Source organism: Megalops cyprinoides, chromosome 3, assembly GCF_013368585.1.
Source record: "Megalops cyprinoides isolate fMegCyp1 chromosome 3, fMegCyp1.pri, whole genome shotgun sequence".
Lineage (NCBI taxonomy): Eukaryota > Metazoa > Chordata > Actinopteri > Elopiformes > Megalopidae > Megalops > Megalops cyprinoides.
This window is the reverse complement of record NC_050585.1, coordinates 20,515,861-20,660,039: the sequence shown is the minus strand read 5'-3', so window position 1 is coordinate 20,660,039 and position 144,179 is coordinate 20,515,861. Positions and strand designations below refer to the sequence as shown.

At 40.7% G+C, this 144,179-nt stretch overlaps 5 protein-coding genes across 8 annotated transcripts; 2 read left to right on the top strand and 3 right to left on the bottom strand.

The window, feature by feature from the left end:
• Positions 1 to 8,773: 8,773 nt before the first annotated feature.
• Positions 8,774 to 13,321, bottom strand: LOC118774402. The gene is made up of 6 exons (XM_036523749.1): positions 13,315 to 13,321; positions 11,246 to 11,340; positions 10,209 to 10,257; positions 9,298 to 9,521; positions 8,932 to 9,054; positions 8,774 to 8,884 (listed from the first exon to the last, which is right to left on the bottom strand). The coding sequence occupies exons 1-6, from the start codon at positions 13,319 to 13,321 to the stop codon at positions 8,774 to 8,776; spliced, it is 609 nt and encodes a 202-aa protein (XP_036379642.1).
• A 5,685-nt stretch (positions 13,322 to 19,006) lies between these two features.
• On the bottom strand, positions 19,007 to 30,520 carry c3h11orf53 (chromosome 3 C11orf53 homolog). The gene is made up of 5 exons (XM_036523747.1): positions 30,498 to 30,520; positions 24,529 to 24,646; positions 20,739 to 20,781; positions 19,995 to 20,296; positions 19,007 to 19,421 (listed from the first exon to the last, which is right to left on the bottom strand). Exons 1-5 carry the CDS (start codon positions 30,518 to 30,520, stop codon positions 19,008 to 19,010), a joined length of 900 nt encoding a protein of 299 aa, XP_036379640.1. The 3' UTR covers position 19,007.
• A 6,644-nt stretch (positions 30,521 to 37,164) lies between these two features.
• LOC118774271 (alpha-2-macroglobulin-like) lies at positions 37,165 to 59,115 on the top strand. The gene is made up of 36 exons (XM_036523493.1): positions 37,165 to 37,406; positions 39,107 to 39,290; positions 39,419 to 39,575; positions 39,967 to 40,019; positions 40,457 to 40,477; positions 40,855 to 41,023; positions 41,242 to 41,326; positions 41,877 to 42,012; positions 43,078 to 43,195; positions 43,657 to 43,766; positions 44,243 to 44,410; positions 45,548 to 45,775; positions 46,054 to 46,117; positions 46,274 to 46,419; positions 46,747 to 46,896; positions 47,302 to 47,463; positions 49,489 to 49,546; positions 49,694 to 49,877; positions 50,312 to 50,537; positions 51,054 to 51,180; positions 51,373 to 51,494; positions 51,859 to 51,910; positions 52,206 to 52,289; positions 52,688 to 52,864; positions 53,233 to 53,314; positions 53,633 to 53,789; positions 54,030 to 54,104; positions 55,036 to 55,198; positions 55,495 to 55,685; positions 55,967 to 56,182; positions 56,415 to 56,536; positions 56,728 to 56,818; positions 57,042 to 57,110; positions 57,549 to 57,654; positions 58,077 to 58,118; positions 58,831 to 59,115. The coding sequence occupies exons 1-36, from the start codon at positions 37,339 to 37,341 to the stop codon at positions 58,851 to 58,853; spliced, it is 4,386 nt and encodes a 1,461-aa protein (XP_036379386.1). The 5' UTR covers positions 37,165 to 37,338; the 3' UTR covers positions 58,854 to 59,115.
• Positions 59,116 to 62,000: 2,885 nt separating this feature from the next.
• LOC118774270 (alpha-2-macroglobulin-like) lies at positions 62,001 to 117,874 on the top strand. Its single transcript, XM_036523492.1, has 36 exons — positions 62,001 to 62,178; positions 63,694 to 63,877; positions 64,098 to 64,254; positions 64,784 to 64,836; positions 65,237 to 65,257; positions 65,828 to 65,996; positions 66,271 to 66,355; positions 66,810 to 66,936; positions 69,023 to 69,137; positions 70,451 to 70,560; positions 71,325 to 71,498; positions 72,512 to 72,739; positions 73,045 to 73,108; positions 73,295 to 73,440; positions 74,171 to 74,320; positions 74,712 to 74,879; positions 75,411 to 75,468; positions 75,626 to 75,845; positions 76,278 to 76,503; positions 77,016 to 77,142; positions 77,336 to 77,457; positions 77,826 to 77,877; positions 78,274 to 78,357; positions 78,624 to 78,800; positions 79,169 to 79,250; positions 79,591 to 79,747; positions 104,586 to 104,660; positions 105,562 to 105,724; positions 106,649 to 106,839; positions 107,121 to 107,336; positions 107,569 to 107,690; positions 107,872 to 107,962; positions 108,436 to 108,504; positions 115,707 to 115,812; positions 116,270 to 116,311; positions 117,751 to 117,874. Exons 1-36 carry the CDS (start codon positions 62,111 to 62,113, stop codon positions 117,771 to 117,773), a joined length of 4,422 nt encoding a protein of 1,473 aa, XP_036379385.1. The 5' UTR covers positions 62,001 to 62,110; the 3' UTR covers positions 117,774 to 117,874.
• A 1,046-nt stretch (positions 117,875 to 118,920) lies between these two features.
• On the bottom strand, positions 118,921 to 139,260 carry LOC118774308 (annexin A6-like). Of its 4 annotated transcripts, XM_036523564.1 has the most exons (25): positions 139,131 to 139,260; positions 136,279 to 136,333; positions 133,883 to 133,967; positions 133,645 to 133,739; positions 132,969 to 133,082; positions 131,921 to 132,011; positions 131,708 to 131,787; positions 131,427 to 131,483; positions 130,360 to 130,453; positions 129,232 to 129,327; positions 128,855 to 128,913; positions 128,454 to 128,576; positions 128,134 to 128,192; positions 126,897 to 126,975; positions 126,006 to 126,087; positions 125,591 to 125,685; positions 125,379 to 125,492; positions 124,399 to 124,489; positions 123,960 to 124,039; positions 123,186 to 123,239; positions 121,460 to 121,553; positions 120,960 to 121,055; positions 120,782 to 120,840; positions 120,343 to 120,465; positions 118,921 to 119,259 (listed from the first exon to the last, which is right to left on the bottom strand). In XM_036523564.1, the coding sequence occupies exons 2-25, from the start codon at positions 136,285 to 136,287 to the stop codon at positions 119,200 to 119,202; spliced, it is 1,989 nt and encodes a 662-aa protein (XP_036379457.1). In that variant the 5' UTR covers positions 136,288 to 136,333; positions 139,131 to 139,260; the 3' UTR covers positions 118,921 to 119,199. The 4 variants fall into 4 exon arrangements, with proteins under 4 accessions (XP_036379457.1, XP_036379456.1, XP_036379458.1 ...); XM_036523563.1 differs by lacking the exons at positions 136,279 to 136,333; positions 139,131 to 139,260 and having other exon boundaries at positions 133,883 to 133,982; XM_036523565.1 differs by lacking the exons at positions 118,921 to 119,259; positions 120,343 to 120,465; positions 120,782 to 120,840; ... (2 more) ...; positions 136,279 to 136,333; positions 139,131 to 139,260 and adding an exon at positions 122,439 to 122,619 and having other exon boundaries at positions 133,883 to 133,982.
• Between the last annotated feature and the right edge of the window lie 4,919 nt (positions 139,261 to 144,179).

Sequence of the window (144,179 nt, the reverse complement as noted above, 5' to 3'; positions counted from 1 at the left end):
AGATAGTGATTACTTTGCTGGTCTTCCAGGTGTTTAAGGAAAAATGGAGGCATTTTATTGATAAAATGTTGTTGTTACCACATTTAGTGGACAAAAGGAAATAAATAGATGAACTGAACACCAAGCTGTTGAACAGACCTCAAAATATCTAAATTATATTCACACCTGCACACACACCTGCACACACACATGACAGCAGCCCATTTAAGCTAAGAGTGATGTTATCGTGCATTTTTCCTGGCTGTGCTGAACTCGTCATAGTGCTATGTGGACAGTAGGTGGAGCCATGTGAGAGGTGCTTTGTCATGCAGTAATGAAGTGATTGGAAGAGCAGCTCAGAGGAGTCACTCACATGAATCCGCCGTCCCAAGGATTCATGTAGGAGAAAGTTTGCCACTAACATGTTAACTTGGTGCGGTGTTTGGTGAGGTCCTTGAGCTAAGCCTTAAACATTTACATTCTAGTGGTCAATACTGTGTAGTTTTGATCCCCTTCAAGTAATTCTATATTGCACGTATAGCTAATAATAATAATAATAATAATAATAATAATAATGTTTATATCAATATTTAATCTGCTAGGTTTGTGAAATCCTCCAGTGGACTCTAAATGTTTCCCTCTTATCTTGGGACGTTACACTTCGCCATACATTAACACACATTGCCTTTTATTTTTGCAACTGGACATTTTGCATCTGGACATCTTTTTGTCTTATTCTGAGGTATTTATCCTTTCATGTTAGGACAGCTGTAGGACAGTGAATGGGACAGCCCCCTCATACCCCCAGTCAGTCTTCAAATCATATATATACTGGACAGATCACTACGCTCTGCAACCTTGAGGCAACTGACTGTCCTTTCCCAAAAGGGACGCTCCTCTCACCCAAAATTCCTGTCTTTACTGGTCCCTCAGTGGTGGAATAAGCTTCCAATGGGGATCAGGACAGCAGAATCACTGACCCACCTCTTCAGACTGCATCTCGGTTCCACCTCAGTCCTCACCTCCTAACATCTGCTGCTTGTATTACTTGCTGCTTATTTTACTTGTCTTATCGCAATGTGTTATGGATACTGTGATATAGTGACTGTGTGATATATGGTCGTGTATGTACTTAACTTCCCTTAGTTTTGTAGGCTGTCTACTTTCAGATTAGTACAAACTAACTTGTAGTACTGCTTATATGGTGCTGTGCTCATACTCACTGGTCTGGGAGTGCTGTTAGCCTGGTCTGACACTGTTGTTTAACTTGGATGGATGCACTTCTGTTCTCTTTCCCTAGAAGTTGCTCTGGATAAGAGTTTTTGCTAAATGAATATAATGCAATGTAATGTAATTCTTGTGGTCCTTGGGTTCAAGTGCCACTATCAGCAGTGGCCCAAAATCCCAGCGAAGGACCAAGTTATATGCATGATTCCTGTTTGGTGCATGCTGTATTTTTGTGTGATTTCCAGTGCCAAGTTCCCATTGACTCAGCTGAAGAGGTGATGGATATCTCAGAAATTTGGGCTTTTTCTCAAAATAAACAGATTTACAGAGGCAGAGTTCTGACCATCTTAGCTGGAAAGATGTGACATAGGGTGTCAGCAATGTACAGAATTGGGAAGAATCCAGGGCTTGTAACCCTAAGGTTGTCAGTTTGATTCCTAATTGAGGCACTGTTGTTGTGCTGTTGAGCAGGGACATGAAAGCCAAATTGCCCCATCTAGCATCCAGCTGTATAAATACTGTATAGGCTATGGGAGTCACCTTCCAGGGTATCCGCTAAGTGAATTGTGTAGCGTGCTAATGTTTGTGCATGCCACGGCTTTCTGCAGCTTTTAGTCAGTCAGCACCGTGTAGCCAGGTGTTATTGGAAGCAGGGGGAAGGGCTGTGCATATTTGCTGTGAAGGTGTGCTAACTTTCCCGACTGTCAAATGCATACAAATACTTTTTGATTCATTGATTTTCACCCCCCTGAAATGTATATGCTAAATGAAGTTTGGCAAGCATGCACAGCACCCTGATTTCACGGTATGAATCTAGCACATTAGTCACTGCAAGTCTCCACTCTCTCTTTCCAAGTTCAACAGCTCATTCCAATATTTCCTCGAGAACACCATTCCTCAGGCAAAGCCAATATACACACAGGTGAGATGATCAGCACCTGTCCAGGCCTGTGCTGCGAGAAACCCAACAGGCATTGGCAGTTCATGTTGACTATATGTAAATTAGTTTTAAAATGTGGGGATAACGGCATGCTTGGGGCCCCTTAGTGTATTAATTCTGAGGGGCTTTTTTGAAGTGTGCATACTTCCCTGGAGCACTGATGTACCATTCCTTATTTTGGCCTTATTTGATTGGAGACATACAAACATGCAGCTGTCATATTGGAAGATTCACAGCAGTAGTTAATTTGGCCCACTGATCTTAAAGAACTAGGAGGAACACTGAGTGCACACACCCAGAGGTAATGAGCCCCCTAGTGGCTGAGTGCAGTAGATTTTAATCTCATTGAAAGCAAAATGGAGATTATTTCTTTTTTGCACTGCAAACTCCTCAAATGCTTCGTAGTCACTGGTCACACGTCCCGGTCCTGTTCTTTGTCTTTTCTGACCCCAGTGTGGTGGAACAAGCTTCCCACAGTGGTCAGGATGGTGGAGTTGTTGGCCATCTTCCATCATAAGCTAAAGACTGTTGAGTCTGCATCTTGGGTCCACTACCCATGCATAACTCCCCTTCTTTTAAATATTGAAGCATGAACGTGGTAGTTATTGCAGTAGTGTGTACAGGCAGACTCAAGTCAAAAACAGTCAGCTGTGTCCTGTGTGTGTGTACTGTCTTATATGCAAATTTACTCAATGCACTTTGTTGTCTGCCTCTGTCATTCACTCTGGATAAGAGTGCCCGATAAATAAGGAAACACACTTGTAATGATCATGAATTAAAGATGCTGTAATATTGTAAAAGGTACATTGTGCTACTGGTCATAGTGTTGCTGTGTGAGAAGCCTTCACCAAAATGTACATGAATTCTTGATAGGAAAGTGAGACCTTGATGATCCCTAAATCACAGGAGATACGTGTTATCAATGACTCACTGCTTTCATCCATGTTCCCACTGCGGGTTTGTTTGAGAACTGTTTAATGAGAGCTGTACTGTTTGTTTTGTCTGTCATTTGAGTTTTCTTAGGAAGGTTAGTACAGAGCGAAACCTCCTGATGATGTCCTCTCGGCTTGGCTGGCCAAAGAGCTTGGTATGTTTCACTTGGAAAAAGATGTCTCTGTAAACATGAAGAGCACTTAGCTTTTTTTATGCAGAAAACAAACTAAACAATTTCCCCAGATGAGAGTTTTTTTAGTTGGACTGTAAATAAGTTGGGCTATAGCATGCTATATTCCATGAATGGCCATGTGTTTTTTGGGGTAACAGGAGTGCGGTAACAGTGACACGTCACCATCAGACAGGTGCACTTGGGGAGGGGGGGGGGGGGCATGCTACACCATGTCCTCCAGACAGTCTGTGCATGGCCGTCTTGATAGTGATATATACAGTAAATATAGTCATTATTATATATACTATATATACATAGAGGATAGGATAAATAGGTGAACTTTCTCAGTAGCCTACTCTCACATCTCTCACAGCCCGCTAAAAGCTGCTCACCTGTAGTGTTTCCTCAAAGCCAAGTGATTGCAGAAGAAACCAGCCCTCATTGCATTATGAACACAAAATAACATAGACTCAATAACAGGGAGATAAACCTTGAAAAGGAGCCAAAGAGATTTTGTACTTGGCCCTTTTACTTGATCTATGCACTTGCTAATTATAAACTAACAAATTCATACCTTTTTTTTTTTTTGAATGAATCGACCCAAGCCCATTTTGAAATGCTCCCAGTGTGGAAAACCCTGGAGGGTGTCTACCTTGTATGCTCAGTACATTAATGCATTACTTGAGGCCGTGATTTGATCTCATCATGGGAAAGTCTTTCAGACCTCACACACTGAGCTGAAGGACTACTTGATCAGTATCAGAGTGGTCTGAAGCCTAGCTGTTGTCTCGGCGAGACCTTGAACTGATGGTGTTCTCGGCACTGCCTGTGTTTTGGAATTCCGTGAATGTACTGGAAAGGTATCTCTCTGCTCAGAGTAGATCGATCTGGAAGATATGTGCCAAGTAGTGTGAAATTTAGGATAGAGGAGGGGGGTTCATGGGACCAGCCCTCTTTGGAGGGGGACTTCAAGTACGCTTGCCTCTGGCTAAAACTATCAGCAGGGCTCCAGTCCTCCCCTGTGAAAACACTCCAGACAAAGGGAGGGACAAACGTTCACAGAAGCTGAGAGGGTGGGGCCAACCCAAAAGTACATCATCTGGGCATCAAAATCTGGCAACTACTTTCACGTGCTAACAGGGTTAAAGGAGACAGAATCTGAAAAAGCCATTTAAATCACATTTCTCTGCACAATAAGATCTGTGTGTGTCTGAATGGGAGGGGTTTTTGGTGGTAGAAACAACAGAAATGGTGCCAGAGGTGCCCAAGATTAAAGGACAAGGACTTGACAATGTCTGGTTTTAAGTCATTGCAGGAATAAAATTTTTATGTTTTAACTGTTATTAGTTATGATTGCTTTGTTGTTTTGTTTTTCTTTTTTGTATTTCTGTCATAATGATAATAATTCTGACCCAGTCATATCACTGTCTTAGTTCTGTGGCAGAATTGTGAATGCCACAGAACTAAGGATTAAGAATGTTCTTAAGCCTTGATGTTTTATGTCACATTGGATTTTTAAATGCCCACAATATTGGTTTCAATAACAGTACATTTCAACTTTTTATTTGGTATAAAGCCCTTTACATGCAGATTCTTATGGAACGCAGCACTCCATTGTGCAGTAGAAAACCCATGTATGAGGGAAAAAAAGAAAAAAGAGATTCCTTGCTTCCTAACAAAAGGCAATTGAGAACTCCTGGAAATATGTGAGAACAGACTTGTTACATTTATAGGAGTCATTAATTAGTCATTAAGAAAGAAAATGCCCTCCTGTTGGCAGGGAAACTATAGTATTTAAAGGCTATAATTCAGCCAACTTTCTCTTGCAAAATGTGTTCATGCCTTAATTAATAAACCGTGAACTGCGTTAATGTCAGTAATGCTTGCCGTACGACAGTGCGCGAGAGATAACAAAGTACGGTTACCACGGGTTTTATCTATTTCTGGTTATTTGTAAGTATTTCAGTCTACCCAGTCAAAAATGTACGATAGAAAACGGACTTCTCTCGTTCTAAGCCATTTGAGGTAAGAAAAATAAAAAACGCAGTACTTTGTACAATGGCTTGATAGGTCTATTGCTCCCTCCAGGGTAACAGCTTCCCCTATCCAAACCTTGCAACATGACCTCCATCTTAGTTACCTGCGGGCCACGCCCGGCATTGGAATGTTTGGAATTCAACAAGTCTGCAAGCCTTTACGCCTGAAACGGTGTTGTCTGGCACGCGAAAGTCACCAAGTAATGAACTTGTCGTCGCCGTGGGAATGCATCTGAAAGAGATCGCATCAGTGTCTCGTAGCAGAGGGGGCAAAGCAGTAAAATGCTTATCTAAATTAATTACGGGCCCAGCGGCGGTGCAGAATCCAATGTAATCTGGTCAGATCACAACAGAGGGAGTGAAAATAGGCGGTGTCATTTACTGTGTTTACTTTCATTAGGACCACTTGTGATTAGACGCCGTGTGGGTGTGAGAAACTTAGGCTGACGGCTAAAAAACAAAGGCTAACATAAATCATTGACACGGATCATCTGTTGTCGAATCTCACGACTCTTCTCCCCGACTTCAAATACATACGCCCGATGGAAAAGTCTGGCTTTTTGCATTTTCAACTGAATTTTAGTTTTATTTTTAGTCACTGTACTATACTGTAATTATTTGTATTGTTTTTTTTTCCCCACAAGCGCCTGATAATTGTGTCTTGTCTCTCTCAGTTGTTTATCTTTGTGTTGGTATGCGTCATCTGTGTCATAAACTGGACTTAGTCTTATTCTTGGTTCCTTTATCTTTTTTATTTTCCATTTTCTGAATGTACGATCAGTCAAACGGTTGCTAGCTCATCTCTGCAGAATGGGATGGATAAACAGAGCATGTAGGAATTGTACAGATCGAGCAGAAAGGAAACTTTTTAATGTGTTTCTGTGGCTCCTTTTTGTAATTAATGATTAATATTGTATCATTTTATACTGCAGTATATTATATTTTTGAAATATCCAACCATGTCTCCATGTCTTGTTTATCATATTTATTATTGTATTCTTTACTTAATTTTAGAAGGTTTCATCTTCTGGTTTGTAAGATGTATAAATTATGTATAATTCAGGAGGTACAGTCATACATATATACATCTGGCAGTCTATATATATATATATATATATATATATATATATATATATCAGGGTATGGGGTTCAAAATAGTTCCAAGTGTAAGCGCTTTAATAAGTCTGTAGAATTGACACTGTTTGTGCTTTTATGGAGCTGTAACTAAGCAGCTGTGGGACCAATAGTGTCTTCCCAATGACTTCTTACTAATGCAACTGTAGTGCTTTAGTTTCACCACTGCCCATCACATTAATCAGGGCAGAGCCATACTCTGAAGGGGAGCCAGTAATGGCAGTTGAAAGTGAGATAAATAATTAAAGGTAACCCTATGTTTGTATAAACATTGGCACTAAATTGTAATTAATTTGTAACATACGCGGTTACTTTTTTGCTTCAGGTGCTGCCGATTTCTTCTCTTTTTTGAGCTGAAGTGGTTCAGTGTATCTACCCATGTGTATCCACAGGCATAAAAAATCAGCTTCTCCATGGCTGAAGTTCAATGTGCAGCTACCGTGACAATTCAGAATGCAAAAGTTGCCGGTATGGTCATCCTCTGTCTTTAACCTTGTCCCTCTAACCTGGGTTAAAGGGTCAAAGTTAGGGTCAGGAATCTTCATCTACTCCAGTTTCTGCTACATTGTTACATAAGACCAATGGCCTTGTGCTTCAGGGCTTCTTCGTTCACACAGTGCTCCAACAGCTAGTAGCTTTAGGTTTTAGAAATGAGCTCCAACCAGACATCTGTTGTTCACGTCCATTCTGGTGTGCAGCAAGACGCATTGTTTACTGTAATTAACACTGATAACTGCTTACAGCCTAGTCCCAGTAACCGAGGCAGCAGGGTGAAGTTCATGTGTGAGGTATTTTAGAGGGGGAAACAAAACATGATGTTTTTAGTTTGTATTGTCCAAATCAACAGCATTAACAGTTTTCTACTGAATGCACTTGTTTTTCCAATGTTTGACCATTGACATTCTTTTAATTCTCTGACAAATCAGTACTGTTACTGCAACCTATTATTGCAACCAGTTATTTATCATCAAAACTCTCCAATTGCATGGTGACAATATGCAAGAGATATGACATACGGAGGGATACTGAGATCCACAGTACAATGTAATTCAATATATTTCAAGTGAGGGTCAAATGCGTGTTGATACATGATAGGTACATTAAATTTAGTTAAAACCTGAGGAAGCAGTCTTGCCTGTTGCTGTACGTTTTATCTTGGGTCTTATTGACATACTGTACAGATTTTGTTCACATTAGTAAAGTGGGAGACACATTTGTCTTAGTGGCATTCTTTTCATTTGAGTTATTTGATTTATTTAAATATTTATGAATCTTTAGTAGTTTGACCATGTACAAATGTATTATCTTCTGTCCACTTTTGTGCATACTAATATGTATTAAACGTGTTTATTTATACGAATTTGATCGAGAGAGAAATCTGAAATCATAAATTATAGTTAAGTAAATAATAGTATATAGTATAAGTTTGCTTACTGTGATAACTCGCAAAATCGGTCTATTTTATCCGACTTAAAATGAAAAATGAAAATAGTGTTGTTAAGTATCGTGAAAAGAAAGCAGACGTTTGTGTATTTATTTAACCAATCTCCCCAGGGCGGTTGAATCGACAGTAGACAGTTGAGTTTCTTCTTAAAATGTATTATGCTTACAACAGTTCAATCATTTGTTGACACAGATCACATGTAAGCATATTTTAATCTGCAGATCCCACGTATGCAGTCCTATACATCACATTGAGGGACAGACATTTCAAATGAATACTGTTACTGGGTTGTCCATTTTCGCACGCATTTCTTGCATCTATTGTGAAGAGTATGAGAGCGAATTGACCTATTTTTACAGGCATATTTTCTAAACATTGAAAAATAAATTCAGCAAACAATATTTAGCAGCACGCTCTATATGACTCCTTCATGTGTATCACAAAACATCTCCGATCTGCTGAAAATAATATAAAAATAAGGATTTTACACTTTTACTTTCAAATACAAATATAATAATGACACATTTCATTTTTTCATGTTACCAAAAAGTATAAAGTGATTAATACGAAACAACACCTATTAACACAATACCAGACCACAGTTCATTTGAAATAACAGTGTATAAAAATAAACTTTTTGAAAAATAAGCTACGTTTTTCCCCTTTTACTGACCTTTCAGGCGTTCCGTTTCTATAAATGGAAGATTTCATACCTAGAATGTATTACCCTCCTTGACGTAAAATACAAAATTAATAGCAGAACCTACGTGGTATAAATCTCTTTTGACAAAATGGAATATAGTACAGATTATAAATATTCGCTTTATTAAACACCAGTTTGTGTAGAAACAGGTAGGCCTAGATAATACATTTCAGGACTGGTCACGTTCGCTCTGAAATAACTCTCGTCAACGGTTGAGTTGTGCCACCAGTCTGACGTGCTGCACGTTGTGTAGTCGAGACTCTTTTCGCTCTCCAGAGAACTCGCCCAATGGTTCGAACTGTAGCACTGCTGGAGACTGCAGGGTGAATAATCAAAACTCCCGGGAGGTAAGTCATGACTCGCGTCCATCTGCGTGGGGTCGCTGTAGCACAATGACGAGGGAAAGGAGGCGTAACACTGAGGTGGCGAGTAAGTGTTCTCATCCGGACTGGGCAGATTCAGTGATTCTGAACCAGAGGAGGGAGCCTGAAAAACAACAATACAAAAGCAGATTAAAAACAACAATCAATTAAAAAAAAACGAAAACACTAATAACTTTCTGGCACTTACACTGACTTTGATGTTTTTGTCTATGTGTGTAGCCAATAAAAATAGTTGCATTGCTTCAGATAACATGAAGAAATATAATAATACCCAGAATCATCTTAATCACTGCAATCATAATTTTTGTTTGCCACAATAATAATAGTTTCTGTAGCGAATTCTTACCCAGTTTTGGCAGTTGTTTTCGGTGTATGATGGGAACTGTTCATGTGACCACGGCAGCGATTGGGAAGCAGGGGGAAAGTTGCTATTGGTGAAATCTTCTGCCTGGAGTATCATGTCAATTAATGCTTGATCATTAAACTCGCAGGTCTGCATCTGGTCATTACAGACGTTGAAGTACTGCGGCTGGACGCTGTTCACTGTGATCGAGTTTCCTGACCACACATCTGCATAATTAGGAAGCAGAAAAAATGGGAGCAGAACATGGTCATTCATCGTATTTAAATCACATCAGATGTGATGTCACTGGAGCAACAGCCAGTTAAATCACATTTAAATGCACGTTTATAAAAGGGTCCGAATACAGTGAAGGTATAGCTAGGAAACTCAAGAATGTCATCAACAGCGTCGCTTACAACGCAGTCAAGAATTTTCTCTGAGGGAACAATCAACAAATGTAAGTTTTTTTTTATATAACATTGGAAACGAAATCGAACTTTCAACCTGATTTATGAATTTTTTAAATATTATAATGTATAACTGTTATTCGGTGTTTCATTGGTCTCATATATAAAATGTTATAATATCGTATATGTGTAGGCTATATAGCTAATTTATTATGAAGTTAATCAAACTGTTTCTTTAAATGTCGATTCGACGTAATATTATATTTCAGTTAATTGCTTTAGATTCATCTGTTCAGTTTGAATAACGCGGGGGTCAGATTTTTCTAATTTTAAGACACCCATTCTGTTACAGAGACATAATTTGCACGGCAATAGATCTCAGCTGTCAGCTCTGTCCATGTTTTTACTTGATTGTTTTATTGGTTGTTGCCTGCATCACGTTGCAATCTCGTTAGCGTGAGCATAGAGACCTTCACCAGTAACAAGGAAATAATGTATCTAACTTACCTGGAAGGGGAGCATAACACGGTTCCTGGCTAGACAAGCATTGGTTTGTCTGTGTAAGAGGAAGGAGAGAAAACATGCTTAAAACACCATCCAAGAATGATTCGTCCAGCATAACATATTCTAACATTGGTACATGTCAAAATGGTACTTTACACTCATTTCAACATTGTAATATATATTTTTTTAGAGAAGCGAATTTCATCTCACAGCTTGTTTTAACACTCCTTATGAATCTTAAAAATAGCAGAGAAGTGCTTTCCACTCTTGCTTTAATTTTTAAGAGCTATCCATGAGAGATTAATTCATGTCTGTCTGTACACCATGTTGTAATGCTTCTGGCATTACATTAACTTTGAGCAACACATATAAAGACGTTACCTTCTCCTGGTTGTGTTTACACAGCATTTTCATGTTAGTGATAACGGAACTCAAATATTGTGCAACAAATAATAATACTTTAAATTTAAATTCGTTACTCAATTACAACGAGAGATGAATTATTGGAAACAGTCTGTCAGATTTTCAGCAAAGATGAACTGTAAGTGGGATAGCGTGGGTATCGTTTAGAATACTGGGACCTGTTTTCTACTTCAGAACGCAGCTGCGATTACGCATAATTTACTATTTTCCTGCCGTTGCGCTCAAAGATTTTAAAGTATTGAAAGCAACAACGCAACCCAGAATGAACAGGCTGGTGCTACCAGGTCAAATTTCTGTCTGTTTCTGCCAATTTTTGTCTGTTGACTCTGTAGTTCCTGACGTGTCTGGTAACCTGCTGAGAGCACCTGACACACTTCAAGATGTAGATAATGTACAAGACAGTGTAACGTGTAATTTTCAGAAAGAATTTTAGCAGACTCTAGATCGTTATGAGAACAAGTACTATGGTTAAGAATCAGAATGATTTTTATATGTGAGGTAGCCTGCTGGCAGTTGCATGCTTGCGTGTTCAGTGGAAGCAAGCTGTGTCTAATAAGCTCCAGAGTCATAAGAGAGGCGGGCAGGGGAATTTTAAAAAATAAAAATTCTTTTCTTACCGTTGCAGTTTTCATTGCCTGAAGTGCCCTTCTCTTTTGCAGCAGCTCCCTGACTGTGGCCTTCACGCGGACACCTTGGTATACCTTTGGTTTATCTGTTTCATGAACAAACACATGTAAATATTACTTTCTGCCAAAGAGCCCGGGCTTGGCTCCCTCTCTCTACAACAGAGTGAGTCGTTCAATAAAACCGCTGTGGTGCTTGTCCTTATCATTGAACAACAAATATAAATAATTAAAAGTATCCTTTCTACATTTGAACACATTTTTGTATATATAAAATAATAATAATAAATTCGTTTTCTCTCTAAGTTAAGGACAATGTGGCATACTGGTTACATTGAATGTCCCAAGTTTAGTTTTTCCTCAACGTTACAAGACAGATAAAAAAGTCCCTTCGTAATTGTTCCGCCTTTATCCAGAGATTATTGGCAATTTCGACCGGACAGAGGTAAATTCTTTCACGACATTCAGCCTTGACGACACACTATTGCTGTTTAAAATACTTTATCTTATCTAAATTTAAGCTCTTATGGGATCTTGTCACTCCCACTGGTACAGGTTGTATCGATGAACAGAATATTAAAGTTTCGCGTGAAGTTTTGGATATAATGTCATCAACGAGTCAATACCACAGCTGGATGGAAGAAATAGGAAGCAAAACACAAGGTTACAGCTCGTGTAATCTCGTGTGGATACCTTTGCTGGTACAAGATCATTGCATTGTCTTTGCAGCAAGTATCAACAAATGGGTTACCGTCTCGAATTACGATAGCTAAAATACGAAGAAACCACTCTGTCATTACCAGCTAGGGGGATGTCGGAAAAAATAGCACGTTCAAGTTTAAGGTAGGTGTATTGCCTAAATTAGAGCACATATACCTGACAGGTCAAAATCGGAATCGACAGGATAAGAAGTAAACTGCCTTTTACCATGTTAAAGAAAAGGAATACGCCACTGAAGAACAAAAGCCAGCCCGGTACGATGCCACGAAACATCTCTGGAAAATTTCTCTGTCAGCATCAAGTAAGTAATTTTTCTATATTCGTCGACACAGTTATGGGTTCATAACTGTGTGCTTTCTTCATTTCTTAAAACGATTTGCGAGTATGTGTCTGTTTTGTCAGACAAACTTAATTTGAATCTCGCGACAGTGTCCCAGGATTGTTTGAATCGATATGTGTTGCAACATGGTGGCGCCCCTCCCCCTAACAATCACTTTCCCAGTTGTAGTAGCGCGCTAAAATTAAATGATCTCGCAAGCCTATGCACATTCTGGTGTACACTGAAATGTTAACGGCGGGCACTTTATTGTGATATTTGGGTGCTGTTGCCATGTGCCAGGTCAAAAGGGAGAAAAGGTGGAGCGCGAGTTGCAAAGGAAAGTGGTGGGTGGGGGGAATCAGCTCGCACGTCAAAGTATTTGTGCGTATTCACAAATAATCACATCACCCGAATTGTCTATTTAGGTTTATCTGATAAAGAAACGCATTAGCCCAATATTTACACTGAAGTGTCAGGGAGCTGCAGATCTCTCGGATGTATTGATATCCTATCCTATAATGCTGACAGTCACATCCTGATAAATATTCATATATTTAAATCCCAGCTTGTTTAGTGACCTGTAAATGTGTCAAAGGGATTCTGTCAGAGCGATGGAGACCCGCTCCCTTGCAATGACAATTAACTTTAATGGTGTTTTCATAGGCTAACGCGTTGCCTACACATTAGTTATACTGTCACTCCATTTGTGAATATGAAGAGCGGGTTTGAATCAAGTTTCCGTTGTGACTGAAGTGAATCGCTCGTTTAGAGGTTGTTCTAAGCAGTCCAAGACGTAAGTATGTATACAATATAACAGGCATATATCGCATTTTGAAAAACAAATCAATTTATCAGCGGAAATTTGAATACCTAGACTATTCTCGTATGTTTTTCACAGTTTAATACAGTATAGTCTTGTCGTTATAATTGTGATAACATGGTCGTCGTTCTACTTTACATATTTTTCAGGTAAAGAACGCCGCAGAAACGAAAACGATCATTGCCAAAATGGATAAAAACTCACCAGACATGTCGATTGAAGAGAAGAGTCACAAAACGTCGAAGAAAAACTGTGATATATGAAGATTCAGTGTTTGCCTTGGCTTAGTTATACTGTCAAGGAAGAAAAATGTGCAAAATCTTAGCAAAGTCTCCACGTAAACGTCCAAAACTAGGAAGAGGACCTACAATAATATTGTGATATAAGCTAGCATGTATTAGTTTGCCCTTTCGCCTTGCATGCTCACTATTTAAAACCTCCAGTACACAATGATTTGACAATCAATGATTGCGCGTTATTTTCTATTTGAATATTCAAATTTTTTCCCACAAAAAGAGGGGTCCGAGAGACACAAACTATGTTAGTATCTAAGATAAGGACTCTCTTAAAAGCACTCAAAGGGATTTTCAGCCCAGACCCAAAACAAGGTGACATTTTTAACGTTTTGTCCACTTTTTGGTGTCTCTCATTTAACCGCCAACAGAACGTAGATGATACTATTTTACTATTAAAATCTACGTAGCCCAAAACTTTACGCAAGACACCAGCTTTTTACATGGCAGAAAATTAGACCAGCGGATTCGTGCCACCTACAGTCGGCAGAATTTCAAGTAATATTCAACAGAGTGAAGCAGTGGGCGTAGGCCAGAAAAGCATTCTGCTGAGACAATCCTCTCCTCTCATCACTTTGACCAAGTTATCCACACCTCCACTGAACTCTACATATCAGGAAAGATAATACGTTTGGTACATGAATATTGTTTATTCACTGCTAATTATCAAGAGATCCAAACATAAATTTGAACAAATGAAAGTGCATTGATTTAGGGAACACCCCTGTATTATCAATATGATTCTATGTGAGACAACACATTTAGATCGCACAGTATGAGATCCGAACAAAATGTTTAGGCGATACATTTTGTAGTCTTTTATTTGTTAATTTATTTATGTAGAAAATAGCAACGCTAAACAGGAAGCACTAAAAAGGAACAGATTCAGTCAGAGTATACATATCATTATTACACGCCTTCGACCTGCGTGGGGTAGGGGACCCCTCATAGGGTGAGATATTTAACGGAAGAATTTGGGATTATCTTCATTCCCTTTTATGTAAAAAACACGCGCGTGCACACACACATGACAAGCAATCCATTTCACTGTGTGATTATTCTTGCGGTAACACAAAACGGCAGAACAGTTTTCCCACAACCGTTCCCTAGATACCTTGTAAAAGTATGTATGTTTATGCTGTTGGCGCATTCTGCAAAACACGAAGCCTGTTTTTTCAATACGTTTGTATTAAGGTTCTTTGGACTCTTGACCCACGATTACCGAACGAAGTGGTCTCTTTAGATTAAACCTGACCTGTTGAAAGTTGAAACAAAACCTATTTATTAAAAGCGTAGCTATTTGTTTTTCTTTATATTTATCTGGAACCATATATCTTCAGATATATGCACTTATAAATATTACATATTCTCTCCCTCTCTCTCTCTCTCTCTCTCTCTCCACACACACACACACACACACACACACACACACACACATATATATATATATATATATATATATATATATATATATATATGAGAGAGAGAGATTTAAAAAATATATATTTATTATTATTAATTAATTTGAAAATGCTGTTTGCTTACAATACCAGAAATTCACATTACATATATTCCGCATACTTTTAGGCTTTATATTTGCATGTATCAATAATAGTCAGGGGAGGAGACAGACTCTGGCCCTGGAGGTGGTGGGTGTGGGCTCTGCTGTGGAGTTGGCCTCGGGGAACAACTGGATTTAAATCTATTGGAGCCACTTCAGGCTCAGCTCTTTGAGCAATAAAAAAACAGACCATAAGGCCTTGAGGTGCCGAAGGTTCTCCATACTGTGCAGAGCGGTGATCCTCAGAGATGTGCTCATGAGCATTTTGTGTCTGCCTGAGTTGTCTGTCCAGCACACCATGCATGTTCCAAAATAGGCTACTAGTGTAAAATTGCCCATTGACATAACTGCCGGCAAACATATCTTTTGACCTACTTTGGTACGTTAATCTGTAACATTTAATGAATTAAATCCATTTTGGTATTGACAATTAGCCTAATGAATCATTGTGACTTGTACATCGACATCATGATATCTAACAAATCGTCAGTGCATTGTAAAAATGTGTGTTTGCTAAAGCGAGCTAGATTATTCAGTTATTGATATCTTACTGCCCAGCAGCACACTAATGAGGTCAAATTCATGACTTATTATGTTGAGGACCACTGGTGTAGAGACTGAGCTGGGGTGTGGGGGTTGGTGGACTGCAATGTGAACTGACCTACTCCAGTCCTGCAAGCACTTTTATTCATTCAGGTGAAACCGCAAAAAAACTTTTGTAGTAGTTCATACGGAAATAAGCACATAATCTGGAAGGATCTAGTTCCAAAATCTTGGCTATAGATTATATCTATTAATTAGCAGGTCCCTGCTAATATACTAGAGCTGGCTCTGGGACAGTGCAATGTGCTTAGGGCTCAATTTTTAAGAGGTGTTATGTTTTTGATTGCAAAGCAATATATATATATATATATATATATATATATATATATATATATTTTTTCATTTCAGCTGAAACTGAGTCATCACAAATGAGTCATCTCAAGATTTAATGATCAATAACTACCACTAGGGGGTACTTGGATAACTAGAAATGAGTCATTTTACAGAGAAGAACTGTTTCATCAAATTTTTTTTCTTTAAATTGTCTTAGGAAGGAAACTACCGCTACAGTACCGAACACACACAAAATACTGAACACAAGTCTGCGTCCTGGACACTTTGGTTTCAACCAGCATTTTCCACTAGTGCAACCAACGCTAGCTACATTCATTTTCACTCGACATGTGACAATAGCAATTTGCTACATTGCCAAGGAATTAATCAGACCTCATACAGTATGTGAAAAGATACATTCCCACAGAATGAGGAAATTTGTATTTTTTAAGCATTTCTGTTGGAGAAGACAGGGTTTTCCAGTGTTTGATCCTTTGGGAGGGAAGTGTGACTCTGTGTGACCAAGGTTTGTGATTTAAACAGTGTAGTTTGCTGCGGTGCCCAGCTTCCAGCTTGTGCAACAGTTTCAAGGAAAAAGCCCCTTTTTATATCCTTATATAACACACCGTGTTGAATTCGGCAGTTACTCAGATTAACAGCAGATGTTATGTAGGAATAAAAACAATATAATAGTCACAAGTAAGCCTGTCTCGTAAAGTAAAAGAGAGAGAGAGTGGGAATTGTGGTGAACAGAGCTGTGATGATGCAATCTCCAGCATACCCCTTTCGTAACAACATTTAGCAGACACTCTTATCCAGAGCTACCTACATAAATTACAGTTTTATCCATTTACACAGCTGGATGATTACAATTGTTTAGTGATTACACCTTCCCTGATTTTCTGTCTTTCCCCCATGTCTTTTCCCTCTGTGCTTGTCTCTCTCTCCCCCACCTACTCTCCCTCTGTTTTGGTCTCTTTCCTTGACATAGAGAGACTAATCTCCATGCTTTTGATGAATTTATGTGATCTGACAGCTGGAGAGTGTGGATAATATTACTGTCTTAACAACTGTCAAAGGAATTCCCATGTGACGTTTTCTCTGTACCTCAAGCTGATGAACTTTAAATGTTGAGGAACCCTGTTTTGTGTGCATTGTTAGCTTTAAAAATGTCTTTAAAAATGAATCAATACTGGAAATAGATAAAAGCTTTAATTTTCTTGTGAACCTGGGCATATTTCAAGTTTTGAAATGAATAGTGTATATTTAGGACCCATTATACTGGGCTTGTGTGTTAAGCTTTTCCTTTACTAAAATGAAACCAGTATTTCATTTGTTTCTGTTTCATGGTTTTCCAATAATGAATGTAAACCACCTTTCTGGCTGTCTGGGAGTGATGTTCCAGTATTGTCCCAGTTGCCTCTGAGCTTTCTGGCTTTTTACTAACGTCTACATAAACATACTCATTGCAGCACCATCTTGTGTCAACTGCATTAAAAGTCAGAGCAGGGAAAACCCACAAAGACTAGCGAAGACATGCGCCATGAAACATCCATCCTGAATTAATATCGCCATCTAGTGTTTGATCACGATACCTCCCAAATTTTGGTGAAAAAAAAAAAAACATCAAGCATTTTGAACGTAACAATATTTTTCGTCTTGAAATCGCAAGCAGTGAATGAGGCTTCACACTTTGAAGTCATAGGTGTGTTTCATCTGTGGCTATCCTCATATATATATCTTAAATTTGAGTCATTTTATAGTGGTGTGTCACTTCCTCTCCTGAATGGTGAGGGCATCATTTGGGGAGAATTATTGCAATAATAAATATTAATGATATTTGATGATATATAATTACATCAGGAAGTGCAAAAAAGTACTTAATATACCTATAAGGCTATGTCACATCCTGTTCAATACCCAGTTAAAGGCAGTGCAAAAGGCACAGCATCAGCAAAGTGCTGTTTGCTTATTAAAAGGCTTATTGGTCAAACAAACTGTAAATAGTGATCTGAGGGGCAAATCCATTTCTTTTGAGCTGCATTTAAGGTGGCTTCCTTTATGTGAACAAGGCCTGTTAGATATGTTGATTAAAGTCTGTGGTCACTGTTCAAAACTCACTCACAAACTCACAAACACTAAATACAAATTAAGGAGTATATATATCAGTATATATATCAGTCATACAAAATTTTGATAAAGGTTAAGAATTTCGATAAAGGTTGAGAATAACATGGCACACTCTGTACAGTACTGTTTTTCTTTATTATTATTATTATTATTATTATTATGTAAGGTACAAAATGGGAATCTGTGACAGCATTTGTACACATAGATTACTTTTGAAAAATCTTAACTTTTGGAGGAGTGTGGTGTGCAAGGTATGAATGAACATACAGCAAATCTACTACTGATGTGTGATTTTATTTCCCTAAATGTGAATGTCTTATCTGTACCAGCAGAACCTGACCCTAAAACAGCAAGGAAAACAAAAAAAAGTTGTACAAGGCCATTTTCAAAGTGTTTTTTTTTTCATTGTGGTGATAAGTAACACACTGTGACATACAAAACTCTAAGACAGTTACAGTTTTCTCAGCAGACAGCGTTATCCAGAGGAATGTTCATTTTTACATGTTATCCAGTTATACAGATGGATATTTTTTGAAGCTCCTACTGCAACAAAAGGTAGTGCAGTGAGTACACAGAAGATGAAGACTCTTATTTTGCCTTCAGACGTATCTTCAAGACTTTATTGGAATCTAAAATGTTTCCAAAGTCATTTGAAGACCGAGAGCAACTATTCAATTCTTGTTCATTTGTCAGGCCCCTTAACTGATCTCATTAGCAAGCCTCATTTTTCTCACACTCACTCACTCATTTGCTTATTCACACACTCAGTCACACTCACAAATGCTCAGTTACTCTCTCTCACACACACACATACACACACCCATGGATAATACACATCACACGTCAACACACACACACACACACGCATGTGCATACACCCATGGAAATACACATATGCACATATACACACAGAGCATGATTCCTTCACTTAAATGCACAGCGTTGCAACACACAATATTTGCATTTCCTCCATGGGGAGGGGGGAGAAAGGGCAGGGATTTCAGACCAGCGTTCAGACTGTTCACTGTGGAGAGTGTTCAGTACGCTCTCCGGACCTCATATGGAGACCAGGAGCCGCTGCCATCATCTTTGGCCCAGGAGAGGGTGTCGCTAGAGGACGGGGCTGTGTTGGAGTCCTCCGAGGGTAGCGGGGTCATTTTGGATGCCAGCTCATTGGGGGTAGTCATGTAGGAAGGGCAGGCCAAGTAGCTGGGGGTAGGAGGGTAGGAGGTGGGGTAGTGCGCATCGTCCAGAGAGTGCAGCGGGTAGGACTGCGAGGTGGAAAGCCCCGAGCCGCGGCCGGAGGTCCGGTAGTGGTTGGGACTTGTGGTCTCTGGGCTGGTCAGGGAAGGTGGGGCTGGAGGTGGGGCCGGCGCCGTGGCCAGCCCGTCAGAGCACAGGACCTCAGTCTGATTCACAGCGTCTGTGGTGTTCTGCTCCCAGGAGTCTCTCTGCAAGAGGAACCAACCAATGAGAGGACAGCCGACAGTCTCTTTCAAAGAGGAGCAGACCAATGAGGGGACAGACTCTCTCTGCAGGGGCGGTTGACCAATTAAAGGACAAAACACCACATCTTTCTGCAAGAAGAATGGACCAGTGAGAGGCCGCCATAAAATCTATACCACCAGGTTCCCTCAACACAGCATACTGGAAGACTGGTGAGACAAAGGGAATGAGCTTTTTGTTTTTACTCGACAGTGACCTGCTTTGTCCTAAAAGGGGGCTTAGGTCTGTTCACTGAAAATAATTTGATAAATTTGGTTTTTGGATCCGCAAGTCCAAAAAACTGTCATTTTTTTTAAATGAATCCCAGGTAAAAATGTTCTGGCTAGGTGTAGCAAAAGTGCAACAAGCAAAGGTCCTCACCAGCCAATCAGACTCTTACACACTGGTCCGCTGACTGACAAAAGAACCTCAAACGCCCTTTGAAGGGGAAAAACTGCCCTTTGAAACACACTGCTAGGTGAGGTGACGGAAGTGGTCGTACTGTTATCAGTGTCATGTTAGAGGTAGGAGAGCCATACCAGGAAGAAGTGGGAGGAGTCCCCAGAGAAGGTGGGTAGGAGGGAGGGCAGCGCTGCCGGGGGGAAGAGAGAGTTCCCCCCAGTGGAGAAGGCAGAGCTCCGGTAGTCTCCCAGGGACTCGGGGTAGTACCCGTCCATGAAGGAAGGGTATCCTGTCATGGCAGTGGGGTCACAGGAAAGGGGCTTGGATCCAAGGGTTGGGGTGTAGCCCTCCGGCGAGAATGGCTTTGTGCTGTGGCAGAGCTCGGTGTCGGAGATAAATGGCCTTCTCATGCCATAGTAACCAGGAAGCATGTGGGATCCTACACAAGGAAACAAACACAAAGCCCTGCTTTCATCTCTTTCAGATGACAGTTATTACATTTTTTTCCTTTCACCCTCCTCTGACTGAGCTAACCTACCCTCTCCTGGCCATGAGATGTTCAGATTCAGATAACATGTTGAAGGGCTAGAGACAGCCTCCAGCCATAAACATTGGATGAGAATGTTATATTCTTCTCATCTTTACATTTACAATGAGGGAAGACGGAAAAGTTGCTAAGCATCATATGTATCAAAACATGATGGTCTGGGATTACTCTGGGTAAGAGCCCGTGCCAAATAAACAAATAAATATATAAATACATCAGGTTTGTCTTGACTGTTTGAATTCTGGCAGCAACTGAAAGAAAAGTTCATTCCAGTTAAAGGGATTAATGAAAAAATCTAAATTTCAGCACTCTGTCTTGTGTGCGTTTGTCTCACCTGGCATTTGGACGAAGGCCGACTGAGGAGGACTCGTTCCTCCCTGTAAAACAGAAAAAAAGATCACTGTTAGCGTTATCCTCCTGATGATCCTAGCCACAACCCATAGTTCCCTGGGCTGTAGCCTGATTGGCCTGCATCATAACTCCTCTCTGGGGTCCCAAGTCAGCACTTCCCATCCCTGACATTCATGTTGCCAATAGCTAGTGCCCTCAGACACTGATCCAGGATCTGCTAATCCTAATGCTAATTTTGTCCAACAAGATGAAACTGACTCAGGCTCATGTTTCCTCCCCTGTGCAGAGACAGGCTTCTTATGGATGAAAATGGATATGTGTGGGCAGTGTTACATTTTAGCTAAGGCAAGGTATCTGTGCCTAGTATGTGATCTACAATTACATTGACAACAATCTAGTCTGCTGTCGTTTTCAAACGAAACCCAATGCAGCTGGCATGATACCACAAGAGATACCACTAGCTTGCCAAGCTAAAAAAAAACAAAGCTCACAGTTACAGGAATTAACTGTTCTTGCTCTGACTCTTTGCAGTGCAAATGCAGTTTACAGCAATAAAAAACGCATATGCCACAAATTAGTGTGTGACAATGAAATGTGTCTGCTTAAATTTTTTTTGGAAACTATGGCTCAGACCACATGTGTTTGCAGAACTACTACAGGTGGGGGAACATGTGCTACATAGCTGTAATGTAATCTAACATGTCTTTAATTTATGATTTAGTCCGTTTTGACAGTGGCTGTATTCATGCGCAGCTCTGGATGATCACTGCCCATGAGAGAATTTCTCTGGAATGGAGTATGCAAATCCGTGCCTTGTCAGCGAGCGGATAAAAAACCAGCTCCCGGGGCGCTGTCACACGCCTCTTCTCAGCCTTATCTGAGCATCTGAGCTCCACTGAGACCCGCCACCTGTCAAGGCCCAGAGAGCTGCAGTGGACGGGATGAGGGTGACAACTGAGGACAGGGCCTGAAATGGGTAGCATCTTATCCCTCCTCTCCTGTTCGCCAGGTTTTTCTTTTTTTTTGGAGGGGGGGGGGGGGGGGGGGGGCAGAGACAGAGGGACAGAGGAAGAGAAAACAAGAGAAAGAGGGAGCGAGAGAGAGAGGGACACACACGAGGATGACAAGCTCCCTGCGCTTTGCATATTGCAAATATGAAAGAGCTGATAGCTAGGCACGTTTGGCTGGGGGCAGGCAAATCCTGCGGACTGGATTTGAATGTAATTTGCCAATGCCAAGACTTCCCTCTGCAGCCCACTCATGCCTCAGCACCTCTCTGAAGGCTCCATATGGAAATCAGGCTGCTAAAACCTGGGCGGGGAGGTGGGGGTGGTGGATAGATAAACCAGGAGGACTCTCTTCCTAAGGTCCATTGCCTGGGGTCATCTGGTGGCACGAACCAAAAGCAGAGAGACGCCTCAGTCTCCAGTGCCACTCAAACCGGCAACACTCGGTTAGAACTCAAATGTAAAGTTCACACAGACAGCACTCCCATTCCAGTGTAAAGTTCACACAGACAGCACTCCCATTCCAGTGTAAAGTTCAAACAGATAGCACTCTCATTCCAGTGTAAAGTTCAAACAGACAGTACTCTGCACTCCAAGTAAAGTTCACTCTCTTACCACTCTGACATAAACTTCAAATAAACAGCATTCGGTTAGCACTCGAACATAAAGTTCAAATAGACAGTGCTTTGTTACAATAACTAATATTCCAACCGACTGCTTTCTATTAGCGCAGAGACTTAATATACACAGTGCTCTAGCAGCCCTAGCATCGCTGTCCCCATGTCTACAACATAGCATGGCTTTTTATTTATTTATTTATTTAATTCGGGGGGGGGGGGGGGGGATTTTATGCCCAATTAAATACTTTACCCATGGAAATTTGCTTCAAAATTGTTCCATGTAAATAGAATTATTATATACATACTAAGTGATAACTCCTAGAAAATGAACCCAGTGAATCCTTATTGGCAGTTTGATGACCCTGACTGAATAGTAATAAAGCATAAAGGTTAAGATAAATTGTTCAGGTGTAATGGCAGTTCTGAACACACCTACACACCAATTTTCACATGTGCTTTCCAATTGCTGAAATCATTTACTTCACACAAACAGTAAGTTGTTTCTTTACCACTGATATTTCATGACTTGATTTACTTGTCCCTATTGCAAGTGTCCCTATTGCTTCCAGAGCTCAGCCTTCGACCTGTGGGTCACACAGGGGCCCTTGGCTTGATAAACACAGAGTGCAACATGGCCGTGCCCTCACTGGGCACCTGTTCTTCGCTGACTCTGGGCCAATCCCCTGGCCTCCATTAAGCACTTCTTATCTTGTTCTGATTACCTGCAAGATCAGTGCCAGCCATGGGAGGGCTGTGCATCTGTACACCTGTGTTAGATACCTGTAATGTCTATTCCCTGCTGGTCCATCAGCCTCTTATCACAGGGAGGGGAGGGTCGTTCAAATAACTGTCAACCACAAAGATACGGCTACAAAAGTGCTGCTTCCAACCACCCCCTTCCCTGTTCATCCTTGCACTGCTGATTAGACTTTTCTGCCACTGTACTAGTACATTATAAAAATTACACGTAGCACTTGAAGTGATAGCACCGAAATTCCCTCTCTCATTTGAGCAGCAAACTGCAGGCCTGTGTTTGCCATTGGTCAATGTGAAGCATTTCTCGCTGGCTAAGGAGAACGCGCGGAAGCCGGAACACGTTGACAGCACCACTGCTGACAGAACTCACGCAGGGCTACTTCCCTTGAACGGTTTCCTCCAGCCTCTGTCGTGCGGATGGACACAAAAAAACACAAACGGTACATTTGCATGTATCTTACAGACTGAAGGCTTTTCCTGTTTGTGTGAGTGGCGCCATGCCTGAAGCAACAATGGAGTGCTTGTCTGTGTCCGGTGTGGAGGGATATTGTCTGTGGGCATTGTGGAGGGCGTTGGTGTGTTCAGCTGGTGTGTCATTACATGACATTATTCCGCCTACCTGCTTGGAGCAAAAGTACAGACTCACTGCTGATGGTAGAACTCGTGACTCCTGCAACCAGCCCTGTTTTAAAGGGAACAGTTGTTTTCTGTGCAGTCTAATGCTACAAATGTCGATATAATTGCAGTTTAAATTAATGTGAAGTTATGAATTTTCATGGATAGTGTGTGAAATACAACACATGTGTGCTACCCTGGATCAGGGTATCTGCTGAATTAGTAAATTATACAACTTCTCTTCACCACTGCAGGCATTCTAATTGTGTGATTTCAGTGTTTTTTTTTCTTTCATGAGGTCTGACATTTAGCCTCACTTCACTACCCAAAAGGGAAAAAATGACATCGCCTGTGGATTCTATATTCTGTCTGGTCCCAAGTTATGAATAATTGGAACTGAATGGAAACAGTTTGTACGTGAGGATTGAGTCTCGGCAACTGTCTCTGTCAGTCCATGTGAACTTCATACTGATGTATTACCCACTGATAAGCATATCTGGCACTCACAATGAGGACAGACTAAAAGAAAGAGTGAGTGAAAGAGAGAGAGAGAGAGAGAGAGAGAGAGAGAGAGAGAGAGAGATACACACCCTGTCATAACCACTGAGATGCGCGCACACACACACACACACAAAGTCAGAAAGATAAAAAGATAGAAAGGGCTGAATGCACATGAGCACAAAGAGACAGAGGGAGGGATAGATGCACAGAGAGAGTGTGAGAGAGAAAAGTTACTGACATTACATTAATGTAATGTAATATTAATGAAACTCACATTGTATCTGGATCCATTTGTCTGTCTTGATCTCTTCTCAGCCAGGAGGTCTTTCACTGTATGTTTCACTCGGACTCCCTGGTAGACTCTTTTGGAGTACACATCTGCAAGTAAACCGCTCAAATATTACGGACATTTCCTTCTCCATAGTACATAGAAACTGTACACTACTGAAAAATGGCCACAATGACAGAAACTCCAATGCCAAGATGCCAAGATACACAACACAACACAACACAATTTAACTGACAGGCTCACTCCCATCCACGATTCCAGTGGAGTCTGAATTCAGATAAAATCGAACATCTCTACAGCAGAGAACTACTTGGTATTTTTTTCACTTGTTAATCTGGTGTACTAAAAAAAGAATATTTATAGCAGCAGATGTTTACAAGAGAACATCTGTCATCAAGACTGATTTCCCATCATGTACTGTGTACAGTATAAAGCCCTCTTACCTTCAGTCTAGACTGGAACAGTATTAGTAGTATTGAAGTTAGTAGCATCTCCATCAAAAAATAATCCAGTAAATGCTCCCTTGCTGTGTTGCCTTCTGAGACCCACACAACGCTCTAAGTGAATTCTGCCCTCTTCCATACACATACATATGGCATTTTAAACAAAATAATTGCAAATTAACACTGACATACAAATTAGGCTCCACATTTGGTTATCGTAGTCTGCTAGTCAAAACTGAAGCCCACGAAAAGTGCCCCTACAAAATGGAGGTAGTCAATGAAAAATACGTCCCTCTGCTGAGAGAAGACATGATTCAGTGATGGTGGTAATGGTGGTGGTGGGGGGCAATTGGTACTCAACACCTTAAGGAGCACTACAACTAAAGCATAGACATGGGTCAAAGGTCACAGAATTTAAAAGCAGGAAATTACTGCCTTGTCATGCTCTGTGGTTTTGGCACCTGACTGATTTATTGCATTGCAAGCAAGAGCCCATGCAAAATATTGTCGCAGCTGTTTTCACGGTGATCATCAGAAATATGTGAATTTGTGCTAGACGTAGTTATTTATGGCATGATTATTGATGACAGAAACGTGTACAATGAATCAATATTGGTGATGTTCTTATATTCCCTCTTATGTTCTGTTATATGTTATGGTGTTTAGGGACTGTCACATGACTTGAACCATACATTTATCAATTGTTATTACATTGATTATTACTAACTGATCATTGTGTAATGTTTAACCACACTAATGTCTGACTACTGCCACTAATAAAAACTCTTTCAAATTCACTTTCAGCATAAAACAAAAAATATTGCCCCATAAGCTACCAAAGTTCTTTCAGTAAATATCCAGCTTTGTGAATGGATTATCAGATGTATGCAATGTAAGTATGTAAGTACGCTACATAAATAAATAATGTAAATGGCCAAAGGTAAGCAAAGCTCAGATCTATGTATTTACAAGCAACACAGAAAAGATCACCAACAAAGCAAAGAAAGTATGCAACTGTCTCTCATTTATGGTGTTACATTGTTTGTTTGCTGTGGCCAGAGCAACTCACGTAGGTGACTTTTTTGGTTAACGAGAGGTTAACTTTTTGGTAAACTATGTTATCCTCAAAATTTCATCATGCAGCCTTCTGGCCACAAATTCAGCCATCAATCAATGTGTCAAGTTGCTGCCTGTGTCTTTATGACATCATCAACATATGACATCTATCTATTGGTGTGCCTGTATCCTCATTTATATCTACATCATTATTGTTGATTTATTCAGTTTTTTTCCACTTTTTTTTAAAACATTTTTTTTATCTAGTATGACTTACAAGATAAATATGGTATGATATATTAAATACACATAACAGGAGCAACAAGAACTAACTTTAATAAGTAAAGAATGTCCAACATTATAGTAAACAGACTGAAAAGCAATGCTAAGAACATATACCAAAGGTGAACGCAAAGCCGAACAATGACCTATAAAAGTATCTTAGCTCAAATCTGTGTTTACATGATGCCAAACTATGATTCAAAAGGGGAATGTGAGTCAGGGCAATAGAAACGATCAGAGAGAGCTACTATAAACTGTATAGGAATGCATTAAAGGATGGAGTGCATGCGTGTGTGTGTGTGTGTGAGAGAGAGAGAGCTACTATAAACTGTATAGGAATGCATTAAAGGATGGAGTGCATGCGTGTGTGTGTGTGTGTGTGTGTGTGAGAGAGAGAGAGAGAGAGAGAGAGAGAGACAGAGAGAGACCACTTCGATGGAAGTGACGCTTACCGATTGCATTGACATTTGCGGTGGTTCTAGTGCATAAGGTGCTTGGAATATCGCCCCAATGGTTCACTCGGTTTTCAGATAGAAATGACTTCTGTTAAAATGGGACAGTACTCTGTGTACTCCCTTGTGTGTATAAGGGGAATGAATCGAGACAACCTATAATTACACCGTTTTGACACCTGTTGAGTGCAGCCTAACTACACGGCAGTGGTGGGTTGCCGGGGTAGAAGAAAGGGGGGGGGGGGGGGGGTATTCAAATACATGAACTGCGACTGTCTGCACGTTAACAAAAACAATGAGCGTAGTGTCTAGGGTTGAACATGCAACGTAAGGCCAACTCTTTGACTTTTTTCTTCTGGTCACACATAATTTATGAAATCCAACTGAACTGATTTTTAATGATGTGCGTTTTTTTCCCCTAAAACCGCTTAAGTAGTGGCATAACTGCCACTAGGTAAGTCAGACCGTGAAAATAAAATAAAACGAGAAAACACATAGCCTAAATGTCCTTCTAGCTGTACCGTAATTAATGTGTTTTTGACAAACAGGCTAGATTTAATCACAGCTTATCGTGCGATCATTGTTTGAAATAATGCATTTTATAAATTCTCATTTAAATTTTGCTACTGTTATTACAAGTAGTAGCCTACTTCCCTGTAAATGAATATCAGCGAAAATGTAAAAATCCACAAATTATGAAGAACAGCATATCTAAAAAGAACAAAACCATACTACTTCTACCACCACCATTAATAGCCTAATAATAATAATAATAATAATAATAGCTACCATAAAGTAGTGTAAAAAAATCATATAGCATATTCCAAAGAAACCGTGTTTTAAAAGAATTACATAAATTATGTGATTTTAAGATCTTTGATAGGCCTAGCTTTTTTCAAACAGCATTCCTAGGTAGCATAAATCATTTTAAAAGGAGGAGACATTATTTGCAATTTAGTACATGATAGGAAATTGCATGCAAAAAAACACAGTGTTATGTAAAATATCCCAGCTTTATGAATGCGGTTTCAGATAAGTGGCCACGAGATTCCTGTGAAGATTGAAATAGATATTTATATAATCATAAGTATTGGAAATCTTACACATTTAAAATAACGTTGCTTTGTTTTAATAACATATAACATATGAATCGAGTGTTGTAAATACATATTGTCTGTTTGTCACCTTCCTATTTAACCCTGGCTATTCTGACACTTACTGACACCTGCCGCGAAGAACTGAAATTCTGTACGTTTCTCTTGTTGTCTCCTGACATTTAACTCAATGTGTTAACTCAATGAGTTAACTCAATGAGGCTACTTGATTATTTCTGTCTGACTGTATTGTACTGATTAATTTATAACGACAATACGGCTACTATCACACCCATTTAACTTTACTCTTGTTATGTTTAGAAACAGTTTAGAATCAGTTTTAAAAAGTTTAAAATCAGTTTAGAAACGAAATTGGCAATAAATTGGTCACATAGACGTGGAAGGACAGGAACTTGTTTTTGACACAACAATCACATGCATTGGCCTATGCGCAGGCCTAACGCTATGACAGAGTGAACGTCAAAGAGCCATCAAGATGAACACCTGTTTCTGCGCTGCTCATGACATGCAGTTAAAAAATACCGAATCGTAGAACGTGAAGGCAGCACAACTGAACAGGCAGTAAAAAAAACTATTTTATCTGAACTCCGGATTTTGACAAAGATTTGTTTTTACACTTGCGATACGAAATAGCAAAATGCGGTCTTACCGGTTTCCATGGTGACAAGTGTTTTGGATCGGCTTGTGTCAATTTCGGTCGAATCGAAGCCACGAGCGATCATTATATCTAAGAAACTGAAGCACTCAGACAGTCTTGTGAGCCCTTTGACATTATATACCTCACCTAATATCGCTTCTGAAGTGACCTTCACCCATTTGTTTAAATGCAAATAATCGGCAGGACGTTTCTCTATAATTTGCATCAACATTCTAGATTAGAGGAGACTAGAAGAGAGAAGCCGTGTTGCCTCTGTTGATAAAGAGGACATGTGTTTTTATTATTATTATTATTATTATTATTGGTTGCTTCCGTCAGGAAAGCTCCACAAGATAAAATATAGTTAATCGGGAAAGCAAAAGTGGCAAACAGCCTAGCAGGTGTCTGAATGTTAAGCTGTTTCTAAATGACAAGAAAATGTACATTCTAATACATTGCCAGCTTTTGATGATAACAGTGTTTTCATGGAAATTTTGGATGACTTTTATAGCAACATCCTGTGGCATAGGAAGAAAATGCATAGTCTGAACAATATTTAGAGCACAGAACATCTGTAATACTCCTTTCTCAAGTAACATATATCATGACTGCCCTCCAGAACATATATGTTCAGCCTCTACACCTGGGTACTCAGTCTTGTAATAGTACTGTGTACATATGCTGCATTCCAAAGTGTTTTCAATCAAAGGCTGAAGGACAGCTGATAGCTTTCAATTCAGAAAGATCTGTAGTGCCATTAACTAACATTGAGAGGAAAGGGCACATGTTTAAACTGTTGTCAATGATAGAGTTTATTAAAACAAATTAATTACAGAACCTTAACTGTGTTATACAGGGGCCAGCGAGATTACTACATTACTCACATAACAACCACCTACAGATTTCAGATGCTTCTTATGTCTGCACCTGATTGGTGGAACACGTGAATCACACGAAAGTGGGTTTTTGTTACCAAAAAAAAAAAAAAAAACGAATCGTCAGTGCTTTATTTTTCTGACAATGGAAGGGATACCTGAGATGCTAAGATTTCTATCAATTCAGACCACAGTTTGTATTAACAAGATAAAAACTTTACCTCAAGTTGGAATTTCCCAATAATTTATTGACAAGTGCAACCCACTCAGCACAATACTTACACCAATACATTGACATGTCATGTACAGTCAATTCAAGTCTGAGTAGTAATGGACAAAACAAAAGCATTTTATGTAATAGGATTTGTTTGTTTTCTTTGAGGACACCTTTACACAGGGTACCTCACTTTTGTTTCAGACCCACCAAGGATTCAGTCCCAGAATCGTGAGGTCAATAATCTGGCGCTTTAGCCACTTGACAACAGTATTCTCTCTGGGTCTACTAAAGTGCACCAATGTGTACTGCTGATGTGAAAGAAATCAGCACTTGATCACATAGATGGATGGTAGTACTGCATGTAAGAACATTTTTAAAAGGCACTCAGATGTGCACAAGATGATGAGCACAAAGATGAAATTAATAACAGAGTACAGTAAATTTTATTTTGCAGTTCTCAATAACCTTTTCTTATCACCAGCACCAGCAGGGCTAGTAATCTGTACATTCTCGTGGCAGATGGAGTTCAGGTTCATGATGTTACATGTTACATGTACAAGTGGACAGCAGTCCAGGGTGAAAACTGCATTCATCCAACAGTGCAGATTTTCAATGACTCAAAACTTCTTCATTTCATGCAGTATGTTTGTATATGATCACTTTGGTCAAAAAAAAAAAAAAAAAAAGAAGAGAAAAAACTATCATCCGCACTTCAAAACATTTGCCTTTTGTGTGAATGGGGCCATGTAATACACAGTATCCTTTATTTTCTTTAGAGGAAGGAATTGACATAGCCTCAGCGATCTCATCTCGGAACAGAACATGAAGGAACACAATGGAAATGCAGATGTCACTGCTCTCTCTTCACTGAACTCACCTCACTGTGAGCACGCAGCACATCTTGTTTCCTTGAGGCTCTGTGCATTTGAATAATTATAAAACAGCTTCAATTGCCAGAATGACCCTGAGTCATTACAGTTTCTGTGGCTGATGTCATATCAGCCTTGCTGATCTCAGCTTGAAAGCATTGCAGTGTTATTTGTACTTCAGCTTGTACTGCCTTCATGCTTTTGCTGCTAATCATTCCAGAATAAAAATGCTTATTACAGTACCATAAATGCTGCAACCTTGGGGACATCAGCCCAAAGTAAACTTCTGCAACAATTTGTTTACTTCTCTTTTCTTTCTATGGAAGATGCAAATTTTAATGTGTATTCTTACTTATCTCAGACAATGGTTGATTTTACCCTTGCTCTGACCTGTGGGGGGCGAAGCACCCCAGGGTATGAATAAAGCTGCCTTTTAATGCAAATGCGAAGGAATTGTAGACTTAGGGTCTCAGCCTCTCCTCTGAACATAAATTATCTTAGTTATAAGTTATAGTGGTTCTTTCAAGAATGCTTAAAAACATGCTGCAAGGAGCAAAAACGCCAAAACTCTGGGAGTGGGTACAATGAGCAACACCATATCGTGAAATATTGCTTATTGTGTTACTTATTTACGCCCTCTTCTGCTCTTTTATAAATGTATAATTGTTGCATGTCTGCACAGAATATTAAGAGCAGTGGATCATCAGCACATTTAGGTTGTCCCAGCCTTTGTCAGAGTGTGAAGGCCATTTCTTGGTGTTTAATCAACCACATCTTGATTTCTATCAACACAGATGTCATCAATATCTGAGAGTGGCGGATAGGTAACCCTCAAGATCATGTTTGTACCAGATAACAAGCCCTGTTATCAGAATCAGAATCAGAATCAGATTTATTGGCCAAGTACGTTAGCACACACAAGGAATTTGGTTCTGGCCATTGCTGTCTCTCAGTAGTATAGACAATATACAGAATGTACAGAGACAGTATACAGAGACAATGTACATCTTATTTACAGACAAAATACACAATATACAAGCAATATACAGATAATATAAAGACAAAAAATATACATAAAATGCAAGTGTTGTGGTGGTGCAAGCAACAATAATGGCATAGCAGATGATACTGCTCAGCTATTTATGAGGGTGATGGCATGAGGAAAGAAACTGCTACTGTGGCTGGTAGTTTTGGTGTACAGGGTTCTGTAGCGCCTGCCGGAGGGGAGGAGTTGAAAAAGGTTGTGTCCAGGGTGTGAGGAATCTGAAATGATTTTCGCTGCCCGTTTCCTGGTTCTTGAAGGGTACAAGTCCTGGAGGGTGGGCAGGGGAGCACCAATGATTTTTTCTGCTGTCCTTACTGTTCGCTGCAGTCTGTTCCTGTCCTGATGTGTGGCTGCTCCGAACCAGTTATGTGCATGGGGGCGTGCTGTTCACATTACGGGATGTGTCATTATGTTACATCTTGTCATTTAACAGATGCTCTTTTCCAGAGAGACTCACTAAGAGAGCAAATATAGTGCACTTAATGAGGCTGCATAAAAGATGATACGCACAGTGCCCAACCAACCACATCTGTACACACGCCTACCCTTCTCACAGTACAGGTGGCAATTCAAACGAGAACCTTCACCGGTCCCCCAGAAAACTTGTTTAAATGTGTGTAAGGATCCTCGTCGTTCACTTTACAACTTCATTCATAATTCAGCTAAAATCAACCAATTGCCATCTAAACAAGGTAACTGTGTAATTGTAAATCTTTCATTGTCTGTATTTGTATCAGATAGCCATTGGTTACTAGCCACACCTGCCTAATTGAAGGAATATTAAATACAGTTGTGTGGCTGGAGGGCAGGAAAGACTATTTGCTGTAGTGTGGCTCTGTGCTCAGATGGGTTATTTGTTCTCTGATTTTTAGAATAAATTATCATTTTTGGAAGTCTTGCTCCTGCTGTTTGTTGTGAGGAGCATTGGATAGCTCCTCCACAAGGACATACATGCTTTGATACAAATGTATAAGTGCAACATACTCTACAGTAGGGTGACCATACGTCCTCTTTTTCCCAGAAATGTCCTCGTTTTGGGACCTAAAACATGCATCTCTAAGCGAGGACGTGTCCACTGGTTTTCTTGGCTGTATTCTTGACCTGCAGGCTTCCTGTTGTAGCAACAAAGTAAAATCTGTTACATTTCTGAGTTGCAATATTCCCACTGACCTTCATATCCTATTAAATATTTTTTGTTTTGTGGTTGATATCAATCTTGGAAAGAAATCTGATTTTGAAAATCATATTGCTGCAATTAAGTATAAAAGTATTTTTATGGTGGTTTTGTGAGGTTTGCACTGTTTATTATTTGACGTGTTGTGGTTATGGTTATCTGTTTCCGTGGCGTGTTAATGCCTCAACAACAACAACAACAACAAGAGGCCATTCGCTTGCTGCTTTTCACAAGGCAGTAACAGGCATCACCTCATCATCTTAAATGCTGGTTGCAGCAATGTTTTGCCGGAGAGAGCCTAGGACCTGTAGCACTGGTTGCCTGCAGTCTGTGAGATTGTAACTGTCGCTGGCTGCAGCTGTCATAGGCCCCTGTACATTACATTACTGAATTACATTACTGTCACTTAGCAGATGCTCTTATCCAGAGTGACTTACATGGTTTGCAGTTTTACATGTCATCCATTATACAACATATCACCTGGAAATGAACTGGCACAGGCACTACATCACAAACACCCCATTACAACATCGTTACAGGGTTGATGTGTCTGCCACGGCTCATATACTTTTCTGCTGCCTTGTCTTTTTCATCTTCCACAGTAAAACAATCTATAAGCATTGAACAAATATTTTAAAAATTTCTCAAGAATGTATATTATATCAATATTGATACATTAGATCAGTATCGATGTAAGATATAATACAGTATGAATTTCTGGAAACATTTTGTGGCTAGTGACTGAATGATTTGTCTTCAGCAAACCTGTGTAGTTTTCCTGGTAGTATAAATTACATTATATTACATTACATTATTACAGCCAGAAGACAATGTAAAGCTGAACCAATATGGAAAATATACTTTATTTGGCCATTTTGGGGGGTAGGTACATTTATTTACTTATTTAAATACTTCATAAATACATTTCACATGTAAACATATCCAGGAATGATACCTGGATGTCGGAAGCAGCAGGATTAAGAGTAGTGCCATGTTTCAGTGTCTGAGACAGCCAATCAGAAGCCTGTGCTCTGGTCTGGAGGCTCTAAGGAAAGACACACAAGTATTTGCCTTGCAAATGAACACAGGCATATGACTGCAGTTCCTTTGGACCCCTAGTTCTTTAGGCTAACACTCATTTCTTTTAAACTTTAAGAAACAATGGAGAATGTTTGCCTATTTGGCTACAGACAGACAAGGCTGGACCTTGGGAAGCTAAAGTAAGGCTGAATCAGGTATCTTAAGTCTGATTTATCAGAATGAATCAATAAATTTGAATGTTCCAAAGAGCCCATTCATGATTTGTTCACCTCATCCATTTATTTCTGTGCTGTCCTCCAAGCCATTTTAAAAATAATATTTTAATGAATATTTGACATGTGAATTAGCTGGCAGACATGAGGTCCATAGTAAATTAAATACTGAATACAGAAAAAACAGGTAGTAAATTACAATGGATGCAGAAGGCAACTGTACTCTCATAAGCTATATTACTTTATCCTATTGATTGTTGTAATATATATATACATATATACTCAATTTTCAATATATAATTTTCAATATATATATATATATATATATATATATATATATATATAATAATTTCATTATTGTCATTGTAACATCTACAATGAAAATTGAGTGCAATCCTCAACAGTGCAAAGGGTCAATAAAAAAGCTAATTAATAATCTATAAAAATATAAAAATAATTTAAAAAGGCTATAATTTAAAAAGTAAGGCTATACTGAGAGCACTGAGCCGCTGCGTCTATGCGCGGCGCCGCCATGTAAAGCCATATATATATATATATACTGTATACTGTATACTGTATATACTGTACACTGTGTATATATATATATATATATATATATATATATATATATATATATATATATATATATACTGTATCACCCGTCATAATGAATGATTTGAATACAATGAATACATTGTTACTATGGCAAGTAAATGTAAGCAGATTGGGTGGTTGGCCTTTAGGACAAGGGTGTAGTACCACTGACCACAATGCAGTAATCCTTTCTGACGTGAACAATCAGAGCCAGATCTACGGCACTCTGTGGGATCGAAGCCGGACAACGTGACAATACTGACCTCTTGTGAAAAGATTTGATATTGAGTGTACTGATGTTAAGCCCTATTGGCACGTGGTCATTTTATCCACATTTTATCCGTAATGTGTTACATGTGGAAGGAAGCAGGAAATTTGAAGCTGGTTAACCACTTTTGCTACTTTATGGAATACCAAAAGTTTAGGCTGTCTATACAGGAGAAACCAAAAGTGAGAGACATAATTTGAGATATTGATAATTACCACTTCTGGGACTGAAGCCCTCCAGTGGTGGCAGGTCCAATGGCGAATGAAAGGTAGCAGCTATCTAGGTAGCTTCAAACCAGTTAGCTAGCTAACTAGCCAGTTAATCTCTGTTGATTTACCATCTGAATTAATATGAATAGCTGGCTAATATAATAATGATGATCATGATCATGCTGACGACAATTATAGGCTGATAATGACCTAATTAATAAATTACAACAAATGTTTTTATTTCAGTGTTTTATTCACGCATTGTAGTTCCTTATTGTACACTTGCTAAAAGGGCAATGGAATCGTATAAAATCAAAATAATTTACCAAACGACTAGCATGGGTTGATAGAGAGGACCTACATGTTCAGCAAAATGGTAGTCTCACGTTTGGGTCACAAGCAGGTTGCTTATGATAAAGCATTTGTAAATGCCTATAGCAGTGGTGTAGTCTACGTGATACGCAGGTCTACACCGTATTCCCACTAAGAAAGCGCCAAGATTTCCGTATACCCATATATATATTTGTTTTCTGCAGTTTTGCAGATCGGAAGTTACAATCGCAAACTCCAACGTGCGGTTTCACAAGTTTTATTTATTTATTTAGAATTACAATTGCGATTAGTGTTTCGCTTTTACAGTTCGCCGTTTACAAGCGCAGTTGTGTTGTATCTTTGCTTTTTCGTATTTAAGGCACGATTCGACCTTCGTAGGATTTTAGCGGGTAACTATGCATAATAGAGAACGGCTGTGATGAAAGTCGCTGGACCGAAGCGTTTGCTAATTTGCACATGGGCACCTTACCGGCGTTTGCCTTATTTCTTTTGGAGGGATTTTTAGTTTCAGATAATAACGGTGTGCGGATTTTTCGTATCATAGTTTGTTTCTCTAAGCTGACACACCGTAATAAGCGCTGAGTTCAGTGTTCAGTGGTTTATTTCAAACTTTAGTATTTCAGTTGTAAAAATGTCATTGCGTTCACACAAAAAAATGGATACTTCAACTTTATCGGAATGGCAAACGTCGTATTGCTCAAATTTGTGTGCTTGCGTAAGTGGTCCGAGTGGGCTGGAGCAGGCTTGAAATTCGTGTAAATATCCAGCTGTATAAATGGATAACATGTAACAATGGTAACGTATGTAAATCTCTCTGGATAGGATCGACTGCTATATGGCAATAATGTAATCTGGCCCACTATGTCACACTGTTCGAAACTTCCACGCCACACTCACATCGACTGGTGTACTGCATATATGGGTGTCAGGGCAACTCGGTCATAAAATCTCAGACGTTCACCGTATTTAGTCTCTGAAACCTGTGGCGTACAACACGTCTTCACTCAATAAATGCGATTGTACTATGTATTATAGTCGTAGAACCCCTAGGTGAACTTCTGTTTATGATGACGCAACCACAGATCACAAAACGAAGGTTTGTGAACACGTGGACTTACGTCCAACACTCAAAGGGTCAATAATGCACCGTGCACCTGCTTTACCACAGATGAACTTCTGGCCCACTGCAGTGTCAGCGAAACATCACCGTGGTTAGCAGAGAGCAGGAGTGTTAGACTAATATATGTTAACTTCCCATAAGGGTTCTATATGGAGTCATCGAAACAATATTGAGCTGAAGATGTTTGCCAGTACTATGACATAATAGTTCGACTTCTGGGGATTTGTTCTAATTGAGTCAGACTCCTGAAAAAACACTGGAGAAACACATCAAAGAACAGCTTAATATTGAAAAATAATCTGTACACATGAGAACAGTTACTGTGTAAGTGCACTGAAGATCAGTTTGTGTGTGTGTGTGTGTGTGTGTGTAGCAATTCAAAATATAGAATATAGAATATTTGCAGTTCAGTGACAGGGTGATGCTACGGTGGCTAGTAGAGGTTGCAAAGTTGACAAAGTACATCTCAGTACATTGCTGTAAAAAACACAAGTGTTTATATATGTGAGTAACTTGGTTGCAGCTCACGATGAGTTCTGACTGGACACACTGTCCCCCCTTCCATTTGCTAATATTGACATTTCTGCTGAGTTAATGGCTCACTCAGTCATGACCTGTGTGAGTGTTCAGGATAATGTTAATCTGAATTTGGAGTTTGGGAGGAGGGTTAGGAAGAGTTGGGGTAGGGAGTGGTGTCATGAGGGAGTGAGGTGGTCCTATCTGTCGGGGTATCAGTCATGCACTCAGAACCATTTGCCCATCTCCCTCTGGACTCAGAGAGAGCGTGAGAGAAAGGACAGGTGGACGTCCATCACAAGATTTCTCCATCTGTTTCTGATCCTGGCTCCTCAGAATGCTGGGTCTGCTGTTAACCACCTGCCTGCTTCTTCACAGTGCCATTTCCAGAGGCACTGATGAACCGTAAGTGGAGCCATTAGCCAGCTAGGTTCAGTCAGATCATTCATTTGGTCAAATGGAGTAAACTTGATCACATTTTAACCACAAAATAGACTGCAATGTACTTTCATTCTGGTTCATAGTGATAACAATTCTACAGCCACTACTCATAATAACAAGACATGGTCATAAGGAATATAACAATGCTAATAATAGTAATGATATTGACAAGTTTGTTTTCCAAAATTCTCTTTCACGCTGGTAAAATGATTGAAAAGCTTTTTTTTTTCAAATGAATGTGAAATGAGTTTCAGGATGTTTAATGACTAAAGTTAAAACCTCAGCTACTTTCACACTGATCTGGCATGGCAGTTTGTGACTCTTAGCTCAGTACGTGAGGGAAAAGTGAACTATAAAAACAAATTTGTGAAGGAGTGTACAGTGGCATGAAGCAAAGTAATAGTTTTGAAACTTGTTTCTGTGTGAAACTTGTAACACCGTGTTGCCTAGCAGTGCAAGGATTCACATAGTACGGTATAACAGTCAAGTGATTATTTGGTGTTGTTTTTTACCTTGGTTTGTTTTGCGAGTGCATTTGAACTGATAGTCCAATGAGTTGGTAGTTTAGGCTTTCAGCTGGCTGCTTATCGCTCATTAACTGAATAGGGCATCTATTGGGTGTGTCTGTGCTGAAGCAGCAGCCTTGTCCCACAAAGACTACAATGAACAAAGACAAAGGGGTCTGTCTCAGGGATTCCATCAAGGGAAGCCACTGGGCAGGCCCTGTCTCATCACTATCTCATATTGCTATTGTTAATTAACTTAATGAGCTATATGCATCTAATTCCATCCATTATGTGGCATGGTTTCTTTTCAGGACATGTGTTTTAATGGTGTTGGAGTGGTACACTATCTGTATATATTGTGTTGCACTGGTGTGTATGGCCAGATGTGCATTTGTGGTCTCAGCCTTGCATGTTTGACACTGGCAGTTTTTCATGTGTGGATGCTGGTGTTCTTGTTTGTGTAACGTTTGGCATCATTTTGTGAGATGCCCTTTACTCTTGACTGTGGGAGTTGCTCTCGATAAGAGTGACTGCTAGATGTTACATGTAAATGTAACCTTAAATGTCATCATATTGTACGTCACTCTGGATAAAAGTGTCTGCCAAGCGTCAATATGTAAACGTAAAGGTAAAATTGTATTATTAGATACAGCACACACAGAGCTATATAATGTCTTCTTGAATGTTGCTTGTCAGCAAGTTACGACTCAATAACGCAACAGTTGTTTCAGCCAGAGGGAAAGGTTGGCTATTGCACATTATACAGGCCAGATAGGCAAAATGACTCATATGAGTCTCATTTGGAAACAGTTCAGTTTATTCTTTGCTCTGTGTAATGATGCACTGATAATTATTTATGTAATTATGCTCTGGCATCACTCAATGTATGCTACGTTGTCATCTTAAACCAGAGTTTGGGACTCTAGCCAAAGGAAGGCTGTTCTTTTCATGGCTGTGTTTACATTTTCAATACAGCAATATGTGTGTGTTGCTTCTTGTTCTACACTGTATTCGTGGATGACTGTGAACTCTTAACCTTCAGTTGTCAGGAACTAGAAATACTTTTGCCTCTTCTGGCACATCTAGAAAAATTTCACGTATATGAATACTTCTATTTCACCTTCTATCTTCCCTGTTCTCTTTTTCTTCTCATGTTAGTATTTATCTGGTGACAATGACCTCCCAAACAATAGGAGGCAGCACTGAGACACTGTGTGCCCAAATTCATCTTGTGAAGGAACCCCTCTCCTTTCTGGTTATTCTGGAAATGGAAGGTGCCAGCAACACCACTTTGTTGGAGGAAACAGTCACAACAGAGTTCCATCGCTGTGTGCAGTTCCAGGTCTGCTTCATTAAAATATGGTCATTGTTGGGCTTACAATTCACTTCAATTGTGGGAAAGTTGAAAGTATATTTCATATGTGCTTTTAATAGTAACTTTTATTACATTTCCCTCTCCCTCAATCCCAGGTTCCCCATGTGGTCACTGAGACTGTGGTGACCATTCATGGCACAATCCAGTGGGGAGAAATGCTTTTGAGCAAGAAAACTAAAATCGTGATCAAACCACCCACTTACCTCACCATTGTACAAACAGACAAGCCCATCTACAAACCGGGACAGACTGGTTATTTTCAGATATTTCTTGGTCTTATTAATTTCACTGAAGACTGTTGTGAAACAACTCCATGAATAGAATAGGGCTACAACTATCAACCAATAGAGGGGATGCTATTGAATGTGATAACAAATAATTTATCTGATGACAGTGTCCAGGATGATGATCACTGTGAATCACACAGTATTATGAAAGAAACCTGTGATATCAATAATGGTAAAAATGTTTCAGTTAAAAAAACATTTAAAATTTGAGTGTTCAAGTAAAACCTGAGAAATGTAATTACTTTTTTAAAGGTATTTGTTATATATGTTTGTTATATATTTTCACTCTATATTTGGATAAATGTTACTGAGAATTTTCTCCACAGCAGTTTCACTGTCTTTGTCTTTTGTTCCAGTCCAGTTCCGCGTCGTCTCTCTGGATTCCAGTTTAGCGTCTTACAGCCAAGTGGTAAGAAATCATTGCGTGTGAACAGACTGAGGCAGGGAGACAACAATGACAGTATGTGGACAGTAAAGACGGATGTGAATTTTACAGATATGTGATTTAACTCAAATTAGACAAAAAGTAAAATATCATTTATTTATGTATTTATTAATTATATTAAATAATTATATTAATAATGATTGATATAGTTACACATCTCTTTAGCCTTATTGTAATAAAACATCTGCCTCTGAAATTGTATGTTGGAAGTGTTGTGGGGAGTAAGGGCAGGACTGTGGGAAAGCAGCATGCTGAAGCAATATGATTAAGCTCAGGATTCACTCACACCAATTTGCAAAGCCTTTCAAACAACAGACGTAAATGGCAGACAGAGGGAAAACATGCTCTTTAATCTGTGAATCTGATTGGCTAAAACATGATATTTTTCCTCTTTTTTACAGTACAGGACTGTGGAGTTGCAGGTATGGCACCTTGAACAGTAAGAGCCGTTCTCAGTTAAATCCTGATGCAGTCTTTATGAATTTGAGGTTATTTTTGTGGGTGTAACCAGCCTGTGAATGATAGTGAGTATGTGACCTGGGCTGTCTGGTTAAGTAAGACATGGGTTCAGTTGCCCAGCTCCGAGGCTTAGTCAGTCCGCACATATCTAGAGAGGCATAGCCAATCAAAGATGAATGACCTACAGGCCAAACCTCCTCAGGAAATGAAACAATCCAGGCGCTTATTCTCTGTCTCCATCTATCACTGTCTATTTTGGGGGTAAACCAGTCTGTCCATCACCTTAACCACCCCTCTCCTCACGTCTTACTCTTGCTTTCTTCTCTGTCTCCTTTCAAAGGACCCTGAAAGGAACCGCATCGCCCAGTGGTTGAACCAGTCCACCACCAGTGGCATTCTGGACCTGTCCCACCCTACAACTACTGAGGCCAAGCAGGGTGTCTACACCATCACCACCCGGACTAAGAGGGGCCATAAAACTACCCACACCTTTGAGATCATAGAATATGGTCAGGACCCATTTTTGTGTGACCACCACTGACTGAGTTGTGCTGGTGCAAATGTACTCACTGAAGGGCATCATGGTTTGGATTGTGGCTGTTGCTGAAAGTATTAAGCACATTATCTTTTCCATGTTCCTCGCATATTTAAAATGTATTCTTTGAGCTAAATTTTTTTTTGCTCATGTAAACCCCTGAGGCTTATTTTTATATCATTTTTCTTTTAGTCCTTCCCAAGTTTGAGGTAAAAATCCACCTCCCTGACATCATAACTGTTTTGGACACTGAGGTGACCGTGAAGATTTGTGGGAAGTAAGTGAGGTCACGTTTTCAGAGGCTCACATGCACTTGTCAGTAACACGCAATAAATACACTGAAGGGTGTTTCACAAAGTGTATGTAAACAGTTTGTTATATTATGAATATAATTATATGTTGAATCTAAACGGTTTTCAGGGGGATTATATTTTAGCAGGCACCCAATCTGTTTTTGACATACATTCAGTGCTTTACCTTCTTTGTATCATGTAACAGAAGTATCCAAAAAGAACTTGACGACAATGTTTTATTTATTGTTATATATATTATTATTCATTTTGTGAAGATTTTATGGTTTAGATATTAGAATGTTGACATATATATTGAAAAAAAGTGGCAGCAAGAAATGCTTTGAAGTTGTCCAGAAGAAAATCCCTTGTCCTGCTCTGTATGTATGTATGTATGTATGACATGCTGTTCCACAAGGATATGTTCTTTTTCATTGCAAAGTGGGTAAAATGATTTCTGAACATGGTGTCAACTTCCATAGTAACGCAGTCAACGTGCAATTATACATTTCTATACATTTGTGTGTCTGTGTCCAGGTACACCTATGGGAAGCCTGTCCTAGGGTCAGTGAGAGCAGAATTTTGCAGCAGGGATTATCGGTGGCGACCTTCAGTACCTCGGAGGCTATTTAATCACAGTGATCCCAAGTGTCTGACACAGAGTGCCATGCGGGTGAGGTGTTCTTAGCACACTGACAGTTCTGAATCTTTGGAAGAGAACATGAAGTCTCTGTCATTACCCCTACAAAATGTAACATGCCATAATATAGAATTATTGCTACATAATGTTTGTATGTGTGTGTTTATCTATGATTAACTGAGATGATTGAGGTACTAATGTTGGAGCTTTTTCACTATTCAGTTTGTCCTTCATTGTTTGCCCACTCTTTTGTCTTGCACAGTAGGTGGCACTTTTATTATTATGATACCATATAGATGAGGTCACAGGAACAGGTGTTGAGGTGTTGCCTGATTGGGGGAGCACACAGTTTCGAACCGTGCAGCCTTCAAAAGGTCTTCAAAAGGCTGAACTCGCATTCAAAAGCCTTCAAAAGGCTGAACTCACATTACAGTTTTATGTTATGTTATGTTGTTGTGTTAGGTATAACACAATGGATTTATCAAGACCACATTCTGGTGTAATTTCTAAACACTACAATCATGAAGTATTATGCTAAGATGGCTGTCAGTTGTCTAGCCAGACAAGTGTTGCACAACAGTCAATTTACATTGTCCAATTAAACTCGTTCTGATGTTATAGCGTTAGTTCTTGTGTGAATGGTAACAGGTATATATCCAGCAAGCTAGGTTATAAACTCATTATGTAATTCTAAAAAAGATAACTAAATAAAAATGTCCACTAACAAATAATTATTGTAGTTAATGCAAGGAAACTAGCTGAATGTACAGCTCTAGCACCAACAAATTTCAAGCCTGAATGGCTACCAAAATACCAAACTGTGTTAGCTGGCAAGCTTGACAGACAGGCACACATGCACATATGTTTTCATCCTTTCGAATACTGGTCTATGCCAAACTGTCTGATTAATATACCAATGAAATCTGCTAATCTGCTAAAACATGAAGTATATTTTGATCAATTGAAACACCCAAGGTGCCAAATCCCAAGGCCCCATTTGCCTGATGAATTGACCAAGTACAATACTGCAGAATGGCAGTGTGGCTCTTTTGAGGTGCCTGTCTGACTGCTGACTGCAATATATGTTTTTTGCCTCAGACTGACAAAACCGGATGTGCCACACAAACAATCAACATGACTGACTTTAACAGGGAAGGATTACAAGTTTTTGGTGGCAGATTTACTGTGGAGAGTGAGATTGAGGAAGATGGAACAGGTGAGTATTTCTGTGACTTTGTTCACTTTCATTCAGAGCTTCATAAGTGTTCTTCTAGAGTCCATTTGGTTCCACAAAGGTAATCACTGATAGCCACTGAACACATAAACTAAATGACATAACAAATACTTTATTCACTGAAAAAAAGATGGATTGCATGGAAACTTCTTTCAGATCTTTGCGATATTAGAAAAAGTATCTGTATTGCTCTGAATTAAAATGCACATTTCAAATTAACGGACAAATTACATACTTGAATGTACTGGAGTTGGCAGTAAGACAAATTAGAATATGTACTCATGAAAAACTATAAAAAAGGAATTTCATATTTTGAGATTTCAGCAATTGTTCGTTATTTCAAGGACAGCAGTGCTTTAATGTAATGTAAACAGCAACATTCTGCTTCCAGATTGTATCAGAGGCTATTGACCATCTTGACCACCAATGGCTGTCTTTTTTAGGTGTTGTGTTGAAGGGCAGTGGCAGTATGAAGTTTACTCCAAATGATGTTTTTCTTGAGTTTCAAGATGCCCCCTCCTCTTTCAGGCCAGGAATAAACTGTGAGGGAAAGGTAATGATGCTCTTTAAGGACTGTCTTGTTACTGGGTACACTAGTGTGACATTTAATTTTGCTTTGAAATTTGAATATTGTACAGCCTGTTGATATTAAACAATGACAAAGTCAAACATTGGTAATATAATTTAAATACTTACTGTATATATCAGCCAGAACTTATATGTACAGTTATGCTTCACAGTACAATGATCTGCTACTTAAACAGTAGTGACAATGTAGTCATAAATGTCAGCTTGTTACACAATTCTTACTGCATGGAAAACTCTTAACGTTTCATAAAATTACAGACATGTACCTCTATAATCATTTACTCTAAAATTACAATGGCTGGAGCCTTTTGCAGTTTGGAGTCTGAGAGCTGAAGTCAGGTCTCTTGAACAGGAGGAAAGCCATGCAACATTTTTGCTGGACGAACACTCATCTCAGCTGTGGACAGAGACTGCATTTTACATGTGTGTCACATCTTTCAGATCCTTGTGAAAAGAGCAGACTCCTCTCCTGTGCCCGACAAGTCTGTCGTCCTATACAATCGTCACATTTCAAATTCAGAAAACTGGACACTGACTACTGACAGCAATGGTGTGGCCCACTTTTCACTTGACACTAGTTCCTGGAAGGGGGAATCTGTCTTGCTAGAGGTTAGGTCACTTGTAACTCTGTCTCTATTGTTAGACTCTGATTAAGTTGCAGATGTGAAAATGTGATTAAAGAAGACATTCTATGCACAAAAATGAAATGCTTAACAATAGGTCTGATATCATGAAACATCATGTCTCAAATATGAACAGGTAGAGACAGGAAATTTTGCATATTTTTCAGATTAAAAGACTACCAACTGTGAGCAAAAGAACAAGAAGAACAAGAAAAAGCCTTCAAATATATTACGCAATTACTTTGTGTAACATGGGATAGGCTTGCCATGGCTGAATATACCAAAATAGATGCATACTTATATCTTTACATAAATAAAACTTTACATAAACACAAGCTATGACCATGGCAGCAGACTTGTATTCAGCATTAAAATGCATTACATAAGTATTAAGTGTTAAGTGGTTTTCATATTTCGTAAAACATGTATGTACTCATTTTTTTCCTGAATGCATTTTCAGTCTTTAGATCTTAGTCTGTACTCATGAAAAGCTTTCATTTTTAAGATTTGAGTATATATATGTATATCGGCATATTTGAAACATTCAGTTGTAATTCACTCCACATATAGTTTGCACATAAAATTCTTGTATTTTATACATTTTTCTCTTGAAAAATTCTTTTTGACATAGTTTGTGTTCTTTAAAAGTTATTGTGTGAAAAGTAGCCTGTATCTGTCCAGTACATTAAACATTGTAAGTATTTTTGGCATCAAGTTTTTAAGAATGAATGTACCTTAAGATATCTCAGTTTCTGTTATTTTATTCATCCATCTTCCTGTGTGAGTGGCACTGCCAATGCAACTTCCCTCATACATTTCAGAGCTGGGGATTCTGGGAAATCAAGTTGTGCTTTTTGGCCCGAAAGACCAATATGCATTTATTCCTAATACATTTACAAATACAATGCTGGATTTTGTAGTCATTGAACCTTATTTCTGTACTTTCAGGCAACACAATGTGTGTAATGCACCCTGGTAGAGGCACAGAAGCAGTATTATCTTGTTATAGTATTATCTAGTATATCTTGTTGCAGGTTATAAGAAAGAGTGTCTTGGTGGTTTTGCTGTAGCCGGGTGTTTTGTGAATAAATGTTATCTTCTACCTCTGCTCCTCTGCATACAGGCACGGCTCTCTCTGAAGATGTCAGGCATTAGGCATGGTTCCTACCATCAAAATTATAAGAGTGCTTACCATAATGTTAAAGCATTTTATTCAAAAAGCAAGAGCTTCCTGAAGATCAAGCAGGCAAAAGAGAAGCTCCCATGTGATGAGGATGGTCAGCTCCTGGTACATTATGCCATCCAAAGGGAGGAGCTTAGTGGGCAGAAAAACCTGGAATTTTTCTACCTGGTGAGTTCTCATCTCTCACATAGTAGAGTTTTGGTGAATCCATACAGCTTTCAGAGGGGGTGTTGTGGGGAGGGGGGGGGGGGGGTGAAACAACATCCCGAAGATTCCATTGGCATATAATGATTCTACAGGTGGAGCTCGGGCAAGGAAAATCGGCCTGAGTCGCCATGACCAACATATGTCTTTGCTATCAGCTGCTATTGGGGGTGTTTTGTCTTGAGACTCTACCCCCCACCCAGGTTTACCTGACTCCAGGTGACTCTTCCTTTGTTACCCAGGTCCTGTCCAAAGGGAGCATGGTCCAGCATGGCCGTTCTACAGTGACATTGAGTGATGGAGAAGGTGACGAATCCTGCACCGTGTTTCTGAATGTTTCATGAATGAGCATTCCACCATTATACACACAAATTATGAAAGGCTGTCACATGAGTACCCCGGCAGAGCCAAACACCAGGAAGTCATCCTGCTGAAATTATGGGTGTTTGGTGTTTGTTCCAGTTAAGATAGGGAAGCTGTCCTTAACGCTGGAGAGGGTAGAAGAGCTGGTCCCTTATGCCCAGGTGGTGGTGTACACGGTGTTGCCTATGGGTGAGATTGTGGCAGACAGCTGTGACTTCCCCATCCAGTTGTGCTTCAGAAACAAGGTAACCAGCACCTGCCCAGTGGTCTGTAATGCAACATTACACTACTCTGCACTACCAGGACTATGAAAAACCCTGAGTTATATATGCCTGTTATAACAAAAAACTGAGTCAGCTGTGTTGTGTTTACCATTCTCTATTTGCTTATCCATTGATTTTTCGGGAATGGGTGCAGTGAGTGAGACAGGAGCGGGGCACTGTGAAATGTGGACAGTGTGGGTGGGTGACACCAAAGTGTGAGAAAATGGCTCTCAAACAGTGCTGCTTTGTTCTTGTTTTATTCACAGGTCATATATGGGGCTTAATAACCATTTGATGGTTTTGTTCCAGGTGTCTCTCCAGTTCTCCTCCCCCCAGCAGCTCCCTGGGGAGAAGACGTCTCTGGAGCTGCAGGCCCAGCCGGGGTCTCTGTGCTCCCTGAGGGCCATCGACCAGAGCGTCCTCCTGAAGAAGCCAGAGAAGGAGCTCAATGCAAAGGCGGTGAGACTAGACCCAGAGCGGCCCCGCTCAATCACTGCCACAGCCTGGCATACTTCCTAAAGAGACCTGCAGTTTGTGCCTTTTCACCTCATCATGGAGTGTTGACCCAACTTGTGTAACAGCGACTGAGGCAATAATGTAGTCATGAGGCCAGGAGTGTGTCCGTCTCTCTCTGTCTGTCACTCCCTTTACATACAGCCTTTTCCAGGAGCTTTCACTTCCATCTTAACAGAGGTGCTGTAGTACACAGCAGACAGGCAAATACACTCTAGAGAAATGTGCAGTCCTGTGTACACACAATCTTTGCACGTAATGTAAGAATTCCAATTTTTCTAATGAAGTAAATACATTAAGACAACTGCATAAATAATACTCTTCATCTCTCTGTCTATCTCCTTCTCTCAGGTATATGATCAACTGCCTCTTCAGAGGCTAACTCGGTACCCCAATCAAGTGTGGGAGCAACCTCCCTGCATTGATGAGCCACTGTCAGGAGAAGATATTAAACCAAAAGTAGGATTCATAAACTTTCATGGTGAGAAAGAGGACACCTACACTGTCTTTATGGTAAGGGCCTTATGTTCCCAGCTGTGTGACTGGATGTAGAACTAGAGGGCTGCATGTTCAAATCCTGGGTTGGGCACAGCTGTTGCACCCTTTCAGTATGGTACCTCATCTCCACTGCTTCAGTAAATGTCTAGCTGTGTAGGTGTAAAATGTGAACTGGGTAAGCACCTTTCCCTAAATTAGGGCAATGTCTATACAAATAAATAATGGAAAATTGCATTGCTATTGATGATCTAATTAATATTCTACCTTTTGATTGCCTTCTTAAGGCACGTAAGTATACTAATGTGCATAGTTTTGTAAAATATGCTATTTAAATATTTATTTATTTATTTTATGATTTGTTAGATCTCCTCCTTCCTGTTAGTTCTAACCTGTCATAGAGTACTGTTTCTCTACCCACTGTACCTCATCAGACGGTCCTCATCATGTGCATTCCAATCATGTTTCAAAAAAGAAAGCAGCAAATGTGAACTGTTTCAGATGTCAATCACTGATTTACTTTTCAGGACTGTGTATTCTTTCCCCCACCCACACCTCCCTCTACCCGCAATGCCAATGATTTTGCATCCTGCTTTGAGGGTAAAGTGACAGACATCTGCAATTCCCTCCAGCAGTCTGCACAGGCAACCCAGTCTCACTGTAGCTGGTTCGAGTACCAACTGACTCTCTCGGCATTCTTGGGCTTTTCTAAAGCTGACTCTTTACAGCTCCTAACGGCCAACTGATGTGTCCTCCATGTGGAGTATGCAGGCATCCACACCTGCTCTCTTTCAATTTATTTCCCCCATGGTAAACTGCTCCCTGACCTCTAGCTACATAACCACAAGTCAAGGCAGAAATCAAACTACTAATTCAGAAACCAACCTTGGACCCTGTCTGATCCAATATTATAGACATGTCTCTCTCCTTCAGTCTTTCTCAAAACTGCTGGAATGGGTTGTGTGCATTCCAGGATATCATGCTGCCAAGATATCATGCTGCTAAACTTACAGAACACTAACAAGAAAGGCACCCTCATACTTTCAGTCTGTTATCAAACCATATACGCCTGCCAGATTACTCCGCTCTTCCACCTTTGATTAACTAGGCCTAGAAGAACTTCCCATTTCATTCATGTTCCATCTCCTTGCCCCCTGGTGGTGGAATGAGCTCCCCGCGAAAGTCAGAAAGGGTGGTGGTCAATGTCCAAACACTGAATCTTCCCTCAATACTGTGATAAAATTAAATTACATACAAAGCATTAGCTGCAATTTCCTGGTGACTGTATAGACCTTTTCTGTGGTGAGAAGTTAGTGGTTCAAACGTTGCTCCAATAGCGGCTTGTGGCTGTATGAGCTTGGTGGCAGAAAATGGCAATAGTCATATCTTCCTATGGCAATGATTCCCGATAATGGTGCTATATTACAGGCATGGCACTAAAAGGTTCAATGTCTATTTCACACTGGAAGACACACAGCTCACTGCACTAGATGATACTGAATGATACCTAGGAGGATTGGTGCTACTCCCCTGCCATCATCCAAACAAGTTGCAGTGAGGCTCAGACTGCACTCAGGATGAGCACTTTTCCAAATGAGCCGCTCAGGAGCCTGCTCTTTGGTATGCTTGTGGGAAAAAAGCTAAACCAAACCAAACCAACCTAACAAACGACAATGATGCTTTTAAAAACCTTATTAATCAACATGTACAACGATTATCAAGAAGAAAGAAGTTAGAGTATTACAACATGGTCAAGATAACTCATGTAGTATGAGAAATAAACCAAACCAAGGGATAAAACTCCCGATAGATGTTTCACATGCAGTCTCACTCATTGTCTAAGGTCCTACAATACTACATGTATTGTATTATTTATGAATATATACTCATTGTGTGTATTTATTTAGTTGTTGCAATGTTTAATATGCATCTGCAGTTGAAGTTTTGATGCACAAAGTCTGCATTTACTTTTATGTGTTGATGAATTTGAAATGAATTTTTGAACTTGTCAAACTGATGAACTTTTTTCACCTTGGTATTCAGGAAGTCGGGATCAAGGCCCTGACCAACTTAGAAATGAGAGCACCTGTCGATTGTTATGGTATGGTGTGTTTTTTAGTTTCTGCTCTGCATTGGAAGTGTCACTTAATTTATTGAAATTATTATTTGCATTCATTTGCAAACTTGGTGCATTAGTTGATTTCTTGAAAAGTCTGATTTGTCTACCTTTTGTGATGCTACCCATTAGGTCCAATTCTTTTCATGAGGAAGGAATTAAAATCAGAGAGTGGCGGGAGGACACACAACTTAAGGCTCTTTGGGAACTTTGTGCCCCAAATTGGCACAGTGCCAGGGATGCCTATGGAGGCACCCAGAGAAACCATTCGTACCTTCTTCCCTGAGACGTGGATCTGGGAGCTGGTACCAGTGGGGTTAGTATGACGAACACTGCACCCCTGCTGGTGTTTAACCACAGACAGGCCTCTTTTTTCAGCAGGCACAGCTCCATTCAGAAATACATTTAAACCACAAGATAAAAAACAGCAGAAAAAGGCTTAAAAAGGGATTTTCATTCATATTACTCATTTATACTTGAGTGCAGTATGCATACATACACACACAGCACTGGCAAATGCATGGGACCTAAAGGTTTATAGTTTAAGGTCTATTTTATAGCTGTGGTGAAACTCAGTGAATCTGTGCAGAACTAAAGTAGCACTGATATAAAGTTGCTTTTCTGTAGGAAGTTAGCACATTAGCTCATGGTATTTGTAGTTTGTTTCTTGACAGTGTTAAAGTCTTGTCTGATTATGCTATGATCTGCATTTCCTGATACACTGGGTTCCCTTCTTCTTCCTCCATGCAGAGATTCGGGCTCAGTGAGGGTGGAGCAGACTGTCCCAGACACCATCACTAAATGGGTGGCAAACGCATTCTGCACCTCCTCAGCTGGATTCGGCCTGGCCGCCAACACGGGCCTCACGGCCTTCCAGCCTTTCTTCCTGAGCCTGACACTGCCGTACTCCATCATCCGTGGGGAGGTGTTCACACTGAAGGCCACGGTCTTCAACTACCTCTCCAAATGCATCATGGTGAGACACTGCTCAGTTCCCTGCCACCTTCACATCATGGTCCCCTTCAACGGTCATCACATGGTCCTCACTAAAGAACGTCTGAAAAGTTGATCGTCAAAGTGTTAAAAGGTCATTTATGCTCCCCAATGTTGGTTGATTCTCAGGTCATTACCAACAGGCAAGATCCACTTTCTGTGAACAAATTTTAATCAAAAATATATTGTCATGATAGTGAAGTGAAATTGTGATTCTTCTGATGAAAAGCTGTCTTCAAAATTTTTTATTTTTCTTCTTTTCCTTTGCGCGTCCAAATTGCTCCCGCTTCCCTTGACGTGTGACTTTTACCGCACCTCTCGTGAATTTAACAAATTTTTTTCTGTAGAAGGTTTTTTGAAATTCCTCTCAAAATGAAAGCTCAAGTCAGCAGTCAGTCTTGAAGTGTTACTCCGACCACAGCGGTTGTTAGCCCAAGTAGTAAAAACTGCCTGTTTGAATTTGAGTGTTGATGTGTGTCTGTGTTTCCTGTACCTTCAGGTGCAGGTCAGTCTGGCGGAATCGGCGCAGTTCACAGCTCAGCCGTGTGATGGCTGCCAGTACAGGCGGTGTCTCTGTGGAGAGGAGAGTGACACATTCAGCTGGGTCCTCACCCCAACCGCTCTGGGTGAGTCACTGAGCCCCCCTGTACTGTATGACCCCCCAGCATGGCACATTGGGGGAACATTCACCCTCTGTAACATCTCAGCCAGCTTTTATATTGCCTTTAAGCACAGAAATCTTTAGCTTCCAACAGAAGTGATGTGAGTGAGAGGTGCCGTGTGTGTTTGTAAGTGAGGCTGTGTCTGTGCTCTCCAAGGTGAGGTGAGCATTAAAGCCAGTGCAGAGGCCCTGAGTACCGAGGACCTGTGTGGCAATGAGGTGGTCACTGTGCCTGAGAGGGGACAAATCGACACTGTGGTCCGAAAGCTGCTGGTGGAGGTGAGAGGCCACCCTGTTGCACTACACAGCCATTTATCTGCTTATGTAATGGAGGCAGCAGTGCACTTGGTTAAGCAAGGTACTCAGCTGGAGGTTGCATGCTTTACATTTTTTATTTTTATTTCATTACATTTTTATTTATATTAATCACTAAATTTTATAGATATGAACAAAAACTGAAAATTGTAAAACTGAAATACAATATGTTGTCCCCAAAGTGCATGTCATATATATGAAATATATATGAAAAACATCCTGTAAATTCCAACCCATATGAATAATATATATCTTATATCTGGGGTTTTATATTTGCCCGTGTAACTGTTTGATAGAGTTCATTATAACTGATCTCTCTCTGTTTCAGCCTGAGGGCACAGAGCAGACCATCAGCCACAATGCCCTGCTGTGCCCTAAAGGTCACACCTCTTTCCTCTCCCTCACCCAGTAACACAATATAACACATTAGGGACATTTTGAAAATGTTTTACAGTTTGTCAAAATGTATTGATTATTAGTGTCATTTCTGAGTATATTATCAAACTTAGAACACTGAAATTCAAATAAAACTGAAAAAAAAAAACACCTAACGTCTGACTACAGTCACTGCCTTGAATTCTGTACTGGCCAAATGGTTGTGCTCATTAATGGAATCACCCTGTAATGAAGCCCATTAGTTTACTTCTGCCTGACTGTCATCCCTGTGTCCTCCAGATGGTGCTGTGGAGAAGGTAATTTCTCTGGAGCTCCCAGAAGTCTTTGTGGAGGGCTCTGCCAAGGCCTTTCTCTCGGTGCTGGGTGAGAAATCTCTCCTCCTCCTGCTAGTTTTTAAATCAAGGCCTATCACAGGATATACACAGTGTGCTCTGCAGCAGGTTAGGGGGAGAGAAATTAATGGATGAATTAATGTTTTTTTTCAAAGTATGAAGGCCCAAAGAAGATGGGGTGTTTGTATACCAATATTGCTGTTTAATAGTGTGTGTGCATTGTTGTGCAAGTCTGTGGGTGTTGATGTTGCTGTATCAGTGCATGCCTTTACTGATGTTCCAATTGCAATGTGTGTGTTGATGTTGCTGTGGTGGTGCGTGTATGTGTGTGGGAGTGCTGATGCTGCTGTGACAGTTTCTGTACTGGTAGTGCAGTGTGTGCGTATGCATTTGTGTATATGTTGATTGTGGTTGTGGCCCCTCCCACAGGAGACCTGATGGGGCGCGCTATGAGGAACCTGGATGGCTTGTTGGCCATGCCGTACGGCTGTGGAGAGCAGAACATGCTGCGCTTCGCCCCCAACATCTTCATCCTCAGATACCTGGAGAGCACCGGACAACTGACACCGGAGATCAGGGCCAAAGCCGTCACCTTCCTGGAGAGTGGTGAGTAGGGGGTGGGGCCAGGGAGCAGGCGTCTCATTAGCTATTGTACTGGGGACAGATCACTAGTGTCACCAACTTGAAGATTTGATCACCAGATGTAGAGACTGAGAAGGAGAGAGAGAAAATACAGTAGCATCAGATTTTTATTTAATTCATTACTGTCTTTAAAAAGGAAAAAATAACTTGTAGGTTTAATGTGAAGATGGAAGTTGAATGTTTCTTTATTAGATAATGTAGCTGAGCTGCAAACATTTGGGCCCCATTGGCAGATGCCCTCCTGCCTGTATATTGTATATATCTATATTATATTGTATTCTATTGTATGTGAATGGGAATTCCACCTTCTCTGTGCTCACCTTCTCCTGCAGGTTATCAGCGCGAGCTGAACTACAAGCACAGAGACGGCTCCTACAGTGCCTTTGGACAGAGTGACCCCTCAGGGAACACCTGGTCAGTCTGAGTATCTGCTGTCTCACTCCTTCCAGACACAGAAGAGGGAAACTCTTCACTGCTCCTCACCAGAGCTCACAGACACAGGGAGCCTTCACAGAACAGTTTACGATTATACCACCACTGTTACACCACATTACTCTGTGTGTGTGTGTGTGTGTGTGTTTATTGTACATGTGAGGAGATGGGACAATCAAACACACACAACTTTCTTGAACATGCATGGCTGAAGAAAGTTCTCAGTGGGATGGACCCAGTGCTGTCCTCTTAGGGCCCTCTTGTCTTTAGTCCTGAGATCTCCTGTGTCTGTGTGTCCAGGCTCACCGCGTTTGTGATGAAGTCTTTTGGAGGCGCAAGGCCGTACATCTTTATTGACCCTAAGCATATTGCCAGCGCCAAGACATGGCTCAGCCTTCAGCAGCAGGAGGATGGCTGCATCAGGTCTGTGGGGAAACTCTTCCACAATGAGATGAAGGTGAGAGGGAACAGATGAGTATATTTTGTTCTCATTAGCTGTACATGTAGAACGTATTCACTCTTAAATTGTTTATGCAGATATAGGGAGGGTCACTTTTCAAAAAAGGTATATTCAAAGGGGAAACCCCATCTCATTTTAATTTTAATTTTAAAAACTAATTCTTATGTTTACTGCTAAAATTTCTTTGGGGCAGGGTGTTGGCTGAATGATGTGTTTCTATGGAAACTGTGTTTACAGGGCGGAGTCAGTGATGAGGTGATGTTGACCGCCTATGTCACAGCAGCTCTCCTTGAACTGGACAGGAACGTCACTGTGAGTACACAGCAGAAACTGTTGTCATGACAACCTCTACTGATGAGGAGGGTCCCTGCACTACATTAAACTACACCGTGTAACAAATTTTAACTTTTTTTTTGTTCCTGGGTAGTAAGTGTTATTTCCTAATTGCTTATGCCTAAAAAGTATAGAAAATGGCTATTATTACCTTCAAACTTTGCTTTTGTGACCAGGACAGTTAAGATCTTATAAGTTTATGTAACTTATACAAAAGTGACCACAAAGGATTTAGAAGTGAGTAGTTTTTCGAGATTTACGATTATACTGTAAATCACTTTCACAAATCAGCAACCAAATATCCCATCATGTTCTCGTTATATGCTCCTTGGTAGCGGTTTTCAAAGTCCAGTATATCCTGGTGGAAGGGCTCGCCTTTGAATAATATATTTCAAAATATCACTGTTCTGATCACAAAAGCAAAGTTTGGAGGGAATAATAGCCATTTTTTATACTTTTTAGGCATACGCAATTAGGAAATAACACTTACTACCCAGGAACAAAAATTGTGTTACATAGCAGACACCGCTTATCCAGAGTGACTTACATAGGCTATAATTTTACATGTTTGATTTTACATGATTAATTTTACAATTTTACACAGTTTAGAGAGGGGAGTATTTACTGAGGCAACTGTAGGTAAAGTACCTTGGGGTACAACAGCAGTGGCCTAGCAGGAATCAAACCTTTTAACTACAGTGTCACAGGAGTGGTGTTAATCAGGTCATGTGAGGTCATGTACACTGTATACATCACGGTTGTGTGATACATACATACATATAAATATACAGTATATAACAGGATTGGCAATGATTCATGTATTGTCAATTGTACATTGAATATCTATATCCAGTACGTTTACTCATCTTATTTTTATACTATTATGTGGTTCCTTTCCTGTGCTTATCAGGACCCCATGGTGCAGAGGAGCCTGTCGTGTCTGAAACTGGCCTCAGATCAGCTCAACAGCACCTACGCCACTGCCCTGTTCTCCTACACCTTCTCCCTGGCCGGAGACCATGATATGAGGATGCATCTTATTGGCCAGCTGGATAGAGTGGCCAAGACCACAGGTAACCCTACTTATGAGAATTACAGGTGATGACTTCCAAGACAAGAAGCTCCTCCCTACATACACGGACTGCTTCAAAGGCTACAGTTAGGCAGATTTCAATGTTTTCAGACTTCTCATTTGCTTTCAAGCTTCCATTGCTTTGTATTTATGATGATCACTGTTCATTTACATTATTACATTTGCCTAGAATCCTGTACATACTTTTTGCAACTTGCACGTTCAGGTATGAGTACGAGGGTTAATGTGAACAAAAAGGGATATCAGGTGTGGCTTACCTGTGTCTGTTGTTTTTAGGAAATGGACGGCACTGGGAACGTGCTGAGGCATCTGGGATAGACTCACTGTCGGTGGAGATGACCTCCTATGTTCTTCTGGCCCTCCTCTCTGGGCCTCCCCTTCCTGGTTTCAACTTGAGCTACTCCTCCACCATCGTCCGCTGGCTGGCCCAGCAGCAGAACCCTTATGGAGGCTTCTCCTCCACACAGGTCCCCAGACCTTTCTTTTTGTCTATCTCCCTTTTTTTATCTGAACCTCATTTTATTTGCTTGGTTTCATTTCTACTGACCTGCTTAAGTTTCCACATCATGTGATTTCATTACTTCTTCTCTGGCTGTCTTTTGTGGTCTTTATACATTTTTCTCTCCCCTCTGCTGTTCAGTTCACAGTACACAGCAGTTTCACTTTGATTATTTGCCTGTTTTTTCTCCCTCCCTTCGGCCTTTCCCATTTTCCTTCTCTCTCTGTTATCCTCTCTTTCCTTCTTCAGGACACAGTGGTGGCTCTGCAGGCTCTGACGCTGTACGGTGCTGCCACCTTCAGTCCGGGAGGTGCCAGCACAGTGACAGTGGCCTCTACAGGCAGCTATAAGCAGCAGTTCAGTGTGGATCAGCACAACAGGCTGCTGTACCAGGAAGAGCAGCTGCAGGAGGTGCCTGGAGTCTACAGCATCAAGGCGGAGGGCGAGTCCTGTGTGTTTGTGCAGGTCAGTACTGAGCTGTATGGTGGCTCTACCCTGTACTGCAGTTACCTCACACATCCTGATCCTCAGTGCTGTGTCCAACACACCAGATTTCCGTCAGACTAGACCAGACCTGTCACTAATCTTGTCAGTAGATCACAGCTGCAGCTTCCTGTCTCAGGTGTCCCATGACTGTTGTGACAGACAGGACATCTCAGTCGGTTCATTGTCCCTCAAACGTGTCTCTGCCTTTCAGATCGCTCTGCACTACCACATCCCCCCTCCTCCAGACTCCTCCTCCTTCACCATCATGGCCACAGCAGCAGGGAACTGCAGCAGCACACGGAGGCCGTCCCTGGTGGTGACTGTGGATGTCAGGTGGGCTTTGGTTCTGTTTGTATGCGGATGTGAGGTGGGCTTTGGTTCTGTCTGTATGCGGATGTCAGATGTTTCAGAGAATCTTTTGCTGTGGTATACTTTCAGCTGTTGCACAGAAAACAGAAAGAAGGAACAGAAGCAGAGGTGGAGGGAAAGAGAGAGAATGTAGCTGATTTGATTTTATGGAACAGGTACAATGGTAGGCGGGAGGAGACCAACATGGTGATCATCAGCGTCCGCCTCCTGTCTGGATTTCTCCTGGATAAGAGCTCTCTCACCCCTGTAAGTCTCTCTCAGAGAAACACTCTTCCTTCTTGTAATGTCTCGTCTGGCATGGAGAAGTAATGTGTGGTGATATGTACATGTATGCACAGAGATATATCACTAGATAGATGAAAACATGACATACATTTCACAGTGTGTCCACTATTACTCTTTGAAATAGTCTGAAGAGCATGCACTCAGACATGTAACTTAACCATGTTTCTGTGGTTCATTCCTGCAGCTGAAAGCTGATCCCACTGTCAAACGTGTTGAAGAGGAAGAAGGTCATGTGACCATCTATCTGGATGAGGTAAGTCCGCAAACCCAAAGACTACATGAGCACCAGTGCATTCTTATAAGGTAATTCATCTAGTAACCAAAAGGTTGCAGGTTCCATTCCCAGAGTGGGCATTGCTGTTATACCTTCATCAAGATAGTCATCCCAAATTGCTTCATTAAACACTCACTTGTGTAAATGGATAAGCTATATGTACAAATGTAAGTTAAATGTTTCCCTGGACAATGCCATCTTCTACTAGTGTGAAAATGCGATAGCACAGTTCCTGAATTACCCCTCGGTTATGATTTGCCATCTGTCATTCTATCAATCTCAATAAACTGAATAAGATATGTGATATTATATTGCTTCACACTCATTGAAATAAAGGGTTATTTATGGTTGCTGAATTCAATGAGATGACTGTGTGCCTTGGGATGCAATGATTAATAGTGTTTGCCTTTGTTCCAGTTGAAGAGGATGGAGCCCAAGCAGTATAATCTGACCATGGTGGAGGATGTACCGGTGAGGAACCTGAAGCCCGCTGTGGTGAAGGTTTATGACTACTACAAGAAAAGTAAGACACCGGCACCTGCACTCCCTACAGCTCTCCTGCTTTAACACTCACACCGACTGTCTAACATTTCCTACATTCAATCTAGATATCTAGATATCACTGAATGCAATTTAAAATAGTATGTACACAGCAATGCACTCTGATGACTATCAAGGAAGATGATCATGCAATGGAAACAGTGAAGCATGTAAAAGCTATGCGTGCACACAAGCTAAAAATCATGTAGAGGCAAACTGCTCTTATCTAATTTATGTCAGTTAATCACACACCCATCATATTTAAGAGATGTGGCACTGCCTAACCTTTCTGCTGTAGTGTTTGATTGATCACATAGATTGATGCAGCTCCTAACTTTTTTGAGTTTGCGACAGTGTGGAAAAGGCAGAACCTTTTACTGATGAGACATTATCCTTGATTTTTAGGTGACGAGGCGGTGAGTGAGTACAACTCCCCCTGTGCCCAGGGTAAGTACTGAATGGCCACTGTCCAGCCTTCCATCAATGACTCACCATATGTGTAACATGAGCAACGATAATGCCAGCTTCAGCTGCTGCAACTTTAATGCAGTACGTATGAGAGCTAGAGTTTTTACAATGGACCAGGATGGTCACCTGAATTGTGTGACTTGTGATAAAGGGATGAGTATCAGGTCAGACTGGTGAGAATTTGTATTTATGACAGGAGGATCAACAAAATGAGCAGGATGGAAAAGTGTTGGCAGAATAAAAACAGGCTTGGGACATTTAAAATATTGGTTGCTGTATTGTGTGAGAAGGCTAGGGGATCAGTATTCTAGAACAACTCAGGCAGGAAATTAGATCCTACAGCATTTTTGAGTAGGGGATTCCACTGGCCAAATTCTTGGTCTAGTTTGCTGAAATCTGACAATGTAGGCATGCCACATTTAACTCGGGGAAAAAAGATCCATCCTGTCCACAACACTTGTGCTGAGGACCCCCTTAAAAATAAGGAACTAAATAAAGAGTATTTATTCAGTAATCCAAAATGGCACATACAAAGTAAATGCAACTGGAGGAAATAAAATGTTCCCTGCTGCTGTTGATTTGTTCATAACAATTGAACATAACAGCTTAGGCTGTACTGTTCATTGAAAGCAGAGGGAACTTAAGTGAATTTCCTCTGCGGTGATGCGGTTCTGTTGTGTTCTTGTTGCAGGTGATGAGTTTAACCAGCTGTGAAGGGGGTTGGAGGGACCAGCTACATCACTCTCCCCTCTCTGTGCGCTGGACCATGGGAATGGACTCACAAGCTCCTATTGATAAAACTTAATGGGGAATGAATGCATTTTGTCAATGTCTAAAGTCCAATGGTGACTGTAACAAATTGGCACATACCAAGATGTCATCAGGCCAATTAGGAAGTGGAAACAGTACTTGTGAAAAAGAAAAGTGAAGTTTTCAAATGGACACAAATAAAGAATACAGCAAAATTTGTTTCAAATTGTATGAGTCATATCTAAATCATGGTGCTTTGCTCCTCTTTAAATCATGGAAACATGCCTTATTCGTTTGCTAAGGTATTCCTACCTAGCAATATGACTGATATCCCTGTACCTCACTAACTGCTCTTTTTGTGATCCATAAAAATGCAGTTGAATACCTTATTGAATATTATTTTTTTGTAAGGTCAATAATAGTTAATAAGGTTATTGAAAAACAAGTATTCTACCTTTTGCAATTTGTCATGAATGGTGTCAGTTACTGAAAATTATTCAGCTCGGTAAAAAGAGTCAAAATGCCCATCACTAGAAGGAAGTATTGGTTAAACAGAGAAGTGTTGTAGTGATGTTGCTCAGAGCCTGGGAGCTTTGGACTGAGACAGTTACAGTACTAGACAGCTGTGCGTTAACATTTGCTGTAACACGGTCTCTTAATTGTTCATGAGAGTGGACAAATACATACTTATGTCATTGTGCAACCCAAAGGTGAACGGTGATCATAGATTATGTTCACAATGAAGCAGCTCACACGATCACAATTGAGGACCATCCTGTGGTACATAACTGTACATAAGTTGTGAGAACAGTTAATATAATTCTTGCTATAATTCATGTATGTTAATTCTAAGTAAGACATAAAAACGACCTCAGACACTGTTATTGGTTTAGCTGTTAGCTGGCTATTCTGGCTATTACCGTGCTAACCCACGAGTCCCTGCGTGTGTGCAAGACGGTCACCTAGTGGAGGTTAGTCTGGGTTAGCCAATTTTGAAAGTTAACATTGTAATGAATGCTAGCTTCTCTTTACCTCTTCCGTAAACTAACGCTAGACAGCCCAGCTCTAGTTCAATTATTGATAACTGGGAAAAATGAACCAGTGTGTAACGTGAACATACCTGGTCTGCGTAGCACACTGTTTCGGGAATGAAGGTGGTCAAGGGTAGGGGCCCTGTTCTGCTCAGTTTTCAACTGTTTCTGTTGCGGCCATTAATAACCTTTAAAAACACCCTGCTGCTGATGACGCACAAGTTTTAAATGTTTGCCTCAGTCAGCGCAAAGAATATTCTCTATGCCTGAACAAAGGTAATTATGGTAACAGGTTGCGATTTGCTACTTTAACTGGCTAGGGGAGCCATAATACATGATTGTGATAATTGTCAAAAATCAAAACGAAATGACCATTACATAATCACGTAATAAGGGTGATGGAAGTGTAATGTAACGGGAATGTAACAGGAATGTATTTAAAGCATCTCTTTGTAATAAGAATGTAGATTTCAACTTAGCTGAACCAGTGGATGTTGTAATAGTAAAACAAGCCATTTTCTTTCCCCAGCCCATGACTCAGATATATTAATATAAATTGGTATATGTTCTGAGCCAGCTAATCTGATGCACCTCCACCTGATTTACTGTAGTTAGCTCTTTTGTACACTGATAGAAGCTCCCAGTTTGTTTACAGTGGTTTTTCAGTGGTTTACAGTTGTAACTTAATGGCTAGTTGTCATAATGTCACTCACAGTGCAGCATTGCTATAGTTTCACTGTTTGTGTTTTATTTTATTGTTTATGCATTTATTTATTCAGTGGTTTAGCTACTGAACAGTATTCTTTGGCACAAATAATTATATAAGCACTATGTAAGCACAAACATCAACCTGTTATTTGTTTTCTTTGGCAACAGTCCTTTACAATAAGGTATGACAAGTTTTACTCCACTTATTGGAACTGTACAACTGTACTTACCATTTCATATCAAAACCTATCTGAGTAGCTACTTTGCTAACTACTCATGCTTATATATATATTCATTGGTAATGGTAAGTGTAATTCCATCAACTGTTGGTGTTAATAATGTGTTCCCATTGGGCCACAGAAAGATTACTCTGCATTGTCTGCCATGTCATGGTGTGGTCCTTCAATGAGGGATTTTGTGCTAACTAACTAAGCTTGGTATCCATAAATCCTGATTCAGCACTTTCTCCATGTCATTACATTACATTATGTTACATACATTTACATTATTTCATTATTTCATTGCATAGTTATTTCTCATGCTGTAATTTTATTACAACATTCTAATAATATAACTGTTATGAAAAATGCACATGCGATGATTGATAAATAAACTTAGTTGGTAGCTGTCAGTACTGTACTGCCTCATTTCCATCAGCCACAGTCAACTGATGGAATAGTCAGCTGTAGATATGACAGCTGACTATTTTATGGGTCATTATCTTGAGTTTTAAAAGAACATAAAAGGTAAACAACGTTCACCTGCAAACAAGCCAGAATGTATAGATGTTGTGTGGGCGGTGTTTATTTATGAGGGGAGGACAGTGAACTCAATTTCTACATATCATTTAACACAAAGTAACTATTTACCCAGTGACACAGACTTTTTAAAGCACATGAGGTTTTGTTACATTGACACAAAATGCAAAAATTATGTCTCTGGATCTTGTCTTCTCTTATTGAACTCATTCTGGAACACTGCAGGCATGGTATAATATGTATTCAGTCTTCCCCATTTAGAGGGTGACACTACTGTGACCAGCTGGCATTGAAAGGTTAAAATGCATCTCAGCTCTCTACTCTCTACTGCAGCCAAGTTACTCCCATAAATAAAATTTATATTAAACTCATGTTTTTTGAAGGAATGCTCTGGAGAGCATATAAAAACACTGACTGGAAACACTGTCATCCCCCCCCCCCCCCCCCCATTTGTCAATATTGACATGTTTTGTCAATGAATACCTTACCTGTTGAGTTAGTGTTCAAGATAACGTTCATGCAAAGGGTTGGGGGGAAAGAAGGAAAGGGTCAAGGGGAGCGGTCATCAGAGTAGAGAGGTGGGCCTTTTTGTTTGGGTATAAATCAAACTCTCTCAGAGCCGTTTTTCATCTCTCTCCGGAATCAGAGAGAGCGTGAGAGAGAAAAGACAGGTGGACTTCCATTGCTATATTTTTCCATCTGTTTCTGACCCTGGCTCCTCAGCATGCTGGGTCTGCTGTTAACCACCTGCCTGCTTCTGCAGAGTGCCATGTCCAGACGAAGCAATGAACCGTAAGTGGATCCATTAGCCAGGGCTCAGTCAGCTCCTTTATGTGGTCAAGTGTAGGATCATGATCAATCACAAAACAGATTGCAGTGTGCTTCCTTCCTGGTCATAGTGACAATAATACTCCGGTAATAATTACACCGATGACCTTAACGAATGTAACAGTGATAATGATAGTAATGACATCTGGAAGTTCTATTTCCACAGTTCTTTTCTTCACTGGCTAAACAATTGAAAAGCATTTCTGAATAAGAATTTAATTGTATCTTTTTATATAATATATAATGTTAATTATTATAGATTATGAATACATGTATTTACATAAAAATTAAAGTTTGTGTCAATGTATTGTTATTTAAAATGTGTGAACCTTAGGTCCATTCACACGGGGAATGTTGTGTAACTGGTGTTTCTTAGCTGCGTTGTGTTCAATTTAAAAAACGATGGCACACCTTTTATTGTACCACAGTCGCTTTATTTTCGCTCTGGTAGAGAAAAAAAAAGAAGAAACATGCATTTAGCGATGCACAGCCGATCTCGTCATGCACCGTTGCGTAACTAGCATACAGAAAAGGAAACGATCAGGCACGCATGCACGGCATGGGATTTACAGTACCGCTACCTCTATAACTAGCTAGTTAGCTGGCTAGCTTCCAGTATATATTGGGTGTCATAAACAAAAATACACACAAAAAATTACAAAACTTCTCAGATACATGCTGAAATGTACCATCAACACATTCAAATGCACTCTGACTTCTTATATTCACTTTATAACGAAAACATTACATTCACATGGACAGTGTCTGAAACACACAACTCACCGGCAATGTGCATTCATGTGACTGGGACCGTTCTAACTGAAACACAGCCCCACGTCAACATGATGCAACACACACCGGTTAACAAGGTTCCACCTTAAAGAGCAAATGAATTAGACACTCGTAAGGAATGACAAGTGAATCACAATTTATTACCCTGTTACAGTTGCACAGCAGTTTATGAGTCAGCTCGCTACCAGAACAATCACTGTTAAACTATCAAAAGAAAATGAAATATTGTATTACTAGATACAGCACATATCTCTTCATGAATATGTTTTGTGATTGTTAATTTCTACTTCTGAAAGCACAGGTTGTTTCAGCCAGAAGGAACTGTTGGCTCCTGCTCACTGTGCTTTAAAAACAGCACTTCTTAGAATAATTATGCATTAATAATTATACACGTGATTATGCCTGCATCATTTTACTGCATGTTACATCATTGTCTTCAAACAGAGTTTGGAGCTCGAGCCAAGCAATGCTGTTCTTTTCATGAAAACTTGCAGTACACATAAATGTTGTTTTAAATGTTAAAAGAACTATGCAGAACCAGAAAACAAAATAATTTGATGGTTTTGGCAGCTGAGAATTTAAAATTCAACTTGACAAGTTTGGTGGCTTTCCAGAAATCTTTCATGTATATGGGGATGTGTGTACTTCCTTGCACCTTATCTTCCTCTCTTTTTCTTTTCATTTTAGTATTTATCTGGTGACTGTGACCTCCCAAACAGTAGGGGGCAGCACTGAGACACTATGTGCCCAAGTACATCTTGTGAAGGAACCCCTGTCTTTTGTGGTTACTCTGGAAATGGAAGGTTCCAGTGAAACCACTCTCTTGCAGGAATCAGTCACAACAGAGTTCCATCGCTGTGTGCAGTTCCAGGTCTGCTTCTTGAAAATAATTTGGTTACTGTTGGGCTGAAAAGAATTGTTAAACATGTCTTTCAGATATAGTAATGGTTGTGACCCATCTGCTTATTACAGCAATGTAATAAGATACAAAAAATGAATAGATTGATACAACTTCATATACCCCATCACATACACACACAAAAACACACATACTCACACTCATTACATTCCCCCCTCTTTCTCTATCTCAGGTTCCCCCTGTGGTCACTGACACTGTGGTAACCATTCATGCTTCTGTCCAGTGGGGGAGAAGGTGTCTGAGCAAGGAAACCAAAATCCTGATCAAACCAACAACTTACTTCACCATTATCCAAACAGACAAGCCTGTGTACAAACCAGGACAGACAGGTAATTTTTAGATACTGTTGGTTTTTGTTCATTTCCTTGATTGCTATTAAGAATCAACTGTGAAATTTAGTGCTATGAAAAAAGTATTAATATGGATTGGATGCATTAAAATAAATAGCCTGTTACAATTTGCAATTAATCCCATGCCTAAACACATTACCATTGACAACTCTACAAAGGATAAGATCAAGCTACCACTGTCAAGCAATAGTGTAGAAGGAATTTCCACTGAAACTAATAATCACTCAGGAACTAATTCACCAGATGTTTGTATTGAGGATGACCATCCATTTGAGCAATACAGTATTATGAAATAAATCTGTATTAAATAATAAAACATTAATACAGTAGCTACAGTTAAAATGGATGTTTTAAGAATTCAAGTTAAGAAAAAGCTGAGAAACATTATAAAGTTATGTATAATTATAAAGTTATAAATGTTTGTCATATATTTTGACACAGTTGTTGGTACAAATGTTACTGAGAATTTTCTCCACAGCAGTTTCACTGTCTTTGTCTTTTGCTCCAGTCCAGTTCCGCGTCGTCTCTCTGGATTCCAGTTTAGCGTCTTACAGCCAAGTGGTAAGAAATCATTGTGTGTGAAAAGACCGAGGCAGGGAGACAACAATGACTGTATGTGGACAGTAAAGACAGATATGAATTTTACAGATATGTGATTTAACTCAAATATATAAAATAAAAAGACCAAAAATAAAATGAATAGACTTAAAATAAAATGACATTAATTATCTCTTTAGCCTTATTGTGACAAAATATCTGCCTCTGTAATTATATGTTGGAAGTGTTGTAGGGTACCATGACAGGATTAGGGAAAGCAACATGCTGAAGGTCGGAGTTTTTTGTTTTGTTTGAGCAGAACAAAGAGAAAAAAGAGATGTGCATTGCAGAAAGAAGGAGGCTGTTTTAAAACTGTGAATCTTACTGGATGAAGCATAATTTTTCTTCTGGTTTTCTTTTGCAGTACAGGACTGTGGAATTGCAGGTATGGCACCTTGTATAGTAAAATTCTTGTCTCCTCTTTAGACAGGCATGATTTCCACACCAAAAGCTGGTACAAAATGAAACAATACTTTCTTTATGTGTTTGAGGCTTACAAATGATATTTATCAAAATTATCAAAATTTGTTTTTGTTTATTTACAGTAAGAATTTGCTTTGGAGTTTCTGTGCAAGTTTGTCTTTGTATTCATTCTGTGGATTTATGAATGCCAGTGTTTTACAGTGTGCCTCAATGCTTTAGGCCTTTTTTCTGTGTGATGTCTGTGAATGACACTGAGTAACCAGCCTGGGCTTTCCAGTTAAGTACAATATGGGAGAGTGTGGCTGCCCATCTGAGAGGCTCAATCAGTCCACATACTTCCAGAGAGGCATAGTCATTCAGAGATAAAAGACCTACAAGCCACACCTCCCCTGGAGATTTCACATTCCAGGCACATAATTCTCTCACCATCTATCAGTTGGTCTACTGAGGGTTTGCCAGTCTTTTTGATGCCCTAACCACCCCCTCCTCACTTCTGTTGTTCTGTCTTCCTCTCTTTGTCCTCTTCTCAAAGGACGCTGAAAGGAACCGTATCGCCCAGTGGTTGAACCAGTCGACCACCAGTGGCATTCTGGACCTGTCCCACCCCACAACCACTGAAGCCAAGCAGGGTGTTTACACCATCACCACCTGGACTGAGAAGGATGAAAAAACCACCCACACCTTTGAGATCATAGAATACGGTCAGAACACATTTTTTGTAACCAACAATGACTTTTGCTGGTGCAGTTGTATCTACTGATTTGCTGAGGCTACATGTTTCATCTTTTTCACCCAACCCTGAATCACTGCATGTTTTTGTAACTTGAATCATAGACTCTTGGTGGTGTGGATAATGGTTGTTGTTTCCAGTATAAAAAAACCTGGTCAGTTTTCCACATTTCACACATTTTCCCCGAACAGAAATATTTTGGTTACTGAAAAAACTGAAGCTTGTTTTTGTCTTCTTTTTTTTAGTCCTGCCCAAGTTTGAGGTGAACGTCCACCTCCCTGACATCATCACTGCTTTGGATACAGAAGTGACAGTGAAGATTTGTGGGAAGTAAGTGACATTAAGTGTTCAGAGTCTCATAGGTGCATGTCAGTAGCCCACAACAAACACACCGAGGGCTGTATCATGAAGGGTGTGTAAACAGTTGTGTTTCTGGAGAGAACAGAATCCTCTCAGCCATAACCAGCCCCATTCCAAGGTGGGAGGTTTGCACCTCATCTTAGGCTCCACTTCCTTTATTTTACCTGTTTCAACAGAGACAATTTGTGCTTTCTTATTGTTTTTATCTATTGCAGTGGGTTATTCCCTTAGTTATACTATGGTACAGACGACATTGGTGGCCCTTACAAAGTGTATTTCTAAGTTCTTAATGCAATTTGGTCCAAGAAAACTTTCCCTGGTTATGCTTGTCACTGAATCACCCTACATGCCTTCTAACACAGATGCCCAGTTATGTAAATTGTGCTGTTGGCTCTCATGTCAGTGGTTGTGTGTTTGTGTCCAGGTACACCTATGGGAAGCCTGTCCTAGGGACTGTGAAGATAGTCGTGTGCTGCAGGCCCGAGTCTAACCCTCGGGTTCCATATATGCTTCCTGTTGGCATCTGCAGGTCTGAGCCTACCACTGCAAAGGTAAGGAGTTCATTGAGGGGCTATGGACCTAATGTTTTATAAGAGCCCCAGTTCTGTAAGTAATGACAGAGATTTCATTACCTTAACAATAAAGTAATATATGAACAATATAAAATCTATAACAATTTCTTTGTATGATATGTGTTATATGTTTGTGTTTAATAGGGCCTTAAGTTTTTCTCCAGACCATATTGGTGACAGAGTATTCCAGTCATTATCTTTAAGACCTGTAGGCATTCCAATGTCAGCAATCCTGGTGCAATCAACCCAACAGTTGGATGAGTGTGGCTTGTTGTAGCTTGCTACATGTAACTGCCAATATAAAGGAAATACCAACCTAAAATATTTTAAAAGGGTGTTGTGCCACCGTGAACTGCCAGAATAGCTTCAATGTGCCTTAGCATTCATTCGGCAAGTGCCTTGAACTCTTCAGGAGAGATGCAACTTCAGAACTTCTTCCATGAGAAATTCCCATTCATTTGGTGTTGCTGATGGTGGTCAAAAGATCGGTCTCGGGCTATCATCTGACCATGTGACTTTTTCCACAGCTCAGTAGACCACTGCCTGTGTTCTTTGCAGAACTTTACTCAGAAGACATGCATTTTAGGTATAATAAGGGGTTTATACACTATAACCTGACCATGGTATCCCTCTCTGTGATCTTTTCTTGATGGATTGTTCTTTCTGAAATTGACCTCTCACACCACAGATTGACATTTGCAGTCAATTGATTCCGTGTTCCTTCTCTGTTTTGCATTGCTTCATGTATCTCAGAGTAATACATGGACTTAATCGTCTAGGAGTACTCTTGATCACAATTTCCACTAGCTGATGATGTCTTTCCCTCAGATGTCCATGCCAACATTACTTTAGCCACTGTTCCTCGTGAAATATCAGCAAGTTGAGCAGTCCTCACCACTGACAATCTGACACTGACACCAACAATCACCCCTTTCACAAAGTCACTGAAATCTCCTCCTGTAGCCATGGTAGCCAAATAATGGGCAACTGGGCGTGCTCAGTATTGTTATACAAGACTCTGAGCATGAGGGGATATTAATCGCTTAATTACCACACCACATTAACCACACCTGCATGGAAGCACTTGCTTTCAGTATGTTTTGCAAAATGTATTCAAGTCTTTCCTTTCCTTCCCTTTTTTGGCAGTTACATGTAGCTATCTAGTTTTTCTGACATTGCTAAGCTAATGTTATCTTTGATAAGAAATTAGCTCTGGTTAAACTCTGGTTAGCTCTGTGAACATTTCCAGTAACTTCATGTAAAACATAAACAATAATGTCTACCAAAAAAACATTACAAATCAGCTTTATACTAGCTTGATGTATAGTTCTAGCTGACTAATTTTCTGCAACAAATTTCAAGTTTGAGTGGCTATCAAAATGCCAAACTATGTTAGCTAGCACGCGCATACAGTACATTCATCCCATTGAATAACAGTCAACTCAAAGTGTCAGCTAATTTTAACTCTGACCATCAGCTGCATGTTCACTGGCAAAAACTCACAGCAAAAAGTAAATTTCAGATGACGTGATCATTCACATCCTGGATTATATGCCAGACGTCAATGTGCATTCTAGTCTTAGCTCAAACTCCATGACAAAAGGAAACAACCCTGACAACAACAACATTTGCTGCTAACATTACAAACAGATTTTGTTGTATAGGGTGGAGTTATGGTCATATTTGCTTACAAAATATAAGACTGGTAGGATGTAGGAGTAGGACTAATAGGTTACAGAGAATCATACATATTGCACACTCTTAATGCCTCCAATCAAATAGCGTTCAGAAAGTACACATATGCAGGAATGTATGCCAGTGTAACTTACTAACAACAGAAAAAGACCAATCTAATTAATATACCAATTAATCAGCTCAGCTGTTTTTTTGTTTTCAATCAAGAGATGCAATGTACAGTTTGTGTGTAAATGTATTATATGAATAAGGGTGCCAGATCACAAAGGCCTATCTGGGTCATGAATTGACTAAATACATGCTGCAGAATGGCAAAATGGTCTCAGAGGGGTCAGTCTGACTGCTGCCATTGTATGACTGTTTGCCCCAGACTGACAAAACCGGATGTGCCACACGAGTGATCAGCATCACTGACTTTCACTGGGCAATCCAGGAATATATTGGCAAATTTATTGTGGAGAGTGAGATTGAGGAAGATGGAACAGGTGAGTATCTGTGCCTTTTCTTTATTCACTTTTCCCCTTGCAGCTATAACAGCCTCCACTCTTCTGGGAAGACTTTCCACAAGATTTTGGAGTGTGTCTGTGGGAATTTGTGCCCATTCAGCCAAAAGAGCATTTGTGAGGTCAGGCACTGATGTTGGACGAGGCTCGCAATCAGCGTTCTAATTCATCCCAAAGGTGTTCATTGGGGTTGAGGTCAGGGCTCAGTGCAGGCCACTGGAGTTCCTCCACAACAAACTCGTCAAACCATGTCATTATAGACGTTGCTTTGTGCACAGGGGGACAGTCATGCTGGAACAGGAAAGAGCCTTCCCCAAACTGTTGCCACAAAGTTGGAAGCATACAATTGTCTAAAATGTCTTTGTATGCTGTAGAATTAATGTTACCCTTTCACTGGAACTAAGGGGCCTAGCCCAAACAGCCCCAGACCATTATCCCTCCTCCACCAAACTTTACAGTAGGCACTGTGCATTCCAGTAGGTAGAGCTGTCCTGGCATCCGCCAAACCCAGATTCGTCCGTCAGACTGCCAGATAGTGAAGCGTGATTCATCACTCCAGAGAACACGTTTCCACTGGTCCAGCGTCCAGTGGCGGCATGCTTTGCACCACTCCAGCCATCACTTGGCATTGTGCATAGTGATGTTGGGCTTGTGTGCAGCTGCTCGGCCATGGAAACCCATTTCATGAAGCTCCTGACGCACAATTCTTGTGCTGATGTTGTAGCCAGAGACAGTTTGGAACTCTGTAGTGAGTGATTCAACAGAGGATAGGCGGTTTTTACGTGCTATGTGCTTCAGCACTCGGTGGCCCTGTTCTGTAAGTTTGCATAGTCTACCGCTTCAAGGCTGAGCTGTTGTTGCGCCTAGACGCTTCCACTTGACAATAATAGCACTTACAGTTGACCGAGGCAGGGCAGAAATTTCGCAAACTGACTTGTGGCAAAGATGGCATCCTATGACAGTGCCATGTTTTAAGTCACTGAGCTCTCCAGTACGACCCATTCTACTTCCAAGGTTTGTCTATGCATGGCTATGTGCTTGATTTTATGCACGGTGTGGCTGAATCACCTGAACTCAATAATTAGGAGGGCTGTCCACATACTTTTGGCCATATAGTGTATGTATCCCTACTGTTGTATATTAACAAATTTGACATTGAAATGGGATTTGGCAGTGGTTATTTGAATCAAATGACAAAATGTGTACTTTTGAACATGCATCTTTTGAAATTTGAGTCCAGTCCAGTGTCACCAGAGGCCAATGACCATCTGACCTCCAATGGCTGTCTTTTTTAGGTGTTGTGTTGCAGGGCAGTGGCAGTACGAAGTTTACTCCAAATTATGTTTTTCTTGAGTTTCAAGATGCCCCTTCAACTTTCAAGCGAGGAATAGACTATGAGGGAAAGGTAACAATGCTCCTTTAGGCCCTGTTTTATTACTGTGTACACTAGTGTGACTGTGGAGAAGCTGGCTGACATTTCTCCCAAAAATGAGCTAAAGGAAACAAAAGTTCAAAGAGAAAAAAGAAACATTAATTTAATTTAAAATACAGTGAACCAAAACAAAGAAACCAGCCTATGCAAACCACCAGCAGGGACAAAATGAGCCTTCCCCCTGCTCTCCAGCCACACCTGTATTTAATCACCTTTCAATTGCTCAGGTGTGATTCGTTAGCCAATAGGCTGTTTCCCCTACAAATTGCCAACATGTGCACACAATTAACAAATGATTGATACACAACTGACAATTACTCTCTAGGGAGAGGTGGTGAAGGGAGAGGTGGTTCTCCTTCACAGTGACATTTAATGTTTGTTATATCTGTTAACAAATTTCAATATTCATCACACAACTTAAAAAACAAAGTCAAAGTCAAGCCATGTGTTATATAATTTAAACACATAATGTATATATCAGTCAGATATGATTGTGTGGCATACTTTACATTACAGTGGCCTTCTACCTGTATAATTAAACTATTGTTACAATGTACTTATACAACATATGTCAGCTTGTTACACTGTAGTTACTGTGTGAAAATATTACATTTACATGACATTTAGTCATTTAGTAGGAAATGTAGTGCAATGTGATGAAATAAAGAGTACAGGGTTAATTACTTTAAGAGAAGAATGGCTATGGCATTTTGTCACATGTGTGCCACATGTTTCAGATCCTTGCAAAAAGAGCATTGTCCGTCCCTATGCCCAACGTGTCCATCTACCTTTACGCGTATTATGGATCCAACTCTGAATCCAAACCCTTGATACTGACCACTGACAGCAAGGGTGTGGCCCACTTCTCACTGGACACCAGCTCCTGGGGGTTGGAGTCCGCCTTCCTCGAGGTCAGACTCTTTGTCTCATTATTGTTAGTGTTTCGATAAAGTTACAGATCAGGTGATTGAAAAGGTAATTGTAAAAACAAGAAAAGTACTTAACAAGGGCTTAATGTGACATCAGTTACAAAATGAACAAATAGAGCCTAAAAGTTGCCCATTTGTAAGGTGAAAAGACTACTGACCAAAGAAAAGCACAAGACAATTGTCAAATTCATATTTGGCAATTTATGTGTGCAACATGGCACCAAACGTGATAGATAAAAGTTTGAATCTTTTCACAATTAAAGTTTTGCATAATCACAAACTATGGCCATAACAGCAAATGTGTATTCAGAGAAAAAATGTGTATTTGTAATGAATTGTTAAAAAATTGTCCTTTGCGCAAAAAAGGCAAAATTTCCTTAGCAAAAATTCATTTCAAAATTTTCAGTATAATATAATCTTGAATCGGTCCATTCTTCAAGGAGTAGGCTGTTTCTGTTATGTATGTTAAACCTTGTACATTAAGCTTTGTTTTACATGTCTAGTGTTCTGGAATGAATGCTCATTAAAACATCAGTTAGTGTAAATTTACTCATCCGTGTTCCTGCTGTGTGAGTGGCACTGCCAATGCAGCTTCCTTCATATATGTCAGAGCTGGGGATTCTGGGAAATCAAGTTGCACTTTTTGGTCTAAAAGGTCAAAATGTATTCACTTCCAATGCATTTCCAGATAACTGTATCATGATGCATTCTGTTATCCTTGACTTTTTATGGTCTGGTACCACAATCTGGGTATAGCACTTTTTTGGAGACTCATTATTACATTACATTACTGGCATTTAGCAGACACTCTTTTCCAAAATGATTTACATCAGTTATAGTTTTTTTTAACAATGTTATCCATTTATACAGCTGGATATTTATGGAGGCAATTGTGGGTTTAGTGGGTTTAGGAAAATTAGTGTCCTCGTGGGTTGATGTAGAGTGATTTTTTTTTGAATGAATGTTTTCTTCTACCTCTGCTCCTCTGAATACAGGCACGGTCCTCACCAAAGGTGTCGGAGGTTTGGTATGGTTTCTTTCAAGGAAATACTGAGACTGTGCATCATACAGTTAAAGCATTTTATTCAAAAAGCAAGAGCTTTGTGAAGATCAGGCAGGCAAAAGGGAAGCTCCCATGTGATGAGGATGGTCGGCTCCTGGTGCAGTACATCATCCAAGAGCAGGAGCTTAGTGGACAGAAAAACCTGGACTTTTTCTTCCTGGTGAGTGCTCATGTCCCAGCCACCTATACAGTGTTTCGGTGTGGATGGGGGGTGGGGGAATGGGTGTGGGTGGGGGGTGGGGACTGCAGGTACTTGCTTGAGTGCAAGAACATCCGGAAGGCTAAGACGGCCTTCCATATGCAGATATTAATGCACTGGTGTAGCTCAGGGAGGGAAAATCAGCCTAAGTCACCATGAACATTACGTGTCACTGCTATCAGCTGCTATTGGGGGTGTTTTGTCTTGAGACTCTACCCCCCACCCAGGTTTACCCGACTCCAGGTGGCTCTTCCTTTGTTACCCAGGTCCTGTCCAAAGGGAGCATGGTCCAGCATGGCCGTTCTACAGTGACATTGAGTGACGGAGAAGGTGACGAATTCTGAAAGGGGATCAGTCTTCTCAGCTGCGTTGTGTTTCTGAAATACATGAACGAGCATTCCACCATTATACACAGAAATCATGAATGGTTGTCATGTGTGGTACCCTTGTACAGCTGAACACCTTATACCAGCAACTTACCCTACTGAAATTATGACTGTTTGGTGTTTGTTTCAGTGAAGAAAGGGGAGCTGTCCTTAACACTGCAGCAGATGGCAGAGCTGGTCCCTTATGCCCAGGTGGTGGTGTACACGGTGTTGCCTGTGGGTGAGATTGTGGCAGACAGCTCTGACTTCCCCATCCAGTTGTGCTTCAGGAACAAGGTAACCAGCACCTGCTCTGCAGGAAGATTTGTATAGTTGCATCACAGCACTGAGAGTAGATCAAAATTGATTGTCACTACCAGGAAGGTGAAAAACCCTGAGCTGTAGATCCATTTTATAACAGAACATTGACTCCATTCTGCTGTGCTGTTTTACCATTCTGTTTGCTGATGCATTGATTTTTAGTGGGACTGTGGTTTGAGACAGGGGCAGGGTATTGTGAAATGTGGACAGTGTAGGTGGGTGCTATTTGGAACCTTGCCGGGCCATGAGTTGCCTGCTGCATTTCCTCTTGATTGGTTGTTTCCCACAACATGAAACTACTGTCACACACATTTTACTTTTTTTGTGATGTGAAGAAGCAGTACAGGAATTGGAAGAGTCTATCATTCATTCAGTCACTCCCTCACCAGCTCCCTCTAAATACTAGCAGTACCATGTTTTGCCACTTGATGGCAAAGTCCCAGGAATGTAGCTGCAGAAACTAAACAGTTCCTGGTTTGCTCTGTTAAGTCAGGGGTTGTAGAAATGGTAGTAATCCTTTCTTAGTCACTCACCCACTGACCGGCTACCCACCAAGGTAACGGTGGTAATGACCTTTTACCACTAAAGTATGAACATGTGAAAATGGCAATATGGCAGTTACAGCTGTTAAACAGTGCTGCTTTGTTCTTGTTTTATTCACAGGTCATATATGGGGCTTAATAACCATTTGATGGTTTTGTTACAGGTGTCTCTCCAGTTTTCCTCCCCCCAGCAGCTCCCTGGGGAGAAGACGTCTCTGGAGCTGCAGGCCCAGCCGGGGTCTCTGTGCTCCCTGAGGGCCATCGACCAGAGCGTCCTCCTGAAGAAGCCAGAGGAGGAGCTCAGCGCAAAGGCGGTGAGACTAGACCCCGAGCGGCCCCGCTCAATCACTGCCACAACCTGGGATACTTCCCAAAGAGACCTGCTGTTTGTGCCTTTTTACCTCATCATGGAGTGTTGACCCAACTCGTGTAACAGCGACTGAGGCAATAATGTAGTCATGAGGGCAGGACTGTGCCTGTCTGTCCCTCCCTCCTTCCCTCCTGTCCCTCCCCCTAAAGTTTTTCCAGGAAATTTCCCTTCTCAACAGAGTGACTTTAGTGAACAAAAGACAAGCAAAGGCAATTGCATTATTGTGTTCATGCAATAATCGAGTGGAGTGTAAGAACAGATGTATTTTTCAATATACATGTATAGAAATGAGTATAATTGTTACTCTCTGACTCTCTGCCTATCTCCACGCTCAGGTATATGATAGACTACCTTTCCAGAGGCTGAATGACTACCCACAACAGGTTCATGATTGGGAGGCCCCTCCCTGCCTTTCCAGACCAGAGAGAACCTGGAACCGGAGGAAACGCAGCATACACTTTAATCCCTCAGATGTAAAAGATGACACTTACAGGATCTTTAAGGTAAGTGCCTTAAGGTAAGGCATGGGCTTCGCACCTGTGTGACTGGATGTAGATTTAGAGGGCACAGCTGCTGCACCCTTTCAGTATGTCACCTAACCTCCACTGTATGAGTGAATGTTCACTTGCGGTGTAGAATGAGAGGCGTATAAGTCACTTATATTTAAATGATCAAACTCCAGAAGAAGGTTTGACTAGTATTTTAAACATTATCATCCTTTTAAAAAAGGAAACTGTTCTTAAAATGATTCTGCCAAGCTATATTTTAAAAGATGTCTAGAAAAACAGTACTGTTTACTGTCTAGTAAACAGACTTCCAAAAACACAAATCTTTATCCTTTGTGAGGTCATTGCCAATCTGACAGTCTGATAAGATGTAATCACTCTGCTGAAAAGACCAGCAGGACAGAATTAGAGAAAAAATGAACCCAGTCATTGTAAAATTTTCAGTTCCTATGATCTGCAAAGAGGTCATTTTCTCTCATGGTTCTCATGGTTCTCTTCTCTTCTCATGGTTTTTTAACCTTATTTCAGGGAGCTGGCATTAAGGCCTTGACCAACTTAGAAATGAAAACACCTGTCCCTTGTCATGGTATGATGTGTTTACTTAGTGCTTGTTTCTCCACTGTGGAGGTATGACTTCATTTATTGAAATTAATTCTTGCATTCAATTGCAAACATGATGGAAGAGTTTATTCACTCCTAAAAAGTTCCCCAAATTTCCCTTCTTTTTTAACAATGCCAACTAGACCGAATGCCACTGGTTGGAGTTGGATTTTCAAACAGATTAGGGGGAGGAGGAGTAGGATTAGGGGGAGTTCCAGGACCACCAGGCATACCAGTAGTAGCTGCAGCGGTTCCCAACATGCTATCACCAGCTGTGCCTTCAGTGACCTCCGTGGAGCCACCCAGAGAAACCATTCGAACCTTCTTCCCCGAGACGTGGATCTGGGAGCTGGTACCAGTGGGGTATGACAAATACGATATCGGTCCTGGAGAGTATTTAACCACAGACAGGCCCCAGGACAGACATTTACCCAGAGCTTAACCTCACAAACTCTCTGCCATTTTCACCTGAGTCAAACTCTTATATTCAGGTTGTGTGGTAGGAACAACAGGTATGCCATCTAGTGTTGAATTTTTTCAATATACACCGCTCCATTCAGAAATACATCTAAAACTCCAAGTTTAAAACCACTAAATGTGTTTGTACCTGTGATGAAACTCAGAGAATCTTTGCAGAACTAAAGAAGCATTGATTTCACAGTTGCTGCTGTATAGGACATTAGCAAATTAGCTCATGGTATTTGTAGTTTATTTCTTGACAGGGTTAAAGTCCTGTCTGATTCTGCTATGATCTGTATTTCCTGATACACTGGGTTCCCTTCTTCCTCCATGCAGAGATTCGGGCTCAGTGAGGGTGGAGCAGACTGTCCCAGACACCATCACTAAATGGGTGGCAAACGCATTCTGCACCTCCTCAGCTGGATTCGGCCTGGCCGCCAACACGGGCCTCACGGCCTTCCAGCCTTTCTTCCTGAGCCTGACACTGCCGTACTCCATCATCCGTGGGGAGGTGTTCACACTGAAGGCCACGGTCTTCAACTACCTCTCCAAATGCATCATGGTGAGACACTGCTCAGTTCGCTGCCACCATTCTCTTCAATAGTCATCCTAAGGTACTCAGTAAAAAGTGCGAGAAACGTTGATCGTTGAAGTGTTAAAAGGTCATTTATGCTCCCCAGTGCTGGTTGATTCTTAGGTCATTACCAACAGACAAGATCCACTTTCTGTGAACAAATTTTAATCGAAAATATATTTTTCATGTCATGATAGTGAAGAGAAATTGTGATTCTTCTGATGAAAAGTTGTCTTCAAAATTTTTTATTTTTCTTCTTTTCCTTTGTGCGTCCAAATTGCTCCCGCTTCCCTTGACGTGTGACTTTTACCGCACCTCTCGTGAATTTAACATATTTTTTTTCTGTAGAAGGTTTTTTGAAATTCCTCTCAAAATGAAAGCTCAAGTCAGCAGTCAGTCTTGAAGTGTTATTCCGACCACAGCGGTTGTTAGCCCAAGTAGTAAAAACTGCCTGTTTGAATTTGACTGTTGATGTGTGTCTGTGTTTCCTGTACCTTCAGGTGCAGGTCAGTCTGGCGGAATCGGCGCAGTTCACAGGTCAGCCGTGTGATGGCTGCCAGTACAGGCGGTGTCTCTGTGGAGAGGAGAGTGACACATTCAGCTGGGTCCTCACCCCAACCGCTCTGGGTGAGTCACTGAGCCCCCCTGTACTGTATGACCCCCCCAGCATGGCACATTTGAGGAACATTCACCCTCTGTAACATCTCAGCCAGCTTTTATATTACCTCTAAAAACAGAAATCTTTATCTTCCAACAGAAGTGATGTGAGTGAGAGGTGCCGTGTGTGTTTGTAAGTGAGGCTGTGTCTGTGCTCTCCAAGGTGAGGTGAGCATTAAAGCCAGTGCAGAGGCCCTGAGTACCGAGGACCTGTGTGGCAATGAGGTGGTCACTGTGCCTGAGAGGGGACAAATCGACACTGTGGTCCGAAAGCTGCTGGTGGAGGTGAGAGGCCACCCTGTTGCACTACACAGCCATTTATCTGCTTATGTAATGGAGGCAGCAGTGCACTTGGTTAAGCAAGGTAATCAGCTGGAGGTTGCATGCTTTACATTTTTTATTTTTATTTCATTACATTTTTATTTATAATAATCACTAAATTTTATAGATATGAACAAAAACTGAAAATTGTAAAACTGAAATACAATATGTTGTCCCCAAAGTGCCAAAGTTTCATATATATGAAATATATATGAAAAACATCCTGTAAATTCCAACCCATATGAATAATATATATCTTATATCTGGGGTTTTATATTTGCCCGTGTAACTGTTTGATAGAATTCATTATAACTGATCTCTCTCTGTTTCAGCCTGAGGGCACAGAGCAGACCATCAGCCACAATGCCCTGCTGTGCCCTAAAGGTCACACCTCTTTCCTCTCCCTCACCCAGTAATGCAATATAACACATTAGGGACATTTTCAAGTCCCTAATTTTGTCCCTAATGACAAAATATATTGACCATTAGAAAAAAATTGCCACTTGGCATTTTTGTATTTGATTTTTTTCATATGCACTATGAAATGTAGAAGTATAAAATGCAGTTTAAACTTCAAAATCTGTTTCATTTGTGATTCACTGTCTTGGATTGTTTTACTGAAATTTAATGAGGCCACAGGGTTTTTATCATTAATGGAATCACCCTGTAATGAAGACCATTAGTTTTCTGCTATTGTTACAGGCTCTGTTGTCCTACAATACATTAGTTAATGTGGAAATGGGCGTTGTTCATTTTGCCTGTCATCCCTGTGTCCTCCAGAGGGCGCTGTGGAGAAGGTCATTTCTCTTGAGCTGCCAGAAGTCTTTGTGGAGGGCTCTGCCAAGGCCTTTCTCTCAGTACTGGGTGAGAAATCTCTTCTTCCTCCTGGTTTTTTAATCAAGGCCTATTTCCGCATATGCACAATCAGATCTGGATTAGTGAAGCTGCTAAGGTGTAGAAGTGATAAATACCAGAAGGATAAGTACCAGACATGAATAGAGTTTTGTTGGCACTGTGTACGTGCTAACAGTGCAGTAGTCACTGTATGTGTGTGTGTGTGTGCGCGCATGTGTGTGTGTGTGTGTGTGTGTGTGTGTGTGTGTTGATCATGGGTGTGGCCCCTCCCACAGGAGACCTGATGGGGCGCGCTATGAGGAACCTGGATGGCTTGTTGGCCATGCCGTACGGCTGTGGAGAGCAGAACATGCTGCGCTTCGCCCCCAACATCTTCATCCTCAGATACCTGGAGAGCACCGGACAACTGACACCGGAGATCAGGGCCAAAGCCGTCACCTTCCTGGAGAGTGGTGAGTAGGGGGTGGGGCCAGAGAGCAGCCGTCTCATTGGCTATTGTACTGGGGACAGATCACTAGTGTCACCAACTTGAAGATTTGGTCACCAGATGTAGAGACTGAGAAGGGGAGAGAGAAAATACGGTAGCATCAGATTTTTATTTAATTCGTTACTGTCTTTAAAAAGGAAAAAATAACTTGTAGGTTTAATGTAAAGACTGAAGTTGAATGTTTCTTTATTAGATAATGTAGCTGAGCTGCAAACATTTGGGCCCTATTGGCAGATTCCCTCCTGCCTGTATATTGTATATATCTATATTATATTGTATTCTATTGTATGTGAATGGGAATTCCACCTTCTCTCTGCTCACCTTCTCCTGCAGGTTATCAGCGGGAGCTGAACTACAAGCACAGAGACGGCTCCTACAGTGCCTTTGGACAGAGTGACCCCTCAGGAAACACCTGGTCAGTCTGAGTATCTGCTGTCTCACTCCTTCCAGACACAGAAGAGGGAAACTCTTCACTGCTCCTCACCAGAGCTCACAGACACAGGGAGCCTTCACAGAACAGTTTACGATTATACCACCACTGTTACACCACATTACTCTGTGTGTGTGTGTGTGTGTGTGTGTGTGTGTGTGCGTGTGCGCATTTATTGTACATGTGAGGAGATGGGACAATCAAACACACACAACTTTCTTGTACATACATGGCTGAAGAAAGTTCTCAGTGGGATGGACTCAGTGCTGTCCTCTCAGGGCCCTCTTGTCTTTAGTCATGAGATCTCCTGTGTATGTGTGTCCAGGCTCACCGCGTTTGTGATGAAGTCTTTTGGAGGCGCAAGGCCGTACATCTTTATTGACCCTGAACATATCGCCAGCGCCAAGACATGGCTCAGCCTTCAGCAGCAGGAGGATGGCTGCATCAGGTCTGTGGGGAAACTCTTCCACAATGAGATGAAGGTGAGCGGGAACAGACGAGTATATTTTATTCTCATTAGCTGTACATGTAGAACGTATTCACTCTTAAATTGTTTATGCAGATATAGGGAGGGTCACTTTTTCAAAAAAGGTATATTCAAAGGGGAAACCCCATCTCATTTTAATTTTAAAAACTAATTCTTATGTTTACTGCTTAAATTTCTTTGGGACAGGGTGTTGGCTGAATGCCGTGTTTCTATGGAAACTGTGTTTACAGGGTGGAGTCAGTGATGAGGTGATGTTGACCGCCTATGTCACGGCAGCTCTCCTTGAGCTGGACAGGAACGTCACTGTGAGTACACAGCAGAAACTGTTGTCATGAAAACCTCTGCTTATGAGGAGGGTCCCTACATTACATTAAACTACACCGTGTAACAAATTTTTACTTTTTTTTTGTTCCTGGGTAGTAAGTGTAAAGAAGAAGTGTAAAGTAAGTATAGAAAATGGCTATTATTACCTTCAAACCTTGCTTTTGTGACCAGGACAGTTAAGATCTCATAAGTTTATGTAACTTATACAAAAGTGACCACAAAGGATTTAGAAGTGAGTAGTTGTTCGAGATTTACAATTATACTGTAAATCACTTTCACGAATCAGCAACCAAATATAGTCCCCCATCATGTTCTTGTTATATGCTCCTTGGTAGCGGCGTTCAAAGTCCAGTAATGATTGCAATGATTCATGTATTGTCAATTGTACATTGAATATCTATATCCAGTATGTTTACTCATATTATTTTTATGTTATTATGTGGTTCCTTTCCTGTGCTTATCAGGACCCCATGGTGCAGAGGAGCCTGTCGTGTCTGAAACTGGCCTCAGATCAGCTCAACAGCACCTACGCCACTGCCCTGCTCTCCTACACCTTCTCCCTGGCCGGAGACCATGATATGAAGATGCGTTTGATTGGCCAGCTGGAGAGAGTGGCCAAGACCACAGGTAGCTCTGCTTATGAGAATTACAGCTAACAGTATTTCAATGTGTTCAGTAGTCACCAACACTTGCTTTTAATATTTCATTGCTTTCTAATTGTGATTGTTGTGTTGATGTTCTCCTTTCAAAGATGCACATGCCTAGAACATAAACATGGGTATTATCTGAAAATTCATCACCTTTGCAACTTGAATAATTAAAGCTGATAGCTTCAGAGAGCAAAGAAAAATTTAATTTCAGTCATATTAATTGTTATTTGCAACTTTTCAATTCTGTGTAGTTTTGAAGACCGTTGTTCAGTTACATTATCAGGGACGCACCATACTTATAATCCTGTAGCTAATTTCTGTGGAGTGCAGTTTGCATGCCCCATTCAAAATCAGCTGGCTCAGCTGACATGGTGCTGATCTGGAGTGCAGGCTAAGAGTTTTTCCCCAGTGGTAGGAGTGTGTGGGCCGGCCAGATTTTCCCTGTCTAACCACTCTCAAGCAAACTGATTCGTTAGGCACTTGTGAGTTGTTTAGATAACATCATTAGAGTAACGCTTATCCTCCAGTTGGCGTCCCTTCATTATGGCTCACCGGGGGAAAGTGTGGTGTGAAAAACAGCCATTGGCTTACTTGTGGATGTATCACTGTTCCTGCATAACCACAGAGGTTGTTGCAGTGAGATCTAATGTGCAACTGCTGATTCCAAGAAGGACTGTAGAAAGGAGAGCAGCATAAAAACAGTTGAATCAAAGTAATGTCTAAAATGGGAACAAACAAAGCGTATGAAAAGTTTGGTAGTTACTATAGAGTTTACACCGGTGTGTTTGTGTGTTCAGGTATGAGTGTAAGGGATATGTGTACAGAGAGGGACCGATAGATGGATGTGGCTTTACCTGTGCCTGCTGTTTTAGGAGATGGACGACACTGGGAGCACGCTGAGGCTTCTGGGATAGACTCACTGTCGGTGGAGATGACCTCCTATGCTCTTCTGGCCCTCCTCTCTGGGCCTCCCCTCCCTGGATTTGACCTCAGCTACTCCTCCACCATCGTCCGCTGGCTGGCCCAGCAGCAGAACCCTTATGGAGGCTTCTCCTCCACACAGGTCCCCAGACCTTTCTTTTTGTCCATCTCCCTTTCTTTATCTGAACCTCATTTCATGTAATGTGTCTCATTTCTGCTGACTTGCTTAAGTTTCCACATCACTGGATTCTCTGGTTGTCTTTTGTGGTGTTTATACATTTTTTTTTTTGTCTCCCCGCTGCTGTTCAGTTCAAAGTACACAGGAGTTTCACTTTGATTATTTGCCTGTTCTTTCTCCTTCTTTTCCCCATTGCCTGTTTTTTCTTTCTGTTTGTTATCCTTTCTTTCCTTCTTCAGGACACAGTGGTGGCTCTGCAGGCTCTGACGCTGTACGGTGCTGCCACCTTCAGTCCGGGAGGTGCCAGCACAGTGACAGTGGCCTCTACAGGCAGCTATAAGCAGCAGTTCAGGGTGGATCAGCACAACAGGCTGCTGTACCAGGAAGAGCAGCTGCAGGAGGTGCCTGGAGTCTACAGCATCAAGGCGGAGGGCGAGTCCTGTGTGTCTGTGCAGGTCAGTACTGAGCTGTATGGTGGCTCTACCCTGTACTGCAGTTACCTCACACATCCTGATCCTCAGTGCTGTGTCCAACACACCAGATTTCCCTCAGACTAGACTAGGCCTGTCACTAATCCTGTCAGTAGTTCACAGCTGCTGCTTCCTGTCTCAGGTGTCCCATGACTGTTGTGACAGACAGGACATCTCAGTCGGTTCAGTGACCCTCAAACGTGTCTCTGCCTTTCAGATCGCTCTGCACTACCACATCCCCCCTCCTCCAGACTCCTCCTCCTTCACCATCACGGCCACAGCAGCAGGGAACTGTAGCAGCACACGGAGGCCGTCCCTGGTGGTGACTGTGGCTGTCAGGTGGGCTTTGGTTCTGTTTGTATGCGGATGTCAGGTGGGCTTTGGTTCTGTCTGCATGCGGATGTCAGGTGGGCTTTGGTTCTGTCTGTATGCGGATGTCAGATGTTTCAGAGAATCTTTTGCTGTGGTATACTTTCAGCTGTTGCACAGAAAACAGAAAGAAGGAACAGAAGCAGAGGTGGAGGGAAAGAGAGAGAATATAGCTGATTTGATTTTATGGAACAGGTACAATGGTAGGCGGGAGGAGACCAACATGGTGATCATCAGCGTCCGCTTCCTGTCTGGATTTCTCCTGGATAAGAACTCTCTCACCCCTGTAAGTCTCTCTCAGAGAAACACTCTTCCTTCTTGTAATGTCTCGTCTGGCATGGAGAAGTAATGTGTGGTGATATGTACATGTATGCACAGAGATATCACTAGATAGATTAAAACATGACACACATTTCACAGTGTGTCCACTATTACTCTTTGAAATACACCATTTCATTCCTTTAGTGTAAACGATGCATAGAACTGAAAATGGATGCATCTGGGCTTTGGTATTTCAAATTTATTAACACGTCGCTTTCCCTGTAATTATTCAAAGCTGATATATATTCCAGATATACAGCAGTTTGTTCCTGAGTGTCAGGGCACAGGCAAGGACTCAGGCGCGGACCACGAGAACTCCAGATTCCAAGTGCCTTTATAAGGACGCTGGGCAGAAATCGTGACCAAAAAACAGGCAGGGTAGAGACCAGGCAGGCAGTCCAAACACAGTCAGGAATCAAAGCAGGGTCAAACAGGTAGTCAGGAAGATCAGGTGAACAAGGCAGGGCAGCAGGCAGGAGCAAGGTCGAAGAGCAGGCAGGGTCAATTCGGGGAACAGCCATCAGGCAGAAAACACAGCAGGGACGAGACAGGTACAAACACACTGCCACGAACTGGCAACAGGACAGAGACAAGCAGAGTAGATATAGGGCTGGGCTAATGAGAAGATGGGAAGCAGGTGTGTAAGCAGGCAGGAGGAGATGATCGGGTGGGCGGAGACAGGACGGAGAGTGGGGCAGGGCTAGAACACAAGGAAAACAAAAGCACATGGACAGGGAAAAACAAAAACACAATAGCTAGGAGGCGGGAGCACTGACACTGAGAGCTGAGGTGAGATAAGACAGTTGTGTTGAAGCATTAAGGGAGGTAGAAACAATGAAATATGATGAAAGGTGACAAAAGAACTGGGGGAAAAGAAGCAGAGTGTCTGATGTGTCTGAAGAGCATGCACTCAGATGCATAACTGAACCATGTTTCTCTGGTCCATTCCTGCAGCTGAAAGCTGATCCCACGGTCAAACGTGTTGAAGAGGAAGAAGGCCATGTGATCATTTATCTGGATGAGGTAATCTCAAAATAGTACATGAGCAGCAGTGCATTCTTATATATCTAGTAACCCGAAGCTTGCAGGTTCCATTCCCAGAGTGGGCATTGCTGTTGTACCTTCAGCAAGATAGTTAGCCAAAACTGCATCATTAAACACTCAGTTGTGTAAATGGATAAGCTACATGTACAAATGTAAGTTATATGTTTCCCTGGATAATGGCATCTTATGCTAGTGTGAAAATGCAACAGCACAGTACTTGAATTACCCCTCAGATGTGATGGTGTGAGTACCAATCCACTCTGAAACCAGATTCCAAATCATTTCAGCCAAAACCTCCTCATTCAATAACTAATGTGATACATGATATACCACAATATTTTTGCAATCTCTCGTTGTATGAATCTCAATATTTTGAATGTGATTTATTACATACATTTGATCAAACTTAATGAAAAAAGGGCATATTCATGGTTGCTGAATTCACTGTGAATGACTTAACATCACTGGCTGTGTGCCTTGGGATGCAATGATTAATAGTGTTTGCCTTTGTTCCAGTTGAAGAGGATGGAGTCCAAGCAGTATAATCTGACCATAGTGGAGGATGTACCGGTGAGGAACTTGAAGCCTGCTGTGGTGAAGGTTTACGACTACTACAAGAAAAGTAAGACACCAGCACCTGCACTCCCTACAGCTCTCCTGCTTTAACACTCACACTGACTGTCAGACATCCCTACATTCAGGATCTAGACAAACTGCTTTTACCTAATGTATGCTAGTTAGCCACACACTCCTCATGTTTAAGAAACATGGCACTGACTAACTTTTCAACCTGGGACGACAACAAATCCAGTCAATGTTCTACTATGGTGTTTGACTGATCGTATTATTTGACTCATTTCTTAATTTTTTGAGTTCATGACAATTTGGAAATGGCAGAACCCTTTACTGATGAGACATTTTCCTTGATTTTTAGGTGACGAGGCGGTGAGTGAGTACAACTCCCCCTGTGCCCAGGGTAAGTACTGAATGGCCGCTGTCCAGCCTTCCATCAATGACTCACCATCTGTGTGCGTGACATGAGCAACGATAATGCCAGCTTCAGCTGCTGCAGAAGAAATGGCTGTCAGAAGTTCAGTACCTCAGGATGTGCATGCAGTTGCAGACCCATACATTATATTAAAAAAACATACAAACTTTATTGCAGTGCAAATGAGGTCAAGAGGTTGAGTTTGACAATGAAGAAGGTGGTCATCTGCAGTGAATTTTGATTAAGGGTCAAATTGGTGAGAATTTGTAGTTCTGAGAGGAAGACCAACAAAATGTGTAGCAGAAAAAACAGACTTTGGACATTTAAAATATTGGTGGGTGTGTTGTGTGAGAAAGCTAGGGGCTCAGTATTCTTAGTCCGGGAATTTGATCTTATAGCACTTCTGAGGAGGGGAATCCACTGGCCAAATTCCTGGTCTAGTTTGCTGAAATCTAGCATTACAGTTATTCCATGTTTAACTGGCAAAAGATCATGCCTGATGTTTAACATGCCTGCCCACAACACCTTTTTTTGAGGACCCCCTTAAATGAGTTGAAAAGGAGCTATATAAAGGGGATTTATTCTATTCAGTAGGCAAAATGTCACATACATTCAAAGTAAATGCAACTGGAGCAAATTGTTGATTTGTTGATAATAATTGAACATAATAGCTTAGGCTGTATGGCATTCACTGGAAACAGAGAGGATTTCTTCTGCGGTGATGCGGTTCTGTTGTGTTCTTGTTGCAGGTGATGAGTTAAACCAGCTGTGAAAGGGGTTGGTGGGACCAGCTACATCACTCTCCCCTCTATGTGCACTGGACCATGGGAGTGGACTCAAGACCTCCTATTGATAAAACTAAATGAGGAATGAATGCATTTTGTCAATGTCTAAAGTCCAATGGTGACTATAACAAATTGGCACATACCCACTTCAGATTTTTTAACAATGAAGATGTCATCAGGCCAATTAGGAAGTATTCTGAATCAGTGGAAACAGTACTTGTGAAAAAGAAAAGTTTTCAAATGGACACAAATAAAGCATTCAGCAAAATTTGTTTCAAATTGTATGAGTCATATCTAAATCATGGTGCTTTGCTCCTCTTTAAACCATGGAAACAATGCCTTATTCGTTTGCTAAGGTACCCAGCAATTTGACCGCTAACCCTGTACCTCACTAACTGCTCTTTTTTTGATCCATAAAAATGCAGTTGAATACCTTATTGAATATTATTTCTTTGTAAGGTCAATGATAGTTAATAAGGTTATTGAAAAACAAGTATTCTACCTTTTGCAATTTGATATAACTGGTGTCAGTTACTGAAAATTATTCAGCTCGGTAAAAAGAGTCAAAATGCCCATCACTAGAAGGAAGTATTGGTTAAACAGAAAAGTTGTAGTGACGTTGCTCAGAGCCTGGGAGCTTTGGACTGAGACAGTTACAGTACTAGACAGCTGTTCGTTAACATTTGCTGCAACACGGTCTCTTAATTGTTCATGAGAGTGGACAAATACATACTTATGTCATTGTGCAACCCAAAGGTGAACGGTGATCATGGATTATGTTAATGAAGCGGCTCACACGATCACGATTGAGGACCATCCTGTGGTACATAACTGTACATAAGTTGTGAGAACAGTTAATGTAATTCTTGCTATAATTCATATATGTTAATTCTAAGCAAGACATAAAAATGACCTCAGACACTGTTATTAGTTTAGCTGTTAGCTGGCTATTCCGGCTATTACCGTGCTAACCCACGAGTCCCTGCGTGTGTGCAAGACGGTCACCTAGTGGAGGTTAGTCTGGGTTAGCCAATTTTGAAAGTTAACATTGTAGTGAATGCTAGCTTCTCTTTACCTATTCCATAAACTAACGCTAGACAGCCCAGCTCTAATTCAATTATTGATAACTGGGAAAAATTAACCAGTTTGTAACGTGAACATACCTGGTCTGCGTAGCACACTGTTTTGGGAATGAAGGTGGTCGACGGTAGGGGCCCTGTTCTGCTCAGTTTCTGTTGCAGCCATTAATAACCTTTAAAACACCCTGTGGTTTAGCTACTGAACGGTATTCTTTGGCACAAATAATTATATAAGCACTATGTAAGCACTAACATCAACCTGTTATTTGTTTTCTTTGGCAACAGTCCTTTAAGGTAAGACACAAGGTAAGACACAATTTTACTCCACTTATTGGACTACTTACAGTGGCAACTGTACAACTGTACTTACCATTTCATATCAAAACCTATCTGAGTAGCTACTTTGCTAACTACTCATGCTTATATATATTCATTAGTAATGGTGAGTGTAATTCCATCAACTGTTGGTGTTAATAATGTGTTCCCATTGGGCCACAGAAAGATTAATCTGTATTGTCTGCCATGTCATGATGTGGTCCCTTAATGAGGGATTTTGTGCTAAAAGGGTTAACTAAGCTTGGTATCCATAAATCCTGATTCAGCACTTTCTCCATGTCATTACATTACATTATGTTACATACATTTACATAATTTAATTATCTCATTGCATAGTTATTTCTCATGCTGTAATTTTATTACAACATTCTAATAATATAAAATGTTATGAAAAATGCACATGTGATGATTGATAAATAAACTTAGTTGGTAGTTGTCAGTCCCGTACTCCCTCGTTTCCATCAGCCACAGTCAACTGCAGTTCAGTGGCTACAGCGTAGATATGACAGCTGACTATTTTATGGGTCATTATCTTGAGGTTCAGTTAGTTTTAAAAGAACATAAAAGGTAAACAAAGTTCACCTGCAAACAAGCCAGAGTGTATAGAAGTTGTGTGAGCGGTGTTAAAGACATATCATTTAACACTAAGTAACTTTACCCAGTGACACAGACTTTTTAAAGCACATGAGGTCTTGTTACATTGACACAAAAATTATGTCTTTGCAAACAAGTCTGCAATAACAAGCTCAAATAGGCAAACTAATGGCTGTTATTGAATTCACTCTGGAACACTGCAGGCACTATATAATACAGTCTTCCCCATTTAGAGGGTGACACTACTGAGACCAGCTGGCATTGAAAGGTTAAAATGCATCTCAGCTCTACTGTGGCCAGAGTATTCTTTTCAAAAAAATTTGCATCTAACATGAGTATTTGTTTATGGGAGTAATCTGGCTGCAGCCCATGATGAGTTCTGACTGGAAACACTGTCCCCCCCTGATTTTTGTCAATATTGACATTTGTTGTCAATAAATACCTCACTTGGTGAATTAGTGTTCAAGATAACGTTCATGCAAAAGGTTGGGGGGAATGAAGGAAAGGGTCAAGGGGAGCGGTCATCAGAGTAGAGAGGTGGGCCTTTTTGTTTGAGTATAAATCAAACTCTCTCAGAGCCGTTTTTCATCTCTCTCCGGAATCAGAGAGAGCGTGAGAGAGAAAAGACAGGTGGACTTCCATTGCTATATTTTTCCATCTGTTTCTGACCCTGGCTCCTCAGCATGCTGGGTCTGCTGTTAACCACCTGCCTGCTTCTGCAGAGTGCCATGTCCAGACGAAGCAATGAACCGTAAGTGGATCCATTAGCCAGGGCTCAGTCAGCTCCTTTATGTGGTCAAGTGTAAGAACATGATTAAAATTTAATTACAAAATAGATTGCAGTGTACTGCCTTCCTGCTGATAGTGACAATAATACTCATAGTAATTAGACCAATTATCTTAAGGAATATAACAATGACAATGATATTAATGATATCTGAATGTTCTATTTCCACGGTTCTTTTCTTCAGTGGCTAAACAATTGAAAGACATTTCTTAATTTTTTTAATAATTAAATTTACATTGGTATAATTATGTGAATATAAATTTAATTGTATTTTTTGTGATATATAGTTTTAATCATTATATATCAATATAAATACATTTAACTACATAAAAATTAAAGTTTGTGTGAATGTATTATTTACTGTTGAAAGTAATTACTGAAATTATTACTGAAAATTGAAATTATTACTGCTGAAACTTTTAAAAATAAAATGCAACATTATATTACTAGATTCAGCACATATTACTTCATGAATATGTTTTGTGATTGTTAATTTCTACTTCTGAAAGCACAAGTTGCTTCAGCCAGAAGGAACTGGTTGATCCTGCTCATTATAGAACAATTGCTTGCATGTCTCATTTAGACAACAGTTTATTCTGTGCTTTTAAAAACAGCACTTCTTAGTGTAATTGCGCATTAATAATTATGCACATAATCATGCCTATATAATTTCCTGCATTTTACAGCATCGCTTTCAAACAGAGTTTGGGGTTGTAGCCAAGAAAATCTTCTTTTTTTGGAAATGTTGAGTTTTCCAAAACTTCAATATGTGTGCATTCTTTCTCGCATATATAAGGTATGGAACACTGTAAAACCTTAAACTTGCAGTAGTATGTAAATGTTGTTTTAAATGTCAAGAACTATGCAGACTCTGAAAGAAAAATAATTAGATCGTTTTGGTAGCTGAGAATATAATATTCAACTTTTCAAGTCTGCTGCCTTTCCAGAGATCTTTCATGTATATGGGGATGTGTGTACTTCCTTGCACCTTATCTTCCTTCCTCTCTTTTTCTTTTCATTTTAGTATTTATCTGGTGACTGTGACCTCCCAAACAGTAGGGGGCAGCACTGAGACACTATGTGCCCAAGTACATCTTGTGAAGGAAACCCTGTCTTTTGTGGTTACTCTGGAAATGGAAGGTTCCAGTGAAACCACTCTCTTGCAGGAATCAGTCACAACAGAGTTCCATCGCTGTGTGCAGTTCCAGGTCTGCGTTTTGAAAATAATTTGGTTATTGTTGGTCATAATATTCAGTTGCAGAATAGATAAACATGTCTTTCAGAAATAATCGCAGTTGTGATCCATCTGCTAAACAGGTATCTTCAGCAATGTAATGATATAGTAAACAAAAATGAATAGATTGATACAAATGTATGACTACACTCCAACCCACTCATTACATTCCCCCCTCTTTCTCTATCTCAGGTTCCCCCTGTGGTCACTGACACTGTGGTAACCATTCATGCTTCTGTCCAGTGGGGGAAATGGGGTCTGAGCAAGGAAACCAAAATCCTGATCAAACCAACAACTTACTTCACCATTATCCAAACAGACAAGCCTATGTACAAACCAGGACAGACGGGTAATTTTTAGATACAGTTTTTGTTTATTCCCTTGATCACTATGAAGAAATAACTGTAGGAATTAGTTCTATGAAGCAATTAAAGCATTAATATGTATTGGTTGCATTAAAAGAAAATGGACTGTTACATTTTGCTTTTAATTCCATGTGTTAACACATTTACAACTCTACAAACTACCACTGTTATACAATAGTTCCGAAGGGGTTCCACTGAAATTAAAAATCCCTGAGGAAGTAATTTACCAGATACTTGTATACAGAATGACCATCCATTTAAGTGGTACAGTATTATGAAATAAATCTGTGTTAAATAATGAAATATTAACAGTTAAAATGTTTTAAGCATTCAAGTTAAAAAACCTGAGACACATTATATTTTTAATGTCATGTATAGTTTTAAAGTTACATGTGCTTGTCATATATTTCACAGTTGTTGGTGCAAATGTTACTGAGAATTTTCTCCACAGCAGTTTCACTGTCTTTGTCTTTTGCTCCAGTCCAGTTCCGCATCGTCTCTCTGGATTCCAGTTTAGCGTCTTACAGCCAAGTGGTAAGAAATCATTGCGTGTGAACAGACTGAGGCAGGGAGACAACAATGATAGTATGTGGACAGTAAAGACAGATGTGAATATATGATTTAACTCAAAGTAGACATAAAATAAAATGACATTAATTATCTCTTTAGCCTTATTGTAATCCAACATCTGCTTCTGAAAGTGTATGTTGGAGGTTTTGTAGGGAGTGAGAGTAAGATGGAGGGAAAGCAGCATTTTGAAGGTCAGCGGTCACTCAGAGAGATTTTGTTTGATCGGCACTTCTGAACAAACAGATGAAATCCTTTGCAACAACAGATGTAAACTGCAGAAAGAGGGAGGCTGTTTTCAGTCATGATGTAACAACAAACTAAGTACTGTTTAATCTGTGAATCTGGATATGGACAAAGGGTGAAACAATTTTTCTTCTGGTTTTCTTTTGCAGTACAGGACCGTGGAGTTGCAGGTATGGCACCTTATATAGTAAGAGAAGTTTTCAATAAAATCCCTGTATCTCCTCTTTTGGCAGGCATGGATTCCACACCAAAATCTGGTACAAAATGAAACAGTACAGTCTTTATGTATTTGAGGCTTACAAATAATCTACCAAATTTATCAAAATTTGTTTTTATCTACTCATTTATTAAGACAATGTCTTTTTTTAAATGAACCATTAATCAGCTCTGTATACAGTGAAAATTTGCTTTGGAGTTTCTGTCCAAGTTTGTCTCTGTAGTCATTCCATTGTTTTGCCAATGCCATTGGTTTACAGTGTACTTCAGTGCTGTAGGCCTTTTTCTGTGTGTGTCTGTGACTATGAATGACAGTGAGTGAGCAGCCTGGGCTTTCCAGTTAAGTACAATATGGGAGAGTGTGGCTGCCCATCTGAGAGGCTCAATCAATCCCCATACTTCCAGAGAGGCATAGCCAATCAGAGATGAAAGACCTAAAGGCCATACCTGCCCTGGAGATTTCACATTCCAGGCACATAATTCTCTCACCATCTATCACTTGGTCCTCTGAGGGTTAAGCAGTCTTCTTGATGCCCTAACCACCCCCTCCTCACTTCTGTTGTTCTGTCTTCCTATCTTTGTCCTCTTCTCAAAGGACCCTGAAAGGAACCGTATCGCCCAGTGGTTGAACCACTCTACCACCAGTGGCATTCTGGACCTGTCCCACCCTACAACTACTGAGGCTAAGCAGGGTGTCTACACCATCACCACCTGGACTGAGAAGGATGAAAAAACTACCCATACCTTTGAGATCATCGAATATGGTCAGCACACATTTTTGTGTGACATGAGTTTTGCTGGTGCAGTTGTATCTACTGATTTGCTGCGGCTAAATGTTTCATCTTTTTCACCCAACCCTGAATCACTGCATGTTTCTGTAACTTGAATCATAGGGGCTTGGCGGTGTGGATAATGGTTGTTGTTTCCAGTATAAAAAAACCTGGTCAGTTTTCCACATTTCACACATTTTCCCCGAACAGAAATATTTTGGTTACTGAAAAAACTGAAGCTTGTTTTTGTCTTCTTTTTTTTAGTCCTGCCCAAGTTTGAGGTGAACGTCCACCTCCCTGACATCATCACTGCTTTGGATACAGAAGTGACAGTGAAGATTTGTGGGAAGTAAGTGACATTAAGTGTTCAGAGTCTCACAGGTGCATGTCAGTAGCCCACAATAAACACACCGAGGGCTGTATCATAAAGGGTGTGTAAACAGTTGTGTTTCTGGAAAGAAAAGAATCCTTTCAGTCCTAACCAGCCCAGTTCCAGGCTGGGAGATTTGCACCTACCTTAGGCTCCACTTCCTTTATTTTACCTGTTTCAACAGAGACAATTTGTTCTTTCTTTTTTATCTATTGCAATGGGTTATTCCCTTAATTATACTATGGTACAGACTACACTGGTGGCCCTTACAAAGTGTATTTCTAAGTTCTTAATGCAATTTGGTCCAAGAAAACTTTCCCTGGTTATGCTTGTCACTGAATCACCCTACATGCCTTCTAACACAGATGCCCAGTTATGTAAATTGTGCTGTTGGCTCTCATGTCAGTGGTTGTGTGTTTGTGTCCAGGTACACCTATGGGAAGCCTGTCCTAGGGACTGTGAAGATAGTCGTGTGCTGCAGGCCCGAGTCTAACCCTCGGGTTCCATATATGCTTCCTGTTGGCATCTGCAGGTCTGAGCCTACCACTGCAAAGGTAAGGAGTTCATTGAGGGGCTATGGACCTAATGTTTTATGAGAGCACCAATTTTGCAAGTAATGACAGAGATTTCATTACCTTAACAATAAAGTAATATATGAACAATATAAAATCTATAAGAATTTCTTTGTATGATATGTGTTATATGTTTGTGTTTAATAGGGCCTTAAGTTTTTCTCCAGACCATATCATCTACAGTGTTCTAGACTTTATCTTTAAAAACTGTAGGCAATGTCAGCAATTTTGGTGCAATTAACCCAACAGTTGGATGAGTGTGGCTTGTTGTAGCTTGCTACATGTAACTGCCAATATATGGTGGACCAGAAGAGAGATTGCCAGAACAGCTTCAATGCACCTTAGCATTCATTTGGCAAGTGCCTGGAACTCTTCTGGACAGTTGCAACTCCATTCTTCCATTTCATTCTTCCAGTTCTATCATTTGGTGTTGGTGATAGTGGTCGAAATACTGTCTCGGACTGTCATCTGACCATATGACTTTTTTTCACCACTCAGTACACCACTTCCTGTGTTCTTTGCACAACTTTGTACAAAAGTTGGTAGGATGAAGGGCTAGTAGGGAGTAGTAGGTTACAAACCGTCATACATATTGAACACTCTTAATGCCTCCAGTCAGAAAGTCTTTAGAAAGTCCAAATTTTGAGGAACGCATGCTAGTACATCTTATTAAAAACAGGAGAATAGATCAGCCTTATTAATATGCCAATTAATCAGCTCAGCCAAAATTATTATTTTTTTCAACCAAGAGAAAGACACAAAACACAGTGTGTATAAATGTGTTATATGTATAAACAGGCCAAAGCACCAAGGCCTATCTGGGTCATGAATTGACTGAATACATGCTGCAGAATGGCAAAATGGTCTCAGAGGGGTCAGTCTGACTGCTGCCATTGTATGACTGTTTGCCCCAGACTGACAAGACCGGATGTGCCACACGAGCAATCAACATGACTGACTTTCACGGGGCCATACAGAGATATGTTGGCAGCTTGATTGTGGAGGGTGAGATTGAGGAAGATGGAACAGGTGAGTATTTGTGCCTTTTCTTTATTCACTTTCATTTAGACTGCATATTTTCCTAGAGCCCATTTGGTTGGCAACCAACACAATGCACCATCTCACAAAAGACATCATCCTTTGTTACATGAACAAAGATGTATTGTGTATGAAGATATGTCACATCTTTGATATACCAGTTTAATATGTATCCCTATTGTTGTGAATGAACGCATTACATACTGAATACATTTAAATTGGATTTGGCAGTGGTTGTTTGAGTCAAATGACAAATTTTGTACTTTTGAAAAACCATCAAAAAAGAGACACATCTTTTGAAATTTGAGACCAGTGTCACTAGAGGCCAATGACCATCTGACCTCCAACGGCCGTCTTTTTTAGGTGTTGTGTTGAAGGGCAGTGGCAGTACGAAGTTTACTCCAAATTATGTTTTTCTTGAGTTTCAAGATGCCCCCTCAACTTTCAAGCAAGGAATAGACTATGAGGGAAAGGTAACAGTGCTCCTTTAGGCCCTGTTTTATTACTGTGTACACTAGTGTAGTATTTAATATCTGTGAGATATTTCAATATTCGTCAGACATCTTAAATTTTAAAGCAATGTCAAAGTCAAGCCACGAGTGGTATAACTTAAAAAATATATATACTGTATATATCACCCAGGAATGATTGTGTGGTCATACTTTACATTACAGTGGCCTTCTATCTGTATAATTGAACAATTGTTACAACATATTTATACAGTATGTCAGCTTGTTACAAAATACTTATTGTGTGAAAATGTTACATTTACACAACATTTAGTCATTTAGTAGCAAATGTAAAGCACTGTAATGTTAGCTTTTCCCAAGGGACGACCAGGACACTTGTTTCCATCTTGCTGTGGACTGCTGCACAGAATAAACTTTCATTTCTGCTTAGACTGCCGAGTCTCCTGGTTGTCTTTTCGGGAGAAATTAAGCACAGAGTTAATTACTTTAAGAGAAGAATGGCTATTTTGTCACACGTGCGCCGCATGTTTCAGATCCTTGCGAAAAGAGCATCGTCCTTCCCTGTGGCCAACGCGTCCATTTACCTTTACGCGTCTCATGAGTCCAACTCTAAACACTGGATACTGACCACTGACAGCAAGGGTGTGGCCCACTTCTCACTGGACACCAGCTCCTGGGAGCTGCAGTTTGTGTCCCTAGAGGTCAGGTCCCTTGTCTCATTATTGTTAGTGTTCTGATAAAGTTACAGATCAGGTGATTGAAAAGGTAATTGCAAAAAAAGAAAACTGTTTAACAAGGGCTTAATGTGACATAAGTTACCACATGAAAAAACAGAGACTAAAAACTGTGCCTCATTTGTAAGATGAAAAGACTACTGACAGGGAAAGAACAAGAAAATTGTCAAATACATATTAGGCTATTTATGTGAGTAACATGGCATCAAATATGATAGATAAAAGCTTGAATCTATTCACAATTGAAGTTTTGCATAAACACAAACTATAGCCGCAACAGCAAATGTGTATTGAGAGGTAAAATGTGTATTTATGACACAAAAATTTACCTCCTTTACAGTTGTTTAAAATATTGTCCCTTTCACAAAAAGGTAGTCTCTTAGTATGTGATTACTCTTAGTATGTTGTTTTCTGCATGCATGTTCAGTCTTTTGCCTTGAATCTTAGCCAAAAGCTTCCATTTCAAAATTTTGAATATAATCTTGTATTGATACATACATACAATTGAACAGTAGACTTTTTCTGTTACATACAATAAACATTAAACCTTGTCTGCCACATTGAGTGTTGTGGAATGAATGCTCATTCAAACAAATCTGAATCAGTGTAAATTTACTCATCCATGTTCTTGCTGTGTGAGTGGCACTGCCAGTGCAGCTTCCTTCATAAATGTCAGAACTGGGGATTCTGGGAAATCAAGCTACACTTTTTGGTCTAAAAGGTCAATATGTATTCACTCGAAATACATTTACAGATTACTGCATCATGATGGATTCTGTTAGCCCGTTATCCTTGATCTTTTTATGGTCTGGTACCACAATCTGGGTTTAGCACTTTTTTGGAGAGTCAGAAGCAACATTATCTTGTTCCATGGTAGGAGAATTAGTTTCCTGGTGGGGTAATGTTGAGTGATATTTTTTGAATGAATGTCTTCTTCTATTTCTGCTCCTCTGAATACAGGCACGGTCCTCACCAAAGGTGTTGGAGGTTTGGTATGGTTTCTATTACCGAAATGACGAGACTGTGCATCATACAGTTAAAGCATTTCATTCAAAAAGCAAGAGCTTTGTGAAGATCAGGCAGACAAAAGGGAAGCTCCCATGTGATGAGGATGGTCGGCTCCTGGTGCAGTACATTATCCAAGAGCAGGAGCTTAGTGGACAGAAAAACCTGGACTTTTTCTTCCTGGTGAGTGCTCATGTCCCAGCCACCTATACAGTGTTTCGGTGTGGATGGGGGGTGGGGGAATGGGTGTGGGTGGGGGGGTGGGGACTGCAGGTACTTGCTTGAGTGCAAGAACATCCGGAAGGCTAAGACGGCCTTCCATATGCAGATATTAATGCACTGGTGTAGCTCAGGGAGGGAAAATTGGCCTGAGTCACCATGAACATTACGTGTCACTGCTATCAGCTGCTATTGGGGGTGTTTTGTCTTGAGACTCTACCCCCCACCCAGGTTTACCTGACTCCAGGTGACTCTTCCTTTGTTACCCAGGTCCTGTCCAAAGGGAGCATGGTCCAGCATGGCCGTTCTACAGTGACATTGAGTGACGGAGAAGGTGACGAATTCTGAAAGGGGATCAGTCTTCTCAGCTGTGTTGTGTTTCTGAAATACATGAACGAGCATTCCACCATTATACACAGATATCATGAACGGTTGTCATGTGTGGTACCCTTGTACAGCTGAACACCTTATACCAGCAACTAACCCTACTGAAATTATGACTGTTTGGTGTTTGTTTCAGTAAAGAAAGGGGACCTGTCCTTAACACTGCAGCAGATGGCAGAGCTGGTCCCTTATGCCCAGGTGGTGGTGTACACGGTGTTGCCTATGGGTGAGATTGTGGCAGACAGCTCTGACTTCCCCATCCAGTTGTGCTTCAGAAACAAGGTAACCAGCACCTGCTCTGCAGGAAGATTTGTATAGTTGCATCACAGCACTGAGAGTAGATCAAAATTGATTGTCACTACCAGGAAAGTGAAAAACCCTGAGCAGTAGATCCATTTTATAACAGAACATTGACTCCATTCTGCTGTGCTGTTTTACCATTCTGTTTGCTGATGCATTGATTTTTAGTGGGACTGTGGTTTGAGACAGGGGCAGGGAATTGTGAAATGTGGACAGTGTAGGTGGGTTCCATTTGGAACCTTGCCGGGCCATGAGTTGCCTGCTGCATTTCCTTTTGATTGGTTGTTTCCCACAACATGAAACTACTGTCACACACATTTTACTTTTTTTGTGATGTGAAGAAGCAGTACAGGAATTGGAAGAGTCTATCATTCATTCAGTCACTCACTCACCAGCTCCCTCTAAATACTAGCAGTACCAAGTCCCAGAAATGTAGCTGCAGAAACTAAACAGTTCCTGGTTTGCTCTCTTAAGTCAGGGGTTGTAGAATAGTAAGTAATCCTTTCTTAGTCACTCACCCACTGACCGGCTACCCACCAAGGTAACGGTGGTAATGACCTTTTACCACTAAAGTATGAACATGTGAAAATGGCACTATAGCAGTTACAGCTGTTAAACAGTGCTGCTTCATTCTTGTTTTATTCACAGGTCATATATGGGGCTTAATAACCGTTTGATGGTTTTGTTCCAGGTGTCTCTCCAGTTTTCCTCCCCCCAGCAGCTCCCTGGGGAGAAGACGTCTCTGGAGCTGCAGGCCCAGCCGGGGTCTCTGTGCTCCCTGAGGGCCATCGACCAGAGCGTGCTCCTGAAGAAGCCAGAGGAGGAGCTCAACGCAAAGGCGGTGAGACTAGACCCCGAACGGCCCCGCCCAATCGCTACCACAGCCTGGCATACTTCCCAAAGAGACCTGCTGTTTGTGCCTTTTCACCTCATCATGGAGTGTTGACCCAACTTGTGTAACAGCGACTGAGGCAATAATGTAGTCATGAGGGCAGGACTGTGTCCATCTGTCCCTCCCTCCTTCCCTCTCTAATTTACACTAAACTTTTTCCAGGAAATTTCCCTTCTCAACAGAGTGAACAAAAGACAAGCAAAGACAATTTCATTATTGTGTTCATGCAATAATTGAGTGGAGTGTAAGAACAGATGTATTTTTCAATATACATGTATAGAAATGAGTATAATTGTTACCCTCTGACTCTCTGCCTATCTCCACCCTCAGGTATATGATAGACTACCTTTCCAGAGGCTGAATAACTATCCACAACAGGTGGAGGATTGGGAGGCTTCTCCTTGCCTTTCCAGACGGGGGAGAACCTGGAACCGGAGGAAACACAGAATATACTTTAATCCCTCAGGTGTGAAAGATGACACCTACAGGATCTTTAAGGTAAGGGCCTCATGTTCCAGGCTGTGTCACTGGATGTAGGACTCGAGGGCTGCAGGCTCATGTCCGGGCTGGGCACAGCTGTTACCCCTTTCAGTATGGTACCTCATCTCCACTGCTTCAGTAAATGTCTAGCTGTGTAGGTGTAATATGGGAGATGTTTAAGCTGCTTATATATAAATGATCAAACTCCAGAAGATGGTTTGGCTCTTATTTGAAATGTCTTCATTGTAAAAATGATACTTTTCTTAAAATGATTCCACCAAACTATTTCTAGCTATGCTTGAAGACGTCTAGTAAAACTTTGCCAACCCCACAATAGTGATTGCAGTTACTTTAATTTCCTGAGAGCCAAAAAACTGCTAACTAAGTAACTAACTGATAACTAACACTTATTTTGTTCTATACCTCAGTCTCACATCAATCTATCCCCCATCAGCCTTGAATGCATGACAACATGAAATGCTGTTCTTTTGTGGGGTTTTATTAACACTCTCTTAAATTTCTCTATTGCTGGAATTCTAACATTCAGAACCTTTATTTTTCAAGTGACAAAAATACAGCAGATTTGAAGTTCTTGGTGGATTGTTTGGAAATGAATTCCCTGAGAATCTGACACACCAGGCAATGTCTTGCATGTTTCACATGCAGTCTGATTGATTGTCTAGGGCCGATATGCATGGTTCTAGTCCTTAGTTTGTCTCAATAATGTGGAATGCACATCTGTATTTCAAATTAATGATGTCTGCATTTACCTTCACCTTTTGATTATCTTAAACATTAGCATAAAGACACTTCCAACAACACAACTCTTTAGTTGTCCTTTGTGAGTCCATTGCCATATGACAGTCTGATAAAATCTAATAAGGCCGCTTAAAAGACCAGCATATACACTAAGTCTCCAGGACCACAATCAGAGAAAATTTTAACTCAGTCACTGTAAAATCTTCTGTTTCCATGATCTGCAAAACGGTCATTTTCTCTCAGTAAATGTATTGATGCTGGTTTTTTACATTTTTTCAGGGAGTCGGCATGAAGGCCCTGACCAACTTAGAAATGAAAGCTCCTGTCCCTTGTTATGGTATGATGTGTTTACTTAGTGTTCGTTTTTCCACTGTGGAAGTATGACTCATTTACAGACTTGATGGATGAGTTTATTCATTTCTAAAAAGTTCCAGATTTTCTCTCTTTTTTAACAATGCCCAATAGAGCGAATGCCAAGGCGACACCGTATGCGACCATTAGGAATTATCCCGGATTTTTTTCACATTGGAGCTGAACTGCCAGGACCAACAGGACCACTAGGACCAGCCGGACTGCCAGCACAACTGGGAATAGCTGCAGCGGTCCCCGTCATCCCAGAACCAGCTGTGCCTCCAGTGACCTCCGTGGAGCCACCCAGAGAAACCATTCGAACCTTCTTCCCCGAGACATGGATATGGGAGCTGGTACCAGTGGGGTATGACAAATATGATATCGGTCCTGGAGAGTATTTAACCACAGACAGGCCCCAGGACAGACATTTACCCAGAGCTTAACCTTACAAACTCTCTGCCATTTTCACCTGAGTCAAACTCTTCTATTCAAGTTGTGTGGAGGGAACAACAGGTATACCATCTAGTGTTGAATATCTTTTTTCAGTATACAGCAAGCCATTCAGAAATACATCTAAAACTCCAAGTTAAAAACCACTAAATGTGTTTATACCTGTGATGAAACTCAGAGAATCTTTGCAGAACTAAAGAAGCATTGATTTTACAGTTGCTGTTGTATAGGACATTAGCAAATTAGCTCATGGTATTTGTAGTTTGTTTCTTGACAGTGTTAAAGTCCTGTCTGATTCTGCTATGATCTGTATTTCCTGATACACTGGGTTCCCTTCTTCCTCCATGCAGAGATTCGGGCTCAGTGAGGGTGGAGCAGACTGTCCCAGACACCATCACTAAATGGGTGGCAAACGCATTCTGCACCTCCTCAGCTGGATTCGGCCTGGCCGCCAACACGGGCCTCACGGCCTTCCAGCCTTTCTTCCTGACCCTGACACTGCCGTACTCCATCATCCGTGGGGAGGTGTTCACACTGAAGGCCACGGTCTTCAACTACCTCTCCAAATGCATCATGGTGAGACACTGCTCAGTTCACTGCCACCATTCCCTTCAATAGTCATCCTAAGGTACTCAGTAAAAAATGTCTGAAACGTTGAGTTGTCCAGGTGTGAAAAGTTCATCTCATGTGTCCTAGTAAGGATCGAATCTCAGGTGACTGTCATCAGGCAGGATGCAATTCCCAGGATCACATCAACTTTGTAAAATCCCAATTTTATTTTGACTATGAAAGAAACCGCATGACTCTGTTTAATGACATTGCATTAAAGCGAGGGAACAATGAGTTTGAGATCTGGAAGAAGAGGCCTGGCTTCCTGAAGTTCACCTCTCACATATTCCTCCTGTTTCCCTTGAGCTTTACTACACCTCTCTTTTTTGACCATGTGCATGCTAATGCCTTCATTTGAATACCTCATAAAAACAATTGCACAAGTTGTCAGTTGGTCTCTCAAGTCTGGTGTTGACTTATGTAGTAAAGCGTGTGTGTATCTGTGTTCTCAGGTGCAGGTCAGTCTGGCGGAATCGGCGCAGTTCACAGCTCAGCCGTGTGATGGCTGCCAGTACAGGCGGTGTCTCTGTGGAGAGGAGAGTGACACATTCAGCTGGGTCCTCACCCCAACCGCTCTGGGTGAGTCACTGAGCCCCCCTGTACTGTATGACCCCCCAGCATGGCACATTGGGGGAACATTCACCCTCTGTAACATCTCAGCCAGCTTTTATATTGCCTTTAAACACAGAAATCTTTAGCTTCCAACAGAAGTGATATGAGTGAGAGGTGCCGTGTGTGTTTGTAAGTGAGGCTGTGTCTGTGCTCTCCAAGGTGAGGTGAGCATTAAAGCCAGTGCAGAGGCCTTGAGTACCGAGGACCTGTGTGGCAATGAGGTGGTCACTGTGCCTGAGAGGGGACAAATCGACACTGTGGTCCGAAAGCTGCTGGTGGAGGTGAGAGGTCACCCTGTTGCACTACACAGCCATTTATCTGCTTATGTAATGGAGGCAGCAGTGCACTTGGTTAAGCAAAGTACTCAGCTGGAGCTGCTGCTGCATGAATGGTCAGGTACAAAATGTGAGACAGGGGATCTAGTTAATAATATTAATAATGTAATGTTGAACATATACAAGTATTCAGAAAGACAGACACATAGTCTTATATACTTGTTTCTGCATGAGCTATTGGGATACAGTATATTACTTAAGGGCATTTCAAAATCTAGAACACTACTTCAGTATATGTAAATATACATATATTTATATGTACATATACATATGCTTTACATACATATTAATCACTAAATACCAATTTTATAGATATGGGAAAAATATTGTAAAACTGAAACACAATATATTGTAAAGTATGTCCCCAAAGTAAAGTAAAGTCATATATATGAAAAACATCCCATAAATTCCAACCGATATGACGAATATATTCCTTATATCTGGGGTTTCATATTTGCCCGTGTAACTGTTTGATAGAGTTCATTATAACTGATCTCTCCCTGTTTCAGCCTGAGGGCACAGAGCAGACCATCAGCCACAATGCCCTGCTGTGCCCTAAAGGTCACACCTCTTTCCTCTCCCTCGCCCAGTAACGCAATATAACACATTAGGGACATTTTCAAGTTTATTGTTTGTCAAAATATATTGAAAATTAGAAAAAAATTGCCACTTGGAATTTTTGTATTTGATTTTTTTCATATGCACTGTGAAATGTAGAAGTATAAAATGCAATTTAAACTTCAAAATCTGTTTCATTTGTGATTCACTGCCTTGGATTGTTTTACTGAATGTTAATGCGGCCATGTGGTTTTTGTCATTAATGGAATCACCCTGTAATGAAGACCTTTACTTTACTGTTGTGGGGGATTGTTTCACAACAGATTGTTGTTACACAGTATATTGTCCTACAATACATTAGTTATAGTGGAAATGGGCGTTAGTCAGTCTGCCTGTCATCCCTGTGTCCTCCAGAGGGCGCTGTGGAGAAGATAATTTCTCTTGAGCTGCCAGAGGTCTTTGTGGAGGGCTCTGCCAAGGCCTTTCTCTCAGTACTGGGTGAGAAATCTCTTCTTCCTCCTGGTTTTTTAATCAAGGCCTATTTCCGCATATGCACAATCAGATCTGGATTAGTGAAGCTGCTAAGGTGTAGAAGTGATAAATACCAGACATAAATAGAGTTTTGTTGGCATTGTGTACATGCTGACAGTGTAGTAGTCACCATGCCTGATTAGTGCACATTTCATTTCGCTGTGGATGTTGGTGTGTTTGTACTGTATGTTGATGCTGGTGTTAATGTGCATTGTTTGTGTTCATGCATTGCTTGTGTGTGTGTGTGTGTGTGTGTGTGTGTGTATGTGTGTGTGTGATTGTGTTGATCATGGGTGTGGCCCCCCCCACAGGAGACCTGATGGGGCGCGCTATGAGGAACCTGGATGGCTTGTTGGCCATGCCGTACGGCTGTGGAGAGCAGAACATGCTGCGCTTCGCCCCCAACATCTTCATCCTCAGATACCTGGAGAGCACCGGACAACTGACACCGGAGATCAGGGCCAAAGCCATCACCTTCCTGGAGAGTGGTGAGTAGGGGGTGGGGCCAGAGAGCAGGCGTCTCATTGGCTGTTGTATGGATGAGGGATCAACAGCGTTTCAATTTGGTTACAAAATTTTACAGGAAATTTTCACACACACACACAAGTTCTCAGAATTTGTATTTGTATTTGCTGTGCTCACCTTCTCCTGCAGGTTATCAGCGCGAGCTGAACTACAAGCACAGAGATGGCTCCTACAGTGCCTTTGGACAGAGTGACCCCTCAGGGAACACCTGGTCAGTCTGAGTGTCCTGCTGTCTTACTCCTCCCCCGACACAGAGGAAGGATAATCTTCACTGCTCCTCACCTGCAGCCTCACCTGTGCTAAGAGATGCAAGGAGACTTCACTGAACCCTTCACTGTGACACCACCATTGTTGCACCACATTACACTTGTATTTACCTATGAGAGGCTTATATCATGAACATTAATGAATACCTGTCTAGCCTCTAATTGGCATTTCCCTTGCAGTGGTCCACTAAGAGATTAAAAATAGTTGCTGCAGGCATGTGACTTTATTGGAGGGATTGCGTTCATTACCTTCAGATCTCCAGTGAGACAGCAGAGATTATCCCAGTCAGACATGCCTCATGTGCAACTAGCGATACCAAACATGGTGGTCCAAAAGGGGAGCGGGATTGAAAAACTGGCATTGGATTTTTCAGCCATTTCCCAGCCCCTCAGGCAGGAAAATAAGCTCTACTCAAACCTGCCGCCTCAGCCAGGGGATTTAGGCCTGAGATCCTGTGTCTGTATGTCCAGGCTGACCGCGTTTGTGATGAAGTCTTTTGGAGGCGCGAGGCCGTACATCTTTATCGACCCAGAACACATCACCAGCGCCAAAGCATGGCTCAGCCGTCATCAAAATCCGGATGGCTGCATCAGGTCTGTGGGGAAACTCTTTCACAATGGGATGAAGGTGAGAGGGAACAGATGAGCAGACATAGACATACATACACTCACACACTCACACACTCACACACTCTCACACACACACAGACACACACACACACACACACACAGACACACACACACACACACACACACACACACACACGCAAGACAAATTTTTGTTTCCTTTACAAATCTCTGTGAGCAGCCTCATCATGTTTAGCCTCTCTGCATGTGTCTCCTGTACACATCTCACTTCTTACTGAGTGTCCACTGAATACTTCTAAGGCATAATGTAGGCTTGATATGTTGGTGCTTGATACATCACATACGCTCCCTGGTTGTGATCTTGTAATGTTTATTAATTTGTACAAAGATTTGGTCAATATACTGCATAAGGACAAAGTAATCATACAAACATGAAAGAACAAAATGTTCCTGTGTCATTCAGCTGTACATGTAGAATCTGCTCATTCTGAAATATTCTTTGTATTGTAGTTAATGATGTGTTTCCGGAAACCGTTTACAGGGCGGAGTCAGTGATGAGGTGATGTTGACCGCCTATGTCACAGCGGCTCTCCTTGAGCTGGACAGGAATGTCACAGTGAGTACACACAAGAAACCATCAACATGGCAACCACAGTTTACTGAGGGTCTCCAATGTCTATGGCTCTCACCTGGACCAAAGATAATGAGGCTGTACATAAATCCCATGATCAAAGTTTTAGCACAAAGCTTTCTTCTTTTAAAGATTAGTATGTATGAGATTTTACTCACAGACCTGCCTAAATGAACAGTGGCACAGAATGGGTATCAGTCAGGTTATATATACACTACATAGAATATCCTTTATATTGCTGTAAGTTAAAAACATATTTAAAATTGTAGGCAGAGAAATTTGTCAAATATATATCATGGCTTAATGTGTATATATATATAGGTTTATTTATTTAAGGACATTAGCAATGATTCATATATTGTCAAACATATGCCCTATCCACTGATTCTCAATCCTGCTCCTGGGGCCCCCCTGCTCTGCAAGTTTTCCATATTTCCCTGCTCTACCTACCTGACTGAACTCATCATGGCACTTTTGATTAGCTGGGCACACCTGATTTAATCAAGCAGCAAGGATAGATAGAAGATATGCAAGACAGGGGGGCTCCAGGAGTAGGACTGAGAAACACTGCGGCCTATAGGTACAGTTAGGTACATAAGTAATTGGCCTGACAAAGCATCACCAGGGAGGAAACCCAGAATTTGGTGTTGTCCATGAGTTCCAAGTCTGCACTTCAATTGCATCTTGATTGCTTCATTTCAAATCCATTGTGGTTGCATACAGAGCCAAAATAATGAAAGTTGTGTCACTCTCCAAATACCTATGGACCTAACTATATCTAGATACATTTTATATACAACGGTATAGCAGTTTATGTGGCATCTTATATCTTATATATTTAGTCATGTTATTTTTTATTGTGTGGTACATATCCTGTGTGTATCAGGACCCCATGGTGCGGAGGAGCCTGTCGTGTCTGAAACTGGCCTCAGATCAGCTCAACAGCATCTACGCCACTGCCCTGTTCTCCTACACCTTCTCCCTGGCCGGAGACCATGATATGAAGATGCGTCTGATTGGCCAGCTGGACAGAGTGGCCAAGACCACAGGTAGCTCTACTTATGAGAATTACAGGTGACAGCTCCCAGGACAGGTAGTCACCCCACAAACAATGATTCAGTGGGTAAGGAGTTTGTTACAATAAGGAGTGTTGCTGATTGTGCAGGTATAAGGGTACAGACATATGCTTGGAGTCCGAGGAAGTGCTCACATCTTGCCGGGGGCCAAGGTTCTTGACCCCCCTTTTTGGACATCATATATTGGAATAGATGTAAGCAGGAAATGGGGTGGAGAGATGCTGTGAAGAAATGACACAAGAAGGAAGTGGTAAGTGGTAAGTAGGTTTTTTTTTAAATTTTTTCTAGGCTGGGATAGTCTGATGATTGCATATAGATTACCTAAAAATTCACATGCTGAATCTTTGCTTGGAATGTGAATAATTAAAGCTGGCAGCTTCAGAGGGCAAAGGAAATTTTCAATGTTTTCAGTTATGTCAGTTTTTATTTGCAACTTTTCATGCTTTGAAGTGATGAAGATTATTGTCCAATTACATTAGGGACGCACGATACTTAGAATCCTGTAGCTAATTACTGTGAAGTGTAGTTTGCACATTCACACATTCGTCATTCAAAAGGAGCTAGCTCAGTTGGCATAGTGCTGATCTGGAGTACAGGTTAAGTATTTTTCCCCAGTGGTAGGAGTGGGTGGGCCAGTCAAGCTTTCCCTGTCTAACCACTCTCAACCGTTGTCAGAGTGAAATGAGTCAATTGCACAACTGCTGATTCCAAGAACGATTGTTGAAAGGGGAACAGAAAAAAACTGTTGAATCAAATTCATGCCTAAAATGGGAACCAACAAGAGGATGAAAAATTCCAGTGACTGTAGCGTTTGCACCACTGTGTTTGCAAGTACAAGAGTTAATGTGTTCAGAAAGGGACCATTAGACGGGTGTGGCTGTAACTCTGTTGTTTTAGGAGATGGGCGACACTGGGAACACGCTGAGGCTTCTGGGATAGACTCACTGTCGGTGGAGATGACCTCCTATGTTCTTCTGGCCCTCCTCACTGGGCCTCCCCTTACTGGCTTTGACCTCAGCTACTCCTCCACCATCGTCCGCTGGCTGGCCCAGCAGCAGAACCCCTACGGTGGCTTCTCCTCCACACAGGTCCCCAGACCTCTCTTTTTGTCTATCTCCCTTTCTTTATCTGAACCTCATTTTATTTGCTTGGTTTCATTTCTACTGACTTGCTTAAGTTTCCACATCATGTGATTTCATTACTTCTTCTCTGGCTGTCTTTTGTGGTCTTCATACATTTTTCTCTCCCCTCTGCTGTTCAGTTCACAGTACACAGCAGTTTCACTTTGATTATTTGCCTGTTTTTTCTCCCTCCCTTCGGCCTTTCCCATTCTCTTTCTCTCTCTGTTATCCTCTCTTTCCTTCTTCAGGACACAGTGGTGGCTCTGCAGGCTCTGACGCTGTACGGTGCTGCCACCTTCAGTCCGGGAGGTGCCAGCACAGTGACAGTGGCCTCTACAGGCAGCTATAAGCAGCAGTTCAGTGTGGATCAGCACAACAGGCTGCTGTACCAGGAAGAGCAGCTGCAGGAGGTGCCTGGAGTCTACAGCATCAAGGCAGAGGGCGAGTCCTGTGTGTTTGTGCAGGTCAGTACTGAGCTGTATGGTGGCTCCACCCTGTACTGCAGTTACCTCACACATCCTGATCCTCAGTGCTGTGTCCAACACACCATATTTCCCTCAGACTAGACCAGGCCTGTCACTAATCCTGTCAGTAGTTCACAGCTGCAGCTTCCTGTCTCAGGTGTCCCATGACTGTTGTGACAGACAGGACATCTCAGTCGGTTCAGTGACCCTCAAACGTGTCTCTGCCTTTCAGATCGCTCTGAGCTACAACATCCCCCCTCCTCCAGACTCCTCCTCCTTCACCATCACGGCCACAGCAGCAGGGAACTGCAGCAGCACACGGAGGCCGTCCCTGGTGGTGACTGTGGCTGTCAGGTGGGCTTTGGTTCTGTTTGTATGCATATGTCAGGTGGGCTTTGGTTCTGGTTTGGTGGCTGTCATATGTTTCAGAGTTTCTTTTGCTGTTACATGGAAAACAGAAGAACAGATGCAGAGGTAAAGAGAGAGAGAGAGAGAGAGAGAGAGAGAATACAGCAGATTTGATTTTGTGGAACAGGTACAACGGCAGGCGGGAAGAGACCAACATGGTGATCATCAGCGTACGCCTCCTGTCTGGATTTCTCCTGGATAAGAGCTCTCTCACCCCCGTAAGTCTCTCTCAGAGAAACACTCTTCCTTCTTGTAATGTCTCATCTGGCATGGAGAATTAATACATGGCCATTTATATGTGTACAAGTACAGAGATATACTGTATCAGTGAATAGATTAAAACATGACATACATTTCACATAGTATGACATAGTGTCCACTATTACTTTTTGAAATACACTATGCCTATAGTGTGAACAATACATATAACTGAAAATGGATGCACTTGGGCTTTGATATTTCAAGTTTATTAATACATTTTTGAAGACTCATGTCTTTTTCCCTGTAATCATTCAAAGAATTCCAGAAATACAGCAGTGCCTTGCAAAGAGGTGGGGTAAGACAGGTGTTGGGCTGGAGCACTAAGTGAAGGAGAAAAAAGTAAATATCATCAATGGAGGTTTTTGATGTGTCTGAAGAGCATGCACTCAGACACGTAACTGAACCATGTTTCTGTGGTTCACTCCTGCAGCTGCAAGCTGATCCCGCTGTCAAACGTGTTGAAGAGGAAGAAGGTCATGTGATCATCTATCTGGATGAGGTAAGACTACAAACCCAAAGAGTTCATAAGAAGCAGTGTAATTCAATAAGCGAATTCATCCCAAAAGCAAAAGGCTGCAGGTTCCATTCCTGAGGGGGCCATTGCTCTTGTACCTATAGCAAGGTAGTTGGCATAAACTGAATCATTAAACACTCAGCTGTGTAAATGGATAAACTACATGTACAAATGCAAGTTTCATGTTTACCAGAGTAACAGCATCCTATAATACAGTGAAAATGCAACAGGGCCATATTTAAATTACGGTTAACTTAAGGGAGGATGGGGTACTCAAACCGGCTTCTGAATCAAAACCTCCTCACTTACCAACCAAAGTGACTCATAATATTTGTGCCACCTGTCATTCTATGAATCTCAATAATCTAAATAAGGTCTATGATAACCACTACATCGAGCTAAGTGAAATAAGGTGGTATTCAGCTTTTGATCCAAATCAAGGAATAAATCAATGGTTGAATGTGGACTCATAGCTTGCGTTTAAGGTTGTGCTTGTTCAGCCCTATAAAAATAATAATTAAAAAAGGTTTAGCCTATATCAATGCAGTCTTCATAGGCTTTCTGGTAGCTAATCTATGGAATAGAGCCTAATATTACTTAGGTTATAAATGCACTTTATTAATTCCCTTCATGGGAAATGAGGATTTTTATATCATTTGAATGACCGCTCATCTTTCAAAACCAGGACTAGCCGTCTGGCCACATCTGGTGAAAATATCCAAAATCTCAGTTGGCGTCACTTCAGTGTCTTTGTACTATGAAAGTCAGTGCGTTCAGTCTCTTCACCTGGTCAGAGGCTCAGTCTACTAACCTACACTCAGTGACCACTTTATTGGGTACACCTCTCTAATACTGGGTAGGAACCCCCTTTGCCCCCAGGGGTAGCATGGATTCAACAAGGTACTGGAAAAATTCCTTAGAGATTCCACTCCGCTGACATGATAGCACCATGCAGTTGCTGCAGATTTGACAGCTGCACATTCATGCTGCGAATGTCCCGTTCTGCCACATCCCAAAGGAACTCTATTGGATTGAGATCTGGTGACTGTGAAGGCCATTGGAGTACACTGAACTCATTGTCATGTTCCTGGAACCAGTTTGAGATGACGTGTGCTTTGTGGCATGGTGCATTATCCTGCTGGAAGTAGCCATTAGAAGATGGGTAGACCGTGGTCATAAAGGGATGCACATAATCAGCAACAATACTCATAGGCTGTGACATTTAAACGATGCTCACTTGGTGTTAAGGTGCCTAATGTGTGCCAAGAAAATGTTCCCCACACCATTACACCACCACCTCCAGCCTGAACCGTTGACACAAGGCAGGATGGATCCATGGATTCATGTTGTTTATGCCAAATTCTGACCCTACCATCTGCATACATGTCATAATCATAGCAGAAATGGAGATTCATCAGAGCAGGCGATGTTTTTCCAATTGTCTACCGTCCAGTTTTGGTAAGCCTGTGCTCACTGTAGCCTCAGTTTCCTGTTCTTAGCTGTTGGGAGTGGTACCTAGAAGGGTCTTCTCCTTCTGTAGCCCATCCACCTAAATGTTCAACGTGTTGTATGTTCAGAAATGCTTTTCTGCATAGCACTGTTGTAACATGTTGTTATTTGGGTTACTGTCGCCTTCCTGTCAGCTTGGACCAGTCTGGCCATTCTCCTCTGACCTCTGTCATGAACATTGCATTTTCCCCCCAGAACTGCCGCTCGCTGGATTTTTTTGTTTTATGCACCTTTCTTCAAAAATAAAAATCTGTAAACTGCTTAATTGATAAGTACTTACCCCCTTTTTTTAAACAACCTAAATTAGAAGTGTTTCATTTTCTTGAGAGCTCACACTAAACATGGTAAACAAGGTACACCTGTGTTCATTTCAAATCCACTTGTGTCCAGTTGTATGCTTGCACAATAAATATCACTGATTTTGGGAGGTCAGATCAGTCCTGCCGTCATGAAGACCAAGGAACTGCCTGTGAAACTTCACGATGAAGTTGTTAGGAGGAAAAAAGCTGGACAAGGTTGGATCAGCAAAGCTTTGAACCTTCCTAAGGTTCCTAAATGGAAAAAAATATGGCACAACCCAGGCACTACCAAGATCAGGTCATCCCTCCAAATTGAGTGCCCAGGCAAGAAGAGAGGTGTCCAAGAGACCAGCTACAACACTGAAGGATTTACAGAGCTCACTGGCTGAGATAGAGTTCACAAGCATGGTGGGATATCATTTAAAAAGAAAAAAAAATACAGACAACAAAACCTCCCTCCAGCATTCAACCATCCTTCCTTGGTCTAGGAAGTGCCTTCCAAAATATATTGGATATTGTAGGTCCCACATAATCCAGGAATGGAGTCAAATAAAATATGCCAGTTCTACCTCTAGACCAGTATGTCAGATATTCCATGGGTAACAGGTTGAATATTACCTTATGCCATTCTGAGACTGTTAGTGTCTTATTTTATGCTTTTTCGTGCAGTATAGGTTAACACATTCAACAATTTTTGTTTATAAGTCCCCTTGATTTGTGGGTGCGGCATTCCTAACAGAAGGCATAATGGATCTAAATCCAATTCTTTATTGAAAACCGAATTTAGCTTTGAAACCATTTTCATCCAGAAGTCCTGAATATGTACACAAGTCCATATAGTGTGTATAAAACTATAAACCTCCCCATTACACTTAATACACAGGGCCGACTTCTTTGGGTCCATCTTATTTCTGAGTTGAGGCGATATCTGCGGGCAGTGCAGCAACCTGAATTGCAATTCCTTTGCTTTATTACATATGGATATGTTATTGGCATACTCCCATATACCTGTCCCTGTAGCCTCATCTGTCTCCACCCCAAGATCTTGAGCCCACGTTTGCAAGATTGCATTGTTTACTTTACTGGACTTGTAGAGGGCCTCATAGCAGCATCCTACTATAACCTTATTGCTACGTATTTTATAAAGTAATTGCTCAGTTGGCGATATTTCCAGATTAAATTTACATGCAATTTGATTCTGAACAAAACTTCTAACTTGTAGGAACCGAAAAAAATGTGTTTGAGGTAATTTATATTTCAACCTTAGTTGATCAAATGACATCATTCTGTCTCCTTCAAATAAGTCTTTCAAAATTGTAACACCTGCATTCTCTCATAGAGAAAACCCATTATCTGTCATTTCTGAAAGAAAATCTGTGTTATTTTGTATTGGACTAACTAGTGATAAAACATCAGTTCTTTTTTCCCATTTCCTAATCATATCCCAAGCCTTTAGTGTAGACTTAACAATTAAATTACCATCTGCAACCTCTGAATCCTTCCACTTCAGGATAAGTAAAAGACTAGCTGAATGTTTAAATATCTAACCATACAGAGTCTGGGTCATTTAGTTCATACCCAATCTACCATATATCGAAAATGGGAAGCTAACTGATACAGTTTAATGTTGGGGTGTCAGGGTGCAGGCACGGACTCAGACGCGGACCAGGCGAGTGCAGGTTTCACAGTGTGGCTTAAAGCACTAAGGGTAAACTCTGACTACGCCACTCTCAATTATAAGGGGGAGAGAGCCCTAACACTCAAGGTTTCGGTTCCCCAGCAAGTTCTTTACAAATATAAATAGATGAATACAACTGCTTTCATCAAGACTTATTTATTTTCAGGCAGCTTAGTAAAATCATAAAAAATCAAAAGAACAAGAAAACAATAACCCAATTTTGCCCAGGGGCTATAGGGATGACGCACAATATTCACAGGGCAAAACTCGCTACCAGCAACTGGCAAAGCCCAATAAGTTAGGCAGGATAGTGACTGTAAATGTTAACTAATGAATGACATTTCATCCGCTCAGTCTTCCAAGAGAAAACTAGCCGTACTTATTGCCGACTATATTGCACCGCCCGGAGAAATAAATATTAAATAAAAGTATTGCACTGGCCCGATACCATACACTGCTACCGCAATCACACACGGCTATGCTTCCTACACAAGCAGTACCACGTTGGCATAAATGCTAGCTCTCAAGGCCTGCCCTGCACCAGGAACAAACTATTGTGTGCCAATGCAAGACAAACACGGGGGAGAATAAAAAAACAAAAGAAAACCAAACAAATATAACAAAAACTAGGCTATGGGAAAACCAGTGGTGCCCCCCTCTACGTCGTACAACGCCGAGCAACGGCCTGGAAGTTCCTTCCGTTTGCTCCACTCAGCATACAATCTCGCCTCGTTGCCGGGCTCACACCACCAACAATGCTCCTTCACGTTTTAGTCGCAACCCCACGAATGATCTGAGAGAAAAATCCAAACGCCAGCAATCCAGTGCCCACAGACAAACAGACAGCGTCCCAAAAAATGTGCGATACAGACGTGACGTTATATCCGCCAGGTGGCCACCTATTAGCCTATCCCTGATCCCGCTGGGTCCCAAAGCCTGCCAACAGATTGTACTGAGACAAAGGGGGAGGAAATGGCTATCATGTCAACATAAAAGCTCTAAATGCTCCGATCGGCTACACATAGAAACAAATCAAGTTTGATCTGTTGACCTGTTGACCTGGGGGCACGTAGTGCATAAGACAAACATTTCCAAATTGACTTTTAAAAGACTTTTGAACATACAATCGGTACGATCGGCTACAACAGGGTTTTATTAGGAATCGCTGGGCAGACTCGAGGTAGCAGTACTTAGCTTCTAACATATCTGAGATATTTGCCATAATTGTGGCCATAGCCTTGGTCAACACTGGGCTTAGTTCAGTCTCTATTGTCTCTATACCGCCATCTTGTGCTTTGTCAGCAGTGCTAGCCGCAATGTTCTTCATTTCTTGAGTTTTTCTAGTAGTTTTAGAAGCCATTTTAACAATAGCTTTGCCCAAGAATTGCTCTAAGGACATCCCATAGACTTCAAACCGTGTTTTGTGCCAATTTAGGCTGAATCAAATATGAATGTCAGGATATTTTGCAACGAAAATGCAGGAGCTCACACCGAACACTGTTACTCGGTCTGTGTCACCGGAAGTCCCCCACAAGTTTGTCTTTTAAAGCACTGTTCTCTTGTTTATGTTTTTGTTGTTTGTCAAGCTAGCGGGAAAGTGGAGACGTATATGGAGTCTGTCAGACTGTTTACAGACGTATACAGTGACGTAATGACGTTGCTCTATGGTGGCTCTCTAGCCCGTAAAAAAAACCAAACCAGTTCTTAAAAGGTTCACAAGTTGAACCAACTCTGAACCGGCGCTAGCAGCAGCCCAGAAGTAGCACCTAGTTCGTGTTGGTGGAAAGGGGGTATCAGTGAGCACCATCTGGCTGTAAAGAATGGCTGCCACAGAAAAACATGGATAACTAAGGATGGTCAGCTCTGCCCACACTGTCAGTCCAAACAAACAGAGACAGAGCTGCATGTCATTTTAAAATGTGAAAAATACACCAAATATTCAACAGAATTACTTCACTCAAATAATGAAAATATGCTCCATTTTCAACACTGTACCAAATAATGAAAAAATTTACCTCCTCTTAGGAGAGGAGAGAAAATGTCACCATCAGGGGAACAGTGTTGACAATGAATCAGAACTTAAAATGAATATCTTTCTTCTCCTTGCTATGATAATGATGTGTTTATTTGTTTTTTACATTTACGTAGTTATTTGTTAATTCTTTTTGGAATATTAGCCTACTATTACTATTCGTGTCAGAATTGTAAATTGTATACTTTTGGTGTTCTTCCTTATTGTTCATTATTGAATTGTTACTGGTTACATTTCTGGATACTGCTATGACAGTATGAAAGTGCACATTTGTCAAGCCAACATTGACAAAAACTGAATTGAACTGAAAATTGAATAGAGCGAATAGCTACTTCCCTGAGCGAACTTCGTCAGGAACTATTAAATAGCTTATCTTAAAATGGCTGTTTAATTTCGCCCAAAAGTGTCTGCAGTCTGTTATGGAGGGCTACATCCACGACGTGAAAATCATCAAAACAAATAGTGCAGATTTGACGAAAATTGAGACTAGTGCACTGGCTACCAAGACACATCTGTTAAAGTTAACAATAAAGTTCATATTAGGACATGTATAGTGAAGTTAATGTTTGCATATATGATAAGATAAAGTGCAACGTTAAATTGTGGCATAATTACAGCGAGTAGCTAGCTAGCTACTTACCCTACATCAACTTGCATCAGCTTACTAACACTGCCAACTTGTTATACATGACAAATACAAAGAAAAGAAGCTAAAGTATTGTTTACAACAGAGTTTAACTTACCTTTTGTTATCTTGGCTGGGTTAATACCCCTGCAAAGGTAAGGTAACCAATGCTGGTTATCTTAGCTAATGTTAGCTTGCTATTTCAACATTTAACTCCGACCTGGTTATGAAGCTAGCTACCTAGCTAGTCACTTAGCACCGTTGGTAATAAGGGATACGACAGATTTCATGGCAACCATAGCTGGCTGGCTATCTACTTAAAAATTCTCTTGCCTTTTTCTTTTTATCCTTGCTTGACAGCAACATTTTGATGCTATCGTCATGGCTGCTTGTACACAATTTTTATCTGTTGTAACAATAGCCTTATTCCCAACAGTAGAAAAACACGCATTAACATGAATGGTTTTGTGCGTAGGGTTTTGGATACTAATATTTTAGACAGTAAATTTGCATCGGACTTGTGCAAAGGCCTTTAAACTGTGATTGCAGTCTACAATGCATTTCACCAAGTTATCTTTAGGTTTTGAAAATTAAATAAGTAAATGTTCCCTACAACCTTTATGGGTACTTGTAATCATGCTACAAGTTCCCCGGAGCACCGTTTAACCATAATGTTTAATCTACAGACTTGCTAGATAGCTATGGGACTGTTTGTCCGAAAAATGGCGGTTAGTTACGGTTACTAAAATAGATTGGACAAGCGCTATTCACGGGCAGGGCTTAGCTGATGGTCTGTTGGAGGCCAGAGTCTCCAACAGCCAATCGGAAGCACTCAGTTTTGAAATTGACAGATTACGCATTGTGTTTTTTGTGCAAATTTTAATTGCTTTAACATATGTCAATCAAGTGGGCATATTGCATCAGTAGCCCGTGTGTTTCTTTTTTTTTCTTGCATTTAGACAATGTTGAATCACCAATGCTAGATAAGTGACTGCGTCTTATGTATACTTTGAGATGCAGTGATTAATAGTATTTGCCTTCCAGCTGAAGAGGATGGAGCCCAAAATGTATAATCTGATTATAGTGGAGGATGTACCAGTGAGGAACTTGAAGCCCGCTGTGGTGAAGGTTTATGACTACTACAAGAAAAGTAAGACACCGGCACCTGCACTCCCTACAGCTCTCCTGCTTTAACACTCACACTGACTGTCTAACATAACATCTAACACAATTGCATTCAGTATTCACTGAATGCAATTTAAAATAATATATATACAGCAATGCACTCTGAAGGTTATCAAGGAAGATGATCATATGATGGAAAATGTGAAGCATATAAAAACCTACATGAACACAAACTGCAAATACTGTGGTTACAGTCTGCTTTTAGCTCATTTATGTAAGTTGATCACACAGCCCCCGCATCTGAGAACATTGGTAATGCCTAACTTCAATTCCAAACAGGAGTTTTCAATGACAAACCCGGGTGACTGGCTTTCTACTGTAGTGTTTGATCACATTATTTGATGGGGCTCTTAACTATCGAGTTTGTGACAGTGTGGAAAAGGCAGAACCTTTTACTGATGAGACATTTCCTTGATTTCTAGGTGACGAGGCGGTGAGTGAGTACAGCTCCCCCTGTGCCCAGGGTAAGTACTGAATGGCCAGTGTCTAGCCTTCCATCAATGACTCACCATCTGCACAACATATATAATGCCAGCTTCAGCTGCTGCAGAGGAAATGGCTGTCAGATGTTCAGTATCTCAGGATGTGCATGCAGTTGCAGACCCATACATTATATTACATAAAAAACATAACATATAAAGTGTGGGATATATTATAGAGTACTGTAAATATTCATCAAAGAAGCCATACAGTATCGCTCAAAACTTCTAAATTTATTTTCAGTTGTAAAAAATGTGCTGTTAGGAGACACTTTTGTGTAACGGCATGGCATTTGATCCGGAGACATGCGATTTGTCTTTGAATACAAACGCTGGAGACAAGCGATGTGTATTCGAATACAAAGCGATGCCGCTACATCCGACCGGAGCCAAACGGCGCCTATTGTGAACCCTACGGAGCCAATTAGGTTACAGGGCTCAGGAAATACCCAATTAAAGAGGGAGCTGTTTAGCTATGCACAGCTCCACAAAACCAATCAGAAACAGCACCCCTGCTGGTCATCATAACACGTAAATGTGCCTACTATTAACTGTATAAAAATGAACTAAATGCTATACCTGTTGAACTTCTGCTCAATGATGATATTCCCACGGCCGGCTGTGCAAATAAACCTACCTGTCTTTTGCTGCGAACATCGAATCTGCTTCTTTGTCGTAACAAAACACGTTTTGGTGTTCCAGACCTTTACTAACAGTGCCAAAACATTCCACACATCATGCAATCATCTATGGCATCTTTAATAGCAGCATGAGGGATGATTGATGCTTCTGTTTCATTAACTATCTAGATCTTTTGACTTTTCCACCCACCCCCTGCCTCCTATGCCCAGCATGTGCACAAATGTTGTAGATTTCTACTTCAGTAAAGGCAGTGAACAACACAGATATTTATAATATTAAGGCTGAATTATCTACTTATTTCAGCATGGTCACTGCAGGTAGGCTCATTCATTTCCCTAATTCTGTGCTACCTAAACCCTGCACATCTACTGAATGAATATGGTATTCACTTTGGCCACCTTTTGCCACTTTGTAATACTGTTCTGAAATTTTGACTTGTCAGCTAATATAAGGCATGTCCCATGTATATTCAGGGGGAAAACCACCTTATATTTGGGCCAGGATGGTAGGAGTGGATCAGAAAGCTGCAGCATAGCATAGGTGTGTGTATCAGGGCTATATGATGGAACAGCACTTGGAAAATTGGACTTACAAGCAGATACGAGGTAGAGTAGGTTGATTTCCTCATTGTACTCTTGAAAAAGGTGAGACAAGCACAATGTGATTTCATTTTCATTTTATTCATTAAGCATAAAAATCAATGATGTACTGTATTTCCAAAGAGGGATTTCAGAAGTGAATTTGCTCTGCAGTAATGTGGTCCTGTTGTTTTCTTGGTGCAGCTGATGAGTTTAACCAGCTGTGAAAGGGGTTGGTGGGACCAGCTACATCACTCTCCCCTCTATGTGCACTGGTCCATGGGAATGGATTCAACAGGCTCTAATGAATATGTTCCTGATTGTTCCTGATTTGTAACACTTGGGCTTTGGAGATTGTATAATAAATTGATATGTGACATTGCATTGTGAATAAAATTTCATAAGGAATGAATAGATTTTGTCGCTGCCTCTTTTGTTTGCCATGTACATATTAGAGCATGCTAATATGTACATGATATATATAAATCTAGAGTCTACTAAATTAGGCTTGCTTCCCTTCATGCTTTAACATAAACACATAAATAACCTAAGATAATACTTGACTGGAGCTTGAGTGTTAGGTGCAAAATGCCTGCCCAATGCACTTGGATGGGATATCTGTCAAGTATATATACTTATTATTTCATCTTTATATAAAGTACTTTTCATTATAGTGCTGCTGAGTACTAATGGACAGAATGCCTACAGTGAGTAAAAATTCCAGTGACACAATATTTTCAGAAAAAAAGCCACCTTTAATTTAAAGACACATCATTTTGCTGAACACTAAAGCACCATCATTTATAATGCCACTGTTGGTACCATCCACACGCTCATGTCCCTCAGGAGACCCTGAAAGCTATGGGTCAAAGAGGACCTCACCGAGAAGGTTGCAGGTATGTCTCATAGTTTTTGTGGTTGGAATTAAAAGGAGGAATCTGCTAGTATAATCAGACCAAATAAATGTCATTTATGTTACTCTAAGCAATATGTTACAGCTCTGTCTCATACCATAATTTCTATTTAAAATTTTTAATTGTAACAGCATATGTGAAATATTTTTCAGCATGATATACCTGGAATGCTGAATGGACAATAGCTGGACTATCATATACACAAGAGCAGCCAGTGATGACACAATGACCTTTCGCAGCAGAACTCTGGAAGCAGGCCGCAGCTTCATTTCAGTGGCCTCTGGCAGGCTAGCAGAGTGACCAGGTGTCCTACGAGCAGGCAAGGTGACCTTCATCTTGGCTGCAGTGCAGGGCAGGTGAGGCAGCACCAGGCAATGTCATAGGCCTGGGCAACACCACAGATGAAGCCACTTTAGCCAGACCCAGCTTCCACTCCCAAACCAGAGCCCACCCCTGCACCGCTGCCAAATCAATAGATGCATACACAAAAAATCATTATCTGTGATGTTTCTTTATTTTTGAATAATCCCACTTATCCTTACGATTGGCTTCAAGAACCATACAGGCAGTGAAAATGTACAGAATAAAGACATTAAGTGAAAATCTTTTTTTTTTCACAACACATGGTAAGAGAGAGTCTCGAGAGTTGTGGATGGTGAGTATTATTTCTTTCACAGTGACAGTTTAACACAATTCATGGCTTGGATTACTGTTTGGTCACTGGTATAACCCCATCCTTTTAGTCTTCTCCTCCACACAGGATCTGAAGAGCTTTGCAGTAGTCCCCAGAGGTGTCACTCTGTAGAAGGAAAATGAGGGACACAGAGTACACTTTTAAACAAAACCAAATTGATTATGTATTAACCTGTTTTTAATTACAATATGAATGAGCTGCAGCTAGGAGTTAAATTTACATTGGATCCAGCAGAAGCTCTTATTCAGAGTGACTTACAAAAGTGCACATAAGAAGGTTAGGCTAAAAGCAGAGACAATACTAAATCTTGAATATTGCAACCTGTTGCATAACACACCACTTTCTATTAAGTGCCATGGTGGGTGCAAGTTAAATCTGTGGGCATACTACAATCGTAACCTGTTCTTAAAACCTACAAGCTAGAGCTTACTGCATTGAAATTGTAAACTGCAATGACAACACTTGAAATTTCCACTTCCACAAAATGCTGTAGAATGTGAAGTCTAAACTGGCTTTAACACTGAAATCCCAATACCACAAATCAGATACCAACTTTCATATATGAAATAAAACATCACACTTGCTTTGTTAATGAGAAACAATGATAATACAGTATGTGCAACAATTCCCTGATATTTTTGATGTTTTTTTCCCCAGAAGTATCTTGGTGTAACATAGCAGTGGTATATTACAGAACCTATTTTGCATGAAAGCCAGGTCCAGTCACAGAGAAGATCAGCAACAACATAGCAATTCCAGACTAACTGAGCTAATCTAGCCTGTTTCGCCAACATCATGTACAGAGATGCCTGGAAAGGGTTAACTTTTAGCCGTGTGCTAACATTTTATACAGGTTGCACACACCTCTGGGCAAGAGAGAGGAAAAGTGCGTAGGGGCAAAATATAAGCTGTGATTTGACTATTCGTAAAATCCTAAAATGAATAACTTGCTGTTGGCCAAACAGAAATACTGTGACCCTCCTGATTATCCTGTACTAGGTCTGTCTGTTGGGCAGGCTAGAGCTGAACTGGTCCACTGTAGAAGTCTTACGTAAACCTACTTAAACTGAAGACATTGGCTTGCAACATAAGACAACACTAGCTCTGAGCATATGGCATTTGTAGCTTACTCCACTTGCAGTTAGTAGTCATGTGATCTGCTGATGTGGTAACACAATGAGCCCCAACCTGGATGTAGTCATGAACGGAGATGTCGTATGTGTCTTTAAACTCCTTGCGGATGTTGAAGAGGTCGATCTCAGAACGTGACACCATTATCCTGATCAGTGCACGGTCGTCTGTGCCCAGGCCCTGATGAGGAACCAAGAGACCACAGTCATGACCGCAGAGTACCATCACCTGCACTTTTAACTTCCCACCACAAAAAATTCCCCATATTGGTGCATTTTCATTCTGCAAGCTTTATGAGGACAAATGTGTGCTTTGGAGTTTTGATTGGGGTCTTTGGGTCCTAACTATGGTAAGTAAAGATACTAATGCTATTTAGTTCTCAGTTGCAGAAAGCAACAAAATTTTGACTAGATTTTCATATTAGGCCATGTAAATGACATACGATTCACCCCTCTAGAGCACACATTTCTGGAAATGCATTTACTGTAGGAATTACCTTCAAAGCTTTGTATAGACGGCCTGCCAAGTATAAAGGCTGGTTCTTAACGCTTCGAACTATAAAGAAAAAAAATCGGATGAAAATATTTAATATCCATAGCCTTTGAATGTGATTAATTGTAAAACCACATCCAAAACAATCTCATGAATTAAGGACATATGACAAGAAGACTTACCAATGCCAAGCATGGCATTCTTCACATCCCCAGACATCTCTTGCTTAATGATTTGTTCAACATCCTTGTTGGTGCATTTCACAAATTCCTGGAGCACTGCAACACACAATGCACAAAAGTATGTGGGGAAGATTGATTCAGCTCTCATTTATTCATGAATGTAATGTTACACGACAAAAAAGAACACTCTTTTTAAGTTTAACGACAACGAACTTTAATCGCGACCGCCAAGTTCCCTTTTCACCAAAACCCCCAACTCCCCATACGCTCCTTCACAATAAGAGCCCCCTTTTGCCCTTCAGTACAGGGTGATAAGTGCGATCATATACATATATAGCCTTTGTCCATCTGAATATAACACAACCAGTAATACAGTACAAGGCATACATATGTAATAATGAACTTTTAACATCAGAGAATTAACATGTGATGTCTGGCAAACTCATCCCCCCAGAGAAACACACTATTGAACATATTACCGTGTTCAGCTGGTTGCTTACCTCTCCGCAGGTGTGGGAAACTCCTGGTACACAGAATACTCATGAATCTGGTTTCCATAGAGCTGGAGTCATCATTGCAGGCATCTCCAAGTTCCTAAACACATAATTGCATGGACTTAATCATTATATTCTGTTTAAGAAAATCATCATCATGACAAAAAATATTTAATAAAACAGACAATACCATTTAACATACCATTAACAAATCAAAAAGCACAATCAATATTCACTCTCATGACAGTGAGAGAAATGTTATATATGGACTTTTTTTAAAAATTATTTTAATTGACATATTTCAGCGTCATTATTTCTCGAATTTCCAGCCACTCGAAAAACAATTTGTTTAATGAAGTTTGGACAAATATATTTTAATTAGATGTGATTTATAGGTTAAAATAGCTGTCAAAATATTAATACTGTGAAAGACATGAGACAAACAAAAGCCGTAATCCATTAAATGGTACTGGAAATTCATATCAGGAATAAACCCAGCATGACAAATTCACAGAAATTTTTATTAGAGTAAGGAAGTTCATGCAGATCAATCTGTATCAGCATTCGTGAGTGTAGGAGCAGCTAGAGGAATGAGACAGGGCAGGACAAAAGGTGAGTTACAGTACCTGTGCACAGGCGAGAGGGCCTGACAAATGTAGGAGACGAATGCTTCAAATGATATATGCATGGTGCTCTGCTGCTCCAGCCATGCTCATTGGTTCATATTCACATGGCTATTAGGATAGGTGTTAGATTGGTAGCGCTGTTCATTTTAATTAGTAATTGTCATTGATTTAAAACATTTCCCTATAATTAGTCGACTCCCAATAAAATTTTAAGCTCCCTAATAATTTTATTAAACTAAGGGGATGGATTAATAAATACAGTAAGCTCAAATATTGTGAGTAGTGACATTTGCTATTTGATGATTGCCTTTAAAATATCCCAAATTGTTAACGTTTTCAGCATTCAGGTGTCTGTACTTCACTCCCTATTTGAACAGAGGAAATATAGTGTTTAAAATGGTTTGGTCATCATCAGTTTTGACCCTTTGATAAACATGTTTTATGTTGAAAATGGAACAACATATAGGGCTGTTTCAGGTGGTCAGGTGGTCATCACTGTACATCTCTAAAAGAAAGACTTACCAGTGAGTCAAATAAAGTCTGGAAGCACGGTATACAGATGAGAAAGAGATATTGTGGTGTTGAAGACACAAGAGGCACAATACAGAGACACAGTCAAGGACAGTATAAATCAGAGATTGTAGGATTACCTTTTCCACCCATTTACCCATAAGCATAAACAGAAAATGAATCTATCACAAATGAATTGCTGTGCATGTTTTATCCTGCTGGTATTGGTGTGAGTTAAAACAGTAGGTGATGAAGCAGGGCTTAATTAGGGTAAATGAGAATGTCAGCGTTCACAGAAATCACTGTTTGGACTCAGCAAACATGCGCATGCACACATACACACACAAATACTTCCATGAAGAAGAAGCCACACCCTGACTTAAAAGGAAAAAACAAGAAATGAAATGACTCGTGATTCATTTGATTGGGCGCAGCTCCAGAAGAATGAAACTGAGTACAAAAGCACAGCGTTGTGAATATTCTTTGGCAGTCCTGACATGCAGTTTGCAGTCGTGGAACTGATTTCTGTTTTGCGATGATTTTTGGGACAGCTCTCACAACAAAAGCTGGGGGGACACAACCTGTGCTACACTTACCTGGGCATCAGCCATTACTCTGCCTACGTCAGCAGGACCCTCCTCTCGTGCCCCCTGGCAAACAGAAAAGGATTGCTTTACATTTAAGCAGACGCTTTTATCCAAAGCAACTTACATAGGTTACAGTTCTTTACAATGTTATCCATTTATACAGCTGGATAGTTACTGAGGCAATTGTGGGTTAAGTACCTTGCCCAAAGGAACAACAGCAGTGTCCCAGCGGGGATCGAGCCGGCAACCTTTCGGTTACGGTCCTGCTCCTTAACCACTATGCTACACTGCCGCCCTTTGGGCAAAGCATGGCCACCTTGACCCAGAGTAAGGCACAAAATTTACCAGTGTCACCGTCAAAGGGCTAAGGTAAAAATCTATTCAAAATGTCAATACTAGTATGCACATAGTATGTACATAGTATGTTCATATACTACACTATGAACTGTGAAATGTTTTTAATTATTCATTCACGTAGTAATTTCTAAGAGAAATCTCTTTAATTCTATGCTTGAAATGAGCGGGAGTTCATGTAACGACTATTTCGTCATACCATATATTGTAGTTTAGCTGTTTTGTCAAGAGCGCCCTCATGTTTGTGTATGACTATCCTTTGTGAATTATGAACAGATATGAATTTTTAATGGATATGGTTTTTTCCCCCTCACATTCACTTCAGAAGTCACCATTGATGTTTTAATGGGCCACAGGTCGGACACCCTTAATTTAGCCATTGTAACATTACAGCAAAGTTCACATTACTATTTTAAAGTATTATTATACCTGTACAAGAGAGACCAGGATCCGACAGAAATGCCCTGAGGTGTCTGAGCTGATGGCATCTTCCAGGCTATTACCATAGGCTGCAAATACGCACAAAAAGCAGAGCAAAATATCAGTCATGCAGTCGTACATACAGTACTTCCTGACTAGATGGTCTGATTATGTACCAGAGGCCACTATCTCTCTCTGCTGTGAGACATAGTTAGCCTAAAACAAATTTGAAGCATAACGTCATTGTTAATTTCAACAGTAATCTTACAGGATACAAGACTGGAGCTGGTGTGACTTGTTAAAAGGGTAACTACTTCAACTCTGGCATACTCTACCACAAGACCACAGACCACAACTGCCTAAATTAGCAGAGCTGCTGGGAATTCAAACAGTTTGTGTCTCACTTAAACTCTCATTTAAGGCAGTGGTGTCCCATCAATTTCTTTACCATCCTGGTAAGCCTGGCACATCGCCTTGATCTCCTGGTTGCTTCTAGTGACGAGGATCTCGATGAGAGCGTGCTCGTCTGTGCCGGCACCCTGAGAGACAGTGAAAGCTTTGATCAGACATAGTGCAGTAACACAACACATCAATACCCAGTAGCAGGTTAAGGATGAAGAGCAAAGTGTGTGCCTCTCCCTGTCAGGTGAAGCAAAAAAAGCAGGTGGAGGCTAGGTAGGAGGTGGGAACTGCCAGCACAGCAGGCACAGCGCTCTTACTAGTAGCAGGATGAGCTGAAATAGATCACCGTTTGTACCCAGTACAACATACCAATACTTTCCTTAAGTTGACTGGAAGCAGAGGCGAAGAGCTGACAGTGACTATGATGTCAGGAGCCTAGCAACCCAGGGAGTTGCCCGCCTGAATTTAGCATTGCTGCATTACATAGCAGATCACCAAAGGCCAGGCCAACTGTCATGCCAAAAAGGCTCGAACTTCATAATATGGTACTAAATTGGATCCTCACAGTGTCTACAGTGTGTTACATGGATGAATTTAGTATGCAAAATATTACAAGAATATGGATATTTAAATGGAAGGGAAAAGTTATTATTTTTGTTCTTAGTGGTTTTCCCCTTCCAACAGCATTTGACCAAAGATGAAAGATCTATTTCTTAAACCATGGGACAGGACATCTGATAAATTTCTCTCAAAAATTATACGTGCTAAAATAGGTATGAAAAGCATGATAAAGTTGTGGTCAAGTTAAAAGCACAATGTCATGGACCTAATGACATCTTGCCTGGGCACATCTTCCCTGGGAACAGTGGAGGAAAATGACACTCAAACTTCAACAAATGTAATTTGGCTCAACTTCTGTTTTACACAGCCTTTAACTTGCTTCAGACTGTTGATATTTAAAAGTGTATCAAAAATGCATTCAATGCATCCATACTACAGATGACAAAGATTGTTTGGAATGCTTGCCTCCATTCCTTTCTTCATCATTTTGGCATCGAATTCTGCCGGAGTCATCATCAGGCCAAGAATCAGCCGAGCCAGGTTCTTCGACAGCTCAGATTTGAGGTCCGCCATCAGATCCTGAGAACCAATGGACAACATTCATGTCACTTGGGATGGCTTTCCATATCACACAGTTGTGTTCTGTGAGAACATTTTCAGGGTAAAGTGCTCTTTACCCTGCCCAGGTGGGACTTGTAGGTCTGCCTGATCTGTTGCCTTTGTTCGTTACTTCTGTGGGTAATTATGTCTATGATGGTGTCTTCATCGGTGCCTGGAGGAAGGGTGAGAAAATAAACATTAAATCCCCTCTCTGCTCTGTTCAGTCTGACTTCAGTCAGTTACACCTTTTGAAACTTTTGAAAAACACAATTGAGGAAAGCTTTGTCTGTCTGTTTGTTTCTGACACATGCATGGTTTTGGTGGTAGGTCAAATTTACAGCTATGTGTATGTAGCAAAAAACAAAAACACTTGCTTGAATTAATAACTGAGGAGAAAACGCATTGTGGATAGATTGAATCTGGGCTTTACCATCTTTACCAGGAGTGAAATGCCTGTGAAAATGAGTCATATAGTACTGCATTATTACTCACCGAAACCTTTCATGGCTTTCCTTAGGGCTGTAGCATCACTGCCAGGGTCAAAATCTGTGATGGGACGTACTGTTCCCCGCAGCTACAGAGGACAGAGGACATAGTCAGGTCCCCCATTTACACAGGTAATTCGAGAAGACCTGCATGCAACAGCAACCATAACACATTATATACTAAAATAATGGTTGAGAAATAAGCTGTTATGATTTTCAGTCAGCCTGCTCTAATGAATTAGGAATTTATTACTTTACATATAAATGAAAATGGTCTTTCCATAGAAGGCAAATGTCCTTGAAATGTATTGTTAAAATGGACATGAAAATGGTTAGGAAGAGGTTACTGCATAAGATGTTTGTAAGTCCTTCTGACTTATTAGGTTAGGGTAGACACAGCTGCAAATATTTTGCGAACTCTGATTTGGGTAAATATGAGAAGGACTGAATGACACAAACAAATTGCAAGATGCAACTGACATAGACAGCAATTACTTCCTAGATATCATGCCAACATGATACATTGGCATGGAGGGGGGGGAGTCCTCCATGAGGAGAAAACATCTAAATCAGATTAGGAGCCAGCACAAGTGGGCTTTCACTCAAACGCAGGGACTGTTGTGTCATTATGTCTCACACTTGTGACTATCGAGGGTTGAGATTGGGCTACAAAACGTAGCAGCACCAAGTTATGTTTCAGGGTTTTCAAGATTTTTAATCAAAAGACATTCTGATCTTATCTGACATCAAGACAAAGGGATAGCTGTTGCAGGGAGTGGGGGGAGAAGGGCGCACAGCAAGGCCAGTCAGCGCAGGAATTCTATCACGGCGTGCTGACAACCGCTAGGGAAACGTAAGCGCAAGCCCATCCAGCAAGTGCCGCGTCATACATCCAAACCTGCACTCTGGACGAGGCGCTAACTTCCCACATCCTGTAGGCTATCTGCGCAGCTTCGGGGAAGAACTCTCCCGCTAGGCTGCAACATCAACCAACAACAGTCAGTGGTCTGGTCCGGAATCCAAAAGGGGAACACACATTGTTGAGAGTCTAGGTAAGTCCTAAATGCAATCTGGGACAGGCAATAAAATGTTGCAAATTGCTTTAAAGGAGTTCAATTTGCCAGCGAAGCAAGCTTAATGTGCCCCCCCGGAAGGAGGGATGAGACCTGTAAACCTTCTTCCTGTGATAGGAATGCATTACAGAGAAACTGAATGAAACACACACATTGTTGTGGTAAAATGCATTTGCACACAAAGTGGAGACACAGGATGGAACCTCTCTCTCAGATTTACAGGGAGGCTGGCTGTAATAGTTGATTGATATGAGCAGTTTGAATTCTTATGATATGTCCCAGCTGGTGTGCAAGTGTGAGAATGGAAACAAGTTTGATAAATGCTGGTATAACATTTGCTCAGATGAAACCTACCGTTCTTGGAATCTCTAACATAAACAGTGACAAAGTAATTTGATCTCCCTTCTTTTCCGATAAATATTCATTTCAAGTTGACCAATCATAAAGAATGTTGAACGTCTGAAACTTATTCATGATGCTATATCTTTAAGGGTGGCCTTGAGCAGTGATGCTTAAAGAGATGGACCAGAGGTTACACAGCTATAAGGTCATTGCTGTCGAGCAAGGTACCTAACCTGACTCGCTTCAGTAAATATCAATTAGTGTAAATGGATGGCGTGTGAAATGAGAATTATGTAAGTCACCATGTTTCCTAAGTAATTGAACAGTACAATAATGCTGGTCATTATAGTTGCACATTGACTATGGTTACTGCACTCTGTCCTTGATTAGCTGTATCAAATTGTCTTTTTGTTTTTTTGTTAACAGCCAAGTACAAATATCTTTAGAATTAATGATTTGCTCCTGTCATGTTCAATTCATGATCCTGTGCTCTGAATGAACTGAACTATCCAAAATGCAATACATTATTGTTTGTTTTGAAAAATAATCACAAAATAATATTTTCATAAAACGCTTTATGCTTACTTCAGTTTCTGTGAGAGTGCAGATGTACTCATGCCCCCTAGTGGACATACTGGGGAGTGCAATAACTGAAATAAAGCTTAAGTTGTGCTCTGACAACATTAGTGCAATCACTTCCAGGATGTCAGTGAGACTTACTCATCATCTCCCCCACACAGCTTCAACAGAGTCCTCTTATACTCTCCTGAGGTGTCCTCCTGTTGGACAACAACACTCGCATCATCATGAAGGAAATTTAAAATATCAAGTAGTCCTTTCTCCTGAATGGGTTCTCCTAAAGTCCTAAGTCCTAGGTCCTTTACTGCTAGCGAGTGACACTGATCAACAATGGACCTCATCTGTTTCATGCAGCATAACTGTCTAAGCTGTCTAAACTGACTAAACATTCTGCCTTCCTGAAAGTTTCTGGTCATGATGAAAGGACCACAGTCACTCTGTGCACACAGACAGATGTGCACCTTGATCATGTTGTACAGGGACTTCTCGTAGAGGAGACGGAAGCACTCCCGGATGTCCAGCATATCGATTTCCGAGCGGGAGATCATGATCCTGATCAGGGTGTTGTCAGACGTGCCCAGACCCTCGAGAGACACACAAGAGTGCAGTTACATTCAGCAGACACAAGAGGGCCCACAGTAACACGCTGTGGATCCCTTGCTTGCGCTGATTCTTACTCAGTCTCTGAGGCTGCAGTAGCTGCAGATAAGTTACAAATAGGGAAACAAACAAGACACATTGGAGCCTGGGGGCTATAATAGCCTGACACAGACAGATGTTACACTGTAGGGCAATAGGCCACTTTCCTCACCCATAGAAAAAAACTAAGCATAAAAACTGAGAGTAAATGATTCTGACTTACTTGCATGGCTTTGTAGAGGCGCTTTGCAAAAAACATGGGACGACTCCGTATGCACTGCACTGTAAGACAAGGCACGACCACCAACAGCAATCATTGCATCACTCTCGCAAGTACCAAACCTACAGGACAGCTACTTCCATGCCATCACTGAAAACCAGTATCTGTGTTTCCAACAGGTTTAGAATCATTGTAAACTTTTTGCACACAACCTCTGGGCTCTTGTTTAGGATGGATTCAGCATCTCAGAGAGTTGACAGGCTTTGACCTACCTCTGTCAGCCTAATATGAAGACTCTGCTGAGTGAGACTGTGTTCATCAAGACCATGCAGGAGTGACACTGACTGTTCCATCATTGTGTAATATAAAGCCTCCCCTACCGACAGCTAGCATCAGTCTCTCAAAGTCTCCGGAGAGTTCGCTTTTGATGCTGTCCTCTATCGACTTCTCAGATATCTTCTGGTATTCGTCAAAAACTGCAGTGGAAGTGAGAGAGCAGTGTTATAACTCTGCATTGCTTTATTAGTTTACTCAGCAATCACTCAAGGAGACTCAAAATGGCAGTCACAAAACACTGTAAGGAAACTCAGCCAAACATCCCTTTGCAGAATTATTTCCTCTCAGCATACTCATGCTTTGTATAACTCACTTGCTGCAGTATACTATCAGCTCTCCCTCAATTAAACTCAAATTGCAGAATTCATTGGGTATATTTCTTGTTAAACCTGTAAATGAACTTAAGTGTGAAAGATTTCTAAAACTGTAACAAACAGTTATCAACAAGTATAGCTTTTTAATGAAAAAGAATTTTGAAGTCCTGAAAATAATTCTGGACATCATTTCATATTTAACAGCACCTGTGCATCTTCCTGTTGCTATTGTGTTATAAGTAAAACTACTTCCCTTTGGGGGCCTCTGAATGTACGCGTGGACTTTCAAAATCGGTATCAGCGCGCACAGTAATGCTGCCAGCTATTGAGCTTATGAGACATAAAATTACATTTACAAACAGTGGCTAAACTCCTCCATAGCCAGCTGAGCTCAACTTGTGGGGCAAGTTTTCATGACAGAGAATGTCTTACAATACTGTGTACTAAGATGAACAAAAATGAAAAATGCAATATAGGACCATTTATGCTAACCTGAGATGGTAAAAGTGATGATTACCAGGGAGTATTATGGGCTGTAGTACTGCTTTCTATATCCTAATATTACTGAGCCCTGGATTCAGTCAGCATTTGTTCTTAACTCTAACTCACAATCAAATGAAAGTGTTATTGCAAACACATTTTTTCCATTCACTTTGGATTTCAGGGATATCAACGGAAAGCTGTTCCTTTTACTTGCATTGACTTGTGAGGTCTGATGTTTTTTTTTGTGACAAACATGGATTTGAGGACGGATGCCAATTTTAACAGATGTGACTACAGCACAGATGCTGACTGTGACAGATGTGACATTATGCTTAATGGGTATTGATTCATGTTGACTGAATGCCCTGTACATACCGAGCTGAAGATGGGTCACACTACGGTTTCCCAGCAACATGATAAAGGCTGCTTCCTCTGTACCCCACTGCTCCTCCCCAGCTTCCAGCAGAACCTGGGGGTCCGGAAAAAGGTGGAAACAGGGATGGGATGAAGATGTATTAATTTTTATTATTAATTATTAATTAGTTAGTTAATTAATTAGTTTAAAAATTCACCCACACAGACATATATACATAAACACATGACGTACATGCATATCCTGTATATGGCAACAGTTAGCAAAACATGGCAAAGAACAAAGTACAGACTATGTGGTTCACAGTAATGAATAATTTAAAATTACACTGACCAAAGCCAAGGGTGTCACAAAAGAGGACACTATAGCCAAATATTTAAGCATAGTGGGGCCACACTGAATTTGTTAATTTTTAAAAATGACCACCTTATGTAATCACATGATAAAAAATTATATTAATATATGGCAAAAGATTATTACATTATAACAAAATATTATTTTATCACTTGATCAAGTTGTGATAAAATTATCACGTTATTGCACATATGTACGATAAGATTCTTGAGAGACATGGTCAGCACTCTTGCATGTTTTTTTCAGCTTCTCCATAACAGATGGTCCATTTCATAAAAGAGAAATATGTAATTATTTAAATTGAATTAGCCCTTTATGGAACAGTGGGCAGTTCCTAGGAAGTCCTTGCTACCGTAAATGAAAAATAAATCAGTGAATATTTCAGTGATATATACATATACAGTACATACACACCATATACACCAGTGATATATATGTCAGTGATAAATAGGCTACACATACATACACACCATATACACCACATAACAGCATAAAGCCTTGCTCTTCATTCAAGCCATTCAGAGTAACAGTCTGGAAGAAATGCATCTGTTTATCCTACTTTGAATGAATCTTTTCTAACGTACAAGTTAGCCCGAAAAGCCTATATTTCACCTTCTTAATGGCCCAAAATAGTGTCTTTCGGTAGAAGGGGCTTAAGACAATGGCACACACAACTAAGTTAAAGACTGCCACGTATGCTGATGAAGATACTGACCTTTGCATCCTCTTCAACTAAATCCTCACTCACAACGTCATCTTCCTCTCTGGTCCCCTGGTAAAATAAACGCTCCATCACAGACACAGCTAGGCAGCACAGATTACAGCTGGCTGGAAACAGAATGTATTTGCCAAACAAACAGTACATCCAGCTAATAACATTTAGAAGCAATTAAACAGTGTATCTGCACACAAACCAGGAAAGCAAGCTGCCATGCCCCCGCCCCATACACACACATACCTCCAGATGAACCCAGTCAATGTCACTGATATTCTCACCTGAAGCAAAACCACCATCATCTTCTTAAAGTGTCCTGAGGTGTCCCCTACAATGTCTTCTTCAATGTCTCTCCCATAAGCTGAAGGAAAATCACCCTCTTACAACTGGAGTATCAACAGTGCTATTTCAACCAAATAGTTATGATTATGTCAACACAGTATCTTAGGTTAGTATACATGAAGGTGCAATATATGTGCGAACTCCATGTTTACCATCTTTGTATGCAGCAACCAGGTCATGAATCTGTTGATTGGTTCTTGAGGCCAGGATTTCGATGAGACATTTTTCATCTGTCCCTACACCCTGCCAAAACAAAAACAAACATTTTCTTGTTATGTGTTCATACTTCCAAAATTAAGCAGTTAAGCAACTGTGTTAGGTCAAACACAACAAGGTATAATTCCTGAACAGCCAGGCGAGAGAAGTGCTCCACAAACAATGTAATCAACTCCTTATTATGTGGTTACTCTTTGATATAGATATGATCTATCCACTTTTCACAGTTGACTTAGAATTTATGTCTCCCCTTTCAACCACAATCAGCTGGGATCATATTCTTCCATGTAAAGGTATGGGGCTTTCATGACAGCTGATATCAAATATTTTGAGCAACAAAATATTTTACAGCTATGGTGACACAGTGACACAAAGTGACACAGTGACACAAGTTGATCAATTTAATATTTTCAAGGCTGATACACAGAAGATTCTGTTAACATGCTTACTCCTCTCCAAGATGGGATATTAAGTGGGTTGACATATAAAAAGGCTTCATTTAACTTGGTAAAAATGTACCCTAAAGTGTGTAGGTATATTAAGGGAGAGGATATTTATTTGGTATTTGTCTTCTACATCTTACATTATTGTCATTTAGCAGAAACTCATATCCAGAGTGACTTAAACAGGTTATAACTATGCTATCCAGATGCCTCACCAGGGAATCAAACCAGCAACCTTTTGGTTATGAGCTCGGCTCCTTACTACTATGCCACACTGATGTCATGATGTTAGGGTGCACCACAGTAAAAATGTCAAATGCACCACAGTAAAAATGCTTTATATGAAATAGGTGTGCAAACTTCAAAGGCAAAGCCTTCATCATTTTCCTTCCTCCTTCATTTTCACGGCATCAGGTTAGAGCATTTCAGTTTGTTTCATAGCCAGTTCTATCCAGATTGAATCTTCTAAAGCAATTAAAAAAATAAATCCAAATAAACTGGACAAAAACATTCATGCCTTTCATAAATTCAGTCCTCTTACCTCAAGAGCATCCTTGATTTCTTTAGCGTCGTGATAGGCCGGAGGCCTCATCAAGCCAACAATCACGCGCTCCAACTTCCCAGTCAGCTCATATTTCAGATCATCGATCAGGTCCTGGATCAGTGTCATGCAACATCACAGTTACTAAACAGTTCAGCCAGATTTTCTATATATGTACGATATCAGCTCAGTCTGCTTCACAGTGAAAGTCCTGTCTCTGCCTTTTCTGAAGCTAGCAGTGTTCTGATTTGCTCGTTCATAATGAACATTCTTGAAGGGGTGTGGTCTTCAAAAGAACACAACTCACACAGCACTGTAACCTTTTGTTACCAACTGGAAACTCCATTGGAGAATGCAAAGAATGCGGGAGCTGAATATCTGTTTATAATATAGAATATCTGTGGTTCGCCCTTCCTTCACAGACATCACCTGCATCCATAACTGCATGTTATGCACCAACAGAGATACATAAAGAGCACCTCTACAGTTCATCTGGCCTTCCCAAAAAGCATGAACTACTGAAACAAAGGGATGTTTCTCTTCACTTTTTCACTTTTCCATCAATACAGAAGAGACACAAATGTGTCACAGAATCCCACACTGTATAATCTTCCTCATACAAAAAATCATAAAGAAGACAATCTACTGTCAGCCATTCAGGATGTGCAAACCGTACTTTTCCATAGTGGGTTTTGTAGGCCTCACAGATTTCCTGTCTTTGAGCATTGTTCCTGGATGTAACAAGTTCCAAAATGGCTTCTTTGTCACTGCCTGCAGAGTGCCAGACAAAACAAAAGAGATTTTAATCCAGTAACACAACATGCAGTATCCTTGTCATCCTAAGCTGATGGGGGTTCCTTTTGCTTTGTGTCACAGGTATAAAACTCAATGTTAAGACAACTCAGAGGCCTCACCAATGCCTTTCATAGCGCTGTAAAGCGTTTCCGCGTCACTGGCGGCATCAAAATCTGGAAAGGCTGTCACGGTGCCACGGAATCCCTGGGGAACAAACATTAAGAGGTTTCAGCTGATTGGATGAGGAGCCTTTAACTCATAACAGTGAGTAAATAAGCTTATAGGTAAATTTTAAAAAGTCATTAAAAATGAGGTACACACAGCAGTGTGCAGGAACAATGAAGTGAATTACTGAGAGCCTGCACAAGGAACTGGGCAACACACGACATAGGTGAAACGGATGACACAGGATCTGTATCTGGATGTGCACTTATTCAGTGTAATGCACACCCTGTTATGTCTCATTACTTACGTATTGCATGCTACACTGCATACACATCATAGGATCAAAAAGAACATATCATGGTACAGAATGGAAAGTACAGTGAATAGATATCAAAATGAATGGAGCAGTGTTTCCATAAATGTTCTCATAGCGGTTACTGTACATGTGTGCAAAACAGTGATCCTTAAGAGTGAGGTTAACTTGCATCCTGTCTGCTACCATAGTCATAAGGCTGAACAATTATACATGTGCACAACTTTCCGTTTAAATAATGAGCAGTGGTTCAACATTCAGTGAACACAAAATGCCCCTTGATTCATTCACAGCCACTGGTGTTGAACAGCAGAAAAGTCCCAGTCCCTACCTATGAGGACCAATCAGGGTGTTACAATATTTCATCTGCTGGCCTCCTTTGTTTCAACAAACAAGACTGGAAGTGTAGCACTGCAGTGGAACTTATAATCTTACCATTTATAATCATGTCTGCTATTCTGGATGAGGATATACACTTGAATCCTGGTTTTGTAGCCTAAAAAATATAAATAGAAATGTATATATACAACTAAATGTGTGGGTCTATGTAAAATGTTAGCTGTAGGCATCTACAAAGCATTTATGTGAGTAAATTCCTCATTATGTTGTCACAAACTTTGGATTGCCCACAGCAAGTGCTGACCCTGTACACAGCCTCTTACACAGGCCTTTGGACTGTGCAGTCTCAGTGGTCATAATGAGGGGTTGCCAGGAAACAGCTGACACCTGTCTCTCCAGCCACTACAGAGAGCTCACAGGCTCAGGGGGGAGGGAACGACGTATGACAGAAGCTGGTGTCCTGTTACCCAGCCATGTAATGCTGTACTTTTGCCACAGGAAAGGCACATGGAGTCCTTCAACACAGCGCATTGTAAGAGGGCTTTGGGTTGCAATGCCTGGGGTACGAGAGTGCAGGACGAAATGCATCCATTATACATAGGATCCACTTTCATTCTCCACCAGTGACAAAGTTTGAACTTTCCCTCATTAAAAATGTAATGGCTTAGTGACTTGTGTTTCACTGTGCTTTGGCTGGGTATGCATAGGGTCAGCTTTGGGTGGTGGTTTTTGCAGGGGGGTATCCATGGAGAATTAAAGCAATAAAACATAATAAAATAAAGGCAGCAGCTTTTCAAAGCACTTCAAACTAACCAGCAGTTAAATTTTCCAAAGTCACAACCTCTCCAATATGCCCTTAATTGCATATCCACCCAGCGATAATGACTGGCCGCTGTGAAAGTGGAATGTATGCTTTCCCCCTCCACACTGCCCACTGCAGAATGCTGCACCCTGTGACCTCATTCTGAGACAATTTCAGGCTTTGAACCGCGCCGTCGCCCTGCCAACACAGCCTGCCACGAGACTCGCTTCAGCCGGCAAACAGGCGCAGGGCCAGACAGCCCCGACTTTAAGACTTTGATTTTAAAGAACATTAAGACTGTTAAGACTGCTGCACATGCTCTCAGATCTTCCTGAAAAATAAAACAGACACCGCAGATCACCCTAGTTGGTGGCTGCGCTTCAAACATCCATCTCAGCAAAAGTGACACATGCACAGACAACATATTCTCTGTGAGTCAGTAAGTAATGAGCTAACGAGAGTAGGCCACAAATGCTGTCAGGTCACAGCAAACAATTTGTGCCACACTACCTCACCCAAACTGAACCAGCACTATCCCAGAGCAATGCTAATTGATGCCAACCCCCCCCCCCCCCCCAGCACGTTCAGTTATCAACACAGACTTTTTACTATTTTGGACACTGTAAAATACCTAAAAAGCATTTGAGACTCCTTAAACCCCTAAAACTATGGATATACAACACTATTATTTCAGTCATTGCTTTAATATAGATATTGACAGACATGCAAAAATCTGAATCCACAGACCACAAGTTCCCATGTCTCCTAAATATCAGAATCACAACTGACATTAGCAGTCAACCTGAATTTTTGTGTAAACCTTTCCCTTAAACTACTGACAGTTAATGTTTCCTTACATCCACATTTATACTTTTTTGAAGAGTATATTCGCTTACCTTTCCCATAGTTGCCGTTGCTTTTGTATGGCAAGGAAACTCAGTAAACTGAAACCTGGTGGAGCAAAAGACAGTTTGTATGATGAAGTATGCCACAACATCATTTATTTAATACAGCACATTTTACAGCTAGTATGACCCTTAATAATACATCTTTATATGTATTTAACTGATTTATATACTGTATATACATGTGTGTGTGTGTGTGTGTATATATAATAATATATAACTATTATTATATCGTATTTTAATTTAAAACTTACTATATGTTAACAGCATTTCCCTATGAAGGGTTTGTATAACTGGTACAAGGCTCCAGGCCAGCAGTACTGTATTACATGTTGCAGACTATCTGAAAGGGCTTCCTTGTGTTTTTGTCCGCTAAGCATGTTGCCTTCTGCAGTAGCTGAGGCAAAAGCACTGCATTGAGGACATGCCAATGTCACAATACCCCAGTACAAAGCTTCCTTTCCATGCCCTGTTATCACAGTTAGGCATCCTTCCGTGCAAAGCCGCATTTGCAACATAAAATGATCTAGAATGAAAACGTCATGTTCCTCACGGTGTCAATGTGATGTTACAAAATAATGTGACACAACTGCAGAAATGTTGAACGTTAAGTTACAGGAGAAGGTTCCACAGAAGTGTTGTATCCATGTCAAGTCAACGCCCGATAGGCAATGCACCGATGGTGGTGAATTAGCTTGTGCAATCAGGGTGCAATTTGGGGTTGGTGTGCATGTGGTCATTCAGAGGATCTTATCAATGTATTTTTGTCTGTGGACTCCCAGTAAGGTATACATGCATCTAACGTGTCACAAAGCAGATATTTCTGAAATGCTGTTGCTATAGATAGATTTTTTCTGGAAGGTGAAAATGGCTTGTTAGCAACTGCACACGCTCATAACAATAAGTACAATACATAGAATACACACAGAAACAAACACAGTACATGTTGTAGCAGCGATCAGTGATCAAAATAAAATAAAACAGAAAAACACCGTACCTGAATGCACCCATACTGTCAAATACATATATTACTATAAACACTATACTACAATACAGAAATACAAATGATATTATCACACACAATACCCACGGTCTGAGAGAGTGCAAAATAACTAACTTAAATGCTACTAAAACATGGATATGAAGTCTATTTAAAATCCAAACATCTGCAGGAAGAAATGACCATTTGAATCTTTTTTTTTTTTTTTTTTTTTTTTACCAAAGAGGACTTAGGCGCCATGACATGCCTGCTTAAAAAGCTCTGCTGATGCATTAGCACTCAGTGTAGAAGACTGGCAACTTCTTTGCACAATGGCCTGGGTTTCTTTTCTAGACTATACAATAACTTATAGAGTGCCATTCCAATACTTGAGCCTGGCTTCTTGGCTGATTTATTTTAGTAGGGTCCTTTTTTGGTTGCAATCCCACCCAATTCTGCACACAGTGGCAAAGTAGAGGGTTTCAAAAATAGAACAATTGTGAAGGGGAGAATACAGGGGCCATTTTCTTACAAAATACCGTTACCTAGACAGCACCACCCTGAGATGGAAACTGTGGCTTTGGCTGCAGGCGCTATTTAAACTGTTTAAAAAGCAAAACAAGGCCATGTATACATTACCATAAGAAACACTCAGCACATGAAACAGTACAAGAGCAGGCCATTTGTAAATCCAGGAAAGACCATCTCGGAAGAGACTGACTGATTGAATCTACTGTTATACTCTCAGCTTGATTTATAAGTGTTTTCTTTCCAGCTCTTGCAGAGAGGATGGAGTTTTATTCCAAATAAGGTAATTACACTAAAGCACCATTTGCCATGTCAGTCACAGAAACTATTTGCACGGCCCTTTATTTGCTGAACATTTCATTCAAGTCCAGAGCATTAACACACACATCATTCTGTGCTCAGCATCTGTGTGTATGCTGATGCATTTGCCACATGTCTGTTTAAGGTCAAAAATACAGAGAGATCAAATTTTACAAACCGCGCTGGCAGACTGGCCTAAGTGGCCTAAGTAGCAGTTACCCAAATCATGCTAACTGTGAACAGCCTACACGATGAGTCACCGCACAGAACCTTACACAAACGCCCACTGCAGCAGACTAGCAGTGACCTTTCCCTCCAGAACTGATGTGTCATTAACTGTCTGACATGCACCATGTGGTCCTGCTATAGTGGTGCAAAGACAGATGGTAGAAACAGCTTTATTTTAAATTGTGATTATTTGGCCTTGTTAAGAATGAATGTCAATGCAGACAGAGCTATGCAGTTGCTCTCAACAACCCCCAGTCGTCCGAGCCACACCCTTCCTCACTGAGTTGCACAAGAGAACATTAAGGATTTATCAAGTCATGTATCATGTAGGTCTGGATATGTTTTATTGTATATTACCTCTTATGTACAATATAATACCTCTTTTCATTAAGTGATGAATTTAAAAACACAACTCTTAATATACCATAATTATCCAAATTAAGTTCAACATCAAGGCAAACTGGAACTAAAAGTTATTTTAAAATACATATGTAGTACAGCATTACAGGTCCTGGCAAGAACTCACGGTTTATAATTCATGCATTGCAGTTGATCTAATCCTTCAACAATTCATTTGTTCATGTATAATTTCTTTGTTTTCAATGGTACAGCTCTCGAGTTAGACAGGTAAACCTATTCATCATCAATGACGTCTTAATTATCAACAGGATTAGTACATTATTTGGCATTTTCCCATGTGCTGTTGGCAAAATTTGCAAAGTTGCAGAGCTATTTCAGCCTTTTCGCCGAAAGACGGTTTCACCTATAAACAATAACAGTCTATTCCCTGAGCAACATTACGACTTACCAGTTTTAGTGAAAGCGGGGTTCCTGCAGCTGTTTTGTTGAATTGCGGTTATACGGGATTTTTTTGCGATTTAAATCGTCTGCACTGCTCAGGTTCCTTTCCACAGCACAACTTCTGGCAGACTACAGCTGTCCGGCCTCAGTGTGTATGACGTCACAAGTGCGGCACTCGATGAAGGCACTACGGAGTTTTTTTTTTTTTCAATGCAGCGCAGATGCTGCACAAATTCACTAATCTTTCAGAATGTGGATTGACTGATATTGTTGACGTGAGCTACGCAGTATAGACTGTCCTTTTCTATTAAAATCCGCGAATCTGCGTAGCATTCGTGCAGCAAAGATACGACGAAAGCTCTTCGCTCGGAACCGTTTGCCAGAGGTCTCCGATTGGAGATATAAAGTCAAATTTTCGTTCACTTACAGAGGCGTGAGAGAACGAACACACATCTAAAGGTTATTCCATACAATTTTGCTTCCCGGATTTTTCTTTCGGACCAGTGCCGCACAGACCCGTTGATCTTTATCGTATATTTAGAGCATGAAAGTGGGTTCAGTCAGCATTCTTAGCTGTCTACAAAATTAGTGAATGTGCACCTGCGTATGACTTAATCCCAGAGAATCCCGTCGTTTTTTTTTATTATGATGACAATCACTGTGCTCTGCATTCGTGCTGCGGCCATTTGTTCATTAATTTAAATTGTCAAACGTTTCATGTAAAATGTTTCAAGCATGAATAATTCGCTGCACCAGTACTGCCTTTGTAGTGTGACCACTGGGGGCACCAAGCAAGTGAGCAAAAATATTTTTAACAAGGCCCCCTCAAATATTTTCTTTTCAGTGCATTTATCACAGAGAGAGAGAGAGAGAGAGAGAGAGATTGGGAGAGAGGGTCAGAGAGAGAGAGAGAGAGATCCCTGCAAGCAGAGTTCAGTTTCTACTGCAGGGTGAGAGCTTTGCATATCCCTTCTATTTCTGTAACCAGGCTGACTCCTTCCAGTAACAGGCAGAGGAATGTCACACTGTGTGTGTGTGTGTGTGTGTGTATGTGGGGGGTGGGGGGTGAGATAGCAGATGGGTATTTCCCCTCCTACCCCACCCACTGACACACCCACAGCTCAAAAGTGAGGCTTTTCAGCAAGGTCACCATCCAAAAATGGACTTGTCAAGATAAACACATCTCTGCCCTGGGATCTCCCTCTTTATTTTACATTTAGTTGTATGGAGAGAAGGATGTTGATATATATATATATATATATATATATATATATATATATATATATATATATATATATATATAAATTATAAACTATAATTACTAGAATTATTGTATCATTATTGTAGTATTATTGCTGCTGCAAAAATGGTGATAGTAATATATGTTTGTTTATACTCATGCTTATTGTGGCAATGTCCTCCACAATTGCGCTATGTTGCATGTATGGCACCAATGGTCCAGTATGTTTACGGCTACATGCCTAACCCTACTGAATGCGCTTCTTGTGAATCATTCTGGATAAGCTGAATACATGTAAATGTAATTACAACTTCATGAACATAATTGAGGGATACTTAATATATTTCTGATATAATCAATATCAAAGTTTAGTTATATATATATATATATATATATATATATATATATATATATATATATATATATATATATATTTTTTTTTTTTTTTTTTTTTTTTACCAGAAAAGAGGAGAACATCAGAGATGGACAAGTATATTTTTTGAAAAAGGGACCACTATGATTTACATAGACATTAATAAACAATTAAATTGATTGGCATTTATACCCATGACAAGGGGTTTGCTGAGTTTACAACTGTTTGTCTTGTTTTGTACTCAAGTAAAGAAATCTCTGAACAGCATATTCATGCTTTCCCACCAGTTGGGCGTTAAAATTGGGGGAAAAAAGTTAGACAGCATCCTCTGCTGCAAAGAAAGAGTATTGCATGTAGGTAGCCCTGTGAAAACTACTGCAATAAACGGGTTCCAAAATGGTCAGCTTGTGGTGAGTATTACTCACCTTTTGTCCTGAAACATTCAAAGCAACAAACTGGGACCATTATGAACAACATATAGTCCTGGTACCTGGCAGATGTTAGACAGCCAGACAAGTAAGATTGTTGCTTCATTTTCTTGCTAATAGGTACAAGAAATCAAACACTCTGAACTGGCACTAAGTGAATGCACACCAATATTGCACGCCTCATTTTAGCTTTGACTGCCCTCAAGCAATTGCCCCTGTGAATAACCTGTTAACATTTGAATTTCTTTTAGGCACTGCATGGTGGACACTAATGTCTTTATTCAAGGAATCTTCACACACATACAGAAGCAGCAACACTGAAACACACAAAGAGGAGGATTCTGCCCTTCAGGCAGCGAAGTGGGACAGCATGGGCTGCACAGAGGACAGCGAAATGTTAAATATTTCAGCTTTTAGCTGGGGCTCACTTTGAGTCTGAGCAGAGCAGCAAAAGAACTTATCTTACTGCTAGGGCAAGCAGAGAGTAGCAGTGGCAACCGGGCAGAGTGCTGTCTCTCATGGCATATATAGAAAGCCGCTATGAATTAAATATTTTAATTCACTGTATTTAATGAACTAGTTGTTGATTAATGAATGAGTTGGTCTATTTTTATTGTTATTCTGACAAGCTATGGGCACATATTTGTGCTTATAACTTAGATGATTCAGGTATAACACATTCAATGATTCAATCAACATTAGAGTAAATATTTCTCCAAAACAGTTTCCTCCCTTTCTGAAATTTATGGGTAGAATGCCTGCCAAAAGCCTTTAGTCTCTTAGTATCTCCTGACTGGCTAGGCCTGGCAGTGGGCATTTGTGGTGAAAGAAAGTTTTTTTTTTTGTTTTGTCTTCTCTACGATGCCTGCCTGGCACCTCTCTCTAGCCAACTAACTTTATTGTATGATTGAGAGTGTGAAGAATCCTAGCCAGAACAGCACCCTAGCCTGTTCCTTCAGCATGCAAAATTAATTTTTGCAGAGAGGCAAAAGGAATTTGAGACACTACACTAACGTGTAATATTATGAGGCTATGAGACTTGCCTAAATATTAACCATCTAAAGGATGTAGTTATCTATAAACAAGACAAAGAAGAGCAGCATTATCCAGTTATCCATTTATCTGATTAAATTTTACTTTTACATCATCACATGTTCTTTTTCATCCAATGAAATTGCAGTTTTGGGGTTAAGACATCAAACTGTTTGGAATCTAGGGGGAGGTGGGCAAACTGCGACCTGCATGGAGGACATGAAGGTTCAAGGGCAGAATGGTAGGCTCATTTTTAAGTATGTCATTCACACAAAACCTGTTATAAAAAACATGTTGAGCTTCATTTTGTTGTTTCCTTGGGATTTCACTTATTCAACAAACACTTTCAAAAAGGAAAAGACTCTTAATGACTGAAAAATGATGTGTTGTGTATACTTGGTAAAGTGTCATGAGGCGATAAATATTCAGTCTCATTTTAGCATCGTCAAATTTAATGAAAACACTGTTAAATGGTGCATTTTATGTACTTTATGTGGATTTCAGTAAGTTTCGTAGGAGTGGTGATGCTATTTCATTGTCTGAGGATAGTGAAGAGAGCAACCCTTATGTGAGCACCTCAGATGGAGAGGAGATTGAAAACTTGATCATGAAACAGCAGCAAAACGGCAATGGTGACAGCGAAATTGACTGGAGTGAGACAGGGAGTTTGTTCGTTACTGTAGAAGACGGCTGTCTCTGCTGACTATCTGGCCACTGTGTGGCAATCAAATCTTCCCTTGCAGGAAGTAGAGTATTCCCACAGCTATTATTTTTGCTGCAGACCGTGTCCAGCACATTGCTGTGTCATCAACTATCTATGCTCTAGAAAAGACACCTTTGATCTGCTCCATGTAAGAAATCGAATTGTTTCTTGGAGCCTCTGTCTGCATGCCCATTTTTGGATTTCCTGCAACTTGCATACATTGGAGGCCAGAGTCTTGGGTTGGCAAGGTAGCAGATGCCATGCCAGTGAAAGATGGGAACAGAGCAAATCCAACCTTCACTTCAGTGGCAACTCCCTGGAAACAGCTCACCCAAGCGAAGAGCCATTGTTCAGGCTGAGGCCACTGCTCTGTGCTTGATAAAGTGCCAAACAAACCAATGGATGAACACCTTTGCGTGGATAAACAAATCACCCCATTCCAAAGGGCCATTTGCCTAAAGCAGTACAGTTCCAGACAGCCCAAGATATGGGCTAAATTAGATGAGGGAATAAATTAGATCTGCTTTGTGATTCGAAGGGAATTTTCTAAGGCTTTGAGGGGCAAAGTGGTAAGATTTCTCCTGTGGGTGAAATTGTACCAATGGAATCAACTATTTCATTAAAAAAGCAAGTAGAAAACAAAGAATTAACAATTTAAAATAAACACCATGCCTTTGTTATCACTTTATTCGCTATAAAATAAATGCATTTTGCAGACCTTATAATATTGGGTATTAAACAATTAAATTACCCTATGTGTTGCAAAGTCATGTGTAGATGTTGTTTGCATAAAAAAGGCCAAAGGTCAAACATCAGAGTGGTGGAATTGATTCTAGGGTTAAATAGAACAAAATCTTCAAATCATCAATTATATTTAATTTGCAGTGCTATATCATGTGTGCAAAAGAGGGGTGTTTATTGGTTTTAAAGATTCAGGTAAGGCATTTTCAGTGTCTCAGTGTAATTACCTTCACCCACCTTGTTCAATACCTGTACCCCTTCATAGTGGGTTAACAGCATCATACTACTAGAATGCATTAAGAATGAATGAATGAATCGATCAATCAATCAATCAATTAATTTTATTTGCTATAATGCACTTCACAGACTTATTTTGTGCAGTACGGAATGGGCATATTGATACAGTTGCTTGATTTGATAATAAGGCACAAGCTGAGAGAAAGGGCCCCTTGTGAAGAAGCTGAGGCTGACAGGGGAAATTTCTTAATTCTGTTTGCTTTTCTAAGGAAACATTTTGAGATATGAGAGAACTTTCCTGC

What these genes read in the sequence shown, in the direction of transcription:
- LOC118774270 (XM_036523492.1), top strand. Translation starts at nt 62,111, where the DNA reads ATGCTGGGTCTGCTGTTAACCACCTGCCTGCTTCTGCAGAGTGCCATG. An exon ending in GTACAAACCAGGACAGACAG is followed by an intron (nt 64,255 to 64,783) that starts GTAATTTTTAGA and finishes CTTTTGCTCCAG; the next exon opens with TCCAGTTCCGCGTCGTCTCT. An exon ending in CTTTGAGATCATAGAATACG is followed by an intron (nt 65,997 to 66,270) that starts GTCAGAACACAT and finishes TCTTTTTTTTAG; the next exon opens with TCCTGCCCAAGTTTGAGGTG.
- LOC118774402 (XM_036523749.1), bottom strand. An exon ending in AGGCAATGAAAACTGCAACG is followed by an intron (nt 10,258 to 11,245) that starts GTAAGAAAAGAA and finishes CCTCTTACACAG; the next exon opens with ACAAACCAATGCTTGTCTAG. An exon ending in GTGTTATGCTCCCCTTCCAG is followed by an intron (nt 9,522 to 10,208) that starts GTAAGTTAGATA and finishes CTAATTATGCAG; the next exon opens with ATGTGTGGTCAGGAAACTCG.
- LOC118774271 (XM_036523493.1), top strand. Translation starts at nt 37,339, where the DNA reads ATGCTGGGTCTGCTGTTAACCACCTGCCTGCTTCTTCACAGTGCCATT. An exon ending in ACAGGACTGTGGAGTTGCAG is followed by an intron (nt 40,478 to 40,854) that starts GTATGGCACCTT and finishes CTCCTTTCAAAG; the next exon opens with GACCCTGAAAGGAACCGCAT. An exon ending in CTTTGAGATCATAGAATATG is followed by an intron (nt 41,024 to 41,241) that starts GTCAGGACCCAT and finishes TTTTTCTTTTAG; the next exon opens with TCCTTCCCAAGTTTGAGGTA.
- c3h11orf53 (XM_036523747.1), bottom strand. Translation starts at nt 30,520, where the DNA reads ATGTGCTGCGTGCTCACAGTGAG. An exon ending in TGCTGCGTGCTCACAGTGAG is followed by an intron (nt 24,647 to 30,497) that starts GTGAGTTCAGTG and finishes GTAATATTTGAG; the next exon opens with CGGTTTACTTGCAGATGTGT. An exon ending in ACTCCTCCCACTTCTTCCTG is followed by an intron (nt 19,422 to 19,994) that starts GTATGGCTCTCC and finishes TTCCTCTTGCAG; the next exon opens with AGAGACTCCTGGGAGCAGAA.
- LOC118774308 (XM_036523563.1), bottom strand. Translation starts at nt 133,982, where the DNA reads ATGTTTGTTCCCCAGGGATTCCGTGGCACCGTGACAGCCTTTCCAGAT. An exon ending in ACAAAACCCACTATGGAAAA is followed by an intron (nt 133,083 to 133,644) that starts GTACGGTTTGCA and finishes ACACTGATCCAG; the next exon opens with GACCTGATCGATGATCTGAA. An exon ending in GAAAGCCATGAAAGGTTTCG is followed by an intron (nt 125,686 to 126,005) that starts GTGAGTAATAAT and finishes CCCTTCCTCCAG; the next exon opens with GCACCGATGAAGACACCATC.